A 144,179-nucleotide genomic window follows, 5' to 3' on the forward strand; every position below is an offset into this window, starting at 1 on the left:
GTCACGTGCACACTTCAAGCACAGTGAAATTCATCCTCTGCATTTAACCCATCTGAAGCAGTGAACACACTCGGAGCAGTGGGCAGCCACACCAGAGCGCCCGGGGAGCAGTCAGGGGTTCGGTACCTTGCTCAAGGGCACCAAGGCCGCCCCACGTTAACCTAACTGCATGTCTTTGAATTGTGGGGGAAACCGGAGCAGACACGGGGAGAACATGCAAACTCCACACAGAAAGGCCCTCACCGGCTGCTGGGTTCGAACCCGGAACCTTCTTGCTGTGAGGTGACCGTGCTGACCACTACACCACCATGCCATCCATATTTTGATGGATGGATGATCTCAATCTTCAAAATCAGTATCGTGCCAATAGCATCAGCATTTTGGTTCAACCAAGTGTGTTTTGTCCATTTTAAACTCATCTCATTATCTCTAGCCGCTTTATCCTGTTCTACAGGGTCGCAGGCAAGCTGAAGCCTATCCCAGCTGACTACGGGCGAAAGGCGGGGTACACCCTAGACAAGTCGCCAGGTCATCACAGGGCTGACACAGACAACCATTCACATTCACACCTACGGTCAATTTAGAGTCACCAGTTAACCTAACTTGCATGTCTTTGGACTGTGGGGGAAACCGGAGCACCCGGAGGAAACCCATGCGGACACGGGGAGAACATGCAAACTCCACACAGAAAGGCCCTCGCCGGCCCCGGAGCTCGAACCCGGACCTTCTTGCTGTGAGGCGACAGTGCTAACCACTACACCACTGTGCCATCCATATTTTGATGGATGGATGGATGATCTCAATCTTCAAAATCAGTATCGTGCTAATAGCATCAGCATTTTGGTTCAAACAAGTGTTTTTTGTCCATTTTAAACTATTACACTGAATTGAGTCAGGAGGGGGGCGGCACGGTGGTGTAGTGGTTAGCGCTGTCGCCTCACAGCAAGAAGGTCCTGGGTTCGAGCCCCGTGGCCAGCGAGGGCCTTTCTGTGTGGAGTTTGCATGTTCTCCCCGTGTCCGTGTGGGTTTCCTCCGGGTGCTCCGGTTTCCCCCACAGTCCAAAGACATGCAGGTTAGGTTAACTGGTGACTCTAAATTGAGCGTAGGTGTGAATGTGAGTGTGAATGGTTGTCTGTGTCTATGTGTCAGCCCTGTGATGACCTGGCGACTTGTCCAGGGTGTACCCCGCCTTTCACCCGTAGTCAGCTGGGATAGGCTCCAGCTCGCCTGCGACCCTGTAGAACAGGATAAAGCGGCTAGAGATGATGAGATGAGATGAGATGAGTCAGGAGGTTGACGCAGGGCAATGTTTTTGGTGCAATTTCAACTCTGTCCACTAGGTGGCGACTGTAGCACATAAACCTAGCCAGAAAGTCGTCTACCGTATTTAAGGTGGATTACAAAAGTCCATCATTATTTTTAAGAACATGAAGTCTATCTATGTATGAATTAATACAAAAAAAAAAATTAAAAAAAACCCCACTGAATTAGGTGTGTCTTTTGACTGGTACTTTGTATACTGTTCTGTCAGTCACAAATTGAAAATACTCCACTAGACAAACTAGTACTAATTATTAAAGCACATTATAGATAATAATTTCAATTAATTATAATATTTTAACGCTTTAGGGACAGGATACTGTCGCACTTGTGTGTGTGTCGTCCACAGAGCAGCAGCCTGTAATGAGATGCAGCGAGTTTTGCGGCGTCCTCTCTCGTGATTGGTTGAAAACTATCCGAAGTGGAAATCTCTGTCCAATCAGAAGCTGCGCGTGCAGCCATATGCGAAAGACACCTGGCTGCTCTCAGAGAGGCGAGAGCGAGTGAGTGCGCATGCGTGACGCGCACGAGCGGCAGATGAGGATCAGAGCGCTCGGGTGTTTGGAACGTCCGCGCGCTGAAAGCATGTAGACAGAGCGAGCACGCGCACCGCATCACCATGCACAGCTGGGAGTGAGTCACGTGACTCCAGCCTGTACAGTATGTGCTGCAGATTATAGGAAGTTTTTTTTTTTTAGCCTGATTTATTTAATTTAATTTATTTATTGTTTGTGTTTGTGTAACTTTTGTATGTTGACTTGCAGCCTGAAGAGCAGCTCCATCACTGGACCTGGTGTTTAAGAACCACATCCATGATTAAAGCCCTAAAGATGAAGCATCTCTCAGCTCTGCTGGTTTTGTCCTTGCACATGGTAAGATTTTCTTTCTTTCTTTCTTTCTTTCTTTCTTTCTTGTGTACATGACATAAAAATGGGTGACACTGCAAATTTTTTTTTTTGTAAACTTTAAATTTCTTGATGCACAATTCATGTGATAATACGGTATTTTTATTTTTATTTTCCTGAGCAGTTACTGTGTCTAAAATGGAAATAGATATGCAAAACTATATGCAAAGGAAGTAAACATAATAATATGACAGTACAGAGTCTCTAAAGTCCAGAAAGGTTATTTATTTATTTAAATAGCTTGTGCTTACAAGTTATTATCTTAATATCTAATATGAATATGTTAATTATGTATCTTGCGCGTACCAGTAATAATAACAATTTGTGCGTATAAGATTTTGGAAAGTTTTTTTTTTGATGAACTCAGCAGGTGAGGGTTTCAGAGCCCAGGTTCTAAAGCACATTTGAGTGTTCTCCCTGAATCAACACACACACACACAAAATTGATTCAATGAATCAGCTACATAAGAGTTGATGTGGGTGTGTGAGAGCAGGGAAAACACTTCACCGGGCAGCAGGACAGACAGGGCGTACTCCAGGACCGGAGATACACCTGCGACACTCTGAAATGCTTATCATGATGTAATTTCTACCAAGGATCTACATATATTGTCATATCGTCATGTTCCCTCATCCAGTTTGAGCCGCAGTGAGGCACTGATGCTGTATAAAATGTAGACAATGTGATAAGGAAGTGTCGCTGCTCTGCTTGATTTGTACAATACTATATATAAATAATGCATTAAACTATTCTTTTCATTTTTACGAATATTAAATATATTTGTGATTATATGATTACTTGAAATGCTGAGTCCGGTACACGCTAATCAAACAGCCTGTTATTCTCAGCAAAAAAGAGGAAAAAGACACTTCCAGTAATCCACAAATGAAATACAGAAGCTGGAAGTTAGGTCCTGAACTTCTATTCAGACTTTTATGAACATACATACAAGTATGTACATATGTACATACGATGGGCTCCTGATCGATTCGATTTGATCCCGTTTTCTCACATGCACTTGTTTAAAAATAATTTAAAGGGTACAGTGCAAGACAGAATAAGATGCGTTTTTTAGTCCTTTTACTGCTACTGCGTAATTAAATCCTGGAAAGCATTCAGTGCAGATGAAACATTCAGATAGCACTTGGGTGGAACATGCAGAACTGCAGCATGTTATATTTACCTAATCCGTCTCCTGAAGAAATCCTTAATCCACCGATTTTCCCCACCAAATTCTTCCTCGCAGTGAAAAGCAGGATGTATTTTCAGGCATTAATTTGGAATGGTGCATGTTCATGGTGAGGCCCAAACATGCACAAAAGGCAGGATTTAGTCTTTAAGCCAGTTAAATTACAAATGAGAACGACTCAGCGTCTAGTCCAATCTCAGCTTAATCCTTTGTTTTTCGCCTTTACTGCACCTTATTTATTTTTAAACTGTAATAAAATATGCTTACATTGGATTAGGTCTCATGATTAATCTCATGGTTTCTGAAAAGGCATTGATTATTTTCAGATAAGGGCTTACACTTGAGTAAAATGATTTCCCTCCATTTTTTGGGCTTGATTTTTCCCTTTTTTCTTTCTTTTTTTTACTAATTACATTGTTAGTCGAGTTGCTAAATCGAAATGAGAGATCAGAGCTGATAAAATATCACCATCAGGCTCTTTACCCCTGCGAGATTCTAAACCTGAACCTGAACCTACAGCGCCCTGTATTTAATTGTATTGTTTCACTTCAAACCTAATTCACCCCCGTTACACATTCCTGTTAGCCGGCATGCTTTTTATATTAGACTTCTTGATACAGGAATGCATGGTCTAATAATGAATGGCCTTACCGAATTGGTGGTCTTTAATAAAGCTCTAAACACTAACATTAACCCTGCGTTCTCATTCCAGAGAAGTGCTGTCAGGGTGAGGCATGCAACCTGCATAATTAACCATGAAAGAAAAACAGTGGGTTTGTGAATTGTGTTGTCTTAGTGATTGATGGCGGCTGTGTGTGTGTGTGTGTGTGTGTGTGTGTGTGTGTGTGAGAGGATAGTGCAGCTAATCTCATAGGCTGTGTGTGTGAATATGCACAGGTGAGGGCAGAGATAGTGCACATTGGGGCTAAAGCCTAATGCTGTATGAGGAAAGCTGGTGAACAGACTGGTCTTGTAGTGGACAAGTGCCTGGAGTAGTGCTGTCGTGAAGCAGCACCTTTCCACCTTCCAGCATTCTTTGGTGTCTGGTTTAGATCTTCTTCTTTTGGCTGCTTTTTTTTTTCCCCCTCACCGGATGCTCTTCCTGACGCAACCCTCCCCAATCTTCTGTCTAGGCTTGGGACTGGCATTAAGTATGCACTGGCTTGTGTAACCCCAGTGGCTGGGTATTTTACAGTGCCTTGCGAAAGTATTCATCCCCCTTGGTGTTTGTCCTGTTTTGTCGCATTACAAGCTGGAATTAAAATGGATTTTTGGGGGGTTAGCACCATTTGATTTACACAACATGCCTACTGCTTTAAAGGTGCACTTTTTTTTTATTGTGACACAAACAATAATTAAGATGAAAAAACAGAAATCTGGAGTGTGCATAAGTATTCCCCCCCCCCCCCCCCCCCCCCCAAAAAAAAAAAAAAAGTCAATACTTTGTATAGCCAGCTTTTGCTGCAATTACAGCTGCAAGTCTCTTGGGGGTATGTCTCTATTAGCTTAGCACATCTAGCCACTGGGATTGTTGCCCTCAAGGCAAAACTGCTTCAACTCCTTTGAGTTAGATGAGTTGCATTGGTGTACAGCAATCTTCAAGTTACACCACAGATTCTCAATTGGATTGAAGTTTGGGCTTTGACTAGGCCATTCCAAGACATTTAAATGTTTCCCTTTAAACCACTCTAGTGTCACTTTAGCAGTGTGTTTAGGGTCATTGCCCTGCTGGTTCGTGAATCTTCATCCCAGTCTCAAACCTCTGGCTGACTCAAACAGGTTTTCCTCCAGAATTGCCCTGCATTTAGTGCCATCCATCTTTCCTTCAGTCCTGACCAGCTTTCCTGTCCCTGCAGATGGAAAACATCCCCACAGCATGATGCTGCCACCACCATGCTTCACTGTACGAATGGTGTTCTCAGGGTTTGCGCCACACATGGCATTTCCCATGATGGGCAAAAAGTTCAGTTTTAGTTTCATTTGACCAGAGAATCTTCTTCCATGTGTTTGGGGAGTCTGCCACATGCTGTTGGGCAAACTCCAAACATGATTTTTTTTTTTAAGCCATGGCTTTTTTTCTGGCCACTCTTCCATAAAGCCCCAATCTGTGGAGTGTGCAGCTTAAAGCGGTTCTATGGACAGATACTCCCATCTCTGCTGTGGATCTTTGCAGCTCCTTCAGTGTTATCTTTGGTATCTTTGTTTCATCTCTGATTAACGCCCTCCTTGCCCGGTCTGTGAGTTTTGGTGGGCAGCCTTCTCTTGTCAGGTTTGTAGTGGTGCCATATTCTTTCCATTTTGCTATAATGGATTTAATGGTGCTCCGTGGGATATTCAAAGTTTGGGATATTTTTTATAACCCAACCCTGATCTATACTTCTCCACAACTTTGTCTCTGACCTGTTTGGTGTGCCCTTTGTTTTCATGTTGCTTGCTTAGTAGTGTTGCAGAGTCAGGGTCCTTCCAGAACAGGTTGATTTATACAGACATCATGTGACAGATCATGTGACACTTTGATTGCACACAGGTGGAGCTTAATCAACTAATTATGTGACTTATGAAGTGAATTGGTTGGACCAGCTCTTATTTAGGGGTTTCATACAAAAGGGGGTGAATACTTATGCACACTCCAGATTTCTGTTTTTTCATCTTAATTATTGTTTGTGTCACAATAAAACAACAATGTGCACCTTTAAAGCTGTAGGCATGTTGTGTAAATCAAATGGTGCAAACCCTCCAAAAATCCATTTTAATTCCAGCTTGTAATGCGACAAAACAGGACAAACACCGAGGGGGATGAATACTTTTGTAAGGCACTGTAGATGGGATCCTTATGACTGTGAGAGAACATGTAAACACCACACAGAAAGGTCCCCGTCGGCTGTGAGGCGATAAGGCTAATCACTACACTACCGTGCCACCGGTGTCTGCTTTAGATGCTCCACATCAATGTTCTCACCTGAGGAACCATCTGAATATGCTTCCAGCATAGGTGTGCTAACTTGACAGAAGTTTTGGCCCATTGTCCGTGGTAACTTCCAGTGCCAGTCCACAGCAGGCCAAGTGTCGACCCAATCACTCCTTGGATCACCTATGGCCACATCATATCAAGAAATCTACCACGTGACACATCATCAGCATAGATTGACATTTTACTTATCTTGCTACAAAATCTTACCTGCTCAATATGAGGTTTTTCAGCAATCTCCCCAAATCTCTAAAGACTCAGTTAACTGGATCATTAATATATCTACCCATTTGTTATCACCGTCAAATCAATTTCAGTCCATTTTTCAAAATAAACAATGTAGGACAGTTAACATTGGATGAATCTTTTCTTGCTCTTCTTTCCTTTGACAATGCTACAAAAAAACGCTAGTACTTTACCATCGTCCATCGAGCCCTGACTGCTCTCTCACTGCCTAATATATCCCACTCCTTGACAAGTGCCCTTGTAACGAGATATTCACTTCACCTGTCAGTGGGTTTGACTGTTATGGTGGTACAGTGGTTAGCACTGTCAGTTCACAGCAAGAAGGTTCCGGGTTTGAACCTCACGGTTGATGGAGGGTGATTAATTTTCAGATAAGTAAATAAATTTCACTTCCAGCATGCAGTGGTTAGTACCTTCCAAAAGTGGCATTGACTTTTGCACAAACTCCTAAAAAAGTTAATGCTGGCTAAAACAGAAAGGTGTCAGCATTAACTTTTTCAGGAGTTTGTGCTATGGTAGCTGTTCTTTGGGATTGGACCAGATGGGCAAGCCTTCGTGCCCCATGCGAATAAGTGAGGCTTTGACACCCATAACCCTGTCGCCAGTTCACTGGTTGTCCTTTCTTGGAGCACTTTTGCTAGGTACTAACCACTGTATACCAAGAACACCCCACAAGATGTACCATTTTGGAGACCCAGTCATCTAGACATCACAATTTGGGCCTTGTCAAAGTCGCTCAGATCCTTACGCTTGCCCATTTTTCCTACTTCCAACACATCAACTTCAAGAACTGACTGTTCTCTTGCTGCCTAATATATCCCACCCCTTGACAGGTGCCATTGTAATGAGATAATGTTATTCTTCACTTCACCTGTCAGTGGCCATAATGTTATGTGGTTAATTAGCTTACACTATTGAAAACATGAAAAAAAATGTAAACTTGACTGTACATACAATTGACTGTAGAAAACATGAATGGTGTATCATCTCTTAAAAAGTGAAGCCAACTTGTATCTAACTGCGAGTTGGCCTAGTGGTTAGCGTGTCCACCTCTTGACCGGGAGGTCGTGAGTTCTACTCGTGGTTGGGTCATACCAAAGACCATCATAAAAATAGTACCTACTACCATCTGGCAAGGCACGCTGCAATACAGATGCAAGTAGGGAAGTCAAACTCTTGCAGTTACCAGAGGACCGGCCCCCCCACTGTATAGGCAAGAGGCCAAGGGCTATTGAAACGGAGATCAGCGCCGCACCCATACGCCTTAAGGAATTGGTTAGTACTGGGACAAGAGACTGCCTGGGAAGACCAGATTCTGGCATGAGAGGGACTTTGACCTTGGATCTAGCGCCCCTGCTGGCTGGTTGCAGTACATTTTTAGCCATGTGTTTCGTTGACAAAACAGCTTTTATTTCCATGTCACTTTTCTTATCGAACCTGTCTTTTCATGTACAGTGTCTCATTCAGACAGTTAATTTTCCCTATGATGATGTCTGCACATTTTTATTTCGCTATATCGTTATTCTACTATATCGTAAGAATTGGGAATGAAGTGATTGACAGTCTTGGCTGGAAGTGACTGACTGTAACCATCCAGCTAACTTCACCACAGGAATGTATTTATCATAACATTGAGGTGCACACAGATACACAGGCCAGATGACTGACCACCAGATCAGAGAGTCATGGGGAGACACTGAATAGATCAGTGATACCAACCCTCAGATATTCTTTAGCTTGGTACAAATGAAGGTCCAATGGAGGCCAGTACAGCATTTGAAAAACAGGAGAAACTTAGAGGTTAAACACAATGTGGTTGAAGGCTATAAAACTCATTTGAACAAGGCAGGCGAGTGCGAACTTTGAGAACTCACTGTGATCATGGACACATTGCGATCTAAAATAGTGATGCTAAGAGCAGTAAAAAACAAAGGGGGGGTGTCCAGGCCCAAGAGATTTGCAGGTAGTGTAAAAATTGAGAAGAAACTAAGACAAACCATATTTTTGGAATCTTGTCTGAAAGGTTTGGCATTGGATATTTACAGTGCTGAGCGTAAATGAGTGCATCCCCTTTGAAAAGTAACATTTTAAGCAATATCTCAATGAACACAATTTCCAAAATGTTGACAAGACAAAGTTTAATATAACATCTGTTTAACTTATAACGTGAAAGTAAGGTTAATAATATAACTTAGATTACACATTTTTCAGTTTTACTCAAATTAGGGTGGTGCAAAAATGAGTACACCCCACAACAAAAACTACTACATCTAGTATTTTTATGGCCTCCATGATTTTTAATGACATGGAATGAACAAGTTGGCGACATTTTGCAACATCAATCCTTTTCCATTCTTCAACAACGACCTCTTTTAGTGACTGGATGCTGGATGGAAAGTGATGCTCAACTTGTCTCTTCAGAATTCCCCAAAGAAAATAATTTCTTTCCACCACAAAGGTGAAGGCTACAAGAAGATCAGCAAAGCTTTACTTATCAGTCAGAACACTGTAGCAAAAGTGGTACAAAAATTTAAGAAAGATGGAACTGCAACCATCTCACAGAGACGTCCAGATCGTCCACGGACGTTCGACAGGAGCGTCTTCTGATGAGAAGTGTTGAAGAAAATCAGCATGCAAGTTCACTGCAGTTATCTAAAGAAGTAGAAAGCCACACTGGGGTGACTATTTCCCGTGACACAATACGGCGTACACTGCAGAGGAATGGCATGCATGGATGCCGTCCACGAAAGAAGCCTCTCCTAAAGCCCAGGCACAAAAAAGCCCGCCTAGAGTTTGCCAGGGCCCATGCTGACAAAGATGAAGACTACTGGGACTCTATACTCTGGAGTGATGAGACCAAGATAAATGTTTTTGGAACTGATGGCTTCAAAACCGTATGGCGTCGCAAAGGTGAGGAATACAAAGAAAAATGCCCGGTGCCTACAGTGAAACATGGTGGTGGCAGCGTCCTTATGTGGGGCTGCATGAGTGCTGCTGGTGTCGGCGAGCTGCATTTCATTGATGGCATCATGAATTCACAGATGTATTGCTCTATACTGAAAGAGAAGCTGCTACCATCACTCCGTGCCCTTGGTCGTCGTGCACTTTTCCAACATGACTAAACACACATCTAAGGCCACTGTTGGATTTCTGAAGAAGAACAGGGTGAAAGTGATTCAGTGGCCAAGTATGTCTCCTGATCTGAACCCAATCGAACACCTATGGGGAATTCTGAAGAGACGAAAAAAAAAAAAACCTTAATTCATCACATGCACACTTCAAGCATAGTGAAATTCTTCCTCTGCATTTAACCCATCTGAAGCAGTGAACACACGCACACACTCAAAGCACTGGGCAGCCACACCAGAGCGCCCGGGGAGCAGTCAGGGGTCAGGTACCTTGCTCAAGGGCACCTCAGCCCAAGGCCGCCCCACGTTAACCTAACTGCATGTCTTTGGATTGTGGGGGAAACCGGAGCACCCGGAGGAAACCCACGCAGACATGGGGAGAACATGCAAACTCCGCACAGAAAGGCCCTTGCCGGCCGCTGGGTTCCAACCCGGAACCTTCTTGCTGTGAGGCGACCGTGCATTCCACTACACCACCGTGCTGCCCATGACAAGTTGAGCATCACTTTCCATCCAGCATCCAGTCACTAAAAGAGGTCGTTGTTGAAGAATGGAAAAAGATTGATGTTGCAAAATGTCGCCAACTTGTTCATTCCATGGCTAGAAGACTTGGTGCTGTCATTAAACATCATGGAGGCCATACAAAGTACTAGATGTAGTAGCTTTTGTTGTGGGGTGTACTCATTTTTGCACCACCCTAATTTGAGTAAAACTGAAAAATGTGTAATCTAAGTTTATATTATTAACTTTACTTTCACGTTATAAGTTAAACAGATGTTATATTAAACTTTGTCTTGTCAACATTTTGGAAATTGTGTTCATTGAGATATTGTTTAAAATGTTACTTTTCAAAGGGGGTGCACTCATTTACGCTCAGCACTGTAGAAGTTTTTGTTGCAGTGTCCTTCCATCCCAAGACACCGGGTTAGCAGTATATGTTTAGGTAAAGTTTTATATAGCCCGAGAGCCACTACACTATATGGTAAAAAGCATGAGGACACCTGATGCACCTAGGGTGCATCAGTTTCCCCCTAAAAATGAAAAGTTCCTCCGATCATGATGCATTTTTGTTTTTATGTTCCTTTTGGTAAGAAAACACACTGGGTGAAATATTTTGACAAGTTTAATGGTGGCACCAGGAGCTCAAAGTTATGGAAAAAGCTGCTATTTTATGACTTTTATGACAAAATTTCGATCACTTTTCATGAAACGTTACGGCACCTTATAGAGTATACCAAATATCTTAGATCCACATTTTTAGTACATATTCTAAATATATTCTCAAGCACAGTTTGAGTTTTAGCTGTTCATTGAATCATTGTTCAACTACTTTTAAACAATACAAATGTATTATGAATCACATTAATGCTTCTCAATCCCTTGCAAAGGTTCGTAACATGATCTCTGGGTCACAAGGAATCAATAAATGGAGTCCAACATTGTGATTCAAACCTTACGCCAAAACATAAAATAAGAGTTTTTTGGCAAAAAATGAACCTCATGGTGCCACCATTAGACTTTTGAATACGGTCAAAAAATTTTACAGGATGTCTTTATTGGTGAAAAGGAACACCCGAACAAAAATGCATCAGATTTTATGAAAGTGAGGGCGACTGATGCTCCCTATTATACCCATATGTGCTTGTAGAACATCCCATTCCAAAGTTGCTGCTATAACAATCTTCATTCTTTTGGGAAGGCTCTCTAATGTTGGAACATGGCTGTGGGACTTTCTGACATTAGTGAGGTCAGGCACTGATCTCAGGCGAGACGACCTGGTGCCTGGAAGGTCCATATATGGGTGTGATAGTCGGGTGTCCTCATACTTTTGTCCATACAGTACAGTACGTCTAACAAGACTTTTGGTACCATGGATTTACCTGGTACTGCAAGGAACAAGCAGGTAGGAGCATAAACTCCATAAAACCTTAACAATTTATTTCTCAGTCTTACACTTACAAACACAAAAAGACCAGACCCACTTTCTGGACATAGAACCAACCCCGTGTTGGATTCCGATGCTGTAGCTCTGTATTAGGTGTTGATAGACTAATGTACGAATACATTCACTAGTCAAAGAGTTGGGGGGAGTGGGAGAGGATGAAATAACAAGGCAGATAGTCAAGAAAGCAAGCTAAATATATTTCAGACTGGATAAAACCAAATCTTTAAACTTTCCACTGTCATAATTATGTACGCAGCCAGTTAATGCGATGCAACACCTACATATAATTCTAAGCTTAAAGCTAGGGTAGGCAATGTTGGAGAAAGCAGCAAGAGTAAGCTAGATTTTGAAAGTACCCAACTGGAAAATCCCACCCCCTCCCTTCAGGCTTCACTCCAAAGCCACTCCTTGAAAACACATGAACGCGCACTGCCTGACTACTGCTGGAGGATGAGTCCACAACAGAGAGAGCACTGAGGAGCGTAGCATAGCACATCGTTGTCATATCCAACTACCTCATGTCTCGTTCACATGTAAGAAAACACCTCATGTTATCATAATGAATGTAAACAAAGAACATGGTTATTGTAAATATTCAAAGCTGTTGACCAGCTCGCTACCTTTAGCAGTATGTCTGCCGAGCCTTGTGGAAGACTCCGGTCACAGGCAGTGAGTGCACGGGCAGAGAGCGCACAGGTAGGCAGGCAGGCAGGTAGGTAGGCCATCCTATCGTTTCATTCGGGCTGAATGAAATGATTGGACGGGCTTTTTAGAACCCTGAGACTGCCACAGATAACAGATTTTTTTTTTCTTCTCACTGTCTGGGTGTTTGATTTATTCACTGCTGTCGGGATGTAAAGAGAATTTCAAGAATTATCACAAAAATGGTTCTAAAATAATTGATTTACCCTAGTTTTAATCCTCTTATATTTTTATATTAATGATTTTGTTAAAGGGGAGCGGCACGGTGGTGTAGTGGTTAGCGCTGTCGCCTCACAGCAAGAAGGTCCGGGTTCGAGCCCCGGGGCCGGCGAGGGCCTTTCTGTGCGGAGTTTGCATGTTCTCCCCGTGTCCGCGTGGGTTTCCTCCGGGTGCTCCGGTTTCCCCCACAGTCCAAAGACATGCAGGTTAGGTTAACTGGTGACTCTAAATTGAGCGTAGGTGTGAATGTGAGTGTGAATGGTTGTCTGTGTGTCAGCCCTGTGATGACCTGGCGACTTGTCCAGGGTGTACCCCGCCTTTCGCCCGTAGTCAGCTGGGATAGGCTCCAGCTTACCTGCGACCCTGTAGAGGGATAAAGCGGCTACAGATAATGAGATGAGATGAGACTGTCTGGGTGTTTGATTTATTCACTGCTGTCGGGATGTAAAGAGAATTTCAAGAATTATAACAAAAATGGTTCTAAAATAATTGATTTACCCTAGTTTTAATCCTCTTATATATTAATGATTTTGTTAAAGGGGGGTGGCACGGTGGTGTAGTGGTTAGCGCTGTCGCCTCACAGCAAGAAGGTCCTGGGTTCGAGCCCCGTGGCCGGCGAGGGCCCTTCTGTGTGGAGTTTGCATGTTCTCCCCGTGTCCGCGTGGGTTTCCTCCGGGTGCTCCGGTTTCCCCCACAGTCCAAAGACATGCAGGTTAGGTTAACTGGTGACTCTAAATTGACCGTAGGTGTGAATGTGAGTGTGAATGGTTGTCTGTGTCTATGTGTCAGCCCTGTGATGACCTGGCAAGTTGTCCAGGGTGACCTGGCAAGTTGTCCGCCTTTCGCCCGTAGTCAGCTGGGATAGGCTCCCACTTGCCTGCGACCCTGTAGAAGGATAAAGCGGCTAGAGATAATGAGTAAAATGAGATTTTGTTAAAGAAAAAAAAACAAACAAAACAGCTTTCCTCATTGGGACCAGAGAAATGTCCCGACAAGGTCAAAACTCAAATATTACGATCCTCGTAAGGACGTTTGGAAGTGGTACAGTGGTGTAGTGGTTAGCACTGTTGCCTCACAGCAAGAAGGTTCTGGGTTCGAGCCCAGCGGCTGGCTGGGGCCTTTCTGTGTGGCGTTTGCATGTTCTCCTTGTGGGGATGCTCCAGTTTCCCCCACAGTCCAAAAACATGCAGGTTAGGCTAATAGTGGCTCTAAGGCCAAGTTTACATTAGACCGTATCTGTCTCGTTTTCTTCGCGGATGCACTGTCCGTTTACATTAAACCGCCTGGAAACGCCGGAAAACGGGAATCTGCCAGGGTCCACGTATTCAATCTAGATCGTGTCTGATCCGATGCTGTGTAAACATTGAGATACGCGGATACGCTGTGCTGAGCTCTAGCTGGCGTCGTCATTGGACAACGTCACTGTGACATCCACCTTCCTGATTCGCTGGCGTTGGTCATGTGACGCGACTGCTGAAAAACGGCGCGGACTTCCGCCTTGTATCACCTTTCATTAAAGAGTATAAAAGTATGAAAATACTGCAAATACTGATGCAAATACTGCCCATTGTGTAGTTATGATTGTCTTTAGGCTTGCCATCCTTCCACTTGCAAGTGGTAAGTGATATGCGCTGGGATCACACACACAGCGGCTCAGTCCCGAATCACTGCTCGTGCACTTCACTCGCGCGCTCTGTGAGCTGCGCAGGGCCGGAGTGCGCACCCTCCAGAGGGCACTCGCTGTTCAGGGCGGAGTGATTTGGAGCGCAGGATGCCTGCGGAGCCGAGCGTATCCGTGTATCGGTGTTGCTGTGTGCACGCAAATCGTTTTAAAAACGTTAATCTGATGATCCGCTGATACGGTCTAATGTAAACTTGGCCTGTTGACAGTGTGTGTGTGAATGGTTGAGAGGAGAAAACCTCTATAATAATCCAGGAGAAGGCAACGGGCAACCATTAGACACTTTGATGGCTGAAGCTGTCAGAGTGGCGACGTCACTGTAGTGATATGCCAAAATGGATGGAAGGACATTTGGCCCGCTAAGATTTTAACAACGCGCGCGCGCACACACCCCTTCTGCATGGGTTAATCTTGCATATGTGCAGTAGAAAGGAAGTTTGACATGAGGTAACCACAATTTTTCTCTGCTTTGTGTCTAAAGGTTATATGTGCGGCAGAGCCTGGTGCAGCAGTAGGCCCGCTAGGATGGAGAGAGAACAATAAGGATGAGAGCATTTCTCAGCATGGGTCGCACTCGGATATCCTCAAACCCCTGCGGCTTTTCTCACACCTGTCCTTAACCAGTGAAGCCTCCCAGCAGCTTGCAGTACAAGACCTATGGGCCTGGCTGTTTAATCGCACAGAAGAGAACGAACAGAGTCTGGCTCGAGCCAAGCGGCGACCCATTGTCAAGACAGGCAAATTCAAGAAGATGTTCGGTTGGGGTGATTTCCATTCCCACATTAAGACAATCAAGCTCAACCTACTCATCACAGGCAAGATTGTTGACCACGGCAACGGTACGTTCAGCGTCTACTTCCGTCACAACTCCACAGGCCTCGGCAACGTCTCGGTGAGCCTGGTACCGCCCTCCAAAGTTGTCGACTTTGAGATCGGACAACAGGAAACTCTGGACGTCCCGAAAGACACCAAGTCCTTCAACTGCAGAGTGGAGTACGAGAAGACCGACCGGAGCAAGAGGACGTCCTTTTGCACCCATGACACAGGCAGGGTGTGTTTCCAGGAACAGACGCAGAGCCACGTCTCCTGGCTCTGCTCCAAGCCCTTTAAAGTCATCTGCATCTACATTGACTTCTTCAGTGCCGACTACAAACTGCTACAGAAAGTCTGCCCGGACTACAATTACCACAGTGACATGCCTTATACTTCAATGGGGTAGAGACACGAGAAGAGCTTAAAAAACGTCAGAATGTCCGTCATCACAACCCACTTCTCCTTGTAGCCTCCTTGTGACGAGTGGGCAAAGAAAGTAACGTTGAAGGACCTGCTTCGAGCAAGCCTCACGGAGAAGGTACAAGAAATGTACAAAAACAAGCAACGTTTTGTCATTCCACCTTTTGATAACATTCCTTGTTTTGCATGTTCGGACCATTCGAAAATGTTGTAACAGTATTTGTAAATTTGATCGTACAACTCGACAGTACTTCAGTGGACATACATCCTCACGTGAGTGTAACAATGTTCATTCACTCACAACCATGTTACCTTATCAGATATCAGATAAAATAAACTCGACCATCTGTTTGTGACGTCCGTTATGACATTCCACGCTTCAGTGTGTTCAGTGACGTCTTTATGTTGTGTGCCAAGAAAGCAAGCTATGATGTAATACGTTCTTTCGATTCATTCTGTACAATTCATGCTGATCATTAAAAACGTGTGACCCCCGGACAATTACGACTAACTCTGTTCTCATGATTGTTATACAGCTGGTGTTTTGAACACAGGCCTGATTAGGGATTCTGTAGCACAACGCAGATAGAGAAGGCAGCAGTGAAAGAAATGCAGAAAGAAACCGAAGGCGAAATAAAAGACTTTAGGAAATAAGGCTTCTCAAAAACCGCACACGCAGCATAGAAAGGGTTCAAATCGATACCTTATATGATAACAGTTATCACCGATTATTGATTAGGGCTTAAAAAGCTATAATTTATTTTTTTTTTTTTTACACGTCATTCACAGTGCACTTAATAACTGCTGTCCATTCACTGTATAGCAGCAATATACAATAGAAACAGTGATTGTCGAAGGAACACAGCGAGATGAAACTCTGCTCTTGGAGATGTAGTGAGTAAGGGCCCGGGCCCGCAACACCGAGAACTATACTGTACCTGAATTTAGTTCCAGTCTGGAGCGGCCACACCACAACTATAGTCCTGACTATAATATCAGTTGGTCCTGACACTCAGGGAAATAAATGCATGCAACTTAGGAATAGTCATGGAAGTTTTTTCCAAGTAATAGCATATTATTCCGGGTCATACTGTACAGCTTGGACTCCAAAACAACCCATGCACACACTCCGGTGGATGAAAAAAAAAAATACAGATAGGTCACAGACTACCGAAATATTATAATAAAAAAGAAAATACGGAGTGGTTACAGATTTTAATACAGATGCTTATAATTTACGGATTGGTCACGGACGTTTCAGTATATTACAGATTAGTTACCGATTTCATACGGATCATGCATTACGGATTAAAGAGCCTATTTCACACCTGGTCCCCTTTAAAGGAACCAGACTCAGTCCTCTTTAAGTGGACCAACAGAAAAAGAACTGGGTTCTTTTTGTGTTCACACTGTGAATTTATTACAAAGAGGACTGGGTTCTCTTTCTGGTCCAGTTAAGCTTTGATGGGGCCTCAGTCCTCTTTCTGTTCACACCAGGTCCTCTAGAGCCCTCAGACCCCCAGTGCACGGAATTCTGGGTAATTTTCTCTTGAATCAAAATGTCTGCTGCCATGCTTGCCCTGCTGTATTCTTTGATCAAAATAGTGCGGGTTAAGGAAAATAAATTTATTCCAACGGCTGTGGTAAGTTGCAAAAGGAAGTTGAGTTTCCCTGCTACAGTTCCGTGACCAACTACGGCAAACGAAGAAGGTTAAACTACAGTGAAAAAGGCGAAGTGAACCCGGTGCGCTTTTTGTTCACAATGCGCAGATTAGGCGAACCGTACCGTTGATTTTTAGCGAACCGTACTGGAGGTGGTCTCAGTTCGGTTCGCTTTAAAGGGGTCTGGGTACGGTTGGAGTGTTCACATATGCGCAAAAACTGCTGAGTCATCGATCCGAGTTCGGTTAGATGGCTGAAAGGGACCAAGTGTGAAAACACCCTAAATGTTAGGACTGCTGAAGTTAATAAGTAAAATATCTTACCTGCATTTATACATTTAATTTACTATTGATATTTCACAGAAAATCACATATCCATGAATAAAAGATTTGTGCTTTGCATTATACCCATTTTTTATTTTCCATGATGCAACAAGGAAAAATAGCACGTGCTCAGACGTGTAAACAATTACCTGATTGGTCAGATGTTTTAGCGGATCAGGTCCAGGCCTAGAAAAACGGCTCCAGAAGCAATCTCACCAATATGGATAAACCCAGGCCTGGGCTATAGGGATCGTTATCGGTCTGGTGTGAGCACCGACCGATTTATCGTTATTGTGGGACCGGGCTTTAACCCTACAGCTGATTATAAAGGTCTAAACCGATAACATCAAGACTACTGTCCATCTACTGTCTCTATGGAGTTTTGCATGTTCTCCCCATGTCCATAACGGTTTCCTCTGGGTTCTCTGAAAACCGTGACGGCAGATGGACTGACGAGACCGCGTCCCTAGGTGTGAATGTGTGCGTGCGCGCATGGTGAACTGGCATCCCATTCAGGCTGTCTGTACCTCACACTCCATGTTCCCACTGGGTTTTTTCAGTTACCGAGAATAAATAAATAAATTAGACCATAAGCAATGGGATTGTTTTTGGTATTTAAAGTCCAAAAATAAGCAAAACTACTTGTGTTTTTTGTGTTTTTAATTTCAAAGCAATAAATCAAAGTTCTTTTAAACCACAATACATTTTCCAAACACAAAGAACTCTGCCATTTCATCGAGTAAGCAAAGCTGCTAATCATAGAAAATAAAACTCCATACAACTAAAGTCAAAAATAAGTCTGTGTGAAAAGGAAAAAAAAGTCTTGTAAACAATATGATAAACAAATCTTCATATTTACCCAATAGTTAAGGAGGTGCAAAATATCAACATGTTCAGTTCTGCTTTCCATGTAATACTCAGAATTACATACTCCGAAAGAATGCATCACATTTCACCAAGTATTCTAATGCAGAATCTCAGTTAATACTTACGCCCATATTTACTGATGTTAAACACACTAGTAAACATTTTTGAAAACAACATGGGCAACATCGTTTTTAAAAAGAAGTGTCGGAGGAAACGACTTGACGTGTGGATCTGTTTTTCTGAGTTCACACACCCTCCTTTTTCCTCCCTTTTGTCCTCCAAGATGTCAATATCACAGGCAGGGCTTTAACATTCTGGATGCCAGTTAATGTGCCCCTGTTGACAACACTTCACAGACAAGGGACCTAAACATCACCTTAAAACTACGGTGTTATGGAAGAGTTAGTGCAATCTGGACAGGCCTGGAGGGGAAGGGCATGTCCTTTAAGGCCATTTATCAAATGACACATCACTGAGCAGAGAGAAGCCAGCTCGGAGGCGGCCATTTTAAAGCTGGTTCCTTCTTCTTCTGCAGTGAGCAAAGAGCACTGTAAGCTAGTGCAGTCCTCCAGCTGGGCTTTAGTAAAGGAGAAGGGAGTGAGAGGGTACAAAGGGAATCAGGGCTGGCTGCTGCATCTTTCTAAAGTGTGAGACGCTGAAGGTCAGGACTGCTTGAGCCGTTTCCTGGGCAGGCCGAACGGAGGGCACTGGGCTGACGCGAGGGCACGAAAGGCTTCAGCCACTAGGTGAGGATGGGACTGGATCATAGCCTTCCAGCCTGCAGTCTCCATGATGTCCGCTGCATGACTGAAGGAGCAAGAAAGAAACCGAGTAAGTGACTTCAGTAATGAGCACTAACGAGAGCTTGGTGACGCTTTAAACAAACAAACAAAAAAAACTTTACACTCGGTTACAAAACTGAATTTACAAGCTTCAATATAAAATCATGGCTTAAAATCATAAGAATGCTCTGAGAGCACAATATCCCCTGCTGGAAACTCTGCCATAATGCGCACGGGCGCAGATAAAGGGTGGGATTCGTCCCACCCAGATTTAAATTCACCTCGTTCGGTCCCCCCCCACTTATAGGGAGGAAAAAACGTCTATGCTGTCTTTCTTTGCATAAGGCAAACCTCACGGAAAAATCAAAAGACTAATTACTAGTGCTGTCAAGCGATTAAAATATTTAATCGCGATTAATGTCGCGACAGTCATAGTTAACTCGCGATTAATCGCAATTTAATCGCACATTTTTGTCACATAAACCATTGTAATTCTCTTATCAGCATAAAAAAGTGAATGGGCTTGCCTTGTACCAACGTTTTTTTTTATTGCAAAGCATAACACGTCTTGACACAGCCACTGCAAAGTGAAACCTAAGCCGAGCACCGGCGCGGGACTAGCAAGAGAACCATGAGTGAAATGATCTACTGCTTGAGTTAGTCTACAACTCTAATCAGAGAGACAGGTTACACAGTGACGGTAGGCTTGACATGCTTGATTATAATATAAAGTACACTATTATATTAAGTTTAAGTTGTTCGTTGATAAATATTGCATTGAATCTGATCTTTACTGTTTCAGCTCACTTAACACATTTTGTACTTTTACACTTTCTGCCTGTTGATGCGTCGCGCTGTCCAATCAGAGGCGGCCAAATTTGCATATTACAGGAAGGATTTCTGGGATAGCGTTGAGTTTACAGTTCAGAGGGATCTGGCTTCTTTAGACGCTGTCTTCTTAAAACTGAATAAATATTTAAAAAGAGCCAAATGAGCCAGTCTTTTGAACGGCTCTTTTCAAAGAACGGATCACAAAGATGCGGATCCCATCAAAGAGCCATAAATCCCATCTCTACTAGCGCGCCCTGCCCGCGCTGGTTCTTTGGGGCAGGAGGGCAGAGGACTCTGGCTGTGCGGGGCGTGGCATTACAGTCTAGCTGCTATCGGTTTTCTAAGCAAAGTCTCTGTTCCAAATTCCTGGCAGTTTCAAAAGCTTATGAAAAACCTACATCATGTCACAGAGCATTAATCTCGTGATAAAAAAAAAAATTATCGCCGTTAAAATTGAGTCAAGTTAACGCGTTAATAACGCGACATTTTTGACAGCACTACTAATTACCATTCGGTTTATTGAGGTGCACAGCAGTACAGACATAGTTGCAACAACTCACGGTTGGTTGAGCTGCGCAGACTGCGAGCTCGATTGCTATGGTTACCCACAACAAGTTTGACAGGCATATCGGGGACAGCTCCTAGTTCAGGACCCCAACACGGCATGATGAAGGGTGCCAAACCGAAAAGGCAGAAAACGATTGCATCGTTTTTTCAAAAAACAACGACTAAGTAAACTGTGCCTTACTTCATCACATCACCTTGCAATTTTTTGATAATGTCGTAGTGAAAGTAAAATCGTACGGAGTAGAGATGCCTTTCTGGTAGCCTCCTTCTTTCGGTGGCAGCCTGTAGATACAGTGCTCAGAAGGCAGTTTTAATGTTTAATCTGGCGTTCCCTGCCATAATTTCAGCGGGCATATTGTTTCATAAGGAAACTTTGCGAAGAGTTGTTGACTGACTGCCGCTCACGCAACACACAGGCATAGTTAGAAAGTCAGGATGCACTGGTTTACACTTTACACACACTCCCAGCCCAGCCTCTCGCTATGGTTAACAGTTGGAACAGCGGTTTTAAAACTAGTTTTGCAGCTCTATTCCTACTCTTTATTTATTAGTAGGCCTAAGCTAATGGTTGCAGGGATGAAGGAGTGATGGCTTTTTTGTCTTAGCTGAGTAATGTCGCCACCCTGAGGGCATCAGAGTATATTCCTCGCACAACACATGTTGGGGGTGGGGTTGGTTTGCTGGCAGCTTTGTCCCCCCCAGTTCAAAAAACGTATCTGCGCCCCTGATAACACGACTGAATTGAACGAAACTGTAATATGCGTATTACCGATATAACAAAGAATCCTGTCAAGTTACGTGAAATTCCTCCAAATATTGTGAGAGGAGTTGATTTCAGAAGGTGAGTACCTTTCCCGGGATGGACGGACATCGCCTTGACATAATCCCCCTTCGGGCCTTTTAGCCAGCGAGGGATAAAAATTGTGAGGGAAGTTGATTTCAGAAAGCAAGGTCACCTTGATGAAATTGCCAAAGTACAAGTTTGTTAATAACCAAGGGCATAACTGGTAAAAAAATTCGCCCAAATTAAATGAAATTTCAATCTGCGCATCACTGTCATATAACAAAGCCTTCTGCCAAGTTTGATGAAATTCCTCCAAAAATTGCAAGAGGAGTTGATGTCAGAAGGTGAGCACCCTTCCTGGGACGGACAGACAGACAATCGCCACGACATAATCCCCCTTCGGGTCTTTCGGCCAGCGGGGGATATTCAAAACCGCTGTCTGAACAATTTCGTCTCACGTTCTGTAACGTCTATATTACAGAATACTTCTAAACTATAGTCATCTTGTGCTGTGTTGTGTTTCTCGCTTGTATGCAAATCACTTAGTGAGGAATTTACAATACCTGCACCAATCGCTAGATTCATAATTAAGCTGTTCATTTTATTCGTAGGATAAATAAATGTAAATACTTGCATAATAATAGCTCATTGCACAAGCTGCTGAAAATGATGCCTTCATGGTGCGTTCATGTGCTATGGGAATTATGGTAAATACCAAACGCCGACATGGAAAGCACACATGAACGCCCCCTCTTGTGGTATTTTCCACTGGGCAACTCGTAGAAAATTTTGATACACGAGTTGCCGACATGAGATGAACTTTAACCTTTTCAACATGGCGGCGAGCGGTACAAGACACTTGAATGGTAAGCATTGTACGCTACTAAAGTTTTTTTTTTTTTACTAGTACTAGTGGGTAGTTTTTGGCGTCTATGCAATGTTGCGTCATTAACAAGTGTAATATAATACGTTAGAAATCCGTTTCCTTTAAAAATGTGTTGTTATGGTTTGTTTTTACCTCTCCAGAGCAGACGCTATTGCTAACGATAGCTAACTAACTATTGCTAACTAGCAGTCCGCATCCTTTATCAACAACAACAAAAGCATGTGAACACAACACACTGGTAAATACCACTTCCCAACTGGAAAATATCATCTTCCCATAGCGCATGAACGCAGCGGCAGTCTCCACCCTCTCAAAATCAGCCATATAATCCAAAGATTAGCACAGATTATATTACACATCAGCATTTAATTACACCATCCCTCATTCCTAGCATCCCCGAACAGATCATCATCATCGCCGCCCAGCTTTAATACTGACTGCTGGGATCAGAATATGGCAGCAGAACATGCGCATACGTACTTGCTGTTCCAGTTCTTCCCATCCTTACAGCCCAGTTGTCTGAGAACGCTGCATCTGGAGTGGAAACGGGTAGTGTTACAAAAATTACAGCACTAGCATATGTGACCACCACAAACAGCACAACATGTTAAAGTTTTACTCCTCTGACAACTCTAGAGATTAAAAATCCAATCCCCCCCCCCCCCACACACACACACGGGGAGAAAAGAAACAAAACAAAACACTAAACTGTACTTTTCCATGTCACAGTTTGGCACCCTGACCTTTAATGCGTATCTGAAAATGTAGCTATAACGTACCTTTCGAAATAATTTAAGGTCCATAATTGGACTGTATAAAGGTACACTTTATGCACTAGGGTGCATCAGTCGCCCTCACTTTCATAAAATCTGATGCATTTAGGGCTGGGTTCAAAAGATCGATCCACGATCCGATATCGATTCACGTTCAAAAAATACGAGATCGATTCAAAAATGTGTGGATCGATCTCTTCCAGGTGGCTATAGGCACTGTTTTCTCGACCGCGCAAGGACCGCTATAAAAAGCGGGTGCCGGCAAACGAAACCGAAACTTAAGAACGCGAGATGGCTGAAGCTGCACAGCTAAAATCACCGCCTGGCCTGAAAGCTGATGTATGGCATTACTTTGGATTCAAACGTTACGAGGACAGAGACGAAGTCGACAGAACAAAAGCAGTGTGCAAACTGTGCCACATAGAGGTGGCAATACAACCAATCTCCGCAACCACTTATCCAGGCACCACGCCGACACGGTTTCAGCTAAACCTGCGGCGAATCAAACTGCACTGGAGAAGGCATTTGGTGTTAAATTACATGCACAAACACATATGGGGCTGTTCCTGTCGATACGGACAGTTTTTACTTTAAAGTGACAATCCAGCGATATCTAAGTGAATCGATATCGAATCGGATCGTGACCTTATGAATCGGAATCGAATCGATCCAGGAAATCTGGATCGATTCCCAGCCCTAGATGCGTTTTTGTTCGGGTGTTCCTTTTCACCAATAAAGACATCCTGTAAAATTTTTTGACCAAAGTCTAATGGTGGCACCATGAGGTTCATTTTTTGCCAAAAAACGCTTATTTTATGTTTTGGCGTAAGGTTTGAATCACAATGTCGGACTCCGTTTATTGATTTCTTGTGAGCCAGAGATCATGTTACGAACCTTTGCAAGGGATTGAGAAGCATTAATGTGATTCATAATACATTTGTATTGTTTAAAAGTAGTTGAACAGTTGATCCAATGAACAGCTAAAACTCAGACTGTGCTTGAGAATATATTTAGAATATGCACTAAAAATGTGGATCTAAGATATTTGGTATACTCTATAAGGTGCCGTAACGTTTCATGAAAAGTTTCATGAAAATGTTTCATGAAAAGCAGGGGGTTTCGCCCAGGGAGTAAATCACTCTAGGATCGCCACTGCTCATGGTGCCGCCATTAGACTTTTGAATATGGTCAAAAAATTTCACAGGATGTCTTTATTGGTGAAAAGGAACACCTGAACAAAAATGCATCAGATTTTATGTAAGTGAGGGCAACTGATGCACCCTACTGTACACGGGGGGGGGGGGGGGGGGAAGCACGCGAGAGCAGGCTTGCCTGTTGATGAAGTCTATGGCTTGTGCTTTGAGCTGTTCTGCACTGTGCAGGTCTGCCAGAATGAGGATGTCTGCCACATTCTCAACAGACAGACTGTTACACAAAGCCTCCTCACACATCACCTTCAATCTCTCCAAAGCATACTGCAGAAACAGAGAATTACAGATAACATACCCAGCAATGACTCATGCACTTCGTAAGATCTTATCAATTAGTACCTCATTTAGGCACTACTGCCTCACCTTGTCTGCTGCAGCTAACAGATGATCAGCCATTTTCTCCAGGTTTGGGGCTTTGTCCGTGTAGACAAAGACCATCATCTCTCTAAACACATCTGGTTCGACATCACTGATGTCCACGCGGTTCTGAGTGAGTGAGTGACAGAGAGAAGGCAGGGAACACAACTAAATATCTCCATGAAATTATGAAAGATCTGTTCTGTAATCCAATTACAATACAATGCTAAATAGAGTGCATCAGTTGTCCCCTAAAAATGAAAAGTCCCTCCGATCATGATGCATTTTTGTTTTTGTGTTCCTTTTGGTAAGAAAACACACTGGGTGAAATATTTTGACAAAATTCAAAAGTTTAATGGTGGCACCAGGAGCTCAAAATTATGGAAAAAGCTGCTATGACAAAATTTCGATCACTTTTCATGAAACGTTATGGCACCTTATAGAGTATACCAAATATCTCAAGCTAGCCGCACACTACGCCGATTTTCAGCGTACCGAGCCAACTGAAGTCGCGAGTCAGGCGTAAAGACTAGTTTTCGATGGTACCGACTCATCTCTCAGCCGATTCGAAAAACTAATCGGGAGCCAGACTGATCGGCGAGAGTCGCTAGCAATAGCCAATCATATCTTTCGCATATAACACGTGACATCATTAAACACAATTTCTAGCGTGAGAAATGCGTGTTGGTAGCACCTAATGCAGGTATATACTGTAATTCCATAGACTGAAGCTTTATCCATAGACACAGTGGGCTGGAAAGCCACTCTGCTCAAGTTGTGTGGCTGAATTCCAAATCGCTTTAACTCCCCTATATAAGTGCACTATTTAAGGTTGGGAATAATAGCTCATGCAGCCTAGATAGTGCGCTACAAATTCCATGTTGTGTCATTTGTAATTCAGCCTGTAGCATCTTCAAGTGTTGGATTTACCAGTAACTATATCCAATAGCCAATCACAAAGCTATTAAGTTGTCACGTGATATTTATCGGAATGTTTATGATGCTTAGTTCGCATAATCTTGTTTGGTGTCGCTTCAATCGTGACTGCACTCGTCAACAGTCGTGTGAGTTAGTCGGGAGTCGGCTCTGAAATGGGTCGGTTCGGTACCGCGTGGATCGGCGTAGTGTGCGGCTAGCTTTAGATCCACATTTTTAGTGCATATTCTAAATATATCATCAAGCACAGTTTGAGTTTTAGCTGTTCATTGGATCATTGTTCAACTACTTTTAAACAATACAAATGTATTATGAATCACATTAACGCTTCTCAATCCCTTGCAAAGGTTCTTAACATGATCTCTGGCTCACAAGAAATCAATAAACTGAGTCCGACATTGTGATTCAAAGTAAACCTTACGCAAAAACATAAAATAAGCGTTTTTTGGCAAAAAAATGAACCTCATGGTGCCGTCATTAGACTTTGGTCAAAAGATTTCACAGGATGTCTTTATTGGTGAAAAGGAACACCCGAACAAAAACGCATCAGATTTTATGAAAGTGAGGGCGACTGATGCACCCTAGTGCTAAAAGATCATCTGAAAGAGCGCTGTCCCAGCACCACACACTACCACGTGAAACGCGACGATGAGAATAATCCGAGACAGGAAAGAGTCGTGCAGATTACGCAACTACAGGGTGTCTCAAAAAAACGTACTCGCACTTTGAATGACGAGAAAACCTTTATTTATGAACATAGAGTGAAATGGAATAGCTTCGAATACAGAAGACAAATGTAATTGAAGAATCATGTTCGCAAATGTTCAAATTGATGACCATTATGGCCCTTTTCCACTACCCTTTTTCAGCTCACTTCAGCCCGACACGGCTCGCGTTTCGACTACCAAAAACCAGCACGACTCAGCTCGCTTCAGCCCTGCTTAGCCCCTAAAACTCGCACCGTTTTGGAGTGGGGCTGAAGCGAGCCAAACCGTGCCAAGTGAGGCTGGGGGCGTGAGCAGACACTCCCCTGTGCACTGATTGGTGAGGAGGAGTGTCCTCACATGCCCACACACGCCCTGCGAGCACGCTGGGATCTGTAAACACCGTAAACCCGGAAGAAGGAGAATTACGAATTACGAGAATTTCTGAAGCCTTATGCGCCTCGCCTCATCTATACGCTCTTGCCAGTATCTGTTGGCGTTGTCGGTGACAACAAGCCACAGCACCAAGACCAGCAACACTAACGACTCCATGTCCTCCATGTTTATTGTTTACTATCCGGGTCGTGAGACTACCGCTTAAAAGCTCACTGATGTCACTGTTTGCGCTGCTTAACGACATCACCTGACGTCCACCCACTTTCGCTAACTCCACCCAATGTGTCCACCCACTTCCAGCCAGCACGGTTCAGCGCGGTTGTAGTCGAAATGCAACTCCAACAGCCCCGCTCAGCACGGCACGGCTCAGCCCGACTCAGCCGCGTTGGTAGTGGAAAAGCGGCATTATTGTCCAGACAACGCTGATAACGCGCACCAAGGGATTCGCAAACGTCACGAAAAACAGGTCATTAGGAATATCGCGACATTGTCTTTCAATTTCCAATTTCAATGCATCAGTTGTTCTTGGTTTGGTGCGATAATTTCCTGCCATGCTGTGATTAATTAATTAATTACACCTGCAACACAAAAAAGGCAGCATGTTAGGGACAGTTAAAGTGCGAGTACATTTTTTTTGAGACACCCTGTATTGATCTCACTGGTCTGAGATCGACCTTCATTTTCCCAGTACCCTACGCTCTCCTTTCTGCCCAAATCATGCATGTGCTGTGTATTCATTAACAGACACTGCACTGGAAAAATACAGCAAATTATGTTAAAGCAGGCACTCTTGTAAATACACTAAGTAACTTTAAAAACGCACAATGGAATTCGACACGATATCACTTTAGATCCATGCATATATTTGAAATTTATGATATTGTATGTAATGCGCACACATCTTGAAACATCGATAAAGGACATTTATTGTCAAACTCAAGAATTAATTCACAATTAAAAAATTCAAAGTGACAGTTGGTCCATGTTCGGACCGTCATGCTGGAGATTCTGGGTCTGTGTCGTCCAGGGGTCTCAGCAGCAGTGACTGAGGGGGTCAGGAATCTGTCACGGAGGTGAGCTAGCCTGATGTGCTGATCCTGAACTGGCATCGTGACTCGAGGCTGACCAGGGCGTGGACGATCCCTGGTGCTCCCTGTCTGTCTGTAACGCTGACTCAAACGGGAAACGGTCGAATGATGAACACCGAAGTGCCGGGCGACCTCTGTCTGTGTACTTCCGGCACGCAACATCCCGATGGCCTGTTCACGTTGATTCTGGCTTCGGCGTGGCATCTTCAATAATGACAATTTTCCCATCATTTCCCCCGGGGATTTATAGGCAAGATTGTGCGTGTACAGTGTATGCAAAATTTGTTTGAAAATTAAAGCCTGTCCATGTCATTGACTACCCGAGTCATATTGTACGTTATTGAGTACAACTCCCTTAAATTCTGATTTGAGCACAGATTTGGAACTTATTCGGGCGGAACGAAGTTATTTTTCCATTGTGATAGATTTTTTTCTTCTTGAGATAAACTCAGCACGAATTCAGAAAGTTTTATCAATGTGCGTTTTTAAAGTTACTTCGTGTATATGACAGAATTGACCGAGGGTTCTCTCTCAATAACCTAATCATCTGACAGAAATGAGTCAGGGTAATTTAAAAACTTCAAAGTCCCTCCCCCCCCCCCTCACCTTTTTACTCTCCTCCATTTTGTGTTCGAACATGGCATTGAACACTGGTGACCTCGCTGCAAACCAAAGTTGAAAAATGTAAGCCGTGGCCAGCTCAAAAGCAAAACCAACAAAATAATTTTAAAAAAAAGTCTGCGCAGTCAGCAGCCACACCTGCCAGGATGGACTTGTGTGCTTTAAACTCCTGTCCTCCCACAAACAGGCTGCAGTCAGTGAACCTGGAGCCCTCCCACAGGCTGCCCAGGTCGTCAGCCAGCTGACACTCGGGCACCTTCAGCATGTTCATGTTGGACTGCCCGGAGATGTTCACCGAGTCCTGCACCACACTCACCTGTGAGCAATAACGAAGCATGTACAAAGCCTCGTTAGTCTTTACATGTACAGCAGGACCTGCACAGAAAGTCCTGTTCTAGGTTTAATACGAGTTTTGCTGCTACGCTAATCCTTATGACGTACATTTTTATCCTGAAATCACAATACCTCACAGAAAAGTGTAAGCTTGTCATCTGGTAGAAGTCCATTCGCTTCGTCAAGTAAGAAGTCGCGCCTAATAAACTTTTTGAAGCCCCAATCCTTTCCCTGGACAAACCGATATGCTCTTTGACTTTCTAAAGAACAAAAAAACACGATTAGTTAGTAACTGCACATACACTTCAGAAATTAACATACCATTTATGATGCGCTTTTTTTTTTTTTTGTGAGGGCTCACCCATGGCTTTAGTTTCTTCTCTTTTGGCATTCAGCAGGGAGAACTTAAACTTTGCTCGCACTTCACTTTTTGGACAGTTTACAAGCAGTAAGTAGAGGGACAAATAATCTTTACTCTCATCATCTAGCCCTTTTGGATTCACTCTTAAACACCTACGGGAGGGGGAAAAGAGTTGGAAATTAGAGTTAGGGCAAGACATTTTATCTGACTTGGGCTTCACTCCATATTGCATGGGTACAAATTAATACAAGGGGCAACAGTGACATGGGAACTGAACCTCACCACTTCATTTTGTCGTTGGGACCAGAAGAAAAGGTGGAACTTTTCAGCACCTCTCCCATCTCCTCTCGGCAGAAACTGAAGTTGTTTATCGTCCACATGTAGGAGAACTTCACTACTTTGACCTGCCAGGTAAGATACTGTGAATTATTATACATACAGGACACTTTTTCCACGGAATAAAAATGTGCGTTCTATTCCCTTCTCGCGGGTTTCGTTCATTTGGTTTGATAGCATGCAGTATTGTTAGCATATCGCTTATCCTACGTGTATTACCGTAAAATACCAAATAATAGCCGAGTTCCAATTAACCGCCGAGTTCCCTTTAACGGCCGGGTGTTGTGACAAATAAAGGCCGGTTCCGAATACTCGCCGGGGTCTAAAAAAAAAAAAAAAAAAAAAGCGCCCGAACGTTCTATCTAGAATCTTGAGGCTTCTTTCTTCAAAACATTCTTTTTACCTCAGATAGCATTGTGCTAGCTGTTTGAGACGTTCATCATGGCGCTGCCGCGAAAAAATAAGAAGTATGATATCAAATTTAAACTTTCCGTAGTAAAATATGCAGAGGACAACAGTGGAGAAGCGGCCGCAAGACATTTTTCTGTGGACCCCAAAAGAGTCAGGGAGTGGAGGAAGCAGAAAGATGACTTGCAACGTCTTTCAACGCAGGAGGGCAGCAAAGCACGGCTACCAGGCGGGGGCAGGAAGAAGGCTAGCGAGGAGCTAGAGGTTAGCATGAGGGAGTGGGTGCTGGCCAAGAGGGCCCGTCACGAGAGGGTCTCGAGAAAATTAATCAGAGAAAAGGCCAAAGAAGTGTACAACACCGTAAGCGATGGCCGAGAGGAGGGATTCACGGTGAGTGTTGGGTGGTTAAATCGCTTCCTCAAACGCAATAACTTCTCGTCCAGACGGCGCACTACAATTGCCCAGAAGGATGATGGAGAAGATGAGCAACATGAAGATGATGAGGGTGAAGCGTTTGACAATGAACTGGTAGTTGAGGATGATGAGGAGGAGGATGATGATGAGGAGGAGTGAGGGAAGGATATGGACTTAACAGGCTATCGAATCAGTTTTGAGTTGTTCTTGTGTTACGATGTGCTCATGTGTCCGAGTGTTTGTAGGCCCAGCAGTTTTCTGGTTTTCTGGTGTTTAAACGATTTTGCATTGCATAGTTTTCTACCGAAACAATATGAATGAATGAATGAATGAATGAATGAATGCAAAATGAAATTATTTCTATAATACTGTTTACAACATTTTGTTACGTGATAATAAACATGCCATTTCAATGTTATAATCTTGATCTACTGTAATATTTCTTGAGGAATGCAACTCCGTAACTTTTGACAGATGTCTTAGCCAATTACGTTTGACATGGGTGTGTGGGATATCACTTACGTCATCGAATGAGGAATACCCCTTTGGGGTATTCACCCAACGAAAGCCAGCGTGTGTGGTGACATTGAGGACTGCGGGTTTCCAAGGTTGGACTGCTGCTTCTGTTAAACGACCTAAATTGCCGAATGCATGCGTCAAAGCACACACTGAGTTTTATTAAAAAGACCTTATACCATTTCACTTGCCCTTACCCATTCGGATCTGGAAGACGCTTTACAAAAAAGGTGAGAGCGTTCTAACATGCATTTCAGTCTGCTCGTGGCCAAAAGCACGCGTCAGGCAGGCAACATGTAGGCCTACAAGTCAGTAACCTATTCAACTAACTTTCATCCGAACTTGAAGTTTTCTACGGGGTCGAGCCACCGTACCAACTCACTCGGGGAATAGGCTCATATCGGCCAAATAGGGAGACGTCTTGGAGAGAAACGTGAGAATGCAAGATGACAGTATGTAGCCACTGCAGGTCACTTATTTTTCAGCATAAGAAAAAAACCCTTTGGTTTGACACTTCGCACCCTAATTATGTTGCTTCAACGTCGCGCCCTCCGTGCAATTTCAGATTGACAGACATCGCGAAGCGCAAAGGGTGGAGGCTGCATGGGTGAGGGTGATAGCAAGTGACCATAACTTTGCAGAGTAATTAAATCACAGTGCTGCGCACAGACAATGGTGTGGTTTCTTGATTATTTTGTAAAGCATGCGCTTAACTAGTCATTAACAGGAAAAGGTGTGTGATTTATCCTTTATCCACCCCGACTGTGCCATGCGAAGATGCATTCTGCGTCTTCAAAATTCCCCGAAGTCGGCACCGTGCTATCTGTAATCTAACTCTAAACAAACTAAGTTATACTGGTTAAAAGTAGGCCTATCTGAGAATGAGTTTTTTTCCCCGTTTTGAGGTAGATTTTGGGGAAGGTGTTTGTGAAGAAGGAATTAATCGCCTGTTCCAAATAGCCGCCTAGTCTCTAATACGCGCCGGGTCTCTTACGTGATTGAGACAAATAATAGCCCGGGCTATTATTTGGTATTTTACGGTACGTCACTCTGCCCAATGGAGAATGAACGTTCAATATGGTTTACGATACTGCATGGTTGCCAAGGCAACAACACACCAGAGATGTAAAACTTCTGTGCTAGCGAGCGACTGTGACAACTCGTAAACAAACCATGGCCGCCTAGTCTGGTTAACACCAGACCATATCACAACTGAAATATGGTCTGGAATCCGCCTATTGAATTTCTCGTAGGGGAGGTGTGGTTTACGATTGTCAACGGCCGTTTATTGGACGTTGCAAATGTCTATCATTTGGCGTATACGTAGCCCATGGCCAATCATGGCAGCTGTACCTGGTGACGTAGTTAGAGCGACGAAGAGGCGAAGAAGAGAAGGAAAGAGAAAGAAAAGGCAAAACAAAAACAGGAAAACAATGGCACCGAACGATTACTGCCGTTTGTGCAAGACAAATATGAGAGAAGCTGATCGAAAGTTTGGTTCGTATCGCTCGCCGCCATGTTAAATGTGATCCGTAAACAGTCCCAAATAAACTACAAGCTTCCGTTTGTCGAGTAGTACGCGTCACCGTCTTTCCACCCCTCCCCACTCTCTGATTGGCTCCCTAACTCAGGCGAGCCTTTAGACCATAGTTTCCATGCTGTCTTTTCAGATCGGAACGACTGTGCAAAGCAGCATGGGATTTCCCAGGCTAATGGCTGCCAGGTTTGCTTCGTTAAATACGGAACATTCCGAGAGAATTTTGAAAGAGAAAGATGCGTTGAACACCTGAAAGGAATGTGCATGTATACTACTATTACTACTACTAATGGCTGGCCTTTTTTTCATGGTATATCAGATATATTCCATTCAGCTTGCATGATATTGAACAAGTAGAGTGAGCTAGACCACTCTTCTACAAAGGAAACGGTTTCAGAAATTCAACTGTTATAAAACAAGTTGCTCCAGTTTGAAAGCTCAGATCTGTAATGCATCCTACAAGACCACGGCATTCATCAGGAAATCCTGGTCTTTCAAGGTTGAGTAATATTTTGGTGTCAAAGAATGTGTGTTATCTGTGTTAGGATGCAGAGAGGTGATTAATGGGTAAGTGCAACACTCAAAAGGTGCAGTCACTCCAAAACTCATCTGCTCTATTTGAATACGATAATAAATCGTACATCCCGTTTTAGAAAACTGGCTTTAATATAAAATCAGCTTTTTACAAATTGCATGCCATCTCTTATTGTCTCACCCACGAGTAATGTGCACAGGCAGTAAAAACTTTCTCAAGCTAATATAATTGAGTAATCTGACTGCAAACACAGCAGCTGGATATTATTATTATTAATAATAAGGGATGGCACGGTGGTGTAGTGGTTAGCACTGTCGCCTCACAGCAAGAAGGTCCGGGTTCGAGCCCCGTGGCCGGCGAGGGCCTTTCTGTGTGGAGTTTGCATGTTCTCCCCGTGTCCGCGTGGGTTTCCTCCGGGTGCTCCGGTTTCCCCCACAGTCCAAAGACATGCAGGTTAGGTTAACTGGTGACTCTAAATTGACCGTAGGTGTGAATGTGAGTGTGAATGGTTGTCTGTGTCTATGTGTCAGCCCTGTGATGACCTGGCGACTTGTCCAGGGTGTACCCCGCCTTTCACCCGTAGTCAGCTGGGATAGGCTCCAGTTTGCCTGCGACCCTGTAGAAGGATAAAGCGGCTACAGATAATGAGATGAGAGATTATTAATAAATAAATAAATAAATAAATGTGTGTCACTTGAAATGTATGGTCTAAAAGTGAACATACTCTGTTGTTTAATACATGATAGCCACGCTTGTCTTGGACTCTATGGAGAATGTAATACATCCAAACTGTCTCCTCTATCCGCCTTTAATATCTAATAGCACTGGATCACAGAAGAACACAAAACATCTCGTGGCCGTCTACGACTGAGGACTAAAGACCTACCTCTTCATCAAACACTTGAATTAACACCTTGTTTATTTTATATATATATATATATATATATATATATATATATATATATATATATATATATATACACACACACACACACCCGTTCAAAAGTTTGGGGTCACCCAGACAATTTTGTGTTTTCCATGAAAAGTCACACTTTTATTTCCCACCATAAGTTGTAAAATGAATAGAAAATATAGTCGAGACATTTTTCTGGCCATTTTGAGCATTTAATCGACCCCACAAATGTGATGCTCCAGAAACTCAATCTGCTCAAAGGAAGGTCAGTTTTATAGCTTCTCTAAAGAGCTCAACTGTTTTCAGCTGTGCTAACATGATTGTACAAGGGTTTTCTAATCATCCATTAGCCTTCTGAGGCAATGAGCAAACACATTGTACCATTAGAACACTGGAGTGATAGTTGCTGGAAATGGGCCTCTATACACCTATGGAGATATTGCACCAAAAACCAGACATTTGCAGCTAGAATAGTCATTTACCACATTAGCAATGTATAGAGTGGATTTCTGATTAGTTTAAAGTGATCTGCATTGAAAAGAACAGTGCTTTTCTTTCAAAAATAAGGACATTTCAAAGTGACCCCAAACTTTTGAACAGGTGTGTGTGTGTGTATATATATATATATATAAAAATACACACACACACACACACACACAGTATATTATATATATCCTTGTCTTGTTTCCTTTTTATGCTGTACTAACCCCCCAGGCAGGGTTTTCATCGTCCCAGACCGAGCGAACAAGCACAAGAACGTGTTTTGGATTTTTAAGTTAAAGGTGTCTGCTGTCAACATAAACGCATCAGTGATTTAGAACCCCAAAGTGAGCAGTAGTGGTGATTCTTGCCATGATCACATCCAGTACTACTTTTCTTATTTTTTTTCTGCAGTAAAACGCAAGCTATTCGTTCAGTCCACACCCCACTAACACAGCCAAAAGTTTATGGACACTTGCCCATCACACCCTTTCTTGTTATAATAACCTCCACATTTCTGGGAAGGCTTTCCACTAGATTTTAGAAGACGGCTGTGAGGTGGTGTGCTCGTTCAGCCGCAGGAGCATTCGAGAGGCCAGATACTGACATCAAGTCCCAGGGCACAGTCATCCCAAAGGTGTTCAGTTGGGGTTGACGTCGCTTCATGGATCTCGCTTTGTGCACAGGTGCCTCTTGGTTCTGGTGCAGGAAAAATCATCATGCGACAGCATACACAGATATTCTGTATATCTGCGTGCTTCCAACTTCGTTTTGGGAAAGCTCACATTTGGATGTGATGGTCCATTATTGGCATATAGTGTATGCAATTAAATATATAAAATGTTATTTACCAGCTGGGAGGTCCGTATGGTGAAATACCGTGACCGAGGTCTTGAAAGTACTGAGCGAGGTCCTCTGGGCCGAGGTCAGTATTCAAGGCCGAGGTCACGGTATTTCACCATACAGACCGACCCTAAGCTGGTAAATAATATATTTATTTTTTTCTTTACCAAATTCTAACAGAAAACGAGAGCGCCCGAAAGGGAAAACCGACCCGAGCCACCATTTTGAATCCTCATTCACGGCTGTATTGCAAATGGTTTCCTCCTCAGTATACAAGCGCACTTCCATGGCAGGAAAAAAAACCCTACATTTTGCCGCCTATGTAGTCCCCTATTTATACAAAATTGAGTCATTCAGGATTCAGCCATGTTTTTGCTCGGCGTTAGCAAATTACAGGTTTTTAGCTTTCTCCTGAAATGTCTTCTTTTATTTCTTCTTCCTCAGGGTAGTAAAACTCGCTTTCGCTGTGAACGCTGTCGTTATCGCTATCCATGCTGTAAAATTAATGCTATTCTCCTGAGAAATGCTGGCAAAAATTTATAAGATTTTTGATAATCTTATAAATAAATCTTATTAAAAAAAAAAAAAAAAGATAAATGTTGACAAAAAATGCTACCACGTTTTTTTTGTTGTTGTGAACGAGCGAGTCGCCAGAGGTCCGTAACTGGGGTCCGTACTTTAGGATACGGACCCGCTCGCCAGCCAATCAGAGCGCAGGATTTGATGGAAACCACACCGCGAAAAAAAAATAAGCAGTTATTGGACAAGGTTGAACAAAATATTATGATTTGTAGTTGCTGAGAAAAGTGTAACGAAAATGTTGTAAATCCACACGATATGTTTCGTAAATACATTCAGTCGGTAAACAGGAAGTTGATGTGCGACAGACCTGAAAACAGTATACACGGTATAGAACCCCAGGCTGAAGCTCGGTACCAAGTGATTTATGGTCGCTAAGACAAAGGGTGTTTCGGACAGACAGAAATACAGAGATACGGACGGACAGAGGTAAACCGGCACCTTTTTATACCCCCACACCCCCAGGGGGTATAAAAATAATTTGAATGATAATCACAAGTGTGTGGATGCAGATGTACTGTATAAGAAACCAGGGGTTTCTTTTTCCTCTCACCTGTGTGTAACACCAGCTCTCTGCCACAGGTCCTGATGTCATCTCCCCTGGAGGAGGGGGGGTTGGGACCCGTGACATGGCCAGATTTATCCTCTCGCGTCCCTTATGAAGCTTAACCTACACACATGAGAAACTGTTATAGTGCAACAGCCAGAACCAGAAGACATCAAGACCTTTCTAGTGTCAAAGAATAAGAAAATGGATCCCATCTGTAACAATGGCATTTAGCACACCATGTTTTCCACCATGATGTGTAAAGTTTCTTAGCTAGAACTGAGATAAAATATTAATAGGGCAGACAATGTAAAACAGGTAAATACCTAATGCCTCAAGTTACTGTGACTGACTGGTGGTTGTTTATTGTATTTCTCTCTTACCTTGCGTTCAGAGGGGGACAGGTTACTCATGCCATCCCTAAGAGCATGCTAATAAGACTCAGGACTCCACAAACTGCTTTGCTCCGTTTTAACAGTGCATGCTGACTTCAGACTCCTCATAGCCCATCCTATATACACACACACGAGAAATAAGATGAGATGTTTTTACCCACAGCCTCTGTGAGGGAGGGAGCCCCTTTCTGTATTACTATAAATGATAACCACATGGAGGAAAACAAAAAAACAAAAGGGCATTATTACTCTAACTTAAACACAATTAACACCAACTGGCCATGTTTGAAAAGGAGGGGGGAAAAAATTAAAACAATTAAAAAAAAAAAAATCACTGAATAATCAAATCAACAGTGTAAGTACACAGTCCGTCTAAGAACTACAACAGCCCGTCTCTTTAAGAAACCACATTTCCCATCAGCCCACTTCCACTTTGACCTGCGTCACGCCGGGGCGGGATCACCAACGTTACTTCCTCTCTAAAGGCATAAATAATAGAACAAACTTCCGCTCTTTCTCTCTCGTGTCCGGATTCCAAGCCATCTGGACGCACAAAGAGATACGCTCCGCCGGACAAACCAAATAAGACGTCTTTTTCTTCTCTTTCTTGCAAGATCCACGATTCAGCGCGATTTCTTTGTTTACCACTGGCCACGGTAAAAATCCAGAATCGCGCAATTTTAAACTCCGTGAGTTACAACCGGTTTCATTCATTAAAGTTTTTCTTTCCATGAGCCACGAAGCGCTGGATCAAGAATTCTCTGCTTTCCACAGACGCGCTCCATGGGCCTCTGTGAAACTCAACTTCTCCGAGTAATTCCCTGTGCTTCACAACGGTGAAAAACTCCAAAGTCTCGGGACATCTTCTCATAATCTCGCGTAGAAGCGGGATACGGAAGTAAGACTTGGCATTTTTGGGCATAATTAAAGTTAGTCTTAGGAATTTGCTTTTATTGAAATAGTGTGAATATAAACCCAGGTTTATTTGTTACACTGTTAAACACGCAACGTATTGATTTTATTTTGTTCTATGTTCTCTCAATTGTTTAACAGATAGGCTGTGCATGCTTCTCTTTACTCCTACTAACATATTTAGTTCTCTTATTATACATCTTGACCGCATCAAGATTTCAGTGGATTCAGTATTGTTATAAGCTAGTGAAATTAGCCTACGGCTAATTCTTTGTTCCATTAGCCTCCAGGGCTAATTGTATTTGTCTCAAGGGATCACAAGGCCTCCACCACGTGGAGTTAGCTACACAGGCTAATCTAGGCCTACACAAACACGTGGCCACTCACAAATTCCTTTAGCTAGCTCCCCTTTGTCTTAGCTTAGCCACACGAGGTTAATCTAGGCCTACCCGAACACGTGGTCAACTCCTCCCCCACAAACACACGTGGAATTAGCTACAAAGCTAACCCTCTTGTAGGCCACACCCACACAAGGCCTCTCATACACATACACACACCTCACTGTTTGTATATATTTCAATCTGCTATTATCCATTTTTATTATAATAAATTCATTTTTTATTGAAACTGTGTTTTATTTGTGTTCCAATATCTTTGAAGTCCCCAATCTCCCAAAGAATTCAGAAAGGTGCATATAAGTTATGTAATATGGTAAGTGATCATAATAATTTGGAATATACCATAATTTGGCTGTTTGGTAATTTATTATTAAGCACCAAAATTAACGGTATGATTCACTTTAAATGATTCACTTTGAATGATTCAAATGAGACTGATTCAATTTAATTATTAACCTTCAGATTTAATGAGACTGATTTAATGAGATCACTTAATAATTACCAAATGCACCTACAACAGCATTAAAATGAGCCGAAATAAGCAACTCCAGAATTATTAGCACCCTTCAAGAGAATAAGGAAAAAGACTAAAACATACTAGGCTGAGGTAATATTAGCACAATAGATTTCCTTGTCTATACATGACATTACACTGCAATGATACCCAGTGACGCTTACTCCAATCATATAACCACACCTGCCAATCTTAACTCAATTTGCGTCGTAGCTCAGCATATTAACATTGAAGTACAATCATAGTTCTGAATCACTCAAAAATACACCCAAAGAGCAATCCTTTTCTGCTCAATAAAAGGGCAGAAGAGCCAATCGAAATATGAACCTGCAAAGATTTGCACAGGTGTTTTGAACTTTTCATTAACAACTGACATTGCCAACAAGCCCCACTTCCAGCACCCTCAGTTTCTGCCACGGGAAATGGAGAATGCCATCAGTTCATTAATCACCATAAATCAACTGCCAACCACTTTATCTATTTCAGGGTCACGGTAGCAACTGGGAGAACAGAGATGCCTCCCCATCTCCAGCAGGTTCGTTGAGATCCCCTACTGCTCCCAGGCCAGCTTGGAGATCTAACCCCTTGAACAAGTCCTGGGTTGGCCCACAGGGCCTCCACCCAGCTGGCCATGCCTGGTACACCACTAAAGGGAGTTATCAAGGGGGTATCCTTACCAGGTGCCCGAACCACCTCACTTCGCTCCACTCAATGTGGAGGAGCTGTGGGTCTACTCTGAACCCTTCCTGGATTTTCAAACTTCTCACCCAATCTCAGACAGTAAGCCCAACCACTTGCATTCACGATCTTATTCTTTCGGGCATTGCCCAAAGTTGATGACCATAGGTGTGGATAGGGATGTAGACCACCGACTGGTAAATCGAGAGCTTTGCACCAAGGTATGGCACAACAACCACATCACCCAACCTACAATCAATCAATCTCACATCATCTAGTCCTCTTTCTTAAAAATGGGGATCCACAATCCCAGTTTGCCAGTCCAGAGACACCATCCCAAAGGTCCAGGCAATGTTCAAAAGGCATGTCAACCAACACAACCCAACAACTTTGAGAGCCTTGAGCAACCCTGGGTGAATTCCATCCAGCAACAAAGCCTGGTCACTGGAGGGTTTGTTTTTTTGGTTTAAACTACCTCAGTGAGTTTGACCCCAGAGATTATGGCTATGTAGACACCCAATTTGTAAAAAGATCATAGAGAAAATGTTCAGATCCCCAGCACCCTCCAGCTCTACCTCATCAGTCAAGGTCAAAGTGTCCCCTCACTTAGGGCCGTGACCCTCCTTCATTTCCTGAGCTGCTGAACAGCTCCCCAGAATCTCTTTGAGGCCACTCGATAGATGCTTTCCATGACATCTCCAAACCTCTCATAGCAGAGATTTTGCTTCTGCAACTTAAAATCTATCAGTGTATGGCCAGCTTAGTGAACAGACATTGATTTTTTTATTTTTATTTAAATACGTTAACTTTTTTTTGTTGGTGTTGGTTTTTGAACCATTTTAAAACAAACAAAAACCCCAGCCCAAACCCTGCACTTTGTTTTGTACGAATAAGCACTTTTTCCAGACACGTTCAAAAACTAAGAGCAGAACAGAGTATGTTGGCTATGCAGACAGACACCCAGTTTGTGTAAAAAAAAAAAAAAAGTACCGCTATCTTTTTATTTTAAATTTTTTTTACATTATTGTACAGCAATGCAGAATTACTTAAAAACCCACTATCCTGCCGAGTTTTCCTGACTGCAGTTGGCAAACAATTCCCAACTGCACAGCTAATAATATTATTACTTCCTCCCATACTCTCCTTAAACCTGAAATGGTGGAAATGCTCATTTAACTGTCTTCATTTAAGCCATCAGTTCTGGGAGATTAAATGTGTTATTGCAGGGGCTTTTTTTCTTTAATGAAAAACTGCAAGAAGAGAAAAATCAATCTCACACAACCCTAAGATGCACAGCGATTCATATTATCAACCAGCTGGACAAACTAAAACACTCCCATAAGCTTATAGTTTTAAAATACTAGAATTATCCCTCAAAACATGTAGCAACATTACCTACAGCCGTGCATAACATTTTAAGCAAACAGGAAAGCATTCTTAATTTTTTTTTTCCCCATTGTCAAATGTATTTCATGGCAACGTCATTAAAGTGCACATCTTGGGTATATTTAGGAACAAGATCGATGTAATTCTCTTATTTTATATTAAACTTTGGTCAGATGTGTGTCACATTTTGCACAATTTTTTTTACCTTGCGCAATACCAGAAAAACTCAGTTGAAATCAAGCGATTTGAGGCGAACTGGTCCGCCTCTGAAAAAACTTGGCATTTTCCTCTGAATCCTACGTCAGCGCTGGTTTGTTTATGAGAAAACGACCTGGTGGTTTTCTGCAAATTTCTTCAACGTTATCACGCAATTATTAAAATGGTTAACAGACGTATCGTAGGAGGGTGTAGCAACACCAATCATGATGGGATTAGTACTCATCGTTTCCCAAAAGACCGGACAATGAGAGAGAAATGGGAGCGCTTCCTGCGAGGCACCCGGAAAAAGCCGAGAACCAAGCAGAGCCGAGAAAAAGAGCAAGAAAATCGGCAATTCACAAGTTGACTGTTGCCAGGCTAAGAAATAAGAGAGACTATACTCTAAATTAGGTGTTCCTGTGTTTGTGTGGTACACGGATAATGTTATTTATTGACACACACAAAAGTAAACAACACGAAAGCGCTGGGTGATAATACACTTGGAGCCTAATCTAGGAATTTGAAAATAGGGGACCGATCCCTCACTAGTTGTACAAATAGGGGACAAAAAATATTAACATGGGTAAAAATATCCCTCATTTGTTCCAGTTAGTGGGGACAGAAAAATAAGTAATACATTGGTAGATATTTTCAAGAGTACATCTATAAACAGAACAGTTTTATTAATAAAACTAAATACGTGTAACATTCATTCATATCAGATGTTAATCTAGATAATATCAATTATGGCACTATACATATCCTTTAATACAGTGATATGAAAACCATATCAGCAAACACTTATCCGCAGTTTATAGTATTGCACAAACATTATGATCAGATCTGAACTTTAAAAATGTAAAGATTTTAGATCAAAAACTATACGAAGAATTATATACTGCAAAACCTTACAAATAGGACTAGCTTTCTGTTCTATGACTAGGTTACTGTTTTACTATAAATCATGTGACTAGCCTATTTTTACCAATTTGACCACCAGTAGTATAATGTTGCATTTCAAACATGACTAGGTTAATATTACATCATTTGATATAGTTAAGTCTAAAATCCATGTAGTCTTGCCACTATTAATTAATAATAAAGATGAAAAATCTGACTTTCTGAATAAAATAAAATCACTATCAAATATTTAAAAATGCTATCATATTGGTTTTGTTCAGACCACCTTTCATGAACGTGAAAAACAAACAATCTACCCATGTTTAAACTAGATTTTGACATAAATGACTGGAGATAATCTCAAAATTCAGACTTCCTAAAAAGTATATAATCTCTATCATTTACAATCTTACAGTACCTACAATTACACAAGAACAGATTAGATACATTTCATAATATTTTTAAATAAAACTTACATAATACCAAACATCAAGCTAATTGTATATTGGCATTAGGAAAATATCAAATTCAAACTTCAAAAACCATCATCAGAATCAAATGACTTAGTATGTCTTCACACTGTCATATAATCACTCTAAGATCATATTTGTACACAAGCTTATACATGTCTTATATATCAACTAAGCACCTTTACTATTTGAATAAGATTAATAACATAATACTAAACTGAATTAAACAAATTACTCCCAAACAAAAAACAAAAAAAACCCCTAGCATTCATGTAGAACTTATCTTTAAACTAGTTTGCCATAGATGACTAGAGATAATCCCAAAATTCAGACTTCCTAAACAGTATATTATCATGATAATCTCTTATTATTTACAGTAATGTTACAGTACCTACCATTACACAAGAACAGATTAAATCTATTTCATAATATCTTGTATTGGGTTGTGTAATGTCGGCTGGATTAGTATCTGTGTCTTCGTTTTGTTTCCTTTTATCGTCCAAAGGTCTTTCAACGTGACCACGCGTTTTGGCATTGTTATGTTTGGCTGAGACAGAATGATATGCCATGTGCTTTTGGGTATTTTTAAAACACTTCACACGATTGGTTGAGATACACCGTCTTCCGGTTCAGTGACCAATGATAGAATAGTTCACAAAACTGTTTTACCCGCTAAATAAACCATTCGGAATACTTCGGTCCTTTCCGATATATTCCGATTGGTGTGTAAACAACGCTATATTTACTGCAGTGCTTGCTAGCTGGTGCTGACAAATTGATACGCACAAGATTCAGTAAAACGCGACTACACGCTTAAATGTGCGACAAAATGAATAGATACGCGAGATCACTCTCGTGCCCAAAAAGTGGATGTGCGACAGACAGATAAAAAAACGCGTATTACGCACCCTAGATTAGGCTCTGCTTCACATGTATCAAGGGATCTGCGTGTCAGGGCTTGAGATCTTGGGACCTGTCAAACACATTAAATGTAGATACAACCCTGCTTAGCCGATTCCACGTGTGTGGCTTATGAAATCTTTCTCCTACAGCAGCCAGTACTCTTCTAAATGAAGAAATATATAAATACATAATAGTAATTAGAAAAAATATGATTTATGTAACAATAGATAGATGCGCATTGATGCATGAATCCATGGGTTTAGAAGCTCAGACGACAATTCCATATTTCAATGCAAAATCGCTCGCTGCTAAACTTGGTCTACACAGACTGTGCACTGAATCCATGCGAGCTCTCGCAGCCTGCTGGCGGATCCGCACGTGACGTCACGAATCTGGCTCCAGACTCCGTTGGGATTTTTCCAGACGCGTTTTGTTATTTTATTTTTTTCTGCTGGAGACAGATGGCCTTGTGCTAAATTACCCTTCTGGGTGAGTGTGTAAAGGGACATTCATATAAAAAACACTAAATTGGTCCAGGATATGCACTTTAATATGGACAAACTATTTGGCAGAAGAATGAGCCTTACATGATTAGGCCAAAAAAAAAAAAAAAAAAAAAAGTGTTTCCGGTAACCCGACCGATCGAGAATTTCCGCGTCGAAATTGGCGACCGTAAAGTTATTATTACAAATTTCCCTCGATATTTTAGTGTAAGCGGCGTTAGTTTGTCATAATTTTTTGTTTCAATGCATTCAAGTTGTGAAAGAAACTATAAAAAGTAAAATGTTTCGCCACTTCTATCAGCCCTCCTGCATAAACATGGAAGCGCACTTGTATACTGAAGGAGGAAGGGAAAACTGAGCCGAGCCGCCATTTTGAATCCTCATTCACGGCTGTAATGCAAATTGCTTCCTCTTCAATATACAAGTGCACTTCCATGGCAGGGAAAAACACTACGTTTTGCCACCTAGGTAGTCCCCTATTTATACAAATAGGAGTCATTCAGGATTCAGCCATGTTTTTGCTCGGTGTTTTTGCTCGACCCAAGTTCTACGGTAGGCTAGGCTAGGCCGTCTGCTTTTAATGGAAGTAACCTAGGACGTTATTTTCACATTATTTCTTGATAAGGTGTTTTCACGTTATTACATGAAAATATCATGAAATAACGTGATAATTTCGTATCATGAAATTACGTGATGTTATTACATGATAAATATATTGTAAAAACGTGATAACTTTAACAATATCTTTTCACGTAATTACTGGATTCTAAGCCAATTTTTTTTTTGAGTGTGGCAGCAATACGCTTCCGTAGATCATAACTCGAACTCTTGCAATTTTTTTTTATTCGTTTAAAGATTTAAAACACTTTTATTTTATTATGATGTGGTATAAAGGATTGTCTGCCAAAATACTATTTTGTAAGATGTTTACTTGTGTTAATTTTTTCGAACAAAATAAAAAGAAATTAAGAGAAAAAAAAAAAATTTTTTCCTACCCACCGACCTTATTTTAGTATTTCATGTTACCTGAAACACACTTTTTTTTTTTTTTTGGCCTTAGGCGAAATGACCGTCATCGCTGCTCCTACTACTGTCTAAAGGCCAATTTATGCTGACAACCCAGTCCTCGCAGATAGCGTCGCAGACAGTGTCTGCGTAGCCCCCCCACCTTCGCAGATGCTCTGCGCGCACCTCCCAAAAATTGTGACCACCACAGAAGCCTCGCAGACAGCGTCGCAGACAAGAGGGCTCTGATTGGTCCACTCTACATCCGCTGTACACGCACTTCCGCTTCCCTACTTTCCCGGTTTGGTTTGTTTTCACGACCACCATTTTTAAAAACACGAGCGAAGATGGAGCAGCACGAAGAGCGGTTGATTGAGGAAGTACGTACATCTATACGACTCCAGTTCTAGTCATTATAAAAAAAAAAAAAAGTTCTAGTCATTATAAGTAACCGGAGGATAAACACTCCACTAACCACACCCACCAACTACTCCTAGCGACTTCGCGCCCCCTTGCGTTGTGCCCGTGAATAACATCGCGCACGCCTATTATCCCCGCTCAACAATAAATTACAACTGTCTGCGAAAAGCTATCTGCGAAAGCCTTGTCGCAAGAGCATGCAGAGGCCTTAACAGCCACCTGAAATGCATGAGCGTGTCACACTTACCAGTTTAACTGAACAGAACCACCATTTAAAACAAATTAGTTTCCGGTTATGCCAGCGCCAGCACAATGTGCTTCTGAAACATCAGCGTGACTTCCTGTACACGGGTGCTGAATTTAACCTGCATTTCAGGCAGCAAACCACGACAGAGGGGTAGTTCACAGTAACTGCCCTTTGGATGGCCATGCTACGGATGTACTGTGAATTCCGGACAGTGTGGAAAAGTTGAGCATTAGTGTACTGCGGGTCGCTGGAGTATAATTTTTCTCCAAGTTCATGAAGGCAAAAATAAAGAAGGATGCGAGCCTCGCGTTTGACATGTCATAACACATTCTTCTGATTAGCTTCAGGGCATTTAGGTTCCCACTGGCAAACTTCATGGTCTGTGTGCTACTACAGTGCCTTGCAAAAGTATTCATCCCCCTTGGTGTTTGTCCTGTTTTGTCACATTACAAGCTGGAATTAAAATGGATTTTTGAAGGGTTAGCTCCATTTGATTTACACAAAATGCCTACAGCTTTAAAAGGTGCACTTTTTTTTTTATTGTGACAAGATGAAAAAACAGAAATCTGGAGTGTGCATAAGTATTCACCCCCTTTCATATGAAACACCTAAACAAGAGCTGTTCCAACCAATTCACTTCATAACTTGTGTAATTAGTTGATTAAGATTCATCTGTGTGCAATCAAAGTGTCGCATGATCTGTCACATGATGTCTGTATGTTCTGGAAGGACCCTGACTCTGTAACACTACTAAGCAAGCAACATGAAAACCAAGGAGCCTCCAAACAGGTCAGAGACAAAGCTATGGAGAAGTATAGATCAGGGTTGGGTTATAAAAAAATATCCCAAACTTTGAATATCCCACGGAGCACCATTAAATCCATTATAGCAAAATGGAAAGAATATGGCACCACTACAAACCTGACAAGAGAAGGCCGTCCACCAAAACTCACAGACCGGGCAAGGAGGGCATTAATCAGAGATGCAACAAAGACACAAAAGATAACACTGAAGGAGCTGCAAAGATCCATAGCGGAGATGGGAGTATCTGTCCATAGGACCACTTAAAAGTCGTACACTCCACAGAGCTGGGTTTTATGGAAGAGTGGCCAGAAAAAACAAACAAAAAAAAAAACATTGCTTAAGAAAACACGTTTGGAGTTTGCCCAACAGCATGTGGCAGACTCCCCAAACACATGGAAGAAGATTCTCTGGTCAAACGAGACAAAAATTGAACTTTTTGGCCATCATGGGAAATGCCACGTGTGGCGCAAACCCAACACCCTGAGAACACCATTCCTACAGTGAAGCATGGTGGTGGCAGCATCATGCTGTGGGGATGTTTTTCGTCTGCAGGGACAGGAAAGCTGGTCAGGACTGAAGGAAAGATGGATGGCACTAAATACAGGGCAATTCTGGAGGAAAACCTGTTTGAGTCGGCCAGAGGTTTGAGACTGGGACAGAGGTTCACGTTCCAGCAGGACAATGACCCTAAACATACTGCTAAAGCTACACTGGAGTGGTTTAAAGGGAAACATTTAAATTTCTTGGAATGGCCTAATCAAAGCCCAGACCTCAATCCAACTGAGAATCTGTGGCATTACTTGAAGATTGCTGTACACCAACGCAACCCATCTAACTTGAAGGAGCTGAAGCAGTTTTGCCTTGAGGAATGGGTAACAATCCCAGTGGCTAGATGTGCTAAGCTAATAGAGACATACCCCAAGAGACTTGCAGCTGTAATTGTAGCAAAAGCTGGCTCTATAAAGTATTGACTGGGGGGGTGAATACCTATGCACACTCCAGATTTCTGTTTTTTCATCTTGTCACAATAAAAATAAAAGTGCACCTTTAAAATGTTGTGTAAATCAAATGGCGCTAACCCCCCAAAAATCCATTTTAATTCCAGCTTGTAATGCAACAAAACAGGACAAACACCAAGGGGGATGAATACTTTTGCAAGGCATTGCACCTCTGGTGCTGTGGCCAGTGTGTAAGAAGTGGTAGTGTGTGTTAAAAAAGGTAGTGAAAGTAACATTAAATGGAAATCTATGCCGCTTATCTGTCAGGGTCGCGGGTGAAGCTGAAGCCAATCCTAGCTGACACCCCGGACAGATCATCAATATACTGCAGGGCTAACAGAGATGAACGACCATTTGCACTCATTCACAGCTTCAGGCAATTCAGAGTAGCCAGTTTAACTAACCCGTACGTTTTTGTACTTTGGGAGGAAACCGCTTATCCGGAGTCGGGTCGCGGTAGCGGTAGGCTAAGCAGGGTATTCCAGGCGTCCCTCTCCCCAGCAACGTTTTCCAGTTCCTCCTAAGGGATCCCAAGACACTTCCAGGCCAGATTAAATGTGAGCAATTCCAGCGTTATGGACGGGACACTTGAACTCAAAATGGCAACAAATGACCCAGTGCATGTTTTATTATCTCCCAGTATTTAAACAGGTGTTGCATATTTTAAGGCTGTACCATACTGGAGAAGTGATAGAACAAGAACAATTCCCATAGTACATCTAGGGCATGCCAGAAAACGCCAATAAAAGATGCGTTATGGATGTGACAGAAAAAGTATCACTTTTCTTGGGTGACTGTACATTTTTATCAAACTCTGTGAAATTGTAAACCTAATGTCGAAATGGAGATATCCATTTGATAGAGGGGTCCAAGGTGAATATTAAAAAAATCTTTGTTTAAAATATTTTGTATTTCATGCAGAGTTTCGGAAGGAAAAGTCAGCGTTATGGATGTGACGAAATTCCGTTATGGATGTGACGCGTCTGAAATAGACATGGCATATGTTTAGAAAATCAGCAATTTAGCCACCATAACCCTTTGAAAAACTCTCTAAATATCAGCTAAAACTATCAAAGTTCTTAAATAATATTTAGGATGGCTATTGTTTTGCTGTTTTGTGGATTTTAGCATACATTTCTGTGGCTTGTGGCAATAATATAGAATTGTACATGATCAAAGTTGATTTTAGCTTGGGTTTTACATTATAAGAAAGAAAGACTGACAGTGACATATTAGGTTGGTTACAAATTGGTTCAACTTATTCACATCTGTAAAATACAGGCCTAGGTGAGATCTCTGGGAGTGGTTTTGATGTATTACATGTTGCTTTATTTTTGCATGGTGAGGTTGACATTTACATGGAATTGCCCATATATAATCTCTCCAGCGTGTTCTGGGTCTACCCCAAGATCTCCTCCCAGAAACCAGAGCAAACAAGCAGGCACAGGGAGAACCTGTAAACTCCAGACAGTCAGTCGGCCGGCCGGCAGGTTTAAACTCAGAACCTTCTTGCAGTGAGGTGACAGTGCTAACCACTGTACTGCCCGTGATGCACCTCTGAGAAGAAAAATTCATCATTTGTATTCTGCACTGTGATATTCAAGATGAGGAAATTCTGTCTCATGCCTACTCATGAATTATGCTAAACACCAAGATATTTTAGCCCAAAACATACTAGCTTCTTGTAGGTGCTTAATCCATAGATAAATCCTTCACAAAGATAACAGTCCTAGACAATGCCCAACAACACACAGTTTTAGGGCCCGGTCCCACAACACCAATAACTATACCTATAACTCCAACACTGACTATACCTGAATTTAGTTCCAGTCTGGCGCAGTCACACCACAACTATAGTCCCGACAATATCATCGGTTGGTCCTGCCACTCAGGTAAATAAACGCATGCAACTTAGGAATAGTCATGGAAGTTTTTTCCAAGTAGTAGCACATTATTCTGGGTCATACTGTACAGCTCGGACTTCAAAACAGCCCATGCACATATTCCAGTGGTTGATATAATACAGATAAGTCACAGTCTATGGAAATATAATAATAATTAAAAAAAAGGATACAAAATACGGAGTGGTTATGGATTTTAATACGGATGCATCATGGATGCTAATAATTTACGGATTGGTCACGGATATTTCAGCACATTACAGATTGGTTACCGATTTCATATGGATGATGCATCATGGATTAAAAAAAAAAAAAGTAAAAAACAATGAAATGTTTGGACTGCCGAAATTCATAATTAAAATATCTTACCTGCATTTATATGTTTACTTTATTAATTTACTATTGATATTTCACAGAAATACCAATACATATATTTCACAGCACCATTACACAATAAATATTCACAGTGAAAATATTTTGTAAGCGCGTTTCATGAACCAAGTTATAGGATTTGTTGACAACTCGCATCGAGTTCGTTACACTTCTACCCGGCGTGAAGCACATGTGGTTGTGACGTCATCGTAAACAAATCCGTTCTACTCATCCAGACGACTTCGCAACGGCGCCGTTGCCAGATTTTTCCACTCTGGAACCCGTTCTCAAAAGATTTCGTTTTGGGGCACCCAAACCGCCGGTGCCGTGTGGACGCCAGGCCTAAACGATAAACAATTGTATCGGATTCTCCTGAATCCGTTGCCGTGTGGACAGGGCCTGAGTTTCTGGAGCATCACATTTGTGGGGTCGATTAAATGCTCAAAATGGCCAGAAAAATGTCTTGACGACGATATTTTCTATTCATTTTACAACTTATGGTGGTAAATAAAAGTGTGACTTTTCATGGAGAACACAAAACTGTCTGGCTGACCCCAAACTTTTGAACGGTAGTGTATATTAGAAGATCAAAAGATCACTCCTTGCACGCATCATTCGTTTTTGCTCATTTTCATGAAGGGTGCCAATAATTCTGGCGCTGACTGTAATTCGAATCCAATGATTGAATACAGTCAGGCTTCACAACAGCTAGGCCTGCCCATTGGTTTTTTTTGTTTCTAGCTTATTCAAGTACACAATGCGAAACACAAAAACAATTCTTGAAAGAGGTACAAAAGCCTCAAACTTCACTGAAGCATATTAAGAGCCATAATCTCCAAATGGAGAAGACTTGGAACAGTCGTGAATCTTCTAGCCTGCCAAAATGTCTCGAAGGGTACAGCTCAATTATCCAGGAAATTGCAAAGCATCCTAAGAAAACATGCAAAGAATGCTTGGCTTTTCTTCTCTCTGCTAGGTTTTAGTGTTCAGGATTCCACAATCAGAGAGGGTTGGCAACGACGAGATTCATGAGAGAGCAGCAAGGAAAATAAATAAACAAATAAATAAATTAAAAAAAAAAAAAATCACCACTACCAAGAATATAATAATAGATGTTTGTCTTTTTGGCCAAGATGGACCTGGATGATACCCAAGCCATGTGGGAGAATGTTCTGTGGTCAGATGAGTCTAAAGCAGATTTTTTGGATGCCACGAGTCTTATTATGTCTGGTGGAAAGCAAACAGCATTCCACAGTAAAAGCATCATACCATCAGACCTGCTGGTGTTACTGCAACGAGAGAGACGCTTTGGCTAATTCATCTGGAACATCACCGGGACTAAAAATAAGCAAAACTGCACATTTTGAAATTGCTCGAGGCAATGTATTAAAAAAAAAAAAAAAAAAACAATAATAAAACATTCTGCAAAGTAGTACTGTGAGGAAGACTAGGACAGTGATGTCATGTATGTAGATGTGAAAGGCTGATATTCAGTTAGAGGAAGTGTCATTTCATTATTCAGGTTCCCTTTAGCTAATATTAGACTGAATATAAAGAGATCTGAGAACTTCCAGCATGCTAACGGCAAATATGCTTGAACAGAGCACAGTGATTTTACTTCCAATATGAAAGCCTATTTGTTAAAATAAGAACAGCATAGTGAGCTGAAAAGAAACCACTCCTGATTAATCAAAGTGAGGGAACGATTTCAACTGAAGCGCCACTCAAACTTAATCCGGTTTTAAACTGTGATATGAGAGGAGCTCAATAAATTCTATTCTATAACAAAATACAAAACACGCGTCCTCTGTACAATAAAGCTCCTCTTGCTATCGACCTGCCAAAAAGATAATGACTACGTTCTTCTTACCTCATCAATCAGCGTGATTTGGACTTGTGCAGAAAATGGGCTTGTGTAAACAAAGACCTCTGTGTAATAGTGATAAGTGTTTAGTTGACAGAATAACATTAGCTGTTAAGAATTTAGCACAATCCTATGCTGCCCTCCTACTAGTGGCTTTTAGACAAGCATTATCGAAACAGCCACACCCTAAAGGCCAATTCATACCAGATGTGTCACGTGTAGCGTCACATCACACGCCGTGAAGTGTAATCTCCAACTGAAATCTCAAAAAAAAAAAAAAAAAAACAACAACAACCTTTCTATACCCTGTAGGCCAGACCTGGGCATTTTACGGCCCGCGGGCCGCATCCGGCCCTTTGGTTCATTCCGACCGGCCTGCGTAAGGTTAATGAGAAATAACAAAATAAAAGTATTTTCTAATTTTACCTCATGCATGGACTGAATGTGCATTGCTTTTATTTTGAAGTTGTGTTCAACAAAAACGCAATGCGCGCGACATGAACATGACATGAAATCCCACGAAACCTAATCCCGCGATAACTACTTCCGTAATTTGTCCAGACCAACCACAAACTTGTACGTCATCCTTCAAACGGTCCAGCCAATCACATCGTGCGACGTCACCAGCAGGCGCCGGAGCCGATCTCCGGCGAAAAACACCAAATGAGGCGATTAGACTACAAATGTGGGCATCATTATTATAATATGATGTATCTTGCTTGATATTTGGAGTAGAAAGACAATATTGTGATGTCTTTATTGTGTTTTGGGGTGAATGTGACTGAAAAAAAAAAAAAGGGTACAAACGTTCACATTTTGCTAACCATTGTTTTGGGAAATTTGATTGAATAAATGACATTTTTTGTAAAGCTAGCCGCACACTACGCCGATCCACGCGGTACTGAACCGACCCATTTCAGAGCCAATTCCCGACAGGGCACGCACATATCCCCGACTAACGCACGACTGAAAGAAAGCAGAGGTTAATATCTTGGGCCATTATTAAAAAATGTTCTGTTTCCGGTCCACCGGCCGGGTGAGTGCCGTTTGTGCGGGTGACATTTTTTTCGGGTTCGTAAATCTAAAATCGAACTTGACATTTCCGCATTCCCAGGGCTTTCCACTAAGGCTCATACTAGCCAGCCATGACAAATAAGTAGCCAGCCAGGGGGGGGGAGTAAACACAAAAACTCCTGTGCACGCAGTTCCCAGGATTAAATGTATTTTAAATATGACCCAAATTATGGATGATATTGCTCCATTCAAAATAAAGAGTCAATGATAAGCAGAAAGCACCATGGAAGCAGTACCCGGCTGTTAAACTGCTAAAGACAGAATGTAGAAAGACTGAAAGAAAATGGCGCAAATCTAAACTTCACATCCATTATCAAATCCATAAAGAGATGCTTTGTAATTATAATTATGAAATTCGTAAAGCAAGACAGTCTTTCTTCTCCAACATCATCAGCAGGAATATGAACAATGCCCGTGTGCTATTTTCAACAGTAGAGAAGCTAACTAATCCCCCACCACAATTAGCACCTGAACTTCTCTCAGTTAATAAATGCAATGAGTTTGCATCTTTTTTCAAAGGTAAAATTGATAAAATAAGGCAGAATATTTCTCATAATATATCTCAGCTGCAAAAAATTGAAAAACTGCAATCACCAATGACACAGATAGATAACTTTAACACAATGTCAGAATTTTGTTTAATTGATGAGACTTGAAAAAAACTGTACAAAATCTCAGTTCTTCAACATCTGAACTGGACATTCTGCCCACCAACTTTTTTAAGTCTGTTCTTCATCTTATAATTACAGATGTGCTTCAAATTATAAATACATCCTTGGAGACTGGCGTTGTTCCTGTGTCCCTAAAAAAAGCCGTTGTAAAGCCCCTTCTTAAAAAAAATAATCTGGATCCTTCAGTGTTAAATAACTACAGGCCAATATCAAATCTACCATTCATCGGGAAAATCCTGGAAAAAATTGTCTTCAATCAATAAACTGCCTTCTTGATATCAAACAGCCGTTTTGATCATTTTCAGTCAGGATTTCGTGCTAATCATAGCACTGAAACAGCGTTGATTAAAGTTATAAATGACATACGTCTTAATACTGATGCAGGCAAAACATCGGTCCTGGTGTTACTGGACCTCAGTGCAGCTTTTGATACTGTTGATCACAACATACTGCTATATCGACTTGAACACTGGGTTGGGTTGACTGGTAAAGTTATCAATTGGTTAAAATTATACTTAAAAGATAGAAGCTTCTTTGTTACCATGGGAAATTGTACCTCAACGTCAATGCCCTTGACCTGTGGTGTCCCCCAGGGGTCGATTCTTGGACCATTACTTTTCAACCTTTATATGCTCCCACTTGGGCAAATTATCAATAAAAATTCAATTTTGTATCACTGCTATGCAGATGATACCCAAATTTATTTCGCTCTATCACCTAATGATTATGCCCCCCTAGAATGTCTCTACCAGTGTATCGATCAAATCAATAGCTGGATGTCACAAAATTTTCTTCAGCTGAACACAGATAAAACAGAAGTAATTCTATTTGGAAAAAAAGATGAAAGACTCAGGATTACCACTATTCTTGACACAAAAGGGATTAGAACTAAAGAAATGGTTAAAAATCTTGGTGTTTTCATTGACAGCGAGCTAAACTTTGACAGTCACATGAAAGCAATCACTAAAACTGCATTTTATCACCTAAAAAACATTTCCAAACTAAGAGGACTTATGTCAAAAAATGATCTGGAAAAACTAATACATGCCTTCATCTCTAGTAGGGTTGATTACTGCAATGGCCTTTTCACAGGCCTGCCAAAAAAGACCATCAAACGACTTCAGCTGGTTCAAAATGTAGCGGCGAGGGTTCTCACACGAACAAAAAGAACAGAGCACATTACCCCAATTCTAAGGTCCCTTCACTGGCTTCCAGTAAGCTACAGAATTGAAAGTATTGCTGCTGGTGTACAAATCTCTAAATGGTACAGGGCCCATTTACCTCTCTGATATGTTGCAGCGGCCTAACCCAATCAGATCTACCAGATCGCAGCAGCAACATTTACTGGTAAAACCTGTTGTTAAAACAAAGTGTAGTGAAGCAGCTTTTAGCTACTATGCAGTGCAGCTATGGAACCAACTGCCAGAGGACATTAAAAATGCTCCTGCTGTTGGCAGCTTCAAATCTAGACTAAAGACCAAGCTGTTTTCAGATGCTTTCTGTTAAATAATTAATATTTTTACATTTTTTATAATCTTTACTTTCTCTGCATGTTTTAACTTTACTTTAACTTTATTCTATTTTATTCCGCTGGTTTCTTTTTCTTTTTGGCATTTTATTATTTTATTTCTACTATTGTTTAATTCTTTTCTTTTAATTCTTTTTAATTATTTTAATTAATTGTTTTAGAATAAAAATAAAATTATTTTATGTAAATTTTATTTCTCTATTGTTTACTGTTTTTGCTTCTGTAAAGCACATTGAACTGCCATTGTGTATGAAATGTGCTATATAAATAAACTTGCCTTGCCTTTTCCACAGACCATTTATTTATTCACTTTACTCAAATACAAAGTAAAATGGCAGTAAATTTTCTTTCTTTTCTTGCGTATTGCATCATGAAGCGTTCCTGGCTTGTAAATCTCTTATTTTTGGTGCATGACACATTCACGCAACTGAGCATGCACCGAGTGTGCGCGCACACCGCATGTCGGGGCGCGGATCTCCCGTGATCAACGGTTCAGTTTGACATTATTGTCAGTCCGTTCATTTTTCGAAAAGATAGAAGTAACATGATCACGAAATATCACGTGTTATATGCGAAAGATATGATTGGCTATTGCTAGCGACTCTCGCCGATCAGTCTGGCTCCTGATTAGTTTTTCGAATCGGCTGTGAGATGAGTCGGAACCATCGAAAACTAGTCTTTACGCCTGACTCGCGACTTCAGTTGGCTCGGTACGCTGAAAATCGGCGTAGTGTGCGGCTAGCTTAAGGCAACCTCGTTTTTTCCATACTCTTACCAGTCTTAGCAGCTTGTAAAAACAATGTTATTTATTGCTTTATATAAAGAAATACAATTAATATTATGCAGAATTTAGTTCAGCCTTTTGGTCCGGCCCTCCACAAAATTTTCTGTTTCTCATGTGGCCCCATGGAAAAAATAATTGCCCACCCCTGCTGTAGGCATACATCACGACGATTCAAATCAATGAAATAAAAAGTGAACCATGATCATCAGGCTGCATAATCTTAGTTTTTACGAGTTGTAACTGTGTTGATTAGACAGCAGAGGGCACAATAACGCAAAAACCCATGACTTCACCCGAGACGGGAGGAACACAGCTCTAAGCTCTTTTTGCAGACTGCAGAAAGCTAAAGAAGAGAAGAAAAGGAGGTACTTGTGCTCCATTTAAGCCGACGACAGCCTTCACAAAATGTTCATACAAGTTTGAGAAAATGACTAACATTTTTCATTTTTTATAAAATGTGGATAAATTATTTTTGGTTTGCTAAGAAAATAATCCAAAAGGTTTTCGCCCCTTTTTAATTTAACAAAAGGAATATTTAATTTGATAAAGAATAAGAAAATGTTGCAATAAAATTCGCTCCATTTATTTTTTCCCCCTTGAAAATATCGTGAATTGAATCGAATCATGAACTGAGTGACTCATTACATGCCTAATAGCCTGTGAACTTCATTTAAAAATCACAAAGTAGTCCTGATTGTGCAACCTATAGTAAGATAGCAAACTTGATGCTCTCTACAGCTACATGGAGAAACAAAAGAAGCACAAATACGCCAATTGTTCACTGTCCCATGCCATGGTTGTAATTACAGCTGGCTGAGCACTACAGACAAAAACAGGCTTAGTAATGAAGGCTCGAGGGCAAACAGCATTTCTGCTGCAATTGGTTGTACTCCGACATATTTGAGAAGGGGGCGTTGGGACACAACTGCTAGCATGGAAAAATGCACCGGAACAGTCATTCAACTTGGAATTCCCAGGCAAGAGTTTTCCGACAAACACACCCGATATCTAGAAGTGTGACGGTTCAGTTTTTTTTTTTTCACGATTCGATCCGAGTCACAATTTTGACCTTCCAAGTCGATTTGAAATCACAACTCACATTTTTTGTGCCCTCTATTTTATAACTGATGCAAATCATTGTCAATATTTCTGTTAACTGTCAGCCTAGAAACGTAGAGCAATAAAAAACAAGCCGTGTTGCCTTTGTAGTCTTTATTCAGACTCCGGTCACTCCGTTGACTTTAAATGCAACTCTGAATGGATCGCAGTTCAGTCATTTTTGGCACATTTTAAATTTTCAAGCCGCAAAACACGAAGAACCAAAAGAGCAATGAAAACTTTAAGACAAAAGTCATTCACATACAGTCAGTCACTTGTGTTATTCCCACCTCTTGAGACACAACATTCATTATCCAGACAGGACATAAGGCACTGAGATTGTAAGAAACGCCGCCAAACTGGGCTTTTAAAAGCCGGTGGCTTCAGGAATTCCGAGTCATCTGCCATGCTGTTCACAAAACAACGCATGATTTCACGAGACTGCTATAGCAGCCACAAACACAGCTGCACCCACGTACAGCTCCGGAGACTGAATCAAATTTTTAATATCAAAATTTGTTATGCATCTAGGGTTATCTGGATGAAATTAGGTATTGTTAGTGGATCGTGATTCATTAACCCCTTGGGGTCGAGAGCTTCGCCGGAGAAGCTCGGCAGGTTTAGAATGAGTAGGTCATGTATTTACATAAATATCTTCATTTGTTATTTATACAAGCATGATAAACATATCGACAGAAACTTTATACTTTCCCATGTGCCCACTGCCAAATAATATCAGGTCACACCGGAGTCGGAGTGCTGAGCACGCACTTACGCATTCATAAAAGATTATCATGCCATTACCACGTGAATAATCACTTCCACTCTTTCGGTTTCGATTGGTTTCTCTTTTGTGGTGGGAACGCCCATCGTAAACAGGATAAAATCTGTCAGCCACAGTTTAGGCTATTTGGCGATAAACCTTGTGAGATGGCACGCAGATTTTATGCGCTTCGGATGATTCAGGACAGCAATTTGGTTCAATCTTGAGAACTGAGACACTGATTATGAATGGTGCTTTTTTTATTTTTTTAAACTTCGACTCGATTCAGCCGAAGATCAACTCGAGTAACTGTAAATATTTCTCCTATTTATTATGAGCAGATCAGCTGATGTGTGCGCTCTAGTGCACGCACAGGAAAAATGACAAAGCAATTTTCCCAGAGTTAAAAGTATTTCCCTCAAAAATAGTTAATTGTTTGAGTTTGAGTTGAGAGAGTAAAATTTGGAGTTGGAGCAAAATTAGAGTAATTGTGCAATAAAGTAACAGAGTTGGTTGTGGCTCTAAAGTGAGTAAAATAGTACAAGAGCTAATTTCAAGACATACTGAATAGAGTCAAATACCAGATAAATGAAGATGTTATAAAAAGCAGTTTTAGAACGCTGTTGGAATGTGTGGAAAAACATGACTTTACCTGTTGGGACTTGACCTGATGGGATTAAGAGTTGGCAGTGGCAGGGGTTTTCACTCTTCTCATTGAATGAAATGGAATTTTTTACTCTTCATTGAATACCCCTCCCACTCCCAACCCTTTATCCCAAAACAATAGGACAAATTTTTTGATGGCCTGTTAATTGTCCAAATCAATGGAGCAGTTTTAAGTTTTTGTGCTCGATCCAGTCCTAAGACTGAACAGAATCACCTCAAGTGACCAAAACGGTTCAACACAATGAGTAAGGTCATTTCCCCCCCCCCACACACACACATTCCAACGCAGTTCTAAAACTGCTTTTTACAACATCTTTATCTGTTTTTTTTTTTTTAAGTACAATCATGACATACTACATAGATATTATTGTAGCTGAACTTGTGCTGAACACAAAGTCATATGACTTTGAAAATACTGCTTAGATTTATTGAAATTGACAAAATCAGCATGTCAAAATCATTAGTGTGACAGAAAATACCCTCAGACCCCAGAGGGTTAAACTTTAATCGATTTTTTGAATTGCGGATTGAAATGGATCGATTAATTGTCACACCTCTATTGATAATCACAATACGGCAGCTCACACTCACCATGTTTACATGCACAAAATATTCCAGTTTCTGCCCTTATTCTTAAAAAAAAAAGCCATCGTTACTAAGCTGTTTTCATGGCTAATGAAAATTAATATTCCCCGTTTACATGCAGCCATGCATATTCCGATTATTCCATCCATATTCCAAATGCACTGTATACATGTCCAGAGAATGCACCGAAAACCTGAAGATTGTCACCATATCCCTCATACTTTAACCCGAAAATGCTAACCTTGGAATATCCAAACAGAATATACTCTTTACACGACCCAAATAAAATTCCAAATGTCGTCATGTTGGGAGTAATAGTGGAATATTAGTGTGCATGTAAACATACTGACTGATAAACCGACTTCCTTTTGCATCATTTTCGACTTGTGTTGTGAAAAGGTGTTTGTAATTTTCAGGGTTTCCCATACATAGACCATTGTGTGGTGCAGCACCACACAATGGATTCCTATCGCCACACAATCAGACTCGCGATTTTGAAAAAAAAAAAATCCGTTGCGTATCGTTCCGTTCATTCATAGTTCTCTTTCTTCTCGTTCACACGCGCGCGCTCACAGAGACGGAGAGGCGTGTCCACAGGCCTGCTGGTGCGCATATACCCGGACTGCAAGTAGGCCTGTTAGGCTAATTAAAAATAACGCAGCCTTCCCGATTCGCCTTCCGACCCCTTATTTTAAAAGGTAGCCTACGTCGTGCTCGTGATGAGCTTTATCATAGCCTTCTTGGCTTACAGGAAACTGACATCCCTGAGTCAGACTATAAACCAATTTTGATGCATACAGTAGCAGCTTGACGCGAGGAACCGGCCTTATTGCATTATCCCGTTTATCCCGCTTCAGCAATCACTTCCCTTACGATAGGGCACTGGAGTTTTTTTTTTTCAGGAAGCCACGCAGAATTAAATGTTCTGATAGGGCATGCAGGCTTTGCACCAATTAGGGTAATGCTTTTCATTATTGTTAGTTGCCGTGGTGTTACCTTAAGTGAGTTCTTACATCTAATTATGATATATTTTATTATTATTTTGTTACATTATACTATTTATTTCATTTTAGTATTGGTTGAGGTAAGTGTTGAGTTCAATATTTAAAATAAAAACCTCCAGCTTGTTTTTTGCAATTTATTCCTTGAATGTCAACTAAAGAATGATTGAAAGATTGCCACCAAAAAGGCAAAAAACTAAGGTCAAAACCAGAGATGCACCGATTGACCGGCTGCTGATCGGAATCGGCCGATTTTCACGTGATCGGCCATGACCGGCGACCGGCCGGACAAAATTAAAATATGCCGATTTTCTGCTGATCAAAACTTGTGTATCACAGAGATGAAAGTGGAAATACTCGTAATTCACAACTAAAAAGACTGCAGCTACACTGGCAGCTTGAACATGCTTTCTAGTGCGATTGTGTTGCGCTTGCGCAGAACAGTGTCAGTCCTGCGCGCCTAACGAGCTCCGGCGCGCCCGCCGTTAACAAAAAAAAAAAAAAAAAATTCACTATATTTGGATATCCAGCTTATCCAAAGCTATTGATGTTTGGATATCCAAATATAGTGAATTTTTTTTTTGTGCCAGATATTGGACGTGAAAAGAAGAAAATGTTTGTGGTTGTGTGAATTTCCCATTACAGGAATTAATACGTTAGCCTATTACCAAACATCTAGTTAGATTTGTACAAAGAGAGAGAGGAAAAAAAATGTCTTTTTGTTTGTTTTACAGCCTTGGTTGCACTTGATTCCATTGGAAATTACTCTACAAATACACATTTGACAAAGATGATAGAATGTCTATGGTATAAGTATGACTGGAAATTATTTTTGTATTTTGATACTGAATGAAGAAATGGGTTGTTCTATAAGGCATAAGTTTTCAGATCTAAATAGGCTTATGAAAGTGTGTTCCATAGCAGTAGGCAAATAATATATGAGGGGGAAGTTGTTTTTGTGCCAGATATTGGATGGGAAAAGAAAAAATATTTGTGTGAATTTCCTATTTCAGGAATTATGTTAATACCAAACATGAAGAAAGATTTTACAAAGAACAATGTCTTTTTGTTTGTTTTCAGCCTTTGAGGTGTTGAAAATTTATTACTGAAAATCTGGCAGAATGTTCTATAAAAGAAAAGATAAAAAGAAAATAGTCTTTGTGTGTGCTGTGAAGTGGTTTGAAAAAATGAAATCGTAATTGGCCAAAATCGGTATCGGCAGGTCACACTCCATGGGAAATCGGAATCGGACCAAAAAATTGCAATCGGTGCAAAATTACTCACCAAAATTGAAGTTAAAGTTTAGTTTTTAGTAAAAACTAAACTTTAACTTCAATTTTGGTGAGTAATTTTCATAAATTTAAAAAGAGACAGGTTTTCCACCAACATCAAGCCCAGCAAACTAATGGCCTGCCCTGTAACGTAAAGTTGGGTCGAGGAATGAAACCAGGCAGGGTTCTGGGAAAAATTGTTTTAGCTGTCTTCTCTTAAAGAACTTAAAAGAATTTAGATTGAACTGAATAATCTCAAATGCTTCTTGTAGCTTTAAAATAGTCCCAGCAGGCGACTCTGAAGAAAAATACTGTGTGTTTGAACACTGCCCGCTGTAAACACTTTGCATACATCCCAATGACCGACTCCACGACACCACCGCGCACGGTTCCCTCATCGGCACAGTGGAGCACCACAAATTGCTACCTGGTCTGTGGGAAACACTGATTTTACATTTGTAACTTACTCCTATGATAAGACGACTGGACCAGATCATTTTTACGAACAAAGCTAAACAAGACAGCTGACCTACCTTTCACATCCCCGCTTCACTCATTGCACAGAAATAATTTATGGATATCTTTATATATTTATCAAGTTCAGAGACTAGCCATACAAATATTCCCTTGCTCTAGAAATCCATGTTTCTCCCCCAGAGCAGAAGCGCTGGCACACATTTAGATCAAAACCCTTGAAAACTGACAGAGCTGTCTGATTTCTGAATCCAATGGATTGCAGCATGACCAATGCGAGCTCTTGTTTTTCCTCCCTTTGCTTTTTGGGTGGTTTATACCCAGTCTGTTCTATCTGAATCCTCTTCAGTCGAGCAAAAAAAAAAAAATTACCAAGAAGCTATGCTTGTGGATTCTTATACTCTATTCATATACGGCAAAAAAGTTATGCTTTTTAAAACCAATCACTCAATTCATGACAAAGTGCTATTTGTCTGCAACATGAGACACAATACAAGCTAACAAACTTCTGTGACTTTGCTGATTAAGCATCAATTATACACTGCCTGGCCAAAAAAAAAAAAAAAAGTGTCACCATTTGGATTTAAATAATCAAAACACATAAGAGCCCTTGATTGGATAATTACTGCAGTGATTAATGTGTTTCAGCTGGCAACAATTCTTTTAACCCTAAACGGCGAGTAGCTTCTCATTTCTAAAACAAACATGTCTGACGACATATCCCGTGATAATGGAAAAGATGTTAATGTGTTTCAGGAGTCGTCATTATTGGCCTGCATCAAGCAAAGAAAACAACTAAGGAGATTACTGAAATGACTGGGATTGGGTCAAGAACTGTCCAACACATTATTAAAACCTGGAAGGATAGTGATGAACTAGGGGTGTGCGATCTGACGATATAAAATCGTTAAGAATAAGAACGAGTAGAAGATTGCAGACGATCTGCCAAAGTGGAGAAATCGTATAGATCGCCTTGGCCAATGAGCGCAATAACTTTTTTCCCCTTTGGGTACAATAACTTGACGTTCTATGCTGGTTCCTGCCGACGCGGCAGACGCAAGACGTCCTTAACCTGTAGAGGGACTGAAAATCCGCGATCGCGGAAAACGGACGGAAATCGCGGAATTATGCATCTGAAACGGAATTTATTGTCAGAAATGGAATCTACATATTCTAAGCTTGAGGAGGCTGGGACCTCCCCTGCCCGAGCTACGGGCGTCCAAAGTGGGGCTGGAGCCGCCGATGGGAAAACGAAACTAAAGCCGAGCACCGTGGCTCTTCGTCCCGAGGCGCTGTAAAGTCGGGCTGGAGTCCGGGATAGAAACGAAACCTAAGCGGAGCCCCGCGGCGCGCCTCGTGGCGAATTACGTCCCGAGGCGCGGGGCTGGCACGCCGTGCCTGCGCTGGTTCTTTGGGGAGAGGGCAGGTCTCTGGCTGTCAAGTTTGGGGAAGCTTCTTTAAATATAAACTACATTTCGAGCACAGGCTGGTGCTAGCAACATTCAAACAGCCACAATAAAGCTATGCAGAAGCCTCCCCACCACCAGTCTGGACCATTTTCAAAAAGCTATTTGGTGTTTTGATACTTAAATCATTTCAAAATAACCGAAGACTGTGTTATTCAACATTTCATATTTTACTTTCTTTTTTATATTCTAAGAATGCACTTTATCAGAGTGATGTTTACTTTATCAGAGTGATGTTTACTTTATCAGAGTGATGTTTACTTAGTGTTGTTGTCTTCACAACCAATAGTGCACTTTATCAGTGTTATCAGTGTGTTTACAATGTTTGCACATGCAAAATTGCTACTATTCATTAAAATCTGTTCAGAAAGGTTTGTGGCCACAAAATGCCTGGTTTTGTTTTTTTTCGATGGAAGATCATGATAAAAAATCAAAATCGAGATTTTATGTTAAAAAATCGTGATATGACATTTTTGCCATATCGCCCACCCCTATGATGAACTGTCAAATTTGCAGAGGAAAGGCGGTCCAGGGGGGGATGGGATGGGATGGGACCCTTAACTGACTGTGATTGGAGATCACTTAAAACACTTATACCCCTTTTCCACCAAATCAGTTCCAGGGCTGGTTCGGAGCCGGTGCTGGTTCACAACTCGTTCAACTTGCGAGCCAGCTGAGAACCAGTTTGCTTTTCCATAGCTCGCGGTGCCACGTCATTACGTTGCTGTATACGTCATTACGTCGCTGTATACGTCAGTTACGTCGCTACGTTTGCTTAAACCTTGGCGCGAATATCAAAGCAAAAACAACACGGAAGAAGCAGCAGCAGCAACAACAACAACAACAATAATAATAAATGACTTCGCGTTTGTACAGCTGCTGCTTCTCGCCGCTTAAAAATGGCGATCTTTCGTGGTCTTGCTATTGTTGTTGGTCTTAACAACTCCGCCCCCCGCTGACGTAACCGGTTCTTTCCTCTGGCCCAGCAGAGAGTTGGTGCTACCCTGGAACCGGTTTTTCTGGCCCCAGAGCCAGTTCTTTGTCAGTGGAAACAGAAAACCCGGTTCCAAACTAAGCACTGGCCCCGAACCAGCCCTGGAACTGCTTTGGTGGAAAAGGGGCATCAGTGAAGTCAAATCTTGAAAATCAAAAAAATTAACAGCAGAACTCATGACTATGTTTAATACTGACATTAAAAGCATTTCCACACACACACGATGTGATAAGAACTCACAGGATTGGGACTAAACAGCTGTTCCACTTCTTCCGATTAGCCTCACTAACAAAAGGCTTCAATTTGCTATGGAGTATAAAGATTGGACTCTGGAACAGTGGAAAAAGGTCATGTGGTCTGAGGAGTCGAGCTCGACCCTGTTCCTGAGCTAAGGGTGTGTCAGGGTAAGAAAGGAAGCTCATGAAGCGATGCACCCATCATACATAGTGCCAATGTACAAGCCTCTGGAGGCAGCGTTATGATCTGGGGCCGCTTCCATTGGTCAGGTCGGGGCCCAGCAACGTTACGAGGCAATAAAATGAAGTCGACTGACGACCCAACTGTACTGAATGACCAGGAGATCACCAGGCTTGAACTCGGACTCGAGTCCAACTCATGCCCAAATTTTAAGGATTCGTGACTTGACTTGAGCACTGATGACTCAGACTCGTGCATTAACTCGTAAATTGGAGACAAGGACTTGGATTTTTTCTTTGTGTTTTGTAACATGCCATAATTTGGCATAAGATATTTATATCTACATTAATTTTTGGACTAATTTTGTGCAAGTGTGTCACACCTGCATGCCTTTGCACGTGCATCAGATAGACTCTCACCTGCATAGGATTAAGGCGCAATCAGCGCACCTATATAAAAACTGTAAAAACACACTTACTTTGCGAAGTATTGAGTTGCTGACACATTATCAAGCCTTATTTCCTTGTTTGATTTCCTGTTTCTCGTCATTGATTCTGCCGAGTCTACGATAGCCTGTTTGTGCCTCGCTCAACCTATCGCACATTTCACTGTTTTATGATTTTGCCTGCCGTCCTGGATTGGTTAACTGTCTTCACTTGTATTAATAAACACACCTTCTGCACTCACATCCGTCTCCCAACCATCTCTGACAGAATACTTGACACTCCCTGATAAAGAGAAGCACATTCACCTGTTCATACGTCATGCTCAGGAACAAACTCATGTTAATGACGCTAAAACAGCAGCCGTCAAATGGTGCGGGCGGAGTCTTTGTTCTCGGACTCGACTTGAATTATTCTTAAATGGCTTAGACTTGAACACTGGGGGCTCAACGTTTAGTGACTTGACTACAACACTGGTTATCGCATCTATGGATTTATTTCTTCCCTGATGGCATGAGTATAAAATTAGATCTCAGATTGTGAAAGAGTGGTTCAAAACGCATGAGGAATCATTTTTACACATGACTTGACCTCCACAGGGTCCTGACCATTGAAAGTCTTTGAGATGTGCTGCAGAAGACTTTATGCAGGTGGTTCGACTCTCCTATCGTCAATACAAGAACTCGGTGAAAAATTAAACACAACTCTGGACTGAAATAAATGTTGTGATGTTGAATAAGGCTGTTGAAACACTGCCATGGTGAATACACATCATAAAGCTAAAAGTAGTCCAATGGAGGGGGAAAAAAGTGTGCAACTTTTTTTTTTGGACTGGGCAGTGAATATAATTCATTCATCATATACAGTGCTGAGCGTAAATGAGTGCACCCCCTTTGAAAAGTAACATTTTAAGCAATATCTCAATGAACACAAACAATTTCCAAAATGTTGACAAGACAAAGTTTAATATAACATCTGTTTAACTTATAACAGGAAAGTAAAGTTAATAATATAACTTTGATTACACATTTTTCAGTTTTATTCAAATTAGGGTGGTGCAAAAATGAGTACACCCCACAACAAAAACTACTACATCTAGTACTTTTATGGCCTCCATGATTTTTAATGACATGGAATGAACAAGTTGGCGACATTTTGCAACATCAATCCTTTTCCATTCTTCAACAACGACCTCTTTTAGTGACTGGATGCTGGATGGAGAGCGATGCTCAACTTGTCTCTTCAGAATTCCCCAAAGAAAATAATTTCTTTCCACCACAAAGGTGAAGGCTACAAGATGATCAGCAAAGCTTTACTTATCAGTCAGAACACTGTAGCAAAAGTGGTACAAAAATTTAAGAAAGATGGAACTGCAACCATCTCACAGAGACGTCCAGGTCGTCCACGGAAGTTCGACAGGAGCGTCTTCTGATGAGAAGGGTTGAAGAAAATCGGCATGCAAGTTCACTGCAGTTATCTAAAGAAGTAGAAAGCCAAACTGGGGTGACTATTTCCCGTGACACAATACGGCGTACACTGCAGAGGAATGGCATGCATGGATGCCGTCCACGAAAGAAGCCTCTCCTAAAGCCCAGGCACAAAAAAGCCCACCTAGAGTTTGCCAGGGCCCATGCTGACAAAGATGAAGACTACTGGGACTCTATACTCTGGAGTGATGAGACCAAGATAAATGTTTTTGGAACTGATGGCTTCAAAACTGTACGGCGTCGCAAAGGTGAGGAATACAAAGAAAAATGCCCGGTGCCTACAGTGAAACATGGTGGTGGCAGTGTCCTTATGTGGTGCTGCATGAGTGCTGCTGGTGTCGGGGAGCTGCATTTCATTGATGGCATCATGAATTCACAGACGTATTGCTCTATACTGAAAGAGAAGCTGCTACCATCACTCCATGCCCTTGGTCGTTGTGCACTTTTCCAACATGACTAAACACACATCTAAGGCCACTGTTGGATTTCTGAAGAAGAACAGGGTGAAAGTGATTCAGTGGCCAAGTACGTCTCCTGATCTGAACCCAATCGAACACCTTGAGAGACAAGTTGAGCATCGCTCTCCATCCAGCATCCAGTTACTAAAAGAGGTCGTTGTTGAAGAATGGAAAAAGATTGATGTTGCAAAATGTCACCAACTTGTTCATTCCATGCCTAGAAGACTTGGTGCTGTCATTAAAAATCATGGAGGCCATACAAAGTACTAGATGTAGTAGTTTTTGTTGTGGGGTGTACTCATTTTTGCACCACTCTAATTTGAGTAAAACTGAAAAATGTGTAATCAAAGTTATATTATTAACTTTACTTTCCTGTTATAAGTTAAACAGATGTTATATTAAACTTTGTCTTGTCAACATTTTGGAAACTGTGTTCATTTTGAGTGTTTAAAATGTTACTTTTCAAAGGGGGTGCACTCATTTACGCTCAGCACTGTATTCTACAACTTGTACACATCAGTGATTAGAACCACTCCTTAAATATTCATGAAGCCTTCAAGCATATCTTTCTTTACAGGTTGAGGAAACTGACATCAGTTGGATTTCCTGTAACTGCATAGCCAGAAACATGCCACCTGTGTGACATATGATGACTGTACATTACACCAGTCTAACAGGAAACAGCATCTGGGTTGGTTTGGATCATTAGTTTGCACAACTTAAGAAAACAAAACAGTTGATTTGCTGCATGTTACCAACATCCAAACCTAGACATGAGGGTCAAGAGCCAGAAAGGATGGTTAGATCCTTTACATATGATCATTTACAATGTAAAACGCAACCAAATTACTTTCATACTATTCCAGCTCTTAAAGGTGCAAAACGTTTTCTCCAGGCAAAAATCAAAACCCTTGTGTCTACATTTAAATAAGTTTAATTAACTGTTAGTTTAAGCTCTGGCAAAAGTGACGTCCGGATCATTTGCAATCGCTTTCATAATGACCAAACTGAAAAGGTGAAACAAGTCTGAAACACTGAAGCTCTTACTGCATTTGGTGTGCTGAACTTAATTAGACGAGGCACCACGATGAGGACTTGTAGACCAGAACGCTTGGCAGATGAGAGGAATTCTGGGAAAGGTCACTGCCAACGATATTCGAACGTGAACCCTGTAATATAAACATAAAACTACTAAAACTAGATCTTCTGAAGTGTCTTAGACTTACATTAAGCATTAAAAATCCCAAACATTCAGCATTTTTAAATGTCAAAACGTAGACAGACATAAGTAATGAGCACACAATAAACTTAACCACACAACACACATCTGACTGAAACGTATACGTTATGAATCACGATAAAGTGTTTTTTATCCCAAAGCACTCAAATCTTTACTCTTCACAAGCAAAGGTGTGAGAAAGCAACCCATGAACACTCAACCCTGGTGATTCGTTTGCCTAATTACATTATGCAGATCTGGAAGGTGCCTGAAACAAAGGTGTAACATTCTGGAAACCTTCAAACAATTACTTTTCAGTGTTACTTTAAAAAAAAAAAACAACGTACTTATAAAACAAGCGATGCCGATACGATGGCTGTAATGCACCGCCGAATCAAGTGTTTTGCACCCACATTGTTATGCAAGCAAGCTGCAAACATCCACACATACCTCAGCGTGTAGATAACAGTTACAAAAGCAAGTAGTTTCAGACATTTGTGTTGCTGTTCAAACATGAAAATGACTTCTAGATAACAGCAGAACAGTCAGACACATACATGTGAGAGACTAAAAAAGAAAGAGAAAAAAAAGAAGTGTCGAATAACCAGTGTTACCAACATACAGACTTGAACTTGGTGACTTTTTAGACCCCTTTAGCGACTAATACAAAAAAACCCATGAGTTACGAACTGAATGACTGTCTCAAACTCAATACAGCTCTCCAGCTCACATCAGAGGAGCTGTTATAAGAGTTGTTATAAGTTCGGTCAACTCACCATCAGTTTGTAAAGCCGTATTATGTTGGACTTACGGCTCCCTCGCCCACGCCGTGCCACACCGCGCCCCCTACCGGCCCCTACCCAGCCACTATCCCTCGACCCCTATCCACCCAGGCTCCTGCTACGCGCCCGATACCCAGCCGCGCCCCCTACCCACCCAGGCTCCCGCTAACCAGCCGCGCCCCTCGCCCCTACCCGGCCATGCCCCCCCACCCTCGCGCTCCCTCGCCCGCTCTCCCCTGCCCTTGCGCTCCCCCGGCCGCTCCCCCCTGCCCTCGCGCTCCCCCGGCCGCTCCCCCCTGCCCTCGTGCTCCCCCGCCCGCTCCCCCGCCCGCTCTCCCTCGCCCACGTGCTCCCCCGGCCGCTCTCCCTCGCCCACGCGCTCCCCCGGCCGCTCTCCCTCGCCCACGCGCTCCCCCGGCCGCTCTCCCTCGCCCACGCGCTCCCCCGGCCGCTCTCCCTCGCCCGCTCTCCCACTCACCCAGCTGCGCTCCCATGGCCGCACTCACCCAGCTGCGCTCCCATGGCCGCACTCACCCAGCTGCGCTCCCATGGCCGCACTCCCGCTCCCCCCAGCCACTCTCTCCTTTGCTCTCCCCCCAACCACTCACTCCCTTGCCCGCCCTCCTCCGGCCACTCTCTCACTTGCCCGCGCGCTCCCCCACCCCCCGCCGGCCACTCTCTCCCTCACCCGCACGCTCCCCCAGCCGCGCTCCCATGGCCGCACTCCTGCTCCCCCCGGCCGCTTTCTCCTTCGCTCTCCCCCTGGCCGCTCGCTCCCCCACCCGCTCTCTCCACGGCCACCCTCGCGCTCCCTCGGCCACTCTCCCCTGCCCTCATGCTCCCTCACCCGCTCTCCCACTCACCCAGCCACGCTCCCATGGCCGCACTCCCGCTCCCCCTGGCCACGCTCCCCCCGGCCGCTTTCTCCTTCGCTGTCCCCCCGGCCGCTCGCTCCCTCGCCCGCTCTCCCCCTGGGTGCTCGCCCTCGCGCTCCCTCGCCTGCTCTCCCACTCACCCAGCCGCGCTTCCATGGCCACACTCCCGCTCCCTCCGGCCGCACTCCCCCGGCCGCTCGCTCCCTCTCCCCCCCGGCCGCTCGCTCCCCCGCCCTCACGCTCCCTCGCCCGCCCGCTCTCCCACTCACCCAGCCGCGCTTCCATGGCCCCACTCCCGCTCCCCCCGGCCGCTCCCTCTCCCCCCGGCCGCTCTCCCACTCACCCAGCCACGCTTCCATGGCTGCTCCCCCCAGCTGCTCCCTCCCCCGCCCACTCTCCCACTCACCCAGCCGCGCTTCCATGGCCGCTCCCTCCCTCCCTCTCCCCCCGGCCGCTCCCTCCCTCCCTCGCCCGCTCTCCCCCCGGCCGCTCCCTCCCTCCCTCGCCTGCTCTCCCCCCGGCCGCTCCCTCCCTCGCCCGCTCTCCCTCGCCCACTCTCCCCCTGGCCGCTCCCTCCCTCGCCCGCTCTTCCCCCTGCCCTCCTCTGGCCACTCTCTCCCTCGCTTGCGTGCTCCCCCCGGCCGCTCTCCCACTCCCCCGCCCGGCTACCCGGCAGCGCTCCCTCGCCCGCTCTCCCCCTGGCCGCTCCCTCCCTCGCCCGCTCTTCCCCCTGCCCTCCTCTGGCCACTCTCTCCCTCGCTCGTGTGCTCCCCCTGGCCGCTCTCCCACTCCCCCGCCCGGCTACCCGGCAGCGCTCCCTCGCCCGCGCTCCCTTGCCCCCTACCAATTACTATCATCTGTCCCTGCCACTCCTTGGTTTTGAACCCTCTTTTTCTGAGATATTAATAAAAAGAAATGACCTTTTCCTTCACACCTACTCACCCTAACTGCTTACCTTCATCTGTATTTTTGATAGAAAGCATTGTATTTTGTAAATCTGTACAAGTTTAATTCAAGCATGGTGCCATGACCAAAGATAAATTACTTTTATAAGAAATAAATGCTAATCTATTATTTTTTTTCTCCTATTCTGTTCTTCTGTAAGGAACCTTCCAACTTCCTGTACCATCATTTGATGGCTTCTGATAATTTGAATATGCAAATTACAGTAGTCTAGGACAACCTGTCGTAACATATGCATTTGATACTTTCCTCAAAAAAAAACCCCCACAGTTGGCAACCCTGCAAACAACTCAAGAGCTTTATAATAATAAACATTTAAAATAAAAAGCGAGAGTTAATACCAAATACTACACAGCTAAAACAAGCTTATTTACGACTTTCACACAAAACAGAAGCTAACTTGTCAATAAATAAAACAAAACACAGAACAGGGGGAGACTGAAACACGGATGTTCATGAAGGTCTGTTTTGTTTTAGGTTTGTCGGATTCTGTTCTGCTCGGGCCATAAGAGACATTATTAAACAAATGACAATAACGGGAAAAAAATCACTGCAAGCCAAAAATGTTGGATAACAACATGGTAATTAACGACAGCTTCATAATTACTAAACAAACCCCCCTTTCCCTGGAGAGTCTGACTCACCGAGACGAGTTTATCAGCTGCAAGTTTTAACTTTTATTCAGTTCTAATGGCAGCCAAATTACCTTACAAGCTAAGGTGCTAAATTCAATTAGCTCCATCCGAGTGAGTTTACGAAGCTAAAACAACAACAACAACCGTATGACAGAATAGCATGTAGTTATTATATTAATGAGTTTAATCCGTTTGCATGTTTAATCAGTAAAGGAGAGAGAAAGCACTTAGCCGTCCGAGCTAGCTACAAACCTCGGCCTACATTTCATGCACGGCCCAAAACAAGTGATCTATCGAAGACAAAAAGCGAACTAATCATTTCGTTTTGCGTTAAAAACAACGAAAATGTCCTCAAACAAATCAAAGCTATTCCCTTTTTAATAAACCAGAAGGCGATAGTTTTTCCTGTTTTAAGAAAACGAGAACGCTTCAATTTCTTTCTGTCTTTGTGTCAGCGAACAGAACGGCGTTAAAATAAAAATGTTTTACAAACCTCTCGGTCAAAATCCTCACAATTGGTCACGCTAAATCTTTGACAAATATAAATATACGTATATTTCTGCGCAAACAGGGGACTTTTGGGTCCTTTTCTGGGAACAGGAGTGCTTTTCTGCCTTTCAAAACAGCTCAGCCAGAGCACATAGCGGCGTCTGCAGTTCTACCGGAGCACAATGCGCATGCGCGTCAAGAGCAGGGTTGTTGTTTTTTTTTTTTTCCTGCTCTCTCTCTCTCTCTCAACCCACACTGTTCAAACTTTATTCAGCAGAAATCTCACACATCTGGGAATTTTCCTTCAATCCATTATCTGTAGCTGCTTATCCTGTCCTACAGGGTCGCAGGAGCCTATCCCAGCTGACTATGGGTGAGAGGCGGGCGGGGTACACTCTGGACAAGTCACCAGGTCATCACAGGGCTGACACATATACCCCTTTTCCACCAAATCAGTTCCAGGGCTGGTTCTGGTTCACAACTCGTTCAACTTCCAGGGCTGGTTCGGAGCCAGTGCTTATGGCCCTTTTCCACTACCCTTTTTCAGCTCGACACGGCTCGCGTTTCGACTACCTCAGAGCAGCACGACTCAGCTCGCTTCAGCCCTGCTTAGCCCCCAAAACTCGCACGGTTTTGGAGTGGGGCTGAAGCGAGCCAAACCGAGCCGAGTGGGGCTAGGGGCGTGAGCAGACACTCCCCTGTGCACTGATTGGTGAGGAGGAGTGTCCTCACACGCCCACGCACGCCCCGCGAGCACGCTGGGATCTGTAAACCCGGAAGAAGAAGAATTACGAAGCCTTATGCGCCTCGCCTCATCTATACGCTCTTGCCAGTATCTGTTGGCGTTGTCGGTGACAACAAGCCACAGCACCAAGACCAGCAACACTAACGACTCCATGTCCTCCATGTTTCTTGTTTACTATCCGGGTCATGAGACTACCGCTTAAAAGGTCACTGATGTCAGTGTTTGCGCCGCCTAACGACATCACGTGATGTCCACCCACTTTCGCTAACTCCACCCAATGTGTCCACCCACTTCCAGCCAGCGCGGTTCAGCGCGGTTGTAGTCGAAATGCAACTCCAACAGCCCCGCTCAGCTCGACTCAGCCCAAGTCAGCACAGCACGGCTCAGCCCAACTCGGCCGCGTTGGTAGTGGAAAAGCAGCATTAGTTTGGAACCGGGTTTTCTATTTTCACTGACAAAGAACTGGCTCTGGAGCCAGAAAAACCGGTTCCAGGCTAGCACCAACTCTTTGCTAGTCTGGTTAACACCAGACCATATCACAAGTGAAATATGGTCTGGAATCCGCCTATTGAATTTCTCGTAGGGGAGGTGTGGTTTACGATTGTCAACGGCCGTTGCGAATGTCTATCATTTGGCGTATACGTAGCCCATGGCCAATCATGGCAGTTGTACCCAGTGACGTAGTTAGAGCGACGAAGAAGACGAAGAAGAGAAGGCAAAACAAAAATAGGAAAACAATGGCACCGAACGATTACTGCCGTTTGTGCAAGACAAATATGAGAGAAGCTGGACCCTCCGTATTTGGACATTCAACAGACATGTTAACATGTTAGCCATGTTAAATGTGATCCGTAAACAGTCCCAAATAAACTACAAGCTTCCGTTTGTCGAGTAGTACGCGTCACCGTCTTTCCACCCCTCCCCACTCTCTGATTGGCTCCCTAACTCAGGCGAGCCTTTAGACCATAGTTTCCATGCTGTCTTTTCAGATCGGAACGATTGTGCAAAGCAGCATGGGATTTCCCAGGCTAACTCTTTGCTGGGCCAGAGGAAAGAACCGCTTACGTCAGCGGGGGGGCGGAGTTGTTAAGACTGACAACAATACATAGTTTGCAAATGACATCACAGAGTCGGGGATTCCCTAGTGGCAGCCATCTTGTGGGTCAAGCTTACCATACGGGTCACTGAGCACACATTGTAACACGCGAGTACAAAGTCTTCAAAAGAACCCAAGCAGGCTATTTAAAGCTAGCAATGGTGCACACCTGTTGTATTCACGGCTGTCGTAATAGGTCAGATGATGACATCAAGCAGAGCTTTTATGGAATTCCCACTGTACGGGAGCATGAAGGCGAGCAAACAAAGAAACTCAGCATACAAAGGAGAAACCTATGGCTTGCGAGAATCAACCGCAAGGATTATCAGCCTTCCAAACACAGCAAAGTCTGCTCCGATCATTTTATAAGTGGTAAGTTGTTTAAATAATCAATCAATTGTGTTTAAAGGACATGGGGCATGAAACATAAATGCACGCTATATCAGTTTCTTTCCATTAAAAATATGAAATAATTGCATCAACAAATACAAAATTATCTATTAAATTCAGCAAAATCGTTATATTCGTGATGATTACATGGCATTTCTGCTCGAGCTCCGATATGCATATTTTACAACCGGAAGAGCCGCTGTCACGTGATCATACGTCACAAAAACTTTCGGGCACAGCACAAGCGGGTAGATGAATATGGAGAAGTGGATGACAAGAAAATTGTTTTTATAGTCTTTAACGTACATTGAACATCATGGTGTATTGTGCTGCTTATGGTTGCAATAATTCCAATGGGAAATGCCCTGGAGTAAGTTTTTTTGCATTCCCCAAGGACCCGAAGCTGAGGAAAGTGTGGGCTCACTACTGTCGTAGAAAAAACTTTGTACCTACTGTTTCCCACAAACTGTGTTCGGACCATTTCACCGAGGATTCTTTCAACATTAATACTCAGGTACTGAGCGATATTAATTGCCAAGCCAAATTTAAGAGGTTACTTAAAGATGGAGCCGTTCCCAACATCCCAATTCAGGAACAAGACGGCGGAATGAAACCTGAAGTGCTACGGCCACCACGAGGTGCATTCGCTAAGCGACTGAAAGCCGAGGTAAGGATTAGTATTATAATTTTGGGTGTATCAATTATTGATTATCATAATTCTGACTCATCTCTTTCGCCAAACGGCGTAGTGTTGTTGGCTGTGTGATGGCGTTTCGCCATTTCGAATGTTTTCATCTCGGACTCTGGAAGCATTGTATCTCAATCAATCTCGAAAAATATCAGCAAAAAAAACCTAGCTTGCAACGGACTTTAGCTAGATCTATGATGAACTTTCAATGTCTCTCATCTCATTATCTGTAGCCGCTTTATCCTTCTACAGGGTCGCAGGCAAGCTGGAGCCTATCCCAGCTGACTACGGGCGAAAGGCGGGGTACACCCTGGACAAGTCACCAGGTCATCACAGGGCTGACACATAGACACAGACAACCATTCACACACACATTCACACCTACGGTCAATTTAGAGTCACCAGTTAACCTAACCTGCATGTCTTTGGACTGTGGGGGAAACCGGAACACCCGGAGGAAACCCACGCGGACACGGGGAGAACATGCAAACTCCACACAGAAAGGCCCTCGCCGGCCCCGGGGCTCGAACCCAGGACCTTCTTGCTATGAGGCGACAGCGCGAACCACTACGCCACCGTGCCGCCCAACTTTCAATGTATGATACAAAAATAATACTTCTTTCAACACATCATTAGCCTTTGAGCAAAATTGTTTTTAACTTACCAGGAAGTGTTATCGAGCCGACCGCTTTCAGTTTCATGGGGATTGAATGAACTCTCACTCTCAGAATCATCTGACCCGTCAGAGTAAAGACAAGATCCATGTTCATGTGAATTTCCAGCTATCGGTTCGAATTGATAAGGTCTAACTTCACATCTCTGTGAAACATCGGGAATATCACTGTCGATGGTGTCCATTTCGGTAACCTGTTTACATTAGATACCCAAGCGCTGGCTCCTTGGAAAGTTTTTGTGACGTCACGGGTCACGTGACCGCTTAGCTAATTAACAAATCATTGTTTTACGCTGATGTATAAAAAAGTTGAATAATGTGATGATTTTCACATTTTTGACGCCCTGCAGTGATTTAGATGGCATTTCTTATGTCCTTTATACATAATTATAACCAGAAAAAAATCCATGTCCCATGTCCTTTAAGTTTGTTTTTGGAAACCAAAACATCATGTAAACAATTTCTGGAGAATGCCTAACTGGAACCGCTGAGTGTACGTTTACATTGTAATGTACACTTAATATCGCTCGTTTGTCACGTTTCTATTTGACACTTGTCACTTCACTCATGCAAGGGTCATTTTTGAAAAACATTTTAGGTCTATTCTGTATGATTTGATTTGTGTTTGGGATGCAAATAGCGCGCCTTTTGGCAGATGCCGCCTTTTTCACAGCTGAATCGCGCAGATCCGATTTTTTTTTTTTAGGGGGGGCGTTGGAGTGTCTGATTATAATTTCAAAGTAAATTCTGTATTAAAATTACTAAATAAGCAACTCCGTTACAGTCCATGAAACAGGAAGTATAAGGATGAGAAAAAAACAGTTTAAATCGGAAAGCTGCGCACATTTGCGCGAAGCTTTCCGGATTTGCTTATTTAGTCATTTTAATACAGAATTTACTTTGAAATTATAATCAGACACTCCAACGCCCCCCCTAAAAAAAAAATCGGATCAGCACGATTCAGCCGTGAAAAAGGCGGCATCCGCCAAAAGGCGCACTGTAAATTCCAATGTTTACATACCTTGGCTGTAATTAGGACATGACTGTCACTTGTTTTTATATGGTGGACTTCATGGACCCAGCCACAGACAAAATAATTGTATGACTCCAGCGACTTGCATGCTTTGAGGTCGTCAAGTGTGTAGGCACTTTTACTATTCACGAAATAGTTCACAATATCAGGGTACGATATGGATGGCAGCCCTGCATAGTCACTTGAAAATGCATCTTTGTCCACTTCGTAGGGGTCAATTCCCCCAATCAAGGCCAGTTTGGCTGCATACCGTTGTCGTGAGATGTCGTCTAATGTAGCTATATACTTCTGTTTGCTTGATTGTGCCGACATTGATCCGAGATAACGTAGCCGGTAATGGCGATGGTCCATTTTGTTTGACCCACAAGATGGCGGCTGGAGGGTGTTCCCCAGAATGCCGTGACATCAGTGAAAACTATCTATAGCAAGACCGCGAAAGGCCGCCATTTTTAAGCGACGAGAAGCAGCAGCTGTACAAACGCGAAGTCATCCATTATTGTTGTTGTTGCTGCTTCTTCTTCTCCGTGTTGTTGTTGCTTCGATGTTCGCGCCAAGGTTTATGCAAACACAGCGACGTAACTGACGTATACAGCGATGTAATGACGTGGCTCCCCTTAGCACCACGAGCTATGGAAAAGCAAACTGGTTCTCAGCTGGCTCGCAAGTTGAACAAGTTGTGAAACAGCACCGGCCCCGAACCAGCCCTGGAACTGATTTGGTGGAAAAGGGGTACTTGCGAGCCAGCTGAGAACCAGTTTGCTTTTCCACAGCTCGTGGTGCTAAGGGGAGCCACGTCATTACGTCACTGTATACGTCAGTTATGTCGCTGAGTTTGCATAAACCTTGGCGTGAACATCGAAGCAACAACAACATGGAGGAGAAGAAGAAGAAGAAGCAGCAACAACAACAATAATGGATGACTGCTGCTTTACTGCATCCATGATATCTTGTCGCTTATTTAAAAATGGCAACCTTTCACGATCTTGCTATTGTTGTTGGTCTTAACAACTCCGCCCCCCGCTGACGTAAGCGGTTCTTTCCTCTGGCCCAGCAGAGAGTTGGTGCTAGCCTGGAACCGGTTTTTCTGGCCCCAGAGCCAGTTCTTTGTCAGTGGAAATAGAAAACCCAGTTCCAAACTAAGCACTGGCCCTGAACCAGCCCTGGAACTGATTTGGTAGAAAAGGGGCAACCATTCACACCTACAGTCAATTTAGAGCCACCAGTTAGCCTAACCTGCATGTCTTTGGGCTGTAGGGGAAACCGGAGCACACCCACATGGAAACGTGGAGAACATGCAAACTCCACACAGAAAGGCCCTCGCCAGCCACTGGGCTCGAACCCAGGACCTTCTTGCTGTGAGGCAACAGTGCTAACCACTACACCACCGTGCCGCCTCCTTCAATCCAAATGATCCGAACTTAATTTCCACTGAATTTATCTTCTGAGAAAGTCATGTTTTCGTGTCTTGCTCGTCTTTGTTGAGCCTTTTTGAACTGAAAGTGTGGGAACTTTTTGGTTGTTGTTGCTTTATTTGTTCTCGTAGCTGAATATGAAACTCAGTACTTGATACCAAGAAGAAGATTCAAATCTATAAAGCTTTCACAACTGTGAAAAAAGTGAAACATAATACACAAACTGTGTCATTTTTCATTCGTGCATGCCAACGTGTCACACACTGAAAAGAAAAACTGTCACCGCATTGGTTTTCATTGAAGAAATCAAGCGAAAGTCAATCAGCAGGGGGTTGCTTTATTAGAATTAAATGCTGAATGTACGTCAGAAGCGAATGTAAACCAGCTTTAAAAGTAATCCATGTTGCCGCATTGCATTTCACTGTGTGTTTCCATGGCAGATTGAAAAGTGATCACACTGCCAGGATGGAAGGGTGGTGTAGGCCCTTTGGCCCTATACATATACAGTTAAGGTCAGAAGTTTACATACACAGACATGAAGGTCATCATGGACATGGCAATATTGAGTTTTCAGTGATTTCTTTGAACTGTTCTTTTTCTGTGACAGAATGACTGTACAACACACATCTTTAATAAAAAAACCAAGAATTTGGTGCACAAGTTTTAACTTATTTTGGCATTTCTGAAATCAAAATTATAATTACAGGTTTAAAAATATATATACACCCACTTAGATTATGAATTCAGTCGTGCTGAAAGTTCCAAAATGTCTTTTGACTTGCCAAGGCTTTGAATTTCCTGTTAATGATCATGACCAAATACAGCTACTTGCGTCTCTGTGCCAACATAAAAAGTGTTGGTTTGACAGCACTCATTGGCTTGACCAACACACAATACAATGGGAAAGTCCAAGGAGCTCAGTGCAGATCTGAAAAAGAGGATTGTGGACTTACTCAACTCAGGAATGTCTCTTGCAAACAGGGCATAAGTGGAGAGCTGGCAGCGCACTGAGAGAGGCAGAGGAGCAACTTCAGCATGCTGACATTGTGGGGACCGTGAACCAGGGGAGGCTGGACCTAGGCTGCATCACCAGAACATGCTGGAGACAAGCAAAGCCAAAGGAGCGGCGAAGGATGGTGCAGGAGGAGATCCCAGATGGCTGAGGAAGAGGTCAGGCAAGCCAAAGCCGTGGCATTGAGGCAACAGGGCAGCTGGACCCAGTGGGATGGCATCCGAGGCAGATCCCTGGGCTGGAAAGATACCTGGAACACAGAGGGGCATTGGATTAAGTTTCTCCTCTGTTCTGTCTACAATGTCTTACCAACACCCACATATTTGCAAAGGTGGAGGTTAGTGGAGAATCCCTGCTGCATGGTCTGCAGGAGGCCGGCCAACCTGGAGCACATCCTGTCAGCATGCCAAGCAAGCCTGATGGATGGAAGGTTCAGGTTGCACCATGATTAGGTGCTGGCCCAACTGACCGAAGGGTTGGAGAGGGAGAGGAAGTGGAAGACCATCAATCCGCAAGCCAAAGGACCCTGCTTCATTACCTTCCTCAAGCCAGGTGTCAAGGCAGACAAGGAGGCGGGGGTACAGGGATCCTCACCACAGCGGGTGACTGGGAGATGAGGATTGACCTTGGAAGGCTGCTTAAATTCCCAGAAGAGATAGCCAACACCAACCTCCATCCTGACATCACTTTCTGGTCAAGGACTACAAGACAGGTGGCTCTCCTTTAGTTTACGGTACCCTGGGAGGAAAGGATTGAGGAGGCACATGAGTGCAAGCATGGAAGATACCAAGCCTTCATCATTGAATGCCAGCAGAGGGGATGGAGAGCCTGGAATTTCTCAGTAGAAGTAGGTTGCAGGGGCTTCCCAGGTCAATCACTCTGGAAGGCATTGGAAGTTCTTGGGGTACAAGTTACTGGGAGGTGTAGACACTTTGCCAAGCCACTTTGTTGGAAGAAGACTTAAATTGTCACCCTTAACTGAGAGGAATCTTTTTTCAGATGGTCAGGAACAAACCAGGAACCATCAAGGCACAGCCCTACCATGAACTAGAAGTGACTGGAACACTGTCTACAGTCCAGTGAGCTTTACATCACCATGGACTGAGAGACTGCCGTCCAATAAAGAAGCCCCAGCTCCAAAATCAACACCATCAAACTCAGTTAAAATTTTCAGTTGACCACATGGACAAAGAAAAAGCATTCTGAAGGAACATTTTATGGGCAGATGACACAAAGATTAAGTGATTTTGCCACAATGACCAGAGCTACAGAGGAACACTGTACCAACTGCTAAGCATGGCAGTGGGGCTGTTTTGCTGCCAGTGGAACTGGTGCATTGCACAAAGTGGATGGAATAATTAAGAACTTCAGAAATCTTCAACATAACCTCAAACCATCAGCTAGACTGTTGAAACTTGAACACAGTTGGTTGTTCCAACAGGACAATGACCTCAAACACACATCAAAGCTGGTTGTGGAATGGATAAAACAAGTCCTGACCTCAACCCTATTGCAAATATGTGGTCTATTCTTAAAAGTCAGGTCCATGCCAGGAAACACAGAAATTTAATTTAACTCTACCAATTTTGCCAAGAAGAGTGGTCAAATATCTAACCAGAATTCTGCCAGAAGCTTGCTGATGGCTGCCAAAAGCATCTGGCCAAGGTGAAACTTGCAAAAGGGCATTTAACCAAATATAAAATTTGATATACTAATGCATCTCAAAATTTGGGAATATCATGAAAAAGTTATTCCATCCATCCACCCATCCATTATCTGTAGCTGCTTATCCTGTTCTACAGGGTCGCAGGCAAGCTGGAGCCTATCCCAGCTGACTATGGGCAAGAGATGGGGTACACCCTGGACAAGTGAAAAAGTTATTTTTTTTCTGTAATTTAATTCAAAAAGGTAAACTTTCATATATTCTATATTTATTACATTAAAGTTAAATATTTCAAGGCTTTTTTAATTTTATTTTGATGATTATGGCTTATAGCTCATGAAAATTTGAAATTGTGGATTTCTGGTTATTTGAATATATAATTTCAAGTTTGAGTAAAGCATTATAAATACTGTGCACCTCTTGGACTAGTTCAGTACATACAATCACAATCATGGGAAGACCTTGACAACTATCCAGAAGACAAACATTGACACCCTCCACAAGGAGGGTAAGCCACAGAAGGGCATTGCTAAAAAGGCTGACTGAAAAAGGTGCACAAGCAACAGGGATGACCACAGCCTTGAGAGGATTTACAAGGAGTGGACTGAGGCTGGCATCAGTCTGTCAGGAGCCACCATCTGAAAATAGGACCTTGGACCATGAGCAACAGTCCATTTTTTTCTCTCCTTAGTCCAGGTAAGATGCTTCTGACATTGTTTCTGGTTCAGGATTGGCTTGATATTAGGAATGTGACAGTTGTAGTCCCTTTCCTGAAAACGTCTGTGCATGGTGGCTCTTGATGCACTGACACCAGCCTCAGTCCACTCCTTATGAAGCTCTCCCAAGTTCTTGAATTGATTTTTCTTGACAATCTTTTCAAGGCTGCGGTCATCTCTGTTGCTTGTTCACTTTTTTCCCAGCCAGCCTTTTTAGCAATAACCTTCTGTGGCTTACCCTCCTTGCGGAGAGTGTCGATGATCATCTTCTGGACAACTGTTAAGTCAGCAGCAGAAAACTTTTGTTTAATTACTGTTTTAATTAACTCGAGGGCCTCCTTTCACCTGGGGCCATAATTATAGCCTGTGCATGAGTCTGGCCTTGCACACCAGTGAAAAAAAAATACATAAACAGCACTACTTTTCATTAGTAACAGGCAAAAAACATGATACACTAAAAAGCAAAGACTTAATTGCATTGCTTCCATGTTAACTGATTTCTATCATGGAAAAAAATCAGGTGTTCCCTTTTTAAGAAATAAATGCTGAACTTGATGGGAATATAATTCATTCTGCTCTAGTATATTTCACTTCCATCAGTGTGAAGGAACTGTGCCCCACTGAAATCCAATCTCTGTGCAGTCACAGGTCTGGACATAGGGTAGGAAATGTGATCGTACGTATACATATGCCTCTGTTATGCACTTAGGATTTCATTGTTACAAAGCAATCCCCTGCTAATGTGATTTTATATCCTTAATGTAACCACACACACATGCCTTGATGTAGTCATATAAGCAATAATTACTTTATGATTTTTATTTTGATTCAAAGCCAGTCATGTTGATTTTCAGTAAAGAGTAAATGAAGTTATTACAAATAGATTGATCAAAGCTTTATACTGTTAATGGAACCCTGAAGCACGTGCTAAATCAGAATCAAGCCTTGTTGGATACATTTGTCACTTAGCACAAGTAGTTTGTTTTAATATTAAGAATAATCAGGAAGGTCTGTTCTTGAACAGTGCAGTCCACTTTGGAAATACTGGGAGAGCGAGACTGAAACGTATCTTTATATAATGCAAGTCTGGCATTGGTGGAATACTATAAAAATGGATGATTTGAGATTTGGAACCAGTTCACTCTGCAGACTGTACTCAGCTTTTATTAGTTGATTTAATAAAGGTCTAAACTTTTCTGCAACCTCTCTGACTTTGAATCATTTTTGCTCGAGAGTTTCCATGAGGCAGCATGGTGATGTAGTGGTTAGCATGGTCACCTCACAGCAAGAAGGTTCTGGGTTGGAGCCCAGTAGCCAACAGGGGCCTTTCTGCGTGGACTTTGCATGTTCTCCCTGTGTCTGTTTTCTCCGGGTGCTCCAGTTTCCCCCCACACAGTCCAAAGACATGCAGGTTAGGCTAATTGGTGGCTCTAAATTGGCCGTAGGTGTGAATGGTTGTCTCTATGCATCAGCCCTGCAATGACCTGGTGACTTATCCAGGGTGTACCCCACCTCTCGCACAGTCAGCTGGGATAGGCTCCAGCTTGCCCACCACCCTACACAGGCTAAGTGGTTACAGATAATGGATGGAGTTTCTAAAATAATGGCTTCAGTGAAGAGGTTAAGCGACAAACAAGCAATACAATGAAGGTTTTTCTTTTCAGTATGGAATGTTGCCCACGTGTCTTGAAAAGTCAATGCCAGTTCACTTTTTTCCACCATTGTGATGGATTCAAAAACAAAAATCACTAAATTGTCTGCAAGAGATTGCCAAAAAAAAAGCACATGGTTGAAATAAAACTAAATTAAAATAAGTTAACCTCATGTTAATCCAAAACTCTCGGTAGAACCGATCCTCCTCCCCCCTTTAAAAAAAGGCCACCCATGATCAGTAATCAGACCAAAATGGCATGCACAAGATTCCCCTGATACTCTCAATTATCATTCCAACACTGAATCAGTTACAATATAAAGAGCTCACTGATATCAGGAAGGTGTCTAGCAGATTTAGTTTAATAGGTGCCTTAACAGAAGTGGAGTGGGGGGAAAAAAAGATAGCAAAACAGACAGCACTACTTCAACTGTGTCTCTGGAATGCAGGCGACAGTCAAATGTAAAACCTGAGAGTCTATTCAAGCAAACTATAAATTGTAAGGCAGAAAGCAGAATCAAAAACAGGCAAAGGTCAGATGAAGCACAAAAAGGATATCAGAGGCAATAACTAAAAGACATAGTCCAAAGTAAAGGCAAAGCTGAGCAAGCTACAAAACACTTGATAAAGTCAGCCACACAGAACTGAGCATTTTCTTCATAAAGTTCTGGTGCTGTGAGTGTCCTTATATAGCACGCTGTGAGTCCAGGTGAGTGCAATCAGTAGTCATGAAACTGTGAGTGGTGAAGTGCAGGATGGATGTTGTAGTCTGAGGTGGCCATTTTTGAAGGTAGGTGTGAATTCCAGGAAGTGGAGTCTTGAGTGCAAGCAGGTGCAGAAATGACAATATGTTGAGAAGCTTCTGACATCTTTGATCAGCCCACTACATGATTAAAGGGGGCAGCCATGGCCTGAAGGTTACCGGTTTGATTCCCAGGACTGGCAGGAAAAAATGTGTGGGGAGTTGAGTGAATGAACAGCACTTTCCCCTCCCTCTGTATCATGGCTGAAGTGCCCTCAAGCAAGGCACTGTAGTATAGCTGCCCGCTGCTCTGGGTATGCGTGTGCTCCTTGCTCACTTGTGTGTGCATGTGTGGGTTAAATGCAAAGGAGGAATTTTGCTGTGCTTGAGTGTACATGTATCAAACTAAAGGCTTCTTCTTCTTAAAGCAGGGGGCAAAAATGATTTAAGACATCATTCATTCATTCATTCATTCATTATCTCTAGCCGCTTTATCCTTCTACAGGGTCGCAGGCAAGCCGGAGCCCATCCCAGCTGACTACGGGCGAAAGGCGGGGTACACCCCAGACAAGTCGCCAGGTCATCACAGGGCCGACACATAGACACAGACAACCATTCACACTCACACCTACGGTCAATTTAGAGTCACCAGTTAACCTAACCTGCATGTCTTCGGACTGTGGGGGAAACCGGAGCACCCGGAGGAAACCCACGCGGTGATTTAAGACAGACCATTAAAAAAGTCTTTGCATGACAATGTCTTTATCTTTATGCTTATATATAAGATATTTTATATATATTAGGATTCTAACTAGACCAAAATATCAGTGTAGTGGCACCAGTCATAATGGCCAGAGGTTCGGGGGCCACCTTAGGCCCCCGAAAGCTCAAGGGTTCTACATGCTCGGAGATGCCTTCTAGTGCATTTCCTGCACTTACAGGCCTCCCTGAAAGTCACTCTTTTTTGGATATAAGAGCTACTGACAAGTTCTATCACATCAACATTCTAAAAAAGTGGATTGAACCAGTGCCACTGCTCTCCACCCTTTTTATCCCTCACAGTCCAAATGGAGAGTGAGTCTACCACAGAGAGGAGCTCATGCTGGCCCAAAATCAGGAGCTCAGGGAGAGCTCTGAGTTCTGGAGGAGCAGTTTGGAGATGTGTTCTCAGTTGAGTCCAGATGGACACGTATACTCCAGCACGAAATCAAGACACGTCTGGGAGTGGTGATTCATCAAAGGAACCCTGAGCTCTTAGAGGCCCACTGTCAGGCTATAGATGTGGAACTAGCCCGCATGCTTCAATCCAGGATCATCAAAGTGCCCACCAGCCCATGGTCCAGCCCCATCATCACTGTCTCCAAGTGTGATGGGAGCCTGCAGCGATGCAGTGACTTTAGGAGGCTGAACCAAGTCTTGGAGTTCGACATCTACCCCATGCCTGAGTGGATGACTTCATCGAGCACCCGGGAAGAGCCTGCTTCATTTCTACCCTTGATCTCATGAAAGGCCATGGACACATGGCCCTTACCCCCAGCTCCAGGCTGAAAACAGCATTTAGCACCACCATGGGCCACTGACAGTTCCTGGGTTCTCCCCTTCAGCTTCCATGGAACAAAGGCAACTTTCCAGCACCTAATGGACATCCTCCTGTGGCCTCATTGGCCCTATGTTGCTGCATACCTCGATGATGTTGCCATCCACTTGTACACCTGGCAGGAACACCTACATCAGATCAGAGAGGTATTGCTCAAACTCCAGCAAGCTGGGCTGATGGTCTGTCTGTGAAGGTTCTCAGTCATCCAGGTCATCGTAAACCATAGGTGCTAAAGAAGGCAACTGGACTTGCTTGAAATTCTTGAAGACGTTTCACTTCTCAATCGAAAGGCTTCTTCAGTTCTGTCTGACTAGTGGGGAGTTCCAGGTATTTATCCTCTAGTGGACCAAAAGCAAACCTAAGGGGAGTCATTGAGGTCACATGGGTCGTTGACACTCTCAGCCCATGTTTACATTAGACCGTATCAGCGGATCATCAGATTAACGTTTTTAAAACGATTAGTGTGCACACAGCAACACCAATACACGATTTGCGTGCACACAGCAACACCAATACACGGATACGCTCGGCTCCGCAGGCATCCTGCGCTCCAAATCACTCCGCCTTGAACAGCGAGTGCCCTCTGGAGGGTGCGCACTCCGTCCCTGCGCAGCTCACAGAGCGCGCGAGTGAAGTGCACAAGCTGTGATTCGGGACTGAGCCGCTGTGTGTGAGATCCCAGCGCATATCACTTACCACTTGCAAGTGGAAGGATGGCAAGCCTAAAGACAATCATAACTACACAATGGGCAGTATTTGCATCAGTATTTACAGTATTTTCATACTTTTATACTCTTTAATGAAAGGTGATACAAGGCGGAAGTCCGCGCCGTTTTTCAGCAGTCGCGTCACATGACCAACGCCAGCGAATCAGGAAGGTGGATGTCACAGTGACGTTGTCCAATGACGATGCCAGCTAGAGCTCAGCACAGCGTATCTGCGTATTCTCAATGTTTACACAGCACCGGAGCTGACACGATCTGGATTGAATACGTGGACCCTGGCGGATTCCCGTTTCCAGGCGGTTTAATGTAAACGGACAGTGCATCCGCGAAGAAAACGAGACAGATACGGTCTAATGTAAACTTGGCCTCAGTCATCCTGTAGGTTTTAGAGTCACTGGAAGCTGGGTGTGAACCCATGTGACCTCAATGACTCCCCTTAGGTTTGCTTTGTCAGGCATTGTCAGGATTCAAACTTGCAACCTCTGGACAATAGGGTGAATGCTTTTCTGCTGCAATACTTGGGAGCCCCCCATTCGTTAATTCTGGATAACTGAAAACAGTTTTATCCTTGTCATGGTTGCAGTGGCCAGACAAATTTTCTTGCATATAGAGTCCTAACTATAAGTTAGGACTCCTTTACAGACTGTTCAGTGGCATGCGGCATGACTTACCTGTCATGTGAACCTTCTTGACAGAGGCTGTCTCAATTATGCAGTGCAAAAAATGATGTCTTAGCAAGTGAAAATATTTTGAATATAGTTGAAACAATCTAGCATTTCCTATTAGAAGAATACAATACACCAATTATGAGATTATTAAACCTAGTTCTAGATTGCAACCAACTTATTCCAAGGTGTCTTACCAAGTAAAAATAGTTGTCCATGCAGAAAGATAATTTCACTAGTATTAAGTAATTTTCTCCTCAAATTCAGTTTTCAATTTTTTGCAGTGTGGATGCAGTCGTGAAATTACAAGTGGCGGCACATAACCCATATGCAGACTTTCTATGTCTGGCTGAGATACTATTATTTACAATTTATGAGAATGTTGCACCACAGGCATTTTTGGTGTTGTGCAAATGCACAGCAACTGTCAGCCACAGATAACAGAGGTAAAACTTGAGCGTAAAAGAAAAGTGAAAAATTGAATATAATGTCAGCATATAGATTGCCCTTGAAATGAAAGCTGTGTGGTTAGTGCTGCTACATTTCCAGGAACCCCTAGGGAAGTCACACATAAGAGACCACACTGGTGAGAACCAATATCAAACTCAAAAGGGCAAAAAATCACAAGTGATGTCGAAGCTGCGTGAGTAAACTCTGGTAATAAGAGATACACGTAGTCTGTATTAAGTGTTGTCTATGTATTGAGTTGATGTGTTTAGCTAATAGAACATCTACAGAAGAACAGAAGTCAATCTGCTTGTGAACATACAGACAAGTCAATGACAGGGTTCATGGGCAGGACAATGGTGCATGATTGACCAAATCTACAGCTGTATGATTTTTCGAGGTTGCTGCTACTATGGATGACAGCTGAGCTAATCCCTGCGTACTGAAATATTTGCAAAATGTCTGACACATTTTTATAAATATGTATGTTCCATCTATCCACCAGCTATATGCAGTTAGTGTTAACTCCTTACCCTGTACCATGAACAGAGTCAGCTAGAAGTATTTCTGGAGAGCTCTTCCGAGAGCAGTATCAGAACATTGAATTACATCTTCAACAGAGAGCAGGATTAGCATTTTGATTCTCATCCTCAATAAAGTATGGTATCAACACTTGATGGTCTGGAACATCAGGAAGTAGAACAGGAGGTTACATACGTAACCGTGGTTCTACAACTAATTGGAGGACTGACAGGTCACTTGGGTCCCTTGCATTGAGGAGAATGACTAGAAGATGAGTGTAATGTAGTAGGAACCATTCACAGACTACTCGTATAGGGTCATGATCACAGTCATAAACTGACAACTTTGCTATTGGTACTCAGAAATGGAAAAAAGAGCAAATGGGAATACTCCATTAGTTCAACTGTGGGTGGTAGAAAAGGGCAACTGGACTTGCTTGAAGATTCTTGAAAACGTTTCACCTCTCATCCGAAAGGCTTCCTCAGTTCTGTCTGACTAATAGGGAGTATCAGATATTTATCCTCTCCTGGATCAGAATCAGAATCAGAATTCTGATGACAAGCTCATCTAAGGTGTCGTTGAGGCACCATGTTGGTGTGGGTCACTGGAGGCTGGCGAGTCATTAGGGTGAACAAAGGATTGCCCGTTAGGGCAATCTTATCCAGGAGAGGATAAATATCTGATACTCCCTATTAGTCAGACAGAACTGAGGAAGCCTTTCGGACGAGAGGTGAAACGTTTTCAAGAATCTTCAAGCAAGTCCAGTTGCCCTTTTCTACCACCCACAGTTTACTATGACCTGGATGATTGAGAATCTTCACAGACAAGACTCCATTAGTTCAGAAGAAATTCACTCTGGCAGTCCTTCACTTAATCATAGCACCATGGTTAAAGATGTAAATTTCCATTTTGTAATCTCATCTCATTATCTCTAGCCGCTTTATCCTGTTCTACAGGGTCGCAGGCAAGCTGGAGCCTATCCCAGCTGATTATGGGTGAAAGGCGGGGTACACCCTGGACAAGTCGTCAGGTCATCACAGGGCTGACACATAGCCCATGTTTACATTAGACCGTATCAGCGGATCATCAGATTAACGTTTTTAAAACGATTAGTGTGCACACAGCAACACCAATACACGATTTGCGTGCACATAGCAACGCCAATACACGGATACGCTCAGCTCCGCAGGCATCCTGCGCTCCAAATCACTCCGCCCTGAACAGCGAGTGCCCTCTGGAGGGTGCGCACTCCGGCCCTGCGCAGCTCACAGAGCACGCGAGTGAAGTGCACAAGCAGTGATTCGGGACTGAGCCACTGTGTGTGTGATCCCAGCGCATATCACTTACCACTTGCAAGTGGAAGGATGGCAAGCCTAAAGACAATCATAACTACACAATGGGCAGTATTTGCATCAGTATTTGCAGTATTTTCATACTTTTATACTCTTTAATGAAAGGTGATACAAGGTGGAAGTCCGCGCCATTTTTCAGCAGTCGCGTCACATGACCAACGCCAGCGAATCAGGAAGGTGGATGTCACAGTGACGTTGTCCAATGAGACGCCAGCTAGAGCTCAGCACAGCGTATCCGCGTATCTCAATGTTTACACAGCACCGGATCAGACACGATCTGGATTGAATACGTGGACGCTGGCAGATTCCCATTTCCCGGCGTTTCCAGGCGGTTTAATGTAAACGGACAGTGCATCCGCGAAGAAAACGAGACAGATACAGTCTAATGTAAACGTAGCCATAGACACAGACAACCATTCACACCTACAGTCAATTTAGCCCATGTTTACATTAGACCGTATCAGCGGATCATCAGATTAACGTTTTTAAAACGAATAGTGTGCACACAGCAACACCAATACACGATTCACGTGCACACAACAATACCAATACGCGGATACGCTCGGCTCCGCAGGCATCCTGCGCTCCAAATCACTCCGCCCTGAACAGCGAGTGCCCTCTGGAGGGTGCGCACTCCGGCCCTGCGCAGCTCACACAGCGCGCGAGTGAAGTGCACGAGCAGTGATTCAGGACTGAGCCGCTGTGTGTGTGATCCCAGCGCATATCACTTACCACTTGCAAGTGGAAGGATGGCAAGCCTAAAGACAATCATAACTACACAATGGGCAGTATTTGCATCAGTATTTGCAGTATTTTCATACTTTTATACTCTTTAATGAAAGGTGATACAAGGCGGAAGTCCGCGCCGTTTTTCAGCAGTTGCGTCACATGACCAACGCCAGCGAATCAGGAAGGTGGATGTCACAGTGACGTTGTCCAATGAGGACGCCAGCTAGAGCTCAGCACAGCGTATCCGCGTATTCTCAATGTTTACACAGCACCGGACCAGATACGATCTAGATTGAATACGTGGACGCTGGCGGATTCCCGTTTCCCGGCGTTTCCAGGTGGTTTAATGTAAACGGACAGTGCATCCGCGAAGAAAACGAGACAGATACGGTCTAATGTAAACGTAGCCTTAGAGTCACCAGTTAACCTAACCTGCATGTCTTTGGACTGTGAGGGAAACTGGAGCACCCGGAGAACGTGCAAACTCTGCACAGAAAGGCCCTCGTCGGCCATGGGGCTCGAACCCAGACCTTCTTGCTGTGAGGCGACAGCACTAACCACTACACCACTGCGCCGCCCCTCTATTTTGTAATGACTATTTTATTCTATGCATTTGATCCCTATTTAAAACCTTTTGCTTGAATTGAAGACAGGCATGTACATGCCCAAACCTGAGAATATAATGCAGCTTAACATGTTTTGCATAAAGGAGTGGTCCAAGATCCCTCTACAACTTTGTGTCTCCAACTTTGTTTATTCATAACAGGAAGAATAACAGGAAATGCTCTTATTCTCTTCAGGGATGGCTTCACCAAGTGTCAAATGTAAATATTTGTTATTCATTTTAAAATAAATGTTTTGGGGGGGAAGCCTTTTTTTGTGTTTGAATAGATATTTATCTGCATTTACAGTATGCCTATATGCTTAAGCTCAAAATATAGCTCATTGCATATACAGTACTGTGCAAAAGTCTTAGGCAGCCTATTTTTGCCATTCAAACTTTGTTATAGATTTCTATTTTATGATGTCTACATTATCGAGTCAGTACAAAAAACATTTTAGAGTCCAAATGTTCGTTTTCCAGCACAAAATTAAATGTTACAGGGGAAAAAAAATTGTATCTGAGCAGCATGTTACATAAGAGACCATTTTTCAGATTAAAAAAGAAAACATAATGAAGGCGACTGAGTTTTGGTGCAAAATGAAGAAGGAAGTGTGACAGTCAAAGTGTCCACAAGAACTGTGGCTGGTTCTGTAAGGTGCTCAGTAAAACCTACAGCTCATTTCCTTATAAAACTGCACTCATTGTACTTGCGACTAAAGCAAATGGTCGTCTCACACCAAATATTGACTTTGTTTCGTTTACTATGGCTTACTGTTGTTAATAATGGGTTTTTTTAATGTTGAAATATTTCACTGCATTATTTTTTAAGCCATTTTTGGTCTACAGCATTCCTTTACATGGGCTTAAGACTTTTGCACAGTTCTCTCTCTCTCTCTCTCTCTCTCTCTCTCTCTCTCTCTCTATATATATATATATATATATATATATATATATATATATATATATTTAACCCAGTCCATAGTTTTATCACAGTGTCCAAACCATGTGCATGATGGTAATTGATGGTCATAACTTCCATCACATGGTAGCTATATTAATCTTAACGTTCCAGTGCAAAAATAAGCACACAAATCTGCACATCCTGAATAAATGCAGCTTGGGTCTTAACCATATAAGTACCTTTTATTATATTGTTGAAGTCAGATTTCACTACCCTGAGCTAAATTTAGACTAACTTCCATGTCAAGACAACTATGTTATTTTGGGCTTTACTTTTATCATCATTGTATTAGGAATCCCTCCTAGAACTGCCACCTTATTGTGGTGGAGGGGATTGTGTGCTTGAATGATCCAAGGAGCTATGTTGTCGGGGGCATTACACTCCTGTTAGGGTCTCCCAAGGCAGACAGGTCCTAGATGACAGGCCAGACCAAGAGCAGTTCACCAAAACCCTTATGGATAAAAAAAATCAAGGACCATGACATCGCCCAGTATGGCGCAGCCAGGGCCCCACCCTGGAGCCAGGCCCAGGGTTGGGGCTCGTATGCGAGTGCTTGGTGGCCGGGCCTTTGCCCATGGGGCCCGGCCGGGCTCAGCCCGAAGCGGTGACGTGAGCCTGACCTCCTGTGGGTTCACCACCCACAGAGGTAGCTGTAGGGGGCTGGCGCAGTGTGGATTAGGCGGCAGTTGAAGGCAGAGGCCTCGACGACCTGATCCCTGAACACAGCAGCTAGCTGTTGGGACATGGAATGTCACTTCGCTGGGGGGGAAAGAACCTGAGCTTGTGCGGGAGGTTGAGAGGTACCGGCTAGAGATAGTCGGGGTCACCTCCATGCACAGCTTGGGCTCCGGAACCCAGCTCCTCGAGAGGGGCTGGACTCTCCACTTCTCTGGAGTCGCCCATGGTGAGCAGTGGCGGGCTGGTGTGGGCTTGCTTATAGCTCCCCAGCTCAGCCGCCATGTGTTGGAGTTTACCCCAGTGAATGGGAGGGTCGTCTCTCTGCGCCTTCGGGTCGGGGAGAGGGCTTTTGCTGTTGTTTGTGCCTACAGGCCGAATAGCAGTATAGAGTATCCGGCCTTCTTGGAGTCCCTGGGAGAGGTACTGAGAGGTGCTCAGACTGGGGACTCCATTGTTCTACTGGGGGACTTCAACGCTCACGTGGGCGACAACAGTGTCACCTGGAGGGGCATGATTGGGAGGAACGGCCTCCCTGAGCTGAACCCAAGTGGTGTTTTGTTATTGGACTTCTGTGCTAGTCATGGTTTATCCATAATGAACACCATGTTCGAGCATAGGGGTGTCCATAAGTGCACGTGGCACCAGGACACCTTAGGTCGGAGGTCGATGATAGACTTTGTTGTCATTTCATCTGATCTCTGGCCCTATGTCTTGGACACTCAGGTGAAGAGAGGGGCTGAGCTGTCAACTGATCACCACCTGGTGGTGAGTTGGATCCGCTGGCAGAGGAGGAAACCAGACAGACCTGGCAGGCCCAAACATATGGTGAGGGTCTGCTGGGAATGTCTGGCCGAGCACTCTGTCGGGGAGGTCTTTAACTCCCACCTCCGAGAGAGCTTCTCCCAGCTTCCGAGGGAGGCAGGGGACATTGAGTCTGAGTGGACCATGTTCTCTACCTCCATTGTAGACGCAGCTGTTCGGAGCTGTGGCTGCAAGATCTCCGGTGCCTGTCGTGGCGGGAATCCCCAAACCCGGTGGTGGACACCGGAAGTAAGGGACGCTGTCAAGCTGAAGAAGGAGTCCTATCAGGCCATGTTGGCCTCTGGGACTCCGGAGGTAGCTGACGGGTATCAGCAGGCCAGGCGTGCCGCAGCTCGGGCAGTTGCGGAGGCAAAAACTTGGAACTGGGAGGAGTTCGGTGAGGCCATGGAGGAGGACTATTGGTCAGCCTCGAAGAAATTCTGGCAAACTGTCCAGCACCTCAGGAGGGGGAAGCAGTACTCTGCCAACACTGTTTACAGTGTGGGTGGGGAGCTGTTGACCTCGACTGGGGACATTGTCGGGCGGTGGAAGGAATACTTCGAGGATCTCCTCAATCCCACCGTCACGTCTTCCATTGAGGAAGCGGAGGTTGATGACTCAGAGGTGGACTCGTCCATTACCCAAGCCGAAGTCATTGAGGTGGTTTTCAAGCTCCTTGGTGGCAAGGCACCGGGGGTGGATGAGATCCACCCCGAGTATCTCAAGTCTCTGGATGTTGTGGGGCTGTCTTGGCTGACACGCCTCTGCAGTATCGTGTGGCGGTCGGGGACAGTGCCTCTGGAGTGGCAGACTGGGTTGGTGGTCCCTCTTTTTAAGAAAGGGGACTGGAGAGTGTGCTCCAATTATAGGGAAATCACACTTCTCAGCCTTCCCAGGAAGGTTTACTCCAGGGTACTGGAGAGGAGAATTCAGCCAATAGTCGAACCTCGGATCCAGGAGAAACAATGCGGTTTTCGTCCTGGTCGTGGAACACTGGACCAGCTCTATACCCTTCATAGGGTGCTCGAGGGTTCATGGGAGTTTGCCCAACCAGTCCACATGTGCTTTGTGGATCTGGAGAAGGCATTCAACCATGTCCCTCGTGGTATTCTGTGGGGGGTGCTTCGGGAGTATGGGGTTCGGGGCTCTTTGCTAAGGGCTGTCCGTTCCCTGTACGAACGGAGCAGGAGTCTTGTTCGCATTGCCGGCAGTAAGTTAGACCTGTTCCCAGTGCATGTTGGACTCCGGCAGGGCTGCCCTTTGTCACCAGTTCTGTTCATAATTTTTATGGACAAAATTTCTAGGTGCAGCCAAGGGCCGGAAGGAATCCTGTTTAGGAACCACAGGATTTCATCTCTGCTTTTTGCGGATGATGTTGTCCTGTTGGCTTCTTCAAACCAGGACCTTCAGCATGCACTGAGGCGGTTTGCGGTCGAGTGTGAAGCAGCTGGGATGAGAATCAGCACCTCCAATTCCGAGGCCATGGTTCTCGACCGGAAAAGGGTGGCTTGCCCTCTCCAGGTTGGTGGAGAAGTCCTGCCTCAAGTGGAGGAGTTTAAGTATCTCGGGATCTTGTTCACGAGTGAGGGAAGGATAGAGCGTGAGATTGACAGGTGGATCGGTGCAGCCTCCGCAGTGATGCGGTCACTTTACCAGTCCGTCGTGGTGAAGAAGGAGCTGAGCCAAAAGGCGAAGCTCTCAATTTACCGGTCGATCTACGTTCCAACTCTCACCTATGGTCATGAGATTTGGGTAATGAGCGAAAGAACAAGATCGCGGATACAAGCGGCCGAAATGAGTTTCCTTCGCAGGGTGGCTGGGCGCTCCCTTAGGGTGAGAAGCACAGTCACTCGGGAGGAGCTCGGAGTAGAGCTGCTGCTCCTCCACATTGAGAGGAATCAGCTGAGGTGGCTCGGGCATCTCTTTCGGATGCCTCCTGGACGCCTCCCTGGGGAGGTGTTCCAGGCATGTCCCCCTGGGAGGAGGCCCCAGGGAAGACCCAGGACACGCTGGAGGGACTATGTCTCTTGGCTGGCCTGGGAACGCCTCGGTGTTCTTCCTGAGGAGCTGGCCGAGGTGTCTGGGGAAAGGGAAGTTTGGGCTTCCATGCTCAGACTGCTGCCTCCGCGACCCGGCCCCAGATAAAGCGGATGAAGACAAGATGAGACGAGTATTAGGAATGATCTTCACCAAGCCTATCTGCCTAAGATTTTTTCATAAACGGTTTCTAAAGGCAGATATAATAGAGGACAGCAGAACTGAATGAGTGACCCAAGTAGAGATGAATGGCCTAAAAAATGATCTCCTTCTTATTGAAGGCTGATTAATAGTTCTTTCATAAATCTCTATTACCATGACAAAACCTAAATATGGATATAAAATGAAAAGATTATAAAGTAACTGAACTTTTGATAGGACAAACGATAGTGCATATTTTTGGAACTATTTTATTTAATCATGGTATTATTTTATTATTTTCTGGCAAGCTAGCCTTGGTATACCGTTTTGTTGGTTATATTTGTCTTGTATGGGTTATCTGAGATTTTCTTGAGGAAGAAAGAGATGAGAGAGAGAGAGAGAGAGAGAGAGAGAGTTCTTGGTTGCAATTACCCCTCTGGCTTTGAATAACCCAATTAGGGATAGGAGTTTAATGCCAGATAAGAAAGTTATCTGCAGAGAGCTTCCTTCAGACTGACAGGCCAATGTCCAATCTAATTTTTTACTGAATACAACATTAATATGGAAGTTACATAATTTCTGATTTGAATAATTTATGTTGACAAAATTTCTGATTTCTTAATCCATGTCTTAATCCTTAATGCATATCTGCAGGATAATCTGAAACATTTGTAGCAGCTGGTAATCTTGCTTAACACAAAGATTTTTAAAGTCATGACCATTTTATGGGTGGCACAGCAGGATGCATTGTCGCCTCACAGCTCCAGGGTCACTAGTTCTCCCCTTGCCTGCATTAGGTATCCTTCCTCCAGGTTCTCTTTTTTTCCGACTACCTACCAATAACATGCCTGTAGCTGGATTGGTGACTAGATTCGGCCCCTAGATGTGAACGAGCGTGTGAATATTTGTGCACTGGTGCCCTGAAATGGAGTGGTGTCCTATCCAGGGTGTTTTCCAAGCTTGTGCTCAGTGTTCCAGGTTAGATTAGTTACTAGCCAGCAGCTACTGAAGATAAATGAATAAATTATCATTTTATAAGCACAAAATCACTCTGCAATTTGCATATTCTGAATAAGTCGAAGGAGATTCAAGTTTTTTCTCTCAAACATGTGGCTGAGGAACATTTTTGCGGTTGTCAGAATCAGAAAAGCATCAGCTTAGCTGCAGTTGGTGTGTCAGATTTCCCCCATCACCCTGCCTTATAATTATCAGTCTTAATTAACTTTATTGTTTGCATTCTGGAGTCTAATCTGGGAAATGGTAATGAGTTTTTAAAACCTGTGTGTGTGTGTGTGTGTGTGTGTGTGTGTGTGTGTGTGTGTGTGTGTGTGTGTGTGTGTGAAAGACAGCGGGGAAAAAGTGTGAGAGGCAGAGAGCGAGAAAAAAAATGAAAGAGAGTTGACAGTGAATAACTTCCAGACTGTAATGCCAAATTATACAAGGGATATATAGATAGATAGACAAAATGCAGGCATATAGAGGCAGCTTCTATATTTGTACACTTATTTCTTCAAGCATATACGGTAATCTAGTTCCATTCTCAGGTCATTTAATGTGATACTCATCCAGTGCTCAGTTCTAATCCCTAGACTAGACTCATGTGATGAGTGTTGACATGGATGTACGAGTGAATGTCTGAAAGTCTGTGTGTCTATGGGAGTCTCTCTCTCTCTCTCTCTCTCTCTCTCTCTGTACATATGTAATCTTATTAGACAGAGCATGGTGTTGAACATGCAGCAGAACCAAGAGCTGGGTACAACAGAGAGTTAAGCGCTGACTAATAATCCTGCCCTGAGTAGCTCTCTCTTATGGACGAGTCTCAGTGGTACTGCTTCATTAAATAATCTGTTACAAAGAACACTGCTCAGTGGTACAGATAAATTTGCATCAAATAAAAAGACATCATTCAAATCCTTGTGTAATGTTCATTTTGTCATTTAAATCATGGTAAGAAGCATATAGTAAAATATAAGAATTCATAACAGCAAGATAGATCTGTGTATGTAGTGTGTGACTGTTGAATGAGTAAAGGTCAATGCAAAGTTCAGGTGCAATATATTATCTGACTGGTTGAGCCATATGGAAAAAGGAATATCCATTCCCCTCAGATCACCCTTATACTTGTTAATTTTGGCAGGAATATACAATTTAGCAATGGAGGGTTAAGGACCTTGCATAAGAGACCAATAGTTGCACTTTGGCAGTGATATGAAGTCTTAACCTTCCAACCAGTAACCCAGAGCCTTAACCACTGAACCACCGTTAGCCCTCAGCAGCCCAGATTAGTCAGCACTGTCAGCAGCACTTTTCACTTCAAAACTCAGTCTGTTTTCCCCCTTATAATTAAACTGGTCTAAACACAAGATAACTTTTGGATAAAGAGGGACAGAATAACATAGAGGTGGCACGGTGGTGTAGTGGTTAGCACTGTCGCCTCACAGCAAGAAGGTCCGGGTTCGAGCCCCGTGGCCGGCGAGGGCCTTTCTATGCGGAGTTTGCATGTTCTCCCCATGTCCGCGTGGGTTTCCTCCGGGTGCTCCGGTTTCCCCCACAGTCCAAAGACATGCAGGTTAGGTTAACTGGTGACTCTAAATTGACCGTAAGTGTGAATGTGAGTGTGAATGGTTGTCTGTGTCTATGTGTCAGCCCTGTGATGACCTGGCAACTTGTCCAGGGTGTACCCCGCCTTTCGCCCGTAGTCAGCTGGGATAGGCTCCAGCTTGCCTGCGACCCTGTAGAACAGGATAAAGCAGCTACAGATAATGAAATGAAATTAGTTTGTTCTGCCCGTGTCTGCGTGGGTTTCCTCCAGGTGCTCTGGTTTCCCCCACAGTCCAAAGACATGTAGGTTAAGTTAATTGGTGGCTCTAAATTGACCGTAGGTGTGAATGTGAGTGTGAATGGTTGTCTGTGTCTACGGTATGTGTTAGCCCTGTGATGATCTGGCAACATGTCCAGGGTGTACCCCGAATCTCGCCCATAGTCAGCTGGAATAGGCTCCAGCTTGCACGTGACCCTGCACAGGATACGCGGTTACAGATAATGGAGAATAGCACAGGGCAGTAATAGTATGGTGTGTATAAAATGGCAGGTTTTTGTATTATAAATATCAAGTCACATCTTTTTTTCCACCTTAAATGTCAATATCTCATTCATCTCATTATCTCTAGCTGCTTTATCCTATTCTACAGGGTCACAGGCAAGCTGGAGCCTATCCCAGCTGACTACGGGCGAAAGGCGGGGTACACCCTGGACAAGTCGCCAGGTCATCACAGGGCTGACACAGACACAGACAACCATTCACACTCACATTCACACCTACGCTCAATTTAGAGTCACCAGTTAACCTAACCTGCATGTCTTTGGACTGTGGGGGAAACCGGAGCACCCAGAGGAAACCCACGTGGACACGGGGAGAACATGGAAACTCCACACAGAAAGGCCTCCGCTAGCCACAGGGCTCGAACCCAGACCTTCTTACTGTGAGGCGACAGCGCTAACCACGACACCACCATGCCGCCCTAATGTCAATATCAACCGACAAAATTCAAGTGAAAAACCAAACTGAAATATTTAAGTGGAAAAAAATAACCTGCTTTCGAAAGTGTCCACACCCCATCTAATACTTTATTAAAGCACCTTTAGCTTGTAATTAAGCACACAGTCTTTCTGAATAAGAGTCTACCAACAGCATGATAATATTAGTATTAGTGCATGATGCTGACACCATCATGCTTCACCATGAGTATGGTGTTCTTTGGATGATAAGCTGTATTGTTTTGGTGACAAACATATCTTTTGGAATTATGGCCAAAATGTTGTACCTGGGTCTTATCAGAGCATAATACACTTTACCGCATGGTTTAGGCGTGCTTGGATTTTTTTTTTTTTTTTTCTGTGAGAAAAGACTTCTGTCTAACCCTGCACTATTGCCCAGACATGCGAAGAAAACGAGAGCTTGTTGACACATGCAGGGAGTGACTAGTAGTTGCCAGATATTCCTGTAGCTCCTTGAATTTCGCCATAGGTCTTTGGCAACCTCCTTGATAACTTTTCTTCTTGTCCTTTTGTCTACTTTGGAGGAACATCTTGTTCTTGGTAATGTCACAGGTGCCCCAGTCACTCCACTTCAGAGTGTTCCATGGTACATTGCTTAATTCTGTGCACAGTTACAGTACATGCCCCATTATAGGAGTGTGCACACTTGTGCAAATTATGTAATTTTGTTTTACATCACAAAACCCGACAAATTTAACAAAGGTGTGTAGACTTTTTCTATCCACTGTCAATTTACAAAATGCTGCTCAAGAAGGCAGAAATGACCTTGCTTTGTGAGAGATCATTTGGTCCTGAAGTCTCAACCAAATTTGGTGTAGCCTGGGCACGTTGTCAGGATAAAATAGGACCTCTGCCAGCTTACTGGACTTCTGGGCACTAATAGATTTGTTGTCTATTTACGGACAGGAATGACTTCCTTTACTGAGGGAACTAGTACAGCCTAATGCAGATCAGACTTGAGAACACTGGAGTGACAACCACAGATGTTTATGTATGATTTCCAAGCATATTTCCGTAGCTATACAAATGAACGAGGCTAAAGTATGTAATGATGTAACAGTTCAAGGATTTATTCAGAATATTTGCATCTCTTTTGTGGCCCTGCACCAGCATTCTGGCTTGCAACGTATGTGGCTGAAAGAGAGAGGGAGGTGGAGGAGTCTATCTCCTTTAAGCCCCAGGACAGAACTCTGGCACACGTCTCTTTTTCTTTAAAAACAAGTATTTATTAACACCAGCAGAAAGTTTGGTGGGCATGAATAATTAAGAAACATTAACTGAAGAATACCTGCAGAGTTTGCTAAAGAAAGAAAAAAATACTCCATAAGTTAATTAGCATTTCGCTATTCAAGATAAGGCAGCAGAGATTGAGAGAAAAATAAAAGGCTCTATACATATATGACTCCAGCTCCATGCCTGCGTGTTTCCTGAAGAACGACCCTCATCTGAATTTCATCACATATTTATACATTCATGCTTCCTTGTTTCTCCTGCTGCAGCTATCTGTCAGGGAAAAAAAAAGCAGAGACGTGTGATTGGTGGGAAAAGAGAAGTGAAAAGTGGGGACAGGAGGGGTGCTTGTGTGATTCTTGCAACGCCATAGATAACGTTTGCACACCACTGTGAAGGCAGCACTTTTTGACAAGCCTCTGCTGCTTCCGCCCTTTCATCTCAGGAGCTGACTATAGGTAGGGGGAAGTTGCTGAGGTAGTTCACAGGTTTTTGCAGTCTCTTGGGGTATGGGAAGACAAGGAATGAAGATAAAAATAAAAATCTCTGTGCCTCTAGCTGTATTACTTATAGCTACTTTCCAAATCCATTACTGCTGCATAGTATGTCTAAATAATATGCCACTATAGACTTGTGGGATTAGGATTATATGAGTGAGATCTGTCATATACAGAGAGTACTGGCCAGATAGTTAAGTGTATTGTGTTATATGCTTGCTTTTATTTCCTGTACTACTGGTGCAGTGAGACAACGGGACCTGATCATGCAAAATATGAAATATAAAATGCTAGATTGATTTGGGTTCCATTATTAGCTTTCTAGGGCGGCACGGTGGTGTAGTGGTTAGCGCTGTCGCCTCACAGCAAGAAGGTCCTGGGTTCGAGCCCCGTGGCCGGCGAGGGCCTTTCTGTGTGGAGTTGTTTGCATGTTCTCCCCGTGTCCGCGTGGGTTTCCTCCGGGTGCTCCGGTTTCCCCCACAGTCCAAAGACATGCAGGTTAGGTTAACTGGTGACTCTAAATTGACCGTAGGTGTGAATGTGAGTGTGAATGGTTGTCTGTGTCTATGTGTCAGCCCTGTGATGACCTGGCGACTTGTCCAGGGTGTACCCCGCCTTTCGCCCATAGTCAGCTGGGATAGGCTCCAGCTTGCCTATAGGACAGGATAAAGTGGCTAGAGATAATGAGATGAGATGAGATATTAGCTTTCTAACCTTGTTAACCATCACTCACAGTGCTGTGCGCAAGTTGAATACGAACTCTTATTATTGCTTAATTTGGGACTCATTGTCATTCTCTCAATGCTTGGGGTGTCCAACGGCACTCTGAGTTTTTCACTTTGCCTACCATCTAGTTTCAGCATTGTTGAGTGGTCCTCTCTACTCAAACCACACGCTTCACCACTGAGCTTCCAAAGTTATTTGGATTGCACTAACTTTCCTTAAGTTTATGAGTCCCCCTCAGCACCTCTGTTCACTCTGGCAGATCCCGTAATATTCAGGCCTGTGGCTAAGTGCTGATAATGTGGTTGAGTGAGTCTCAATAGGTACTTATGGACTGGAGGAACTTTTTAGTTCTTAGAACTGCTGGGGGAAATTCCTCCTTTTTTGTGTGTCCGCTCTGCACAAACTGAGAATGACCGTAGTTCTTAGAATGCTGCTTTGGGGGACTTTTTTTTTTTTAAGCTCTTCCAGTACTTCAGGGTAGGTACTGTCCTAGCACAAGAAGAACCATGAGTGACGTAAGTGTACGGTGATTGGTGGAACACGAGACAACGAAGCACCAGCAGCTGCTATTTTTAAAAATCCATGTAAAACTTTATTCGTAATGTCTTAATGTTAGTGCTAACAAACAAACAAACAAACAAACAAACAAACAACAACAAAAAAAACCAACCCACAGACAAATGGACCAACAGTAAAGTCAAGTCAAGTCAAGTTTATTTTTATAGCACTTTTAACAATAGACACTGTCGCAAAGCAGCTTTACAGAATTTTAATGGCTTTAAACATGAGCTAATTTTATCCTTAATCTATCCCCAATGAGCAAGCCTGTGGTGACAATGGCAAGGGAAAACTCCCTCAGACAAGTCCATGCTTTATTAAGCATACACTTGTGTTCAAAATAATAGCAGTCCAACACGACTAACCAGATCAATCACTGTTTTTGGTGGAAATTATATTACTACATGGCAAATAATTTACCAGTAGGTGTAGTAGAGTCATAGAAAACCAACAGACCCAACATTCATGATATGCATGCTCCTGAGTCTGTGTAATTGAATAATTAAGTGAAAGGGACGTGTTCAAAATAATAGCAGTGTGGAGTTTAATTAGTGAGGTCATTCATTCTGTGAAAAAACAGATGTCAGTCAGGTGGCCCTAATTTAAGGATGAAGCCAGCACATGTTGTACATCCATTTCTCTCTGAAAACATGAGAAACATGGGTCGTTCCAGACATTGTTCAGAAGAACAGCGTGCTTTGATTAAAACGTTGATTGGAGAGGTAAAACGTATACTGTAAAGAAGTGCAGAAAATGATGGGCTGCTCAGCTAAAATGATCTCCAGTGCTTTAAAATGGACAGCAAAGCCAGAGAGACGTGGAAGAAAACAGAAGACTACCATTCAAATGGATCGAAGAATAGCCAGAATGGCAAAGACTCAGCCAATGATCAGCTCCAGGGTGATCAAAGACGGTCTGAAATTACCTGTGAGTACTGTGACAATTAGAAGATGCCTGTGTGAAGCAAATCTATTGGCAAGAAGCCCCTGCAAAGTTCCACTGTTAAAAAAAAGACGTGCTGAAGAGGATACAATTTGCCAAAGAACACATCGACTGGCCTAAAGAGAAATGGAAAAACATTTTGTGGACTGATGAAAGTAAAATTGTTCTTTTTGGGTCCAAGAGCCGCAGACAGTTTTTCAGACGACCCCCAAACACTGAATTCAAGCCACAGTACACTCTGAAGACAGTGAAGCATGGTGGTGCAAGCATCATGATATGGGGATGTTTCTCTTACTGTGGTGTTGGGCCCATTTATCGCATACCAGGGATCATGGATCAGTTTGCATATATCAAAATACTTGAAGAGGTCATGTTGCCTTATGCTGAAGAGGAAATGCCCTTGAAATGAGTGTTTCAACAAGACAACGACCCCAAACACACCAGTAAGCGAGCAGCATCAGGGTTCAAGACCAACAAAATGAAAGTTATGGAGTGGCCAGCCCAATCCCCGGACCTTAATCCGATAGAAAACTTGTGGGGTGACATCAAAAATGCTGTTTCTGAGGCAAAACCAAGAAATGCAGAGGAATTGTGGAATGTTGTCAAATCATCCTGGGCTGGAATACCTGTTCACAGGTGCCAGACGTTCTCAGAAACCGTGGTTATACAACTAAATATTAGTTTAGTGATTCACAGGAATACTAAATCCTTAAGATTTTTTCAGTTTATACAGTAAATATTTGGAGTTTGTAATGAAAAATGCAGACAGTGCTATTTTTTTGAACAGCCCAATGTTCATTTTTCTTCATTTTCTGTAAAGTAATTAAAATATTGATACATTTTTCTTCATGTTTTGATGTAGAATATAATGTGCATTGTTCCCAATGCATGGAAATAAAAACTATTATAAGGATTGTGAGCTTTACTCACGTTTTTAAACACACTGCTATTATTTTGAACACAACTGTATATGTGATGGAGGAAATATAACACAATTTTGATGCATCTGAGTTAAATATAAACTCTTTGCTAGCATTGCCTGCTTATGTCATGCTAGCAAGCCAGCTTCAGTCACTTCAATGTTCCTACTGGTGGTGTGAATGCAAACAGAAAAAAGCCCTTGAATATATGTAATTCTCAGGGGAGCTCCCCACTGGGTAGTTCCTCTCAATATGTCCCTAGAACTGTTTGATCTGAAAGCACATAATAACTATACCATGCACTGTTTGCTTTCAGGCCTCTTATATTAGCCCAGATCACTAACTCAGAACACTAGTGCTCGAGTGGGATCTCTTTCTTACCACTTTTTAATCAACAGGGAACAAGTTCTTGAACTGTTTCCGTTTAAGATTATTTGAATCTTGGTGCCAGTTAGTGAACCAGCCCATGTTTTCACCAGTTTTGAATGGAGCCATTGTAATCTAGGATGCGTCATGAATGGAAGGTGTTGCGTAATTCAAAACAGAAGTACAGTAAGCAGTAGTAGCAGGATGGTGGAACACATTGATTACCTGTGAGCTTTCGTTCTGTCATTGCAGACCTTTGCTTTCATTCCATTTTTTCCTGAAAATGTATCCTTTTCAATTGCATTCTCCATTGCTGCGCTCTGCTTGCTCTCCAAACTAATGTCATACCCACTGATGTTGTCATGGTTCGCACTAGAAAAAACAGGTATATTTTGTTTCCAGCTGGGAAACAACTTTTCAGGTTCTGAACCAATTTATTTTTGGTCAAAATACTCTGAATGGTTCAAAATTTGGTGTGTGAACTAGAATGGGACCCTGTTGGTGGAAAAGGGGTATCTGTGCACCCTCATTCTCCCCACATGTCAAATTCTCCTTTAGCATCTCCACTCAGAGTTAAATTACTTTACATTACAGGTATTTAGTAGATGCTGTTATCCAGAATGATGTGCAACATACCCAGTGTAGCCTGGGGAGCAGTTGGGGGTTAGGTGCCTTGCTCAAGGGCACTTCAGCTGGTCCAGAGAATTGAACTGGTGACCTTCTGTTCTCAAAGCTGCTTCTCTAACCTTTAGGCCATGGCTTTCCTACAGAGTTTTCTACATCCCCTGACATCTTGCTGACTAGCAGTCCTGTGGCTACTTCCAGTAGTTTAAGTGAGGCATTGTTTGCTTGTGCCCCTTACCAGATCCCTCCATATAGCTTAATGAGCAGTCATCCATTCCTCATCCCTTCTTCATGGCTACATGTGAAGGAAAATTTTCTCAAACTAAGAGTGAACTGACAGTTGAACAGCAGCATTCAACAGGAATTGGATCACTACAGAGCATTCCTTCTAATATACAGTGTCCAGCTGTTTTATCTAGTACTGGTCACAAGTGAATTCACTTTGACACTGTGCAAATCTTTCAGCAAAAGTCTTTAAGGAGGTATTGAACTTTATAGATTTACATTCAGCTAACATGACAGATCAGGACTGTGGGCCACTTTTATCACATTTCTGGTGGCCTCACCAGACAAAGCACCACATGTAGAGGTCCACAGACCTCTGAATGCACTGATATTCTAGTGAGATTTAACAATCTTGTGTGCAGTGGTATGCATGGGCAATTCGTTGGCTATTTTATTGCTTGTACTGGAGCAATAGCTCCATGCAGATATTGATCCCTCTGTGGGATAGCTGGCTGAATCCTTGTTCCTAACAGTGAGATACCTTGGTCTGGACAGTGTGTGGATCTCTGCCAATCTTGGTGATGCATGATACCAGGTGTAACTGGCACATGTCTGCAGACTTAGTTCACTGCAGACTGATTCCATACTTCCCATTGGCCCTGTGGGACCTTAAACAGTGCCCCCACTATTAAAGGGTTCTGTGGAGTCTGTCTGTAAAGGGCTTCTGGTGGGATGTTTTACAGCAAAGCCATTTCCACTGGATAGCAACTACATCACATCCGTGCTTCTTGAAGACAATGCACTGCTGTTAACCACAAGCCATCTCAGGGCTCAGGTTCTTGCCAATACCAGACCCCAACAGAATTGCTGCTCTGACCCAAGCATTTTGTTCCTTCTTGGACAGAGAAATGTTAGCTAAGGTAGACTTGACATTTCAGAATAAGGGTCTCTACTGACGATTTCTTGTTCAGAAGAAGGACACATGGGTTATGACCAAATTGTTGATTTGAGATGGCCATAAAAATCCCTCCCTTTGTGGGAGTTAAGGATATCAGATGTTATTCATGCTGTGCCTCCACAGTCCTGGTTCTCATTTGTGGATCGGTGTGATGCATATTTTCACATTCTCATCACCCCAGATACTTTTGCAGTTTCCCAAGGACAGGCTCTCAAATTCAAAGTTCTACCCTTCAGCCTCTTTCTCACACTATGAGTGTTCTTTTGTGCAAGATGTGTACAAGCAGCCTTCTTGCCGCTGATGGCCAGAGGCATCAGGTTATTGCTGTAATTGGATGACTGGCTGTTGTCTTTCCAACACTGAAACAGTCCAAACAATTAATTGGCATGATGCAAGAATCATTGAGAAACCTAGTCACTCCAACATTTGGTAAATTACCGCTCCCCCTTTTGCTAGAGTGCCTTAAGGTGTCTCCAATCAACTGACCTTGCAGAATTCCATGAAGGTGAACCTACAGTGCATTCCTTCTGGCGTCCAGTACATACCCTGTGGTACTATTTAAACTGAATGGTTGCTATTCGGTTTTCAGATCAGAACTCTTCTGTCACAGAAAGAAGACATGGGTAGCTTCCCTGTACAAACAGTGATGGGACTACTGGATAAGCCACTCTACAAGAAGCAGCTCCTTTTCATGTAGTCTGGTGTGGATGTTGAAAAATGTTAGTTTGATCTCATTTGTTCATATTTCCTTTTCACATTTAGGAATCTCATTTCAATTCATGTTAACTCTCGAATAACCCTTGCCTACTCCCACATATCATGTCTCACTGTACCTGATTCCATTCTGTTTAGAAGAGTTTCTCCAACACACTGAAGATTTGGACAGATGACAAGGCCAGGAAGTACCGATTAAATAAGAAGAGTGGATGAGGTGAATTTACAGAAGAAAAAGAAGCACAAAATCATTTTATCATTTACCATATACAGTGGTGCTTGAAAGTTTGTGAACCCTTTAGAATTTTCTATATTTCTGCATAAATATGACCTAAAACATCATCAGATTTTCACACAAGTCCTAAAAGTTGATAAAGAGAACCCAGTTAAACAAATGAGACAAAAATATTATACTTGGTCATTTATTTATTGAGGAAAATGATCCAATATTACACATCTGTGAGTGGCAAAAGTATGTGAACCTTTGCTTTCAGTATCTGGTGTGACCCCCTTGTGCAGCAATAACTGCAACTAAACGTTTGCGGTAACTGTTGATCAGTCCTGCACACTGGCTTGGAGGAATTTTAGCCCATTCCTCCGTACAGAACAGCTTCAACTCTGGGATGTTGGTGGGTTTCCTCACATGAACTGCTCGCTTCAGGTCCTTCCACAACATTTCCATTGGATTAAGGTCAGGACTTTGACTTGGCCATTCCAAAACATTAACTTTATCCCTCTTTAACCATTCTTTGGTAGAACGACTTGTGTGCTTAGGGTTGCTGTCCTGCTGCATGATCCACCTTCTCTTGAGATTCACTTCATGGACAGATGTCATGACATTTTCCTTTAGAATTCGCTGGTATAATTCAGAATTCATTGTTCCATCAATGATGGCAAGTTGTCCTGGCCCAGATGCAGTAAAACAGGCCCAAACCATGATACTGCCACCACCATGTTTCACAGATGGGATAAGGTTCTGATGCTGGAATGCAGTGCTTTCCTTTCTCCAAACATAACACTTCTCATTTAAACCAAAAAGTTCTATTTTGGTCTCATCCGTCCACAAAACATTTTTCCAATAACCTTCTGGCTTGTCCACGTGATCTTTTGCAAACTGCAGACGAGCAGCAATGTTCTTTTTGGAGAGCAGTGGCTTTCTCCTTGCAACCCTGCCATGCACACCGTTGTTGTTCACCGTTGTGTTCTCCTGATGGTGGACTCATGAACCTTAACATTAGCCAATGTGAGAGAGGCCTTCAGTTGCTTAGAAGTTACCCTGGGGTCTTTTGTGACCTCGATGACTATTACACACCTTGCTCTTGGAGTGATCTTTGCTGGTCGACCACTCCTGGGGAGGGTAACAATGGTCTTGTATTTCCTCCATTTGTACACAATCTGTCTGACTGTGGATTGGTGGAGTCCAAACTCTTTAGAGATGGTTCTGTAACCTTTTCCAGCCTGATGTGCATCAACAACGCTTTTTCTGAGGTCCTCAGAAATCTCCTTTGTTCGTGCCATGATACACTTCCACAAACATGTGTTGTGAAGATCAGACTTTGATAGATCCCTGTTCTTTAAATAAAACAGGGTGCCCACTCACACGTGATTGTCATCCCATTGATTGAAAATACCTGACTCTAATTTCACCTTTAAATTTACTGCTAATCCTAGAGGTTCACATATTTTTGCCACTCACAGATATGTAATATTGGATCATTTTCCTCAATAAATAAATGACCAAGTAGAATATTTTTGTCTCATTTGTTTAACTGGGTTCTCTTTATCTACTTTTAGGACTTGTGTGAAAATCTGATGATGTTTTAGGTCATATTTATGCAGAAATATAGAAAATTCTAAAGGGTTCACAAACTTTCAAGCACCACTGTAGCTTTAAACTATAGTCTCACTCCCATAGACATACTCCTGAGATTATAATGAACATTTAACATTTACAGACATGTAAACTATAGCAGAAGACAATACAAACACTGCACAACATTATACAGTGCCTTGCAAAAGTATTCATACCCCTTGAACTTTTTCACATTTTTCCACCTTACAACCACGAACTTAAAAGTTTTTTATTGAGATTTTATGTGATAGACCAACACAGAGTAGCACAGAATTGTGAAGTGAAACGAAAATGATAAATGGTCTTCAAAATTTTAAACAAATAAAAATCTGAAAAATGTGATGTGCATTAGTATTCAGCCCCCCTGCGTCAATACTTTGTAGAGCCACCTTTTGCTGCAGTTACAGCTGCAAGTCTTTTGTGGTATGTCTCTACCAGCTTTGCACATCTAGACACTGAAATTTTTGCCCATTCTTCTTTGCAAAGTAGCTCAAGCTCAGCCAGATTGGATGGAGAGCGTCTGTGAACAGCAATTTTCAAGTCTTGCCAGAGATGCTCAATGGGATTTAGGTCTGGACTTTGACTGCGCCATTCTAACACATGAATATTCTTTGATCTAAACCATTCCACTGTAGCTCTGGCTGTATGTTTAGGGTCATTGTCTTGCTGGAAGGTGAATCTCCTTCCCAGTCTCAAGTCTTTTGCAGCCTCCAACAGGTTTTCTTCCAGGATTGCCCTGTATTTAGCTCCATCCATCTTCCCATCAACTCTGACCAGCTTCCCTGTCCCTGCTGAAGAAAAGCATCCCCATAGCATGATGCTGCCACCACCATGTTTCACAGTGGGGATGGTGTGTGCAGGGTGATGAGCAGTGTTAGTTTTCCGCCACACATAGCGCTTTGCATTTAGGCCAAAAAGTTCAACTTTGGTCTCATCTGACCAAAGCACCTTCTTCCACATGTTTGCTGTGTCCCCTACATGGCTTCTTATGCCTGTCTTTCAACAATGGCTTTCTTCTTGCCACTCTTCCAAAAAGGCCAGATTTGTGGAGTGTATGACTTATAGCTGTCCTGTGCACAGATTCTCCCACCTGAGCTGTGGATTTCTGCAGCTCCTCCAGAGTGATCATGGGCCTCTTGGCTGCTTCTCTGACCAGTGCTCTCCTTGCTCGCTCTGTCAGTTTAGGTGGACGGCCATGTCTTGGTAGGTTTGCAGTTGTGCCATACTTTTTCCATTTTTGAATGATGGATTGAACAGTGCTCCTTGAGATGTTCAGAGCTTGGGATATATATATTTTTTTTTATAACCTAACCCTGCTTTAAACTTCTCCAGAACTTTATCCCTGACCTGTCTGGTGAGTTCTTTGGTCTTCATGATGCTGTTTGTTCTTCAGTGTTCTCTAACAAACCACTGAGGCCTTCACAGAACAAGTGTATTTATGCTGAGAGTAAATTACACACAGTAGGACTCTATTAACTAATTAGACGACTTCTGAAGGCAATTGATTGCACTGGATTGTATTTAGAGGTATCAGAGTACAGGGGGCTGAATACTAATGCACACCACATTTTTCAGATTTTTATTTGTTTAAAATTTTGAAGACCATTTATCATTTTCGTTTCACTTCACAATTCTGTGCTACTCTGTGTTGGTCTATCACATAAAATCTCAATAAAAAACGTTTAAGTTCGTGGTTGTAAGGTGGAAAAATGTGAAAAAGTTCAAGGGGTATGAATACTTTTGCAAGGCACTGTATATATATATATATATATATATATATATATATATATATATATATATATATATATATATATATATCTCCCCTCAACCATCATCCTCCTTACAAGGCCCTAATTTATTCTGTTAAAGTGTCTGCTGTAATTGCACTAGTGTTTGAGTTGAGTTTTATTTGAGTGGTGTTAACAATTTGGTCAAAAATGTTAGCAAAGCTGTCCACATGATAACACCTCTCTTCAGCTGTGACCGATTGCTCTAGATTTGAATAAAACCAACAAACATGTTGACTGCTGACAACCCGAGATATAACTATTTTTTACTTTGGAAGGATCCTATTATAGTGATTTTGCTACTTTTGTTTCTGCAGGCGAAGGAATGAAAAAGCATCTGTATTTATAGATTCCACTTCTATCTCTTTTTTCTTCTTCTTTTAAAGGAGAACTGAAATCATTTTTAAACTTACTTTATTTCTTAATTAACATGTTATTCAATTATGTTTTCAGTTTTAGTGACCTTATATCGACTTGTATTGACAACTAATTGCAATTAAATATTATACTTATTGGCCTATTTGGTTTTAAGCCATGTTGAATTTAGTGCGTTTGGTCCACGGCAGGCGTCGCTTATCCGCCTGATCTTCATGAGACTTGTGTGAGACTTCGAAACGTGAAGTGTCAGCCAGGTGTCAGTGCCGCCATTTTGAAAACTGTTTTCCAAACGAAATATTGCACAAAAACGAGTTTAAATGACGATTACTGCCTACTTTTTCAAACTTTCCTGATTGCTATCAAAACAAACAAAACTTCCGGCTTGATTACATCAGCATTCGAAAGAGGGCGCGCGCGTCTTTTGACAACGTTGGCAGATGTTGGTCACTTTGATTTTCACTGTATGTTTTACTTCCGTCCTACGATGTCTCGCACAGGTCTCAATGAATCTCGTTTACGGCCATCGCTTTGACATATGGACTGATATATTACATAGCATATTTCAAACACTCATAACTTGCTATAGCAGTGACAGAATAGCTATCAAAAATGCATTCCTATATTTAATAAAATGAGATAAATAGAATTTTGATAATAAAAAAAATTGCCTTCAGTTCTCCTTTAATACTAATATGAATGCTACTATCAGGTATGGCTGGTGGGTTTTAAAATACAACCCCAATTCCAAAAATGTTGGGATGCTGTGTAAACTGTAAATAAAAATAGAATGCGATAATTTGCAAATCATGAAAACCCTATAGTTCATTGAAAATAGTACAAAGACAACATATCAAGTGTTGAAACTGAGAAATTTTATTGTTTTTTTGAAAAATATATGCTCATTTTGAATTTGATGTCAGCAACACATTTCAAAAAAGTTGGGACAGGGGCGTGTTTACTACTGTGTTGCATCACCTCTACTTTTAACAACACTCTGTAAACGTTTGGGAACTGAGGAGACCAATTGCTGTAGATCTGAAAGAGAAATGTTGTCCTGTTCTTTTCTGATATACAATTTCAGCTGCTCAACAGTTCGGGGTCTCCTTTGTTGTATTTTGCACTTCATAATGTGCCAAATTTTTTAACTGGGAGACAGGTCTGGACTGCAGCAGGCCAGTTTAGCACCCGGACTCTTTTATTACGGAGCCATGCAGTTGTAATATGTGCAGAAAGTGGTTTGTCGTTATCTTGCTGAAAGAAGGAAGGCCTTCCTTGAAAAAGATTTAGTCTGGATGGCAGCATATTACTCTGAAACGTGTTTATATCATTCAGCATTAATGATGCCTTCCCAGATGTATAAGCTACCCATGTCATGTGCACTAATGCCCCCTCATACCATTACATGCAGTAATGGATGCAGTAATGAAGTGTTTTCACAGACGATGGTTTTCTGAAGTGTTCCTGAGCCCATACAGTGATTTCCACTACAGACACGTGTCTGCTTTTAATGCAGTGTCTCCTGAGGGCCTGAAGATCACAGGCATCCAGTGTCAGTTTTCAGCCTTGTCTCTTGCATACAGAGATTTCTCCAGATTCTCTGAATCTTTTAATGATATCATGGACCATAGATGATGTGATCCACAAATTCTTTGTGGTTTTACATTGAGGAACATTATTCTTAAATTGTTGCGCTGTTTGCCCATGCAGTCTTTCACAGAGCGGTGAACCCCGCCCCATCTTTACTTCTGGGAGACTCCGCCTCTCTGGGATGCTCTTTTTATACCCAATCATCTTACTGACCTGTTGCCAATTAACCAAATTATATTATTATTTTTTTTTTACCATTATGCAACTTTTTCAGTCTTTTGTTGCCCCTGTCCCAAGTTTTTTGAAACTTGTTGCTGACATCAAATTCAAAATGAGCATATATTTTTTCAAAAAACAATAAAATTTCTCAGTTTCAACATTTGTTATGTTGTCTTTGTACTATTTTCAAAGAAATATAGTTTTTCCATGATTTGTAGATTATCTCATTCTGTTTTTATTCATGCTTTACACAGTGTCCCAACTTTTTTGGAATTGGGGTTGTAGCAGAAGCACAGGTGCTGTGACTGAAGGATATATGTATCTACAGTATTGTCTCTTTCTGGCATATCACTGCAGTGACACGTCCACTCTGACAGCTCCAGCCATCAAAGTTTCTAGGGAAGAATTACAGTAGTGGTTTCCTGTTGCCGTCTACTAGATTATTGTAGAGGTTTTTTCCTTTCAACCATTCATACACATGGGCAATTTAGAGCCACCAATTAGCCTAACCTGCATGTCTCTGGACAGTGGATGAAACCGGAGGACCTGGAGGAAACCCACGCAGACACGAGGAGAACATGCAAACTCCTGTCAGCGACTGGACTTGAACCCAGAATCTTTTTGCTGTAAGGTGAGTGCTAACCACTATATCACTATGCTGCCTAACCCTGTCTGTTTGCTGGTTATTAACTGACAAAGTGGAGATGCTGGGAAGTTCTTTATGAAAGTCAACAACCAGTTCCTTTGTCTTGGAGATGATGAGGTCAAGGCAGTTCTGCCTGCACCACTCTGCAAATGTCTTAGGCCCTGGTCTAACGTCTTAAGCTGTCCCTGGAAATGTCCCCATTTTTAACTATGAATGAAACATCTACCAGATTTCAGCAGACACCTCGCATATTGTTTTGTGGATCACTTTAAGACAGGGTCAGGCCGATAGCAGAGATGTTCTAGAACACCTCTGACAATACCCTTTCCAGTATTTTGATGGGTGGAGCTGAGGAACAACTTTATAGCGGGGTGCTAGAATCTTTGCCTAAACTAAATTCACTCATTCAGCTTTGACAGATCGCTTCATCCACTCCTGGACAGGTGAACCATAGTCTTTTCTTGTAGGCTGAAGTGACATAGATGACAAACAATGCTATTTAGCCTTTAAAGGGGAACTGAAGGCAAATTTTTCATTATCAAAATTCTATTTCTCTCATTTTATAAAATGTAGGAATGCATTTCTAACAGCTATTTTGTCACTGCTATAGCAAGTTATGAGTGTTTGAAATATGCGGCTAGAGATAATGAGATGAGATGAATATATCAGTCCAGATGTCAAAGCAATGGCTGTAAACGAGATTTGTTGAGACCTGTGTGAGACATCGTAGGATGGAAGTAAAATGTACAGTGGAAATCAAAGTGACCAACATCTGCCAACGTTGTCAAAAGACACGCGTGCCCTCCTTCGAATGCTGACGTAACCAAGCCGGAAGTTTTCCCTGTGTCCGAAATTGCTCTCTACTCACTATTATATACTCACTATATAAAAGGCAGTGGCAAAGAAGAAAGTATTCAGCCTTGATTTAAAAAAACTGAAAGATGCAGGTACTTTGTATTGATTAATGTGGGAAATACGCTCAGTATAATATGGATTTATCACAAAAATACATGCATGTATTTATTATTTTTGAAAACCCACCAGCCACCTGATCTGGCACTGAGGGGAAAGCTCAGTGCAGCACCAATCAGTCAGCTGAAGTTGTTGCTAGACGTAGTGTTGCTGTAACAGAAATCCAGCTGAGGAAAATTGTAACAGATCAACTGAATAAGCTAACTTGCACACAAATTGGTGTGTTATCCCACAGAGTAACTGGCTATGTAATTCTGTAGGCTATTGGTAATGTTACCAAAGTCTCATCTCATCTCATTATCTCTAGCCGCTTTATCCTGTTCTACAGGGTCGCAGGCAAGCTGGAGCCTATCCCAGCTGACTACGGGTGAAAGGCGGGGTACACCCTGGACAAGTTGCCAGGTCATCACAGGGCTCACACAGACAACCATTCACACTCACATTCACACCTACGCTCAATTTAGAGTCACCAGTTAACCTAACCTGCATGTCTTTGGACTGTGGGGGAAACCGGAGCACCCGGAGGAAACCCACGCGGACACGGGGAGAACATGCAAACTCCGCACAGAAAGGCCCTCGCCGGCCACGGGGCTCGAACCCAGGACCTTCTTGCTGTGAGGCGACAGCGCTAACCACTACACCACCATGCCGCCAGTTACCAAAGTGTCAGCAATTTATATTATTTGTTGTGATGTGTAGTGGACTATACATTTTGATTAAGGCTACTCATTTAGGCTCGGTCATCAATTCAGTTATGGGAGATCGGGAATCATTTGTATCCTCAGTAATAATAATAATAATAATTTTACCATACCTAGAAATTGTTTGGATTGATGCAAACTGTTTATTGAAATTGTGTTGTGTATATTTTTAAACACATTGTCCATTACTAGTGGCATATATGGTAATTAATTTAATATATTTACTTTCATGGGCCTAAAACATCTATTTCAGCTCGCCTACAATTTAAGAGTCTATAAATCTAAACTCTGTCCACATACCAGAGATTTTCACATTGTCTTTAAGTCATGTTAACCGAAAGCAGTTGCAGAATCGGCCTACAGTGCACCCAGTGAGGAAAACCCCACTTTTTATGCAGTCTGCTTCTTCTTCTTTTGGCTGCTCCCGATTAGGGGTCGCTACAGCGGATCTTTCGTCTCCATTGCTCCCTGTCTTCCGCATCCTTCTCTACCACACCTGCCACTATCATGTCCTCTCTTACCACATCCATATATCTCCTCTTTGGCCTTCCTCGTTTTCGTGTGCCTGGCAGTTCCATCCTCAACAACCCTCTCCGATTTATCTGGACTTGGGACTGGCTCCAAGAGTACGCTTATGCACCCCCAGTGGCTGGATTCCACTTTTTAGGCAATGCATGACCAAAATACATGAAAACCAGAAATGTCGCTCCTTTTTATTACAAAGATGAAAACATTAGATGTCTTAATGATATTTTCACTGCCGAACCGAAAATGTCCCTGGTTTTCTTCTGAGAAATCTGGTCACCTTAGTGTTTGTGCATTTGAAAAAATTAAAGAAAAGACAAATACTAAAACACTGGTGCACTATTTGAAGAAAAGCAACTTTATTTATCACACATACACTTAAGCACAGTGAAATTCCTTTCTGCATTTAACCCATCTAAAGCAGTGAACACACATAAGTGAGCAATGAGCACACACACATACCCAGAGCAGTGGGAAGCTATGCTACAGTACCCAGGGAGCAGTTGGGGGTTAGGTACATTGCTCAAGGGCACTTCAGCCCAAGACTGCCCCATGTTAACCAAACCTCCTTCCTGTGAGGCAACAGTGCTAACCACTGCACCACCGTGCTGATTTGAATCATGATATTTATATTACAGTACCTAGCTTTAACCAGCCCTTTGCTCAGAGCACAGGGTCTTTTTTCAAATTTGGACAAAACAGATTCAATAAATTGACAATAATAATAATAATAATAATAATAATAATCCCTGTGATGACCTGGCAACTTGTCCAGGGTGTACCCCGCCTTTCACCCATAGTCAGCTGGGATAGGCTCCAGCTCGCCTGCGACCCTGTAGAACAGGATAAAGCGGCTAGAGATAATGAGATGAGATAATAATAATAATAACAATAATAATTTTAAAATGTACTAAGTAATGACCTGGTGACTTGTCCAGGGTGTACCCCGCCTTTCTCCCGTAGTCAGCTGGGATAGGCTCCAGCTTGCCTGCGACCCTGTAGAAGGATAAAGCGGCTAGAGATAATGAGATGAGATGTACTAAGTAGATAATTTAATGCCCCTTTGATGCCTGCTGAAGCCCCTCATGAGATTAGACATTTATTCCTGCACTTGTAAAGGACATCATATGGAGTTTGTAAATACTAGAAGAAGGTTATACATGTGTTATATTAAGATTGAACCTACTGCTGGAGTAGTATGAGAAAACCATATACAGTATGTATTCATATCAGGGTTTTTGGTTTTCATAATTTTGAAAGATAATTGCTTTTTTTTTTTTTTAAATGTCAAATAACACATGACCCTTCAGCAGCAGTGTAAGGGTTCAGTATTTTTTATTTAAATTTTTTTTTAATACTTGGGGCACTCAGTATGTTTAACTGATCTTGCTATTGTCATTTAGTAATTTATAAAGAAAATGTCTCTCTGATATTTACCTGTTATGATCTTTAAGTAGACTACCTTATATTAGAAACGGAGGATAATATATACATTAGGAACACATGTATGGCATATTTCCAGAGATGCAGCCTACTACACATGTGAATAATCTAAATTATATGATATTATTATCTATACTGGTTCTTGAACATCCCATTCCAGATTTATTCCCCCTTTGCTGTTATAATAACCTCCACTCTTCTGAGAAGGATTTCCACTAGATTCTGGAGCATGATGTGCTCATTCAGCCACGAGAGCATTAATGAGATCAGGCAGTGATGATCTCAGGCCTGGGGTTCAGACGGTGTTCCAGTTCAACCCAAAAGTGTTCAGTAGTGTTGAGGTCAGGGCTCTCGAGTTCTTCCACTCCAACCTTGGCAAACTGTGTCTTTTTACACGTTGCTTTGTGTACAGCTGTCACACTGGAATATGTTCCAGCCTCTTAGTTCTAGTGAATAGAAATGGTAATATACTGTAACAGCATACAAAAACATTCTGTATAATTGTACGCTTTCAACTTTGTATAGCAACAGCTTAAGGAAGAACCACATACAGGTGTGATAGTCAGGTGTCCACAAACTTTGTCATATAGCGTATTTCTGAAACGCAATCTGTCACATCCAGTAATTTGCTTAACAGTGGTATAGTGGTACAGCAGATAGAGTTGACATCCCACAGCATTCACTCACAGCAAACCACAAGTGTAAAAGTTCATTCAGTGTGCATGCTGCCCTCTATATCAGGCAAGATGGAAAGACAGAGGCCAAGATAGATACTTTCCAAATTCAAGCAACATTAGGGGACACAGGAAATAAAATGGGTCACCAAAGCAATAATGAAATTATTAAACAAATATTGGATATTTGGAGCAAAATGGTAAAAGAATACAATATGGAGGGAGACATCAAATTATTAATTTGGCCAGCTCTAGATCCCAAATTCAGACCAGGAATCAGTGTTGTGTCCAATTTCAAGATTCAAGCAGACCTTGTGGCTTCCTTTAACAAGCTTTCAAATAAACAAAGATGTACCTTGTCGGATGAATGGATGGAAGGCAGGCCGGCAGGCCGGGTTAGCAGGCCGAGTTAGCATGCTAACAGAAAGGCTCCAAGGAAAGTCAGTAATCCAGTAAAGGTACATCAAAAGTATCAACTTAAGATCAAAACCAAACTAAAAATATTTCCAACTTGTTCTTAGCTTTAAACTTTCGAAGTAGTTTTCAAAATAGCTTTCCTGAAGGTTTGTAAAGAGCTGTGTGACCACCAGGTCCTTCAAACAATTCTATTGTTCTGCTCTGCTGAACTGACTCTTAAGGTCAAAGGTGACTGGCAGCCATCTTGGCTCCAAAATTCTTCACAGGTATCAAAATAAGAGTATATTACCAACCAAAGTAAGGTCAACTAAAATAAACTAAAATAAACTAAAGTTCAACCAAAATTTCAAGTGCTCCTGTAGCACAATATTACAATTTATCTTCAAATCAAAAATGGCTCTTACATGGCCCACCCCTTATAGCTACGAAGGGACACGAGCTATAATAAATTAAAAATCTATTTTTTCTCAAGAGCCATATTCAATGTCTACTGTGTGCAAGAATCAGTGCATGCATCTGTACGAGTGTGTGCACGTGCGCAAGTCCATGTTGGCTTAGTCAGCTTTAGTTTGCTGGCCATCTACCAGCAGGCAAATCTTGCTGACGGGTCTTTCGAGCTGACTTGTTTTGGTCTGAAGTCGCACACTGCAGACCAAGCCTTTGGAATCAGGAAGGGCTTCTGTGACCCTGGCCAACATCCATGATCCTCGTGGTGCAGTGGCGTCTGCTACAAGTACTATGTCTCCTTTTTGGAAATTGCGCTTGACGCGAGTACACTTTTTGTTCCATTGTCAGATCGCAACTCTGAGACTTGCCCCCTTCTGGCAATGAAGCGTCTGAATGCATGAATGCAAGAGTCAGTGTCGAGTGACTGTGCAACTTCCAGATGTATAGCTCGGCTGGTGAGACATGTGAAAATCACTCCATATTGCTTCACAATGCTACGGCCTCATCTTACTTCCAGTGGTCCAAAGTAATCAACCCCTACATGGGTAAAGGGTGGTAGATCGGGGATAAGCCTATCCACAGGGAGATCTGCCATCTTCTGTTGACCAGCGTTGGAATGGGCCTTTCTACATGTTGTGCATTCATTGATTACCTTCCTGGCAAGGGCGTTGGCACAGGGGATCCAGCATCTCTGCCTAAGTTTGGAGAGAGTTAAATTCCTTCCACTGTGTCCAACTTCTTCATGGGTATGACGAACTAACAGTTTGGAGACATGATGCTCCTTGGGCAGAATTGCAGGATGCCTTTGTTCAGTGGGCATGGCCATTTTTCTAAGATGACCACCAACTTTCAAGGTGCCAGAGTCAATGAAAGGGTCTAGCCTGTAGATGGAGCTGTTCCTGCTTACACATTGCATGCCTTTCTGCAGGCAGGATACCTCATGGGTGAACCCTTGCCTCTGGCAATATTGCACAATAGCCATCTCTGCATCCTCCATGTCACTGACTGATAGCACATAAGGGTCAGTTTTCTGCTGCTTGCTCTGCCTTGTGACCATTTTATGCCTGCTTTGATCAAGCCCTGCTTGGTGTTTCTTGGCAAGTTGCAGAAGAATGGACTTCGACCTGAGGAACCATGCAACAGCCCTCTTCAGTTTCATCCATGTGGAGAAATAGTTCAGGTAAGTAGTGGCATCACAGCTGTCCTTTACAGCTACGTTCACCGTGACAACTTTTCTCAGTTCAGGATCATCTGAGGAGAGGACAAGTTCAACTGGAGAGTCTGGCCAGCAATCTGGTGGTTTGTTCAAGAAATCTGGGCCACTGATCCAGCTCTGTTTCTTTAAGAAGGCATCAATGTGCAGGCCCCGAGAGGCACAATCAGCTGAGTTCAATTTGGTGCCTATGTACTTCCACTGACACCCATCTGATGTGCTTCTGATGACGTTAAGGCAGTTGGCCACAAAGGTTTGAAATCTTCTGCTTTCATTCCGTATGTGTCTCAGAACAGTCATGCTATCTGTCCAGAACAGAGACCTTTCCAATTTCATGTGTATCTCCTCAGATAGCATCCTGTCTATATGCACTGCTAAGACTGCAGCAGTGAGCTCCATCCTAGGTGTGGTCATTTGCGTCAAAGGAGCAACTCTGGCCTTTCCCATTAGAAAGGTGACATGCACTCTGTTGCTGCTACTTGTCAACCTACTTGTCGGCCATACCCTATGTCGCTCACGTCACAGAAGTGGTGCATCTGGGCTGTGATGTTTCCAAAGTTGTTGGGAACAAAACAGCGACTGACCTTGAACTCCCTCACCTTTGGGAGGTCTTGCCACCATTGGTTCCAGGAGTGGACATGGACCTCTGGTAACTCCTCATCCCATCCAATGTTCTGCTTGCATAACTCCTGTAGAATGCATTTTGCAGGGAAGGTGATAGGTGCAAGGAATACAAGTGGATCATATATGGAGCTGACCATGGAGAGAATTCCACGTCTGCTGGTTGGGTGTTCTTTTATGGCTACTTGGAAGGTGAAGGTATCTTCTTGGACACACCATTGCACTCCTAGTGCTCTTTCAATGGGCAGGTCCTCAATGTCAAGGCCAAGATTCCTTACATCCTTGGCCCTGTCAGCTTCTGGTATGGATGCTAAGACAACCTTGTTGTTGCTAATCCATTTGGTCAATGTGAATCCTCCAGTGGCACACAGTGACTTCAGCTCCCTGCAAAGCTCAATGGCATGATTTTCCTTGTCAACAGCCTTGAGCAACTCATCAACATAAAAATTGTTCTGTACAGTGCTTGTTGCTTCAGCTGAGAAGCACCCTGTATTATCCTCAGCTGTCTTCCTCAATGCGTAACTTGCTGCGCTGGCTGAGGATGTTGCACCAAAAAGATGCACAATCATTCTGTATTCTTTCAGGGTCTGAGTGATGTCCCCGCCTGGCCACCAAAGGAAACGGAGGAAGTTGACATGATGAGATGAGACCTTTACTTGGTGGTACATTTTCTCTGTGTCTGCCATGAGGGCAATTTGTCCAAGACGAAAGCGTGCCAAAATGCCAATCAAGGTGTTTGTGAGGTTTGGACCTTGGAGAATCTCAGCATTGAGTGAGGTACCCTGGTAGCCTGCAGAGCAGTCAAATACTACACGCACATTTCCCTTCTTTGGGTGGAACACACCATGATGGGGTATGTACCACACCTTTCCATCTTGCTGAGTCAGCTGGTCCTGGGGTACAAGCTCGGCATGTCCACTGGCTAGGACAGTTTCCATGAAGGCCCTGTACTCCTTGTGGAAATCACTGTTCTTCTGGAATTTTCTTTTCAATGATAAAATTCTTTGTTCTGCTAGGTGACAGTTGTTTGGCATTGTGAGGTTGTCCTTCCTGAATGGTAACGGCAACTCGTAATGTCCATCGACCACCTTTGCAGAGCTGTCCATGATCTGCATGAATTTGCAGTCTTCCACTGACATTTGTTTCTTTTCATCATACTTCTTCTCTGGGAAGTCATGGTGATACTGCTGAATCAATAGCTCACCAAGTGTTTCTACTGAAATGCGGTGTGCATGAACGTGCCTTTGGCCTTGCTTGTCGGTGTATGCATTTTCACCATGAAGTCCATTCACCACCCAACCAAGCAGTGTCTTCATAGCAAAGGGTCCATTATCCTTGCTATTGATGATTCTCCAGGGTTCCATCAACTTTGGTGCATTTATACCGATAAGGAGGTCAACGTTTGCATCAATACTTGGTATACAAATGTCCTGGAGGTAAGGCCATTTTCTTAGGTCTTCCTGCCTGGGGATATGCTCCTTGCTGACAGGGATTTCCTGCTGAGTATAAGTCTCCGGTAAGTCTACGAATGTCTTCGCATCCAGTGCAGCAACTTCCAGACCCCTAACAACTAGGCTGTTCACAGCTTTCTTTTGCCCCATTGTGCGCAGAAGAATTTGTTTTTGTTGGGTTTTGCCCATTGCATTCAACCTTTGTCCAAGTCGTTCTGTGCAAAATGTTGCAGAGCTCCCTGGGTCGAGGAATGCGTATGTCTGCACCGTATGGTTTGAGTTCTTCAATTTCACTTGAACTGGGACAATTGAAAAAGAGTGCATTGCCTGTCACTACAGTCAACTATGTCAGTCTTCAATGAAACCAGTCCACTGTTCACAGTCTTTCCATCGGTCTTTGGCATGTGTAAGATGGTAGGGTGGGGTTTAGAGCACACCGAACATGTTTCCCTTTTGGTGCAGTTTCGGCTCATATGCCCTTTAGCCAGACATCCAAAACAAATACCTTTGGTCTTGAGGAGTTCAACTCTTGTGTTATGAGACCTCTTTTCCAGTTCCGGACATGATGCAGTCTCATATTGACCATCACAGATAGAACAGAGCTTCATTGGGCCGGAGCCTTGCATGGCATTCCCTGCAGTAGAATGCCCTGCAATGTTGTCATCTACCACTGCCATAGTTGTGGCGAAACTGGACCCTTTACTCTTCTGTTTGGTCCCAGAAATGGGCTTACTGCTGCTGGTGGTTGTCTTTGATGGTCTCTTGGGTACTGACACACTTTGAAGATTACCAAAGATGGGGTCTTGTAGAATCCTGGCCTGCCTTTCCAGGAACTGAACAAGGTCTCCAAATGTGGCCTTTGCGCCAGTCCTTTCCCTTATATCAAAAGCATGTTTTCTCCATTTTTCACATATCTTGTATGGCACCTTGGCCACAAGAAGTCTCAGGTTTGAAGGAAGATTCAGTTCATCCATGTACCTGAGCGTGCACATCAGATTGAAGCAGCTGCGAAGAAATAGAGCATAACTCTGCAGAGCGTCACCATTGTCTGGTGGGATGTTCATCCAGTTCAAGGCTTTATCTATATAGGTGGATGTAAGTTTGAATTTGTCCCCAAAGTGGACTTCCAGCAGCCTCTTTGCTTCCCTGTAACCACTGTCAGCATCCATGTGAAGACAGCTCCTGATCAACTCCTGTGGCTGGCCAGAGGTGAACTGCTCAAGGTTAATAAAGACAGGCTTTATTACTAGTGGTGTTGCCTTCAATGCGGTGTTCAAAGGCTTGCATGAACGGTCTGAAGTTCAGAGGCTCTCCATTGAATACAGTAAGATCTCTTGTTGGGAGTGAATTCATCTTCTGCTGTTGTACAATGAGAGCGGCTATGTCCCCTGTGTTGTTGCCTGATGATGAAGGTATGGGTGGATGGGAAGCACCTGTAGTGGCTTGAGTGTTCTGTTGTGGCCGTGTTGCTTGAGCATGCCTGTCAGGCCTCCGTTGCTTCACACCCGGCACTAAGACTTGTTGTAATGGTGTCTTGGGAACAACAGAAATCTTTGCATACTCCACAGGAGATAGTTCTGGCTGAAGTTCTTCCTTGACGTCCTTGTAATGACTCAACAAATACGCATTCATGCCATCTCCTGATGTTTCCAAAAGCTCAGTTGAGGAGATTGGTTCAGCATCAACACTCTGCAAGACTTATTTTTGCATCTGCCACTGCCAACTCTGTTTCAAGGTCCATTTTTTCCATGTCGATTTCAACTTCCATTTTCCTTTGTAGCAATGTATGTTTTTTTGCTAGTGCTGCATGTTTTTTCTCGCGGGCTGCCCGTTCAGCTTCAGCCTTTACTTGGGCAGAAAAGACTGACGATGTTCTGGAAACGACACTGGCAGAACGTGCATGTCCCCTTTTGGCTGACACATTGGAGACACTGTCCAGTGGAGTAACTTCAGGCTGTAAGTCACCTTGAGTGTTCTTCCATGTGTCAACTTCCTTCAAGAATGTTTGCATTTTCGTTCTGTACCAGTCATCATCAGATCCTTTTTCTTCATCGAGCAGTTCTTGAACAGACTGATGAATGTGCTCAAACTCAAATAGTGCTGCATTCAATTGTTCAAATCCTGTATTCACATCTTCTACATTTCCACTCTTCATCAATTCCTGCATTTCATTCATCCTCCTCATACACACGTTAAGTTTTCCTCTGTGTGAGGAGCAAAGTGCTTTAAAGTTGCTCATCAGCCATTTTTTTTTAATTTCAATAAACAAAAACAAAAATATTAAAATGTAATGTTGAATTCTTCAAATCCACAAAAAACAGTTGTATCTTGCTTTCCTTTTCAAACAAAAATGATGTTTGCTCCAGTAGCAATTTCAAGTTAATTCAGTAGGATACTCCAATAGTCATCCACTTCATTCAAAGTCAAACTTAAAACTTATAAAAATCTTCAATGTCCAAGTTTCGATGCAATTCAGTTCAATGTTGCACTCAAAACTCAAAGATCAAAAAAGTCCTCAATTCAAAAATCTTCAAAACTCAAAAGGCTTCAATAGTTAGTGGTTAGCCAAAGTGTCCATGCTTTCCAAACAATTTGTGATGGCTTAGCTCTTTACCTAAGTTGTGTCCAATTTCAAGATTCAAGCAGACCTTGTGGCTTCCTTTAACAAGCTTTCAAATAAACAAAGATATACCTTGTCGGATGAACGGTTGATGATGGATGGATGGATAGATAGAAGGCAGGCAGTGTTAGCAGGCTGAGTTAACATGCTAACAGAAAGGCTCCAAGGAAAGTCAGTAATCCAGTAAAGGTACATCAAAAGTATCAACTTAAGATCAAAACCAAACTAAAAATATTTCCAACTTGTTCTTAGCTTTAAACTTTCAAAATAGCTTTCCTAAAGGCTTGTAAAGAGCTGTGTGACCACCAGGTCCTTCAAACAATTCTATTGTTCTGCTCTGCTGAACTGACTCTTAAGGTCAAAGGTGACTGGTGGCCATCTTGGCTCCAAAGTTCTTCACAGGTATCAAAATAAGAGTATATTACCAACCAAAGTAAGGTCAACTAAAATAAACTAAAGTTCAACCAAAATTTCAAGTGCTCCTGTAGCACAATATTACAATTTATCTTCAAATCAAAAATGGCTCTTACAATCAGTGATGCTGGCTTCAGACGGTGGTGGGACAAGGGCATTACAGCAGTATGTACACTAACTCAAAGTGGGTTCTTAAAAAGTTTTAGAGAATTACAGAAAGAATTTGGAGCCCTGTGATGACCTGGCGACTTGTCTAGGGTGTACCCTGCCTTTCGCCGGTAGTCAGCTGGGATAGGCTCCAGCTTGCCTGTGACCCTGTAGAACAGGATAAAGCGGCTACAGATAATGAGATGAGATGAGATATCAGGGCCTTCAAAAACAGAGTGGGAACAACACGGGATACATTAAAGCAAAATGGGAAAAAGAACTAAATAGAGAACTATCACAGGAGGATTGGCATTCAATGTGGAGTGCACAGCATTCATCCACAAGTTCAAAGAAGTGCAGGGTATTTGGTTGGAAAAATTTGATCCATTTCTTCATTACACTACATATTAAAAAGCAAATTATCTCAGCCTCAGGAACAGTGCTGGAGGCAGTGCGGGAACTTGAACGCCGATCACTCCCATATCTTCTGGTCATGCCCCAAAATTCAAATTTTCTGTGAAAATATATGTCTAACTGTGGGAAAGATTTTAGAATATAAGATTCCTAATGATGTTAAGATTCTATATTTCTGTGTATGGAAAGATGACGTTATTATAAAGGAAGACTGGTATCTGTGTAAAGTACTGTTAATTGCCTGTAAAAAAAACAATTACAAAGAACTGGTATAAAACCAAGTCCCCAAGCCTCAATCAGTGGATGGACAGGGTTAAAGAAATCTATGTAATGGAAAAGATGACTTTCTCTCTGAGGTATAGTGGAGCAATCTTTCCCAGGAAATGGAAGAATTGGACTGCTTATATCGTATGGGCACATCCTGAGAAGAGATGCAGAGCATGTGGGAAGGAGAATGTTGAGGATGGAGCTGCCAGGCACATGAAAATGAGAAAGGCCAAAGAGGAGATACATGGATGTGGTGAGAGAGGACATGAAAGTGGCAGGTGTGGTAGAGAAGGATGCGGAAGACAGGGAGCAATGGAGACGAAAGATCTGCTGTGGCGACCCCTAATTGGGAGCAGCCAAAAGAAGAAGAAGAAGAAGAGGACTGCTTATATCAAAGGAATAGAGGATGCTACCAATTAAACAGGACAATTAAAGACACTGGACATGATGTATCACAATACTACCACCAGAGGAGTCCCCACGTTTTTGTTCATTTATACCCCTTGACAGTTCATTGTCTGCTTGTTTTTTGTTTCATATTAAGCTGAAAATACTAAATAAAAGTATCAAAAAAGTTCATTCAGTGATGCAGAAAAAAGTGCGAGTATGTATGTGTATATATATATATATATATATATATATATATATGGCGGCACGGTGGTGTAGTGGTTAGCGCTGTCGCCTCACAGCAAGAAGGTCCTGGGTTCGAGCCCCGGGGCCGGCGAGGGCCTTTCTGTGCGGAGTTTGCATGTTCTCCCCGTGTCCGCGTGGGTTTCCTCCGGGTGCTCCGTTTTCCCCCACAGTCCAAAGACATGCAGGTTAGGTTAACTGGTGACTCTAAATTGACCGTAGGTGTGAATGTGAGTGTGAATGGTTGTCTGTGTCTATGTGTCAGCCCTGTGATGACCTGGCGACTTGTCCAGGGTGTACCCCGCCTTTCGCCCGTAGTCAGCTGGGATAGGCTCCAGCTTGCCTGCGACCCTGTAGAAGGATAAAGCGGCTAGAGATAATGAGATGAGATGATATATATATATATATATATACAACCCCGATTCCAAAAAAGTTGGGACAAAGTACAAATTGTAAATAAAAACGGAATGCAATAATTTACAAATCTCAAAAACTGATATTGTATTCACAATAGAACATAGACAACATATCAAATGTCGAAAGTGAGACATTTTGAAATTTCATGCCAAATATTGGCTCATTTGAAATTTCATGACAGCAACACATCTCAAAAAAGTTGAGACAGGGGCAATAAGAGGCTGGAAAACTTAAAGGTACAAAAAAGGAACAGCTGGAGGACCAAACTGCAACTCATTAGGTCAATTGGCAATAGGTCATTAACATGACTGGGTATAAAAAGAGCATCTTGGAGTGGCAGCGGCTCTCAGAAGTAAAGATGGGAAGAGAATCACCAATCCCCCTAATTCTGCGCCGACAAATAGTGGAGCAATATCAGAAAGGAGTTCGACAGTGTAAAATTGCAAAGAGTTTGAACATATCATCATCTACAGTGCATAATATCATCAAAAGATTCAGAGAATCTGGAAGAATCTCTGTGCGTAAGGGTCAAGGCCGGAAAACCATACTGGGTGCCCGTGATCTTCGGGCCCTTAGATGGCACTGCATCACATACAGGCATGCTTCTGTATTGGAAATCACAAAATGGGCTCAGGAATATTTCCAGAGAACATTATCTGTGAACACAATTCACCGTGCCATCTGCCGTTGCCAGCTAAATCTCTATAGTTCAAAGAAGAAGCCGCATCTAAACATGATCCAGAAGCGCAGACGTCTTCTCTGGGCCAAGGCTCATTTAAAATGGACTGTGACAAAGTGGAAAACTGTTCTGTGTTCAGACGAATCAAAATTTGAAGTTCTTTATGGAAATCAGGGACGCCGTGTCATTCGGACTAAAGAGGAGAAGGACGACCCAAGTTGTTATCAGCGCTCAGTTCAGAAGCCTGCATCTCTGATGGTATGGGGTTGCATTAGTGCGTGTGGCATGGGCAGCTTACACATTTGGAAAGACACCATCAATGCTGAAAGGTATATCCAGGTTCTAGAGCAACATATGCTCCCATCCAGACGACGTCTCTTTCAGGGAAGACCTTGCATTTTCCAACATGACAATGCCAAACCACATACTGCATCAATTACAGCATCATGGCTGCGTAGAAGAAGGGTCCGGGTACTGAACTGGCCAGCCTGCAGTCCAGATCTTTCGCCCATAGAAAACATTTGGCGTGCCATAAAACAGAAGAAACGACAAAAAAGACCCAAGACATTTGAGCAACTAGAATCCTACATTAGACAAGAATGGGTTAACATTCCTATCCCTAAACTTGAGCATCTTGTCTCCTCAGTCCCCAGACGTTTACAGACTGTTGTAAAGAGAAAAGGGGATGTCTCACAGTGGGAAACATGGCCTTGTCCCAACTTTTTTGAGATGTGTTGTTGTCATGAAATTTAAAATCACCTAATTTTTCTCTTTAAATGATACATTTTCTCAGTTTAAACATTTGATATGTCATCTATGTTCTATTCTGAATAAAATATGGAATTTTGAAACTTCCACATCATTGCATTCTGTTTTTATTTACAATTTGTACTTTGTCCCAACTTTTTTGGAATCGGGGTTGTATATATACGGTATATATATATATATATATATATATATATATATATATACATACACACACACACACACACACACAGAGTATATATATATATATATATATATATATATATATATATATAGAGAGAGAGAGAGAGAGAGAGAGAGAGAGTCAGTCAAGTTTATTTGTATAGCGCTTTTAATAATAGACATTGTCGCAAAGCAGCTTTACAGAATTTGAACGACTTAAAACATGAGCTAATTTTAGCTAATTTTATCCCTAATCTATCCCCAATGAGCAAGCCTGTCGTGACGGTGGCAAGGAAAAAAACTCCCTCAGACTACAGGAGGAAGAAACCTCGAGAGGAACCGGACTCAGAAGGGAACCCATCCTCATTTGGGCAACAACAGACAACATGACTATAATATTAACAGTTTTAACATGAAGTCAGTTTCGTTGATGTTATAAACTCTTCATTGATGGAAACTTGAGTGCAAAACTGTTCATGACAACTGCAGTCCTAAAGTTAGCAAGTCAACTGTAGTCCTCAGCCATAAAAGCATTACTGTAAGAGTCCAGAGCCTCCTCCAAGTGTGACTTTCAACTGTCCACATGGGGCCGTCCTCCACAGGAGCAATGCGATGAGACTCCAACCAGACACAAGGCACCAGGATGGATCAGGCAGGTCTGAGGAGCAGAAGAGGTCAGCATCTCGATTCCAGGACTGACATGTAACTCAGAGGGACAGATTTTGGGGGGGAGAGAAAACACAGGTTGTTAGGTATGCCCAATGTCACCTAAATAAGTAGGAACAATATACATATTGCACTGAGTACAAGCAGGGACTCTGGCAACTAACTATGACAGCATAACTAAAAGGGGAGAAACTATATATATATATATATATATATATATATATATATATATATATATATATATATATCAGGGCATGAAATTCGCGGTGGTCCAGTCACCCGAGGCGACTTAATTTGTCATTTCGTGGGTAATTCCTGTCACTAGGCAGCCCGGCTGGCTAGTTGAAAATAAAAAAATATATATGAAGCGAAGATTCAGACTAGGGCTGTGTGATATATCAAATATACTCGATATATCCCTGAAAATTATGTGTGAGATACATATAATTATTATATCGTAACTATCGAGTATTTTATGGTCATCTGCTGACTTGCGTTTGTTTCGTGTTTGTTGCGTTTGTTTAAAACGTTTTCCGGTGGTTTTCTCCCTGTCCCTCAGGCAGTAACGTGAGAGGCTGCCTAAGGGTAAAAAAAACAATAACGTCACACACTCGCCAACCAATCCCGGGCGACATCTCGGTGCTGAAAGGAACTTGCAGGAAGATTTTCTAGTTTTGGTTTACAGCGCTGACTCAGTTCGTGCAATCGCTGGTGTTGCATAGGCTACCGTGTAAGCTCTGTCAATTTCAGCGATTAATTAAAAATGGAAGCGGATGAATTGGTTCCTAAAAGAACTAGTAAGGGGTCAGTCATACGGCATTTTTTTGGATATCGCAAGGAGGACGTGGAACAGCAAATGCCAATTTGTAAAGTGTGCAAAAAAACCCATGTCATCACAAAAGGCAGCAGCACTACAAACATGCTCCATCACCTGAAAACTCACCCGGTACAGTATGAAGAGTCTCTTAAACTCCGAACTACTTGCCCACGAGCTAACCCCCCCCCCACAAGCTAAACAAATGACCATAGCAGCCTCGTTCTCCAAAGCCCCCCCCATATGTTGCAATTTTCAAGATTGTTTTTTCAGTTTGTGCGACATCTTTGTTGAATAAAAATAGTCTTATTTCAACTCAATTGTGATTAATCACGAACATGAAAATTTAAAATGTGTTGCTGAAAACCACCTGTAAAGTTAACCAAGAATATTATTTAATCTGCAGGGATTGTAGTGAAAACAGTAAAAGTTAGATTTCATGGGGTCCTTTAGAGGAGATTTCAATATATTGTGAAATGGAGAAAATGTATTGGGATATTCATTTTTTCCCATATCGCACAGCCGTAATTCAGACACACCGTCAACTAAAGCCGACACATATTAAGCGCGTGCCGTGTCTGTGTTAATTGATGTGTTTATCGGCAGGACGGAAAAAAGAATTCCGAATCATATCGTGTACGAGTCAGGCTGTTGGTTTTTTCACTACTGTGCATGCATGCATATAACGCATCTCATTGAATATCGTGGTAATAACGTTATCAAATTCAATAGATGTGGCCACATTATCGCCCATTTAAACACGTGTTTTTGTTGTTGTTTACATCTACATCTGCCAAAGCTACGTTGAGATGTGGAATTTTCTGAAAGGTGTACAGAAACCGCCAGAGATGGGGACAAAGCAACCTCAGTCTGAAGAGGAGAAAAAGGCCACCGATAAAGCGTACGAGAAGGAGAAACGACAAAGGACTTATAAGCAAATGTGGGAGCAGGGTAGGCCTTGGCTGCGATACGATTTTTATGGAATAATTAATTTTTTTCAAGTTGATTCCTAGTCAATATGAAGCTCCTAATGCTTTCTCTCTCATAAATGGTTAAATACAGAAAGCATGTTGGACATATTTTGGGTGCTATAGTCATGATAGTAAGTATATTTGTTTTCAATACTCATACACCAAGTTGCCAAGTTTTCCAATATATTATTATTTGTTGATATTATATTATGGTGCTCTGTGTTGTTCTCATTTATGTATCTAACAACAGTATCAGAATAGTCGGGTCTTGAAATAAATGCACATTAGTCATGAACAATGGTAACTACTCTCTTTTGTGTTATTTTTGACAGAAGTAAAATTCATACATGAACAAATTTTGGCTAGTTGATTTTCTGTTTGGCTAGTTTGGAAGGTAACTAGTCCGGCTGGCTGGTGAAAAAATATATGAATTTCGAGCCATATATATATATATATATATATATATATATATATATATATATATATATATATATATATACAGTGCCTTGCAAAAGTATTCATACCCCTTGAACTTTTTCACATTTTTCCACCTTACAGCCACGAACTTAAAAGTTTTTTATTGAGATTTTATGTGATAGACCAACACAGAGTGGCACATAATTGTGAAGTGAAACGAAAATGATAAATGGTCTTCAAAATTTTAAACAAATAAAAATCTGAAAAATGTGGTGTGCATTAGTATTCAGCCCCCCTGCGTCAATACTTTGTAGAGCCACCTTTTGCTGCAATTACAGCTGCAAGTCTTTTGTGGTATGTCTCTACCAGCTTTGCACATCTAGACACTGAAATTTTTGCCCATTCTTCTTTGCAAAATAGCTCAAACTCAGCCAGATTGGATGGAAAGCGTCTGTGAACAGCAATTTTCAAGTCTTGCCACAGATGCTCAACGGGTTTGGACTTTGACTGGGCCATTCTAACACATGAATATTCTTTGATCTAAACCATTCCATTGTAGCTCTGGCTGTATGTTTAGGGTCATTGTCTTGCTGGAAGGTGAATCTCCTTCCCAGTCTCAAGTCTTTTGCAGCCTCCAACAGGTTTTCTTCCAGGATTGCCCTGTATTTAGCTCCATCCATCTTCCCATCAACTCTGACCAGCTTCCCTGTCCCTGCTGAAGAAAAGCATCCCCATAGCATGATGCTGCCACCACCATGTTTCACAGTGGGGATGGTGTGTGCAGGGTGATGAGCAGTGTTAGTTTTCCGCCACACGTAGCACTTTGCATTTAGGCCAAAAAGTTAAACTTTGGTCTCATCTGACCAAAGCACCTTCTTCCACATGTTTGCTGCGTCCCCTACATGGCTTCTTATGCCTGTCTTTCAACAATGGCTTTCTTCTTGCCACTCTTCCAAAAAGGCCAGATTTGTGGAGTGTACGACTTATAGTTGTCCTGTGCACAGATTCTCCCACCTGAGCTGTGGATTTCTGCAGCTCCTCCAGAGTGATCATGGGCCTCTTGGCTGCTTCTCTGACCAGCGCTCTCCTTGCTCGCTCTGTCAGTTTAGGTGGATGGCCATATCTTGGTAGGTTTGCAGTTGTGCCATACTTTTTCCATTTTTGAATGATGGATTGAACAGTGCTTCTTGAGATGTTCAGAGCTTGGGATATTTTTTTATAACCTAACCCTGCTTTAAGCTTCTCCAGAACTTTATCCCTGACCTGTCTGGTGAGTTATTTGGTCTTCATGATGCTGTTTGTTCTTCAGTGTTCTCTAACAAACCACTGAGGCCTTCACAGAACAAGTGTATTTATGCTGAGAGTAAATTACACACAGTAGGACTCTATTAACTAATCAGATGACTTCTGAAGGCAATTGATTGCACTGGATTGTATTTAGAGGTATCAGAGTACAGGGGGCTGAATACACATCACATTTTTCAGATTTTTATTTGTTGAAAATTTTGAAGACCATTTATCATTTTCATTTCACTTCACAATTATGTGCTACTCTGTGTTGGTCTATCACATAAAATCTCAATAAAAAAACTTTTAAGTTCATGGTTGTAAGGTGGAAAAATGTGGAAAAGTTCAAAGGGTATGAATACTTTTGCAAGGCACTGTATATATATATATATATATATATATATATATATATATATATATATATATATATTTTTTTTTTTTTTCCTGGCCATCAGTCTTCATGAGACACAAAATACTATTTGTCCGAAAACATATTAACATGGTCATTGTAATAGTGGTTTGATTAACACTGACTGATAGGAACATGGCCAAGAATAGGAGAACAGAAGAGCTTTTGCCAATTACAGTATTAAAAGTATATAATAAATGACAAATCTGTATTTTATGCTGCTGTATTTTCTGCTACCTCCCCATCCACCATTCTTATTTAATCAGTACTTACTGACCTTGTCACCTGTCCGGATCTCCATTGTATTGGTAGGGGTCGGTATTAAAATTCAACCCTCTGGTGAAAATAAAAGTATTTTAATTTCCCTGTGACATTAAAACTGCATGGCTGCGGGGCAATCTCTGGTGTGCATGCAGTCCTATGCAAATTTTGAGCTTGTAGCAGTGGCTCTGTATGGCTCTTTCAAGGCTCAGTGTTTTGCTGAGAAACATGTCATACTGAAAGACGTTTGCAAGATATAATCTTCCATAAAATTGCTTGTAAAAATCAAAGTCTGTCACACAGTTTATAACTTTATCCCCTGTTTCTCTCTCTCTCTCTCTCTCTCTCTCTCTCTCTCTCTCTCTCTCACACACACACACACACACACACACACACACACACACACACACACACACACACACTACACATGGAATCGTTTATTCAGTCTCATCTCAGGAACCTCTTCACCATCCCTCAATCACATGAGATATAATTCACTTGCCACTGTCACTATGCATGAGTGGACTGCTTGAAAGTAAAGTTCATAACCGACAATCATTTAATTACAATCTAAAAATCAAATGAAGTGGAGATAAATTAATTAATTGACATTTTCAGAATGATCTGTGATCGATTGCAGTCCCAGTAAACATACATTCATTTGATTTTATAATAGTACAATATGCGGACAGTATAATCACTCAAAAGGTGAAACATTAACAAATAAAATAAAACATACCTGATATCCTTTTTTAAGTTTTAAACTTATCTGTTGTCTGACTGATCATGGGTTCATTTACACAGTTTTCATTTCATCACAGATTATTTTTGAATGTGTTTAATTTAAGGACCTGTACTCGGATTCACTAGAAATACACTGATCTGCCATGACATTAAAACCACTGACAGATAAAGAAGTGAATAATATTGATTATCTCATTACAATGGCACCTGTCAAGGGGTGGGATATATTCGGCAGCAAGAGAACAGTCAGTTCTTGAGGTTGATGTGTTGGAAGCAGGAAAAATGGGCAAGTGTAAGGATCTGAGCAACTTTGACAAGGGACAAATTGTAATGGCTAGATGACTGGGTCTGGGTCTCCAAAATGGTACATCTTGTAGGGTGTTTCTGGTATGCAGTAGTTAGTACCTACCAAAAGTGGTCCAAGGAAGGACAACCGGTGAAACAGCGACAGGGTCATGGGTGTCGAAGGCTCATTGATTCTCATGAGGCACGAAGGCGGGCCCATAGTGTCCAATCCCACAGAAGAGCTACTGTAGTACAACCCCGATTCCAAAAAAGTTGGGACAAAGTACAAATTGTAAATAAAAACAGAATGCAATGATGTGGAAGCTTCAAAATTCCATATTTTATTCAGAATGGAAACTAGATGACATATCAAATGTTTAAACTGAGAAAATGTATCATTTAAAGAGAAAAATTAGGTGATTTTAAATTTCATGACAACAACACATCTCAAAAAAGTTGGGACAAGGCCATGTTTACCACTGTGAGACATCCCCTTTTCTCTTTACAACAGTCTGTAAACGTCTGGGGACTGAGGAGACAAGTTGCTCAAGTTTAGGGATAGGAATGTTAACCCATTCTTGTCTAATGTAGGATTCTAGTTGCTCAACTGTCTTAGGTCTTTTTTGTCGTATCTTCCGTTTTATGATGCGCCAAATGTTTTCTATGGGTCAAAGCTCTGGACTGCAGGCTGGCCAGTTCAGTACCCGGACCCTTCTTCTAGGCAGCCATGATGCTGTAATTGATGCAGTATGTGGTTTGGCATTGTCATGTTGGAAAATGCAAGGTCTTCCCTGAAAGAGACGTCGTCTGGATGGGAGCATATGTTGCTCTAGAACCTGGATATACCTTTCAGCATTGATGGTGTCTTTCCAGATGTGTAAGCTGCCCATGCCACACGCACTAATGCAACCCCATACCATCAGAGATGCAGGCTTCTGAACTGAGCGCTGATAACAACTTGGGTCGTCCTTCTCCTCTTTAGTCCGAATGACACGGCGTCCCTGATTTCCATAAAGAACTTCAAATTTTGATTCGTCTGACCACAGAACAGTTTTCCACTTTGCCACAGTCCATTTTAAATGAGCCTTGGCCCAGAGAAGACGTCTGCGCTTCTGGATCATGTTTAGATACGGCTTCTTCTTTGAACTATAGAGTTTTAGCTGGCAATGGCGGATGGCACGGTGAATTGTGTTCACAGATAATGTTCTCTGGAAATATTCCTGAGCCCATTTTGTGATTTCCAATACAGAAGCATGCCTGTATGTGATGCAGTGCCGTCTAAGGGCCCGAAGATCACGGGCACCCAGTATGGTTTTCCGGCCTTGACCCTTACGCACAGAGATTCTTCCAGATTCTCTGAATCTTTTGATGATATTATGCACTGTAGATGATGATATGTTCAAACTCTTTGCAATTTTACACTGTCGAACTCCTTTCTGATATTGCTCCACTATTTGTCGGCGCAGAATTAGGGGGATTGGTGATCCTCTTCCCATCTTTACTTCTGAGAGCCGCTGCCACTCCAAGATGCTCTCTTTATACCCAGTCATGTTAATGACCTATTGCCAGTTGACCTAATGAGTTGCAATTTGGTCCTCCAGCTGTTCCTTTTTTGTACCTTTAACTTTTCCAGCCTCTTATTGCCCCTGTCCCAACTTTTTTGAGATGTGTTGTTGTCATGAAATTTCAAATGAGCCAATATTTGGCATGAAATTTCAAAATGTCTCACTTTCGACATTTGACATGTTGTCTGTGTTCTATTGTGAATACAATATCAGTTTTTGAGATTTGTAAATTATTGCATTCCGTTTTTATTTACAATTTGTACTTTGTCCCAACTTTTTTGGAATTGGGGTTGTACAAACTGCCGAAAAAGTTAATACCAGCTAAAACAGAAAGGTGTCAGCATTAATGTTTTCAGCAGTTTGTGCAGATCCTTATGCTTGCCCATTTTTCCTGCTTCCAACACATCAACTTTGAGAACTGACTGTTCTCTTGCTGGCGAATATATCCCACCCCTTGACAGGTGTATTGTAATGAGATAATCCATGGTATTCACTTCACCTGCAGTGGTCATAATGTTATGGCTAATCAGTGTATAGCACTTATGTTTTGCAGTGGAGTTTTGAAAATATACTGGCAATGAATATCATCTGATCCACTGTTCCATGCTTCTGAAGGAGAGCCAGAAGTTGCATATGGAGTGAGGCCTTACAAAGTTTTCCACCTTCCAATATTTTTTGGATTTCTGAACTTCAACATTAGTGAATTCCATAATATGAAATGCCAGCAATACAACACTATCACCTTACAGCAAGCAGGTTCTGGGTTTGAACCTCCCATTCGACTGGGGAGTTTCTGTGCAGAGTTTGCATGTCCTCCTCATGCTTGCTTGGTGTGCTGGTTTCTTCCCACAGTCCAAAGACATGTTTGGTCAACTTCTACTAAGCACCCAAATTAGGTCAACTACTCTAAATTGCCCATAAGCGTGAATGTGAATGGTTGTTTGTCTCTTATCTCTGTGATAGATTGGAGACCTTTCCAGGGTGTACCCCGCCTCTCACCCAAAGTCAGCTGGGATTGGCTCCACCTCACTCATGACCCTCAATTAGATAAGCAGTATAGACAATGGATGGATGGATAGATGGCTGAATTAGAAAAGATTTTCCATCTTAAGGAAGATCTGATAAAGGGTGAAGGAAATCAATTTTGGGTAGCACAGTGGTGTAGTGGTTAGCACTGTCGCCTCACAGCAAGAAGGTCCTGGGTTCGAGCCCAGTGGCTGATGAGGGCCTTTCTGTGTGGAGTTTGCATGTTCTCCATGTGTCTGCATGGGTTTCCTCTGGGTGCTCCGGTTTCCCCCACAGTCCAAAGACATGCAGGTTAGGCTAATTGGTGGATCTAAATTGACCGTAGGTGTGAATGGTTGTTTGTCTCTATGGTGGAGTTTACATTAGACCGTATCAGCAGATCATCAGATTAACGTTTTTAAAACGATTAGTGTGCACACAGCAACACCAATACACGATTCGCGTGCACATACCATAGCAACACCAATACACGGATACGCTCGGCTCCGCAGGCATCCTGCGCTCCAAATCACTCCGCCCTGAACAGCGAGTGCCCTCTGGAGGGTGCGCACTCCGGCCCTGCGCAGCTCACAGAGCGCACGAGTGAAGCGCACGAGCAGTGATTCGGGACTGAGCCGCTGTGTGTGTGATCCCAGCGCATATCACTTACCACTTGCAAGTGGAAGGATGGCAAGCCTAAAGACAATCATAACTACACAATGGGCAGTATTTGCATCAGTATTTGCAGTATTTTCATACTTTTATACTCTTTAATGAAAGGTGATACAAGGCGGAAGTCCGCGCCGCTTTTCAGCAGTCGCGTCACATGACCAACGCCAGCGAATCAGGAAGGTGGATGTCACAGTGACGTTGTCCAATGACGATGCCAGCTAGAGCTCAGCACAGCGTATCCGCGTATTCTCAATGTTTACACAGCACCGGACCAGACACGATCTGGATTGAATACGTGGACCCTGGCGGATTCCCGTTTCCCGGCGTTTCCAGGCGTTTTAATGTAAACGGACAGTGCATCCGCAAAGAAAATGAGACAGATACGGTCTAATGTAAACTTGGCCTATGTGTCAGCCTTGCGATGACTTGTCCAGGGTGTACCCCGCCTCTCACCCATAGTCAGCCGGGATAGGCTCCAGCTCGCCTGTGACCCTGTACAGGATAAGCAGCTATGGATAATGGGTAGATGGATGCCCATATGTGAATGGTTGTTCATCTCTGTGTAATCTGGTGATGGATTGGTGGCCTGCCCAGGATGTACCCCACCTCTCTGCCAAAGTCAGCTGAGATTGGTGCCCCTCAATTGGATAAGCGGTATAAACAATAGATGGATGGATGGAAGTATTTTTGGCAAATGTGTATTCGGCTGATGGTGTTTTAATTACAGTGCTGAGCGTAAATGAGTACACCCCTTTGAAAAGTAACATTTTAAACAATATCTCAATGAACACAATTTCCAAAATGTTGAAAAGACAAATTTTAATATAACATCTGTTTAACTTATAACGTGAAAGTAAGGTTAATAATATAAAGTTAGATTACACATTTTTCAGTTTTACTCAAATTAGGGTGGTGCAAAAATGAGTACACCCCACAACAAAAACTACTACATCTAGTACTTTGTATGGCCTCCATGATTTTTAATGACAGCACCAAGTCTTCTAGGCATGGAATGAACAAGTTGGCGACATTTTGCAACATCAATCTTTTTCCATTCTTCAACAATGACCTCTTTTAGTGACTGGATGCTGGATGGAGAGTGATGCTCAACTTGTCTCTTCAGAATTCCCCATCAGTGTTCGATTGGGTTCAGATCAGGAGACATACTTGGCCACTGAATCACTTTCACCCTGTTCTTCTTCAGAAATCCAACAGTGGCCTTAGATGTGTGTTTAGGATCATTGTCATGTTGGAAAAGTGCACGACGACCAAGGGCACGGAGTGATGGTAGCAGCTTCTCTTTCAGTATAGAGCAATACGTCTGTGAATTCATGATGCCATCAATGAAATGCAGCTCCCCGACACCAGCAGCACTCATGCAGCCCCACATAAGGACGCTGCCACCACCATGTTTCACTGTAGGCACCAGGCATTTTTCTTTGTATTCCTCACCTTTGCGACACCATACAGTTTTGAAGCCATCAGTTCCAAAAACATTTATCTTGGTCTCATCACTCCAGAGTATGGAGTCCCAGTAGTCTTCATCTTTGTCAGCATGGGCCCTGGCAAACTCTAGGTGGGCTTTTTTGTGCCTGGGCTTTAGGAGAGGCTTCTTTTGTGGACGGCATCCATGCATGCCATTCCTCTGCCGTGTACGCCGTATTGTGTCACGGGAAATAGTCACCCCAGTGTGGCTTTCTACTTCTTTAGATAACTGCAGTGAACTTGCATGCCGATTTTTTTCAACCCTTCTCATCAGAAGACGCTCCTGTCGAGGTGTTAACTTCCGTGGACGACCTGGATGTCTCTGTGAGATGGTTGCAGTTCCATCTTTCTTCAATTTCTGTACCACTTTTGCTACAGTATTCTGACTGATAAGTAAAGCTTTGCTGATCTTCTTGTAGCCTTCACCTTTGTGGTGGAAAGAAATTATTTTCTTTGGGGAATTCTGAAGAGTCAAGTTGAGCATCACTCTCCATCCAGCATCCAGTCACTAAAAGAGGTCGTTGTTGAAGAATGGAAAAAGATTGATGTTGCAAAATGTCGCCAACTTGTTCATTCCATGCCTAGAAGACTTGGTGCCGTCATTAAAAATCATGGAGGCCATACAAAGTACTAGATGTAGTAGTTTTTGTTGTGGGGTGTACTCATTTTTGCACCACCCTAATTTGAGTGAAACTGAAAAATGTGCAATCTAAGTTTATATTATTAACCTTACTTTCACGTTATAAGTTAAACAGATGTTATATTAAACTTTGTCTTGTCAACATTTTGGAAATTGTTTGTGTTCATTGAGATATTGTTTAAAATGTTACTTTTCAAAGGGGGTGCACTCATTTACGCTCAGCACTGTATGTGATCATGTTCCAGCTCATATTTGTACAAGAGTAGCTACTGGAAAAAATAATTAGCTCATCATATTAAATTGAAATTCACTTAAACTTTTGCCAAAAATAAATATTCTGAATGGGAACATACTTGGAGTAGATAAGTATATACCGTAGCACTTGCAAACTGTACTGCCAGAGGCAATCCTTCTCTGGTGTGCCTTTTCACTGAGAAAGAGAGAGTTTAGCATAATGCCTGACAAACAGGAATAATAGCTAGCACCTTATCTGTGCAATCGGGAGAGAATAGATGGTGTTGTCAAATTCCAGCCAGAGAAGTACACAAGGACTTTTACTTAGTGGAAAACAGCCAGTGCTTATTAAGTCTGATTCATACAGTCAAAGGGCTGATACATGAGGCTGTAGCACTCGGTTCTAATCAATGAGAAATAACTACAGTGAAATAATGGCAAACTGTATAGAGCTGGGACTCTATTCAGCCTGGATTTACTCAATACTGATAATGAAGCACACTGGCTGGAGATTACACTGTGGGCTCTAGTACATTAACCTATACAGCTCTATTGTAAACATGACAATACGGACCGCATGTCTTATGAAACAGTGCTCATACTTGAGTACTCGAATCAGTGTTCTTTTAAAAATCTTCCATACAACGTTACATACTGAGTCTAAGTTACTTCCTGTCTAGGATGCTGGTATGTTTAGCACCCAGGTCACGGTGCATCGCGACAGCCGTTTGGAGTGGTAGTTCTGGAGCCGAGGAGCCGAGTGACATTGATGTATGATCTCTGTTAAAGGAGTGTCTTAGTCTGTTGATTACCATGGGCTGGGACCACTCAGCTGTTTTTGCTCTTGGGAAACACTGATAGTTTTTTCTAATTAACCTTCGGAGCATTTTCTGCTCACTGGAAATAAAGAAGTTGTTGCATATTCATTGCTTTCTATTGCAAGGCTTTCTTTACAATGCATACTTTTTATATCAAAGTTTAGCTTGTCTCATTCTGGTCAATGGACTCCGGCGTTCAAAAGGTTATCGCCCTTTGCAGAGAACATTTGAGATCGTCCTGCATCATAAACTCAGCATTGCTATAAAGATGTCTTAGCATGACATAGAGATCAACAGATCAGTAGTCCAAGCTGGCTGTTGCCAGGTTTTTATCTGAGCTCACAGCAAGCCCAGCGAGGACATGTCAGGATGTGCTTCTGCACTAGGTGCCTTTACAGCGTGGTATTAAAAGAGAGATGTTCAACCATTGAACATCACCCAGAGCAAAACCATCAAATCTCTCAGGGAAGAAATGGATCAAGTGAAATATAATGTGGTCGCAGCCTCCCTCTAGGCAGCTGCACTTTCAAGCCTCGTATTACAAAGTGGATTGCAGCATGGTGTTGAATTGTGTCTGGGTTAGGGAGATGATGAGGTGCTGTGCCAGGCCAGGCCCTGAGTGCCAAATGTGACATAGGGAGAGAGAAGGGGCCAGAGTAATTCTGCTTGCTGGAACGAGTTTTCTTTGCCTGAAGAGCCTGGGCATGCGTCCATCGTCTATCTCACAAAACAGCATTTACACACTCAATTTTTACCCACAAGTCCCATATTTCGGGGAAGTTTTTCTTTTTCTGTGACTAAATGAACAAGTATAAGGAGAAAGGCAGATAGAGAGGGAGAGGGAGTCAGAGTGTGCATTTGGCAGTGGCGATAAGACGTCAGAAGTGGGTCAAGGACTCTCGCGGCTCGACAATTTGCTGTAATTACAGAACTCCCAGTGCCATAAGCAGGAAGATCAAATCCGACATGGGATTTGGGAATCCATTGTGGTGCTCCCCCTGTCTCTCTGTTTCGCCTTGTTAGCTAAGCTTTTGTTGTTGGATTTATTTGCATAGCCATTTGTAGCCAGTGTGTGTAATTTAGACTGTATAATTTTCTAAATATAATAAACAAGTCTTCAGTTTTGTAAGGACAATATAAATTCATAAAACCATCTATTTCAAGATAAAGCAGGAATCTGAAGAATAGTCTTTTTTTTTTTTTTAAACTGCCATCAGCAAACTATTCAATTTCATGAGCCATCTAATTCCCTTTCTTTTAACCTGAATAACATGGCACTAAAGCTCAATGACGGAATACTTTTCCACAGGTAGGACACCATTAGCTACTGTAATGCCTCCCTCTGGCTCCAATGCAAGGTTGTTGCCTTGACAACACTATTGGCAGGTGGAATTGACAAAGACGCATTCAAGCGTTAAATGTTACATGTGCAACACTTCACAAGTTATTGAATATAATACCTACACATGATGTGCTGCCTGGGGCTTTAATTACCACCGTGCTTCTTTCAGCAAGCATTCGCAGACAGCTTCATCACATTTTTTCCAGACACAGTCCATTGTTTTGTACTTTGTGAAAGGGAATCGCATTTGTGAGTGTGCATATTCAAGCTAGGGAATTATCTACATACACACTCACCGGCCACTTTAATAGGAACTTGTTTTTGAGCCTAAGATTCCTGTTCTTGGCTGCAGGAGTGGAACCCAGTGTGCTCTTCTGCTGTTGCATGCTGAGATGCTTTTCTGTTCACCACGATTGTAAAGAGTGATTATATGAGTTACTGTATCCTTCCTGGCAAAAAAAACCCTCAAACCAATCTGCCATTTTCCTCTGAACTCTCTTATCAACAAGGCGTTTGTTTCCACCCACAGAACTGTCACTCACTCACTCCGGGCCCGGTGCAATGGGTGGGCCTTTGGGGGCCGGGCCCGCCCATTTAGTCACGTGGGCCCACCCTAGTGTGGGCCCGCCCGCCCTGTCATAGGCTAGGGCCAACAGCTTAACACAATCGTCTCGTCTCGTCTCGTCTTCTTCCGCTTATCCGGGGCCGGGTCGCGGAGGCAGCAGTCTAAGCATGGAAGCCCAAACTTCCCTTTCCCCAGACACCTCGGCCAGCTCCTCGGGAAGAACACCGAGGCGTTCCCAGGCCAGCCGAGAGACATAGTCCCTCCAGCGTGTCCTGGGTCTTCCCCGGGGCCTCCTCCCGGGGGGACATGCCTGGAACACCTCCCCAGGGAGGCGTCCAGGAGGCATCCGAAAGAGATGCCCGAGCCACCTCAGCTGGTTCCTCTCGATGTGGAGGAGCAGCGGCTCTACTCCGAGCTCCTCCTGAGTGACTGTGCTTCTCACCCTATCTCTAAGGGAGCGCCCAGCCACCCTGCGAAGGAAACTCATTTCAGCTGCTTGTATCCGCGATCTTGTTCTTTCTGTCATTACCCAAAGCTCATGACAGCTTAACACAATATTTAAAATAAATAAATAAATCACAGGGTACTACAATTAAACACTTTTTTCTTTTATTTAAAAAAAGGGCATAATATTAAAGAAAAAGTCCTTAATTTAAAATGTGGATACATGACACACTGTTTTCTTAACCTTTCGGCCTGCGCCCATCTCGTCAGCCCTGCGCTGTCGTGCACTTGGGGTTTGATTTGCAAACTAAGCACTGGAGGTAAGAAACTGTTTTTGACGTTTCAGTTAACCTACAAAACACATCTGTATTAAAGATTAATGTTGTCATGTTTCACAAAACTAGATCTGAGACATAAAACTTTTAATGCGCATGGTTTCACTTAGAAGGGATTCAGTTACTGCAGTTCGGCTTTGTGCAGGGAGGATGAGTGTGATGTAATCTTCTGTTGCGCACTCTTAATTGTAAATATCAATCTTAATTTGCTGTCAACATTGATCACAATCATCCATTTGCGCATTCAGTGTTGGGTATTAGGAACGAGTTTACAACATGACTCGTGCGCAAACGGAATACTGCCAATATTCCGTATGAAACGGAATATTCCCTGCAAATGCGCTCAGTGACGGACAATATATAGCAGCGGAACAGGGTGTCTGAAGAGCTCAAAATACACCATTTTAGAGTGGGGTTTTTTTTCAAAAATTTCTTGACCCCCCTAGTAAAATTGGGTTCGCCGATGCGTGCCCACCCCTAGCCAGTGCAATGCCCGGCTACTAGACTGCTTCTGCCGCCGGGTCTCACTCACTCACTCACTCACTCACTCACTCAGTGTTTTTTGTTTTTGGCACCATTCTGTCCGTGTAAACTCGAGAGACTGTTGTGTGTGAAAACCCCAGGAGATCAGCAGTTTCTGAAATACTCAAACCAGTCCATCTGGCTCAAACCAGCACCCATGCCACAGTGAAAGAAAGTCATACTTTGAGATCACAATTTTTTCCCATTCTGATGTTTGAACATTGTGAACATTAATTGAAGCTCTTGACTGGTATCTGCATGATTTGATGCATTGTGCTGCTGTCAAGGGATCGGCTGATTAGAGAACTGCTTCAAACAGCAGATGGATGGGTCTTCCTAATAAAGTGACCAGTGAGTGCGTACAACAGTCAGTTCTAGTCCTCTAATTTAATCAGTCGAGCGAAAAACTGAAATCTCATAAAACCTCACTGGGCTGTTTCAGTGTGTGTGTGTGTGTGAGACTCTGCTCACCTGTGTCCTCCACGTAAAATTCCACTTCCTAGTACGAAACGGTTACTACGGTAGTATTAGTGATATCGGCAGACATGGCAAATTATATTTTTTCAGGACTATACAGATGGAAAATTTTGCTGAATCCTTCATCAGAAACAGTGAGAGCGAGAGAACATCTCTATAAAAGTTATCTGATTGATATTCATGAGTAATCCAGTCAGAAACTGATCAGGAGAGAGAGAGAGAGAGAGAGAGAGAAAGAGCCTGAGTGCTTTCCCGTAACTCCAAAAGCACCGGCAGTTTCCCGACGTCCCGTGAGCAGAGTTTTTACTCTGTTGTACCAACTTCAATCTGCTTTTACTCCCAAAGTACTGAACAGATCTTAACCAGATACATTTCTTTGGATAGCAAAAATGATAAGCTTTTTACTGATAGTATTCACGATAGAAAATATTCAAGAGTTAAGCAATGACAGATTTGTAAACTTAGATGAGCGTCTGCATGCACAATTTTCACAGCACAGCCAACGAGTGTCTGATCTGCCTACTGCAGTGAACATCAACACGGTTGTGATTAGGTACGACTGTCTGTCTGATCAGCCAATCATGTGGAGGCAGCACAATGCATAAACTCGTACTGATACAGGTCAAAAGTTTCAGTTAATGTTCAGATCAAACATTAGAATGGTAGAAATGATCTCAGTCATTCTGACTGTGGCAGAGCTGTTGGCGAAAGTCTGGTTGCTTTGAGTATTTTGGTAAAATATCTTTAGAAATAGTCTTAAAGCAGCATTATGTAGGGATTTTATCTTAAAATGTCAGCTTTAAAATCATTTTGATGGTACACTGGCTTGTATTAAGGACAATGGTTTGTCTTCCCGGGCGGCACGGTGGTGTAGTGGTTAGCGCTGTCGCCTCACAGCAAGAAGGTCCTGGGTTCGCGGCCGATGAGGGCCTTTCTGTGTGGAGTTTGCATGTTCTTCCCGTGTCTGCGTGGGTTTCCTCCGGGTGCTCCGGTTTCCCCCACAGTCCAAAGACATGCAGGTTAGGTTAACTGGTGACTCTAAATTGACCGTAGGTGTGAATGTGAGTGTGAATGGTTGTCTGTGTCTATGGGCCCGTTTACACGAGGACGCTGTCGGGTAAAAACGACTAAATATTTTATCGGAAGTGCCTTTCGTCTACACGGGGACGGCGTTTCCGAGGCTGAAAAACGGAAAAAATTGAAAACGCCTTCCAGAGTGGATAAGTTAAAAACAGTC

General features: G+C 42.7%; 2 protein-coding genes and 1 long non-coding RNA gene across 5 annotated transcripts in view; 2 read left to right on the plus strand and 1 right to left on the minus strand.

Annotated features, from left to right (window-relative positions):
• Positions 1 to 1,702: 1,702 nt before the first annotated feature.
• nxph2b (neurexophilin 2b) lies at positions 1,703 to 16,038 on the plus strand. The gene is made up of 3 exons (XM_060940607.1): positions 1,703 to 1,980; positions 2,085 to 2,192; positions 14,786 to 16,038. Exons 2-3 carry the CDS (start codon positions 2,133 to 2,135, stop codon positions 15,521 to 15,523), a joined length of 798 nt encoding a protein of 265 aa, XP_060796590.1. The 5' UTR covers positions 1,703 to 1,980; positions 2,085 to 2,132; the 3' UTR covers positions 15,524 to 16,038.
• A 2,126-nt stretch (positions 16,039 to 18,164) lies between these two features.
• On the minus strand, positions 18,165 to 71,316 carry spoplb (speckle type BTB/POZ protein like b). The gene is made up of 13 exons (XM_060941739.1): positions 71,143 to 71,316; positions 67,223 to 67,344; positions 36,511 to 36,638; positions 36,134 to 36,250; positions 29,302 to 29,423; positions 29,020 to 29,171; positions 28,791 to 28,918; positions 28,464 to 28,641; positions 28,311 to 28,366; positions 24,587 to 24,709; positions 24,345 to 24,487; positions 22,720 to 22,773; positions 18,165 to 19,196 (listed from the first exon to the last, which is right to left on the minus strand). The coding sequence occupies exons 3-13, from the start codon at positions 36,538 to 36,540 to the stop codon at positions 19,052 to 19,054; spliced, it is 1,248 nt and encodes a 415-aa protein (XP_060797722.1). The 5' UTR covers positions 36,541 to 36,638; positions 67,223 to 67,344; positions 71,143 to 71,316; the 3' UTR covers positions 18,165 to 19,051.
• An 18,404-nt stretch (positions 71,317 to 89,720) lies between these two features.
• Positions 89,721 to 144,179, plus strand: part of LOC132899681 (uncharacterized) — a 181,775-nt gene continuing 127,316 nt past the window's right edge. The window contains exons 1-5 of one of the 3 annotated variants that reach the window (XR_009656697.1): positions 89,721 to 89,820; positions 105,412 to 105,541; positions 105,675 to 105,753; positions 111,888 to 111,990; positions 129,264 to 129,709. This is a non-coding gene — a long non-coding RNA (uncharacterized LOC132899681). Of the gene's footprint in view, positions 89,821 to 105,411; positions 105,542 to 105,674; positions 105,754 to 111,887; positions 111,991 to 129,263; positions 129,710 to 144,179 lie in introns of those variants that run through there. The other 2 variants (XR_009656696.1, XR_009656698.1) reach the window with 2 other exon arrangements.

Source organism: Neoarius graeffei, chromosome 15, assembly GCF_027579695.1.
Source record: "Neoarius graeffei isolate fNeoGra1 chromosome 15, fNeoGra1.pri, whole genome shotgun sequence".
NCBI classification, from domain to species: Eukaryota; Metazoa; Chordata; class Actinopteri; order Siluriformes; family Ariidae; genus Neoarius; species Neoarius graeffei.

Bases quoted from the DNA above. Each gene is read 5' to 3' on its own strand.
- spoplb (XM_060941739.1), bottom strand. From the start codon at position 36,540: ATGAGTAACCTGTCCCCCTCTGAACGCAAG. The intron at 29,172-29,301 runs GTGAGGTTCAGT...CCCCTCCCGTAG, and splicing joins CCCAACGACAAAATGAAGTG to GTGTTTAAGAGTGAATCCAA. The intron at 28,367-28,463 runs GTGTGGCTGCTG...TTTGGTTTGCAG, and splicing joins ACACAAGTCCATCCTGGCAG to CGAGGTCACCAGTGTTCAAT.
- nxph2b (XM_060940607.1), top strand. From the start codon at position 2,133: ATGATTAAAGCCCTAAAGATGAAGCATCTCTCAGCTCTGCTGGTTTTG. The intron at 2,193-14,785 runs GTAAGATTTTCT...TTGTGTCTAAAG, and splicing joins TGGTTTTGTCCTTGCACATG to GTTATATGTGCGGCAGAGCC.